The sequence below is a fragment of the Erinaceus europaeus genome, chromosome 1 (genome assembly GCF_950295315.1).
Source record: "Erinaceus europaeus chromosome 1, mEriEur2.1, whole genome shotgun sequence".
NCBI lineage: Eukaryota > Metazoa > Chordata > Mammalia > Eulipotyphla > Erinaceidae > Erinaceus > Erinaceus europaeus.
In genome coordinates, this window is record NC_080162.1 from 107,232,424 (window position 1) to 107,375,660 (window position 143,237).

Consider the following 143,237-nt stretch of genomic DNA (forward strand, 5'->3'; position numbering starts at 1 on the left):
GTTGCTTCACAGGCGGTGAAGCAGATCTGCAGGTGTCTGTCTTTCTCTCCTCCTCTCTGTCTTCCCCTCCTCTCTCCATTTCTCTCTGTCCTATCCAACAACGACGACATCAACTACAACAACAATAAAAAAACAACAAGGGCAACAAAAGGGAAGATAAATAAATAAAAATTACCAAAAAAATTTTTTTTAATTATCTTTATTTGCTTATTGGATGTAGAAATGGCCACAAATTGAGAGGGAAGAGGGAGACAGAGAGGGAAGTAGGGAAGGAGACAGACACCTGCAGCCCTGCTCCACCACTTGTGAAGCTTTCCCTCTGCAGGTGGGGACCAGGGGTTTGAACCCGGGTCCTTGTACATTGTAACATGCACTCAACCAGGTGCGCCACTACCTGGTCCCCTTGTATGGTCAGGGGAGGCTACTCAGTGGTAATATTGTCTATGCATAAGGCCTTGGCTTCATTCACTGACACCACACACACAAATATCTCTCTGTCTCTGTGTGTGTGTGTGTGTGTGTGTGTGAGAGAGAGAGAGAGAAGTAGTAATAGCAGCAACAGCAGCCTGGTTCTCATTGCACTGTGGTTTCTCTCTGCCTCTCTTTCTCAAATTCACTTTCTGAAAGCCTTGAGTGGTAAAACTCCAGAGATGACCAAAAGAAAGAAGAGACAGAAAGGAAGAAAGAAAACAATGAGGAACAATACATAAAATCAGGGAGCCTGATGGAGGCACAGCCATTGGGTAGAACACACACACATTACCATGTGCAAGACCCCGGTTCAAGCAATGAAGCAGTGTTGCAGCTGTCCCTCTTTCTCTCCCCCGCTTCAATTTCTGTCTCTATCAGTAAGAAAGAGTGAAAGAAAGAAGGAAAGATCAAATTAAAAAGATACCATAAGGTAGGGGGATAGCATAATCATTATGCAAAAAGGCTGTCATGTCTAAGGCTCTAAAATCCCAGGTTCAATCCTCTATAGCACCATAAACCAGAGTTGAGCACTGCTTTGGTCGCTATCTGTATCTCTGTACTTCTCCCTTATTAAAATAAAAAGTAGGGAGTCGAGCGTAGCATAGCAGGTTAAACGCACGTGGTGCAAAGTGCAAGGACAGGTGTAAGGATCCTGGTTTGAGCCCCTGGCTCCCCAACTGCAGGGGAGTCACTTCACAGGTGGTGAAGCAGGTCTGCAGGTGTCTATCTTTCTCTCCCCCTCTGTCTTCCCTTCCTCTCTCCATTTCTCTCTGTCCTATCCAACAATGACATCAACAACAATAATAATAACTACAACAGCAAAACAACAAGGACAACAAAAGGAAATAAATAAATAAATAAATAAACTTTAAAAAATAAAATAAATAAAAGTAGGGGGGGTCAAGTAGTAGTGCAGTGGGTTAAGTGCATATGGTACGAAGCGCAAGGACCGGTGCAAGGATCCCGGTTCAAGCCCCTGGTTTTCCATCTGCAGGTGGGTCACTTCATAAGTGTTGAAGCAGGTCTGCAGGTATCTTTCTTTTCTCCTGTCTTCCCCTCCTCTCTCCATTTCTCTCTGTCCTATCCAACAACAATGACGGCAGTGACAACAACAATAATAATGATAAACAACAAGGGCAACAAAAAGGAAAAAAACGGCCTCTAGGAGCAATGGATTCGTAGTGTAGGCACCGAGCCTCAGAGATAACCCTGGAGGCAAAATAAATAAAATAAAAAATATACCAAACCACCAGTTTCCTGCATAACTTCCCATGTTATGAAGACCTGCAGGCAAGACAGACATCTTATCTAGTGAGCTATCTTTCTGAACTGGGAAGAACATTTTAGCACTTGAGCGTTTAGTGTTTGCTGTCTGCTTCCCATACACTTTAATTATCAGGGCAAGCTCTAGTCTTGTGCCCATCTGGCAGATGAGGTAACTGAGGTTAAGGTCTGGGTCCCAAACCACACAGCTAGCAATGAAGGGCTGCCTGTGGCCCTCATGCTCTGACCTGGCTGCTGCTGGGAAACAAAGCTCTGGGTAGGTTCCATTCCTTCTTTCAGTTACAGAAAGAAAAGCGGGAAGAAGCATTGCACAGGAGAGTGTATCCCTTCACCTGCACCAGTGTGCATGATGCTCAAATAAGAGCACTTCCAAGTGGCAAGCTCTCTGGGCTTCCATCTTGAAGTGAGGCTGGAACACTCGATCACTGGAACACTAGATCAGCCTCGTGGGAGGCTGAGCTCTCCTGGGGCTGACATTCAGTAACTACTGAGCATTGGTGGAAGAGGGGGGAGCTAATTGAGTGAGTTAGTAATTTGGTTGCCAGGGTAACTCTTTCCTGATTGGAAGGAAGGGATCACAGGGTTGGACACAGACTTTGCTCCATTGGAAAGTATATCTGATCTTCACTTCATGTTTCTGTTTCTGATCTAGAAAAGGAAAAGGGGGGGGGGGGTAAAAATTGAAACCAAATATTATAGCATTTAAACTTAATTTAGAAGGGAGCCCTGGGGTGGCAGGCTCAAGTTCTCTGGGAAATGGCAATCTTTTTTTTTCTTTCCAAAAATCTGTTATTTGCCCATTTCTGTTTTATTTTGCAATTTTTTTCCCATTAAATTTTTATAGCTTTGAGGGGCCTGATGGTGGTGCACCTGGTTAAGCACACAGTACAGTGCATAAGGACCCAGGTTCAAGCCCCTGGTCCCCACCTGCAAGGGGAAAACTTCACAAGTGCTGAAGCAGGGCTACAGGTGTCTCTCTGTATCTCTCCATCTCTATCTCCCCTTCCCCTCAATTTCTCTCTGTCTCTTTCCAATAGTAAATAAATAAATAAATAAAATAAAAATTTTATAGCTTTGATCTTTTATATCACCCAGGCCATTTTCTGTGGGCAGCTGTTTGCATAGGATAGTGAACATTGGATAAGGCAATGGTCACAGCATATCTGCATCTCCCTTGCTCAGCCTAGGGACCAGGGACCTTCTAGGTTCTAGCAGCTGGCTGGGTTGGGCTGCTACCACATGGAGCAGCTGCAGGGGTGTTGTCCACATTGCAGTATATTCATGCATCAAATGGTGCTGGGGAGGGTATTCAGCCATGCATGGCAGTTATCAGTCTATACAAAATAAGGCTAAGCAGGGAACCCACAGACTTGATTCTTTTTAAAATTTTTTTGTATTATATTTATTTATTGGATAGAGACAGTTAGAAATTGAGAGGGAAAGAGAAGAGAGGGAGAGACAGTGAGACACCTGCAGCCCTGCTTCCCACTCACAAAGCTTTCCCATAGTATATGGGGACTGGGGGCTCGACCCTGTGTCCTTGTGCACTGTACCATTGTGTGCTCAGCAGACCTGGATTCTAGGTTCTGTTGGGCCTTTGTAAATGACTTTGGTAGAGGGTTGGTTAAAAAAGCTCACTCAAGGGAGTTGGGCTGTAGTGAGCGCAGCGGGTTAAGCTCAGGTGGCGCAAAGCACAAGGACCGGCGTAAGGATCCCGGTTTGAGCCCCCGGCTCCCCACCTACAGGGCAGTAGCTTCACAGGTGGTGAAGCAGGTCTGCAGGTGTCTATGTTTCTCTCCCCCTCTCTGTCTTCCCCTCCTCTCTCCATTTCTCTCTGTCCTATCCAACAGTGACAACAATGATAACTACAACAATAAAACAAGGGCAACAAAAGGGAATAAATATTTTTTAAAAATTTAAAAAAAAACTCAGGGGGGCCAGGTGGTAGCGCAGTGGGTTACTGGCCCATGGCACGAAGCGCAAGGACCCCGGTAAGGATCCGGGTTTGAGCCCCTGGCTCCCCACCGCAGGGAAGTTGCTTCACAGGTAGTGAAGCAGGTCTGCAAATGTCTATCCTTCTCTCCCCCTGTCTTCCTTTCCTCTATCAATTTCTCTCTATCCTATCCAACAACGATGACATCAATAACAATAACTACAACAATAAAAAAACAACAAAGGCAACAAAAGGGAATATTAAAAAAAAAAAAAGCCCACCTCAGATAATGCGCTACTTTGCCATTGAACCTGACCCCACTACATTGAAGAAAGCTTCAGTACTGTGTTCTCTTTCATTTTTTCTTTTTTTAATGTCTTATTTAGTTATTAGACAGAGACAGAAATAAGTAGGGGAGTGGGGAGATAAAGAGACCTGCAGCACTGCTTCACCATTACACAGCTTCTCCCCTGCAGGTAGGGACCAGGGGCTTGAACCCAGGTCCTTGAGCATTGTAACCACCATAAGCCAGAGCTGAGCAGTACTCTGGTACAAAAAAATAAAATAAAATAAGAGGGTGGGGGTAAATAGCATAATGGTTATGCAAAGAGATTCTCATGCTTGAGGCTCCAAAGTCCCAGGTACAATAACCCGCACCACCATAAGCCAGAGCTGAGCAGTGCTTTGGTTAAAATAATAAGAATAAAAATAAAGTAAGATAATCTACTTTACTTTCAGTCTGGGAGGTGGTGCAATGAATAAATGGTTTAACTCTTAAAGCATGTAGGCCAGAGTTGGATCCCCAGCATTGCATGTGTCAGAGTGATGCTCAGGTTTTTTCTCTTGAAGAATGCTCTATTTATTATTCGTTTATACTAGAGTATTGCTCCACTGTTTTATGGTGGTGTGGAGGATTAAACCTGGAACTTTGGAGCCTCAGGCATGACAGTCTCTTTGCATGAGTATTATGCTGTCTCCTGGCCTGCAGAAGTCTTAAAAAAATAAAAAAAGTAAATGACTTTGGTAGATCATTCTGCCCTCTCACCTTCCTGGACTATTGTCCCACCTATAGAATAGTCAAATAACTATAAAAATAGTAATTATGAGGGACTGGAATAGTAGGTCACCTACTATCCAATGCAAGGACACGGGTTCAAGTCCCCAATCCCCACCTGCAGTGGGAAAGCTTTGCAAGCAGTGAAGCAGTGCTACAGGTGCTTCCCTCTCCAATTCTGGTGGTCTTTATTTAATAAATATAACTTAAAAAATAATGTATAGGGGGCAGGGGAAATAGCATAATGGTTATGCAAACAGACTCTCATTCCTGAAGCTCCAAAAGTCCCAGGTTCAATCCCCTGCACCACCATAAGCCAGAGCTGAGCAGTGCTCTGGTGTCTCTCTCTCAAAAATCAATAATATTAAAAAATAATTTATGGAAATTGACTTATTAAAAAGTTTTTAGACAAATTATCTTGCAAGATTAAAAAAAAAAAGAGAAATGGGGTGGGTGGTGCATCATGGATAGCACTGAGGAATTTCCTGGATAGTAAAACAGTGCTGTGGCCTCTCTCCTTTCTGTTCCTAATAATAAATTGCATCACAGAGGCTACTCAGTGCATACATAAGGTCTTAGGTTCATTTCTGAGCACTACATTAGAAAAAAAGAAAGAAGCCAGTATGATCAGTATGACTGGTACAGTGGCACTGAGTCATAGTAATTTGAGCCCTGGATTGTACATAATCATGTGACTTGCAAGAAATCCCATTATAGGCAGTCTGGGCTACTCCAGCACCAGAGCAAGTCAGTTCCTGGTCACTTTCCCCTGGGGCACTGCTGGAGGCTGACCAGCCCAGCCCAGCCCAGCCCAGCCCAGCCCAGCCCAGTAATGTGCCAGAGACTTCATAATCGTGCATTCTTCAATGGACAGTGTTGAGCCAAGTCCCTCACAAACCTTTATGGGCAGGTTGTGGGAAAATGGCTGGCTGGATGTATTTTGGAGCTGCTTCTCAGGGACCACTTGGCTTCTGTGTGTGTGTTTGAGATAATTTGGTGTGGGGGTGGGGTGGGGGGGGTGGACACACTGAAACAAAAGGCACTGAGTCAAAAAGAGGTAGTAAATTGTCACTGTGAATCATCCAGCACCCAATCCAGAAGTACTTCTGGAATCATGTCAAACACTCTTGTGCTGAGAAGCTGGGGATCACCTAAATATTTAGGGGCCATCTAGGAAGGGCAGGGTAGGGGTTAGTGTCCATTCATCAGGGCCCTGCTCCTCATCTGGTAAAACAGATGAGCAAACTGCTGCCTTCAGAGGCTGAATAACTTGTCCAAGGATCCCATTTAGTAAGTGACTTGAACCATATACACCCTGTTACTCACCCTGGCTTTTTCCTTTAGGGAACAGACTGAAGTAACTCAGACCTAGAGTGATATGACATCATGGAGTGGCTGATACATCCGTACTTAGGAAGCAAAATAGCTGAGGTGCCAAGGGCAAAGGGGGGAAGTCTAATATATTCCCAGCCAACTTTCTCACCCCAGGCCTGCTTCCTGGGCAGCCCCAAGGAAGGAGGTCCCCCAGATCTTAAAAGTCATCTTATGGAATAAATTCCTGTAATGACCACAGTAAAGAAAAAAAAAAGTGAATAAATTCCAACCTGCGACTGATCTTACTTCCTTTGTTAATACATTCACAGGCAGCTTCATAAAACACGTCCATCACTGGTGGATAATCCAAAAGGTTCTAAGGTTTGGGTGAATGGGATTGGTCCCAAACCTGACCTCACCTTTTAATTTCATGCCAGCACCAATACACACCCAGGTGAGCAGACCCTGTCTAACTAGTGTGCCGCTCAGACACAAAGGCGCTCTAATTACCATCTGCAAGCCAGGCTGACAAGGATTTCAAGTGTTTTCATGTTTATGGAGATTAGAGAAATGTGTTCTGTGCATCGTTCCTGATGGCAGGGATAAAAATAAAAAAAAACGGGAGCTGGGCAATAACGCAGCAGTTAAGCACACAGACCAACATAAGGATCCTTTTTTGAGCCCCCGGCTCCCTACCTGCAGGGGAGTCGCTTCACAAGCGGTGAAGCAGGTCTGCAGGTGTCTGTCTTTCTCTCCCCCTGTCTTCCCCTCCTCTCTCCATTTCTCTCTGTTCTTTCCAATAATGACGACGACATCAATAACAACAATAACTACAACAATAAAAACAATGGGCAACAAAAGGGAATATTTAAAAAAAATAAAAAACCAAACCCCAAAACATTTATTGGAAACAGACATTTCAGTTAAGTTAAAATCCTATAATCAGGACAGCCACGATTCCAGACACTCCGCTGCGAAGTAGAGATATGTCAACAGCCACATCTGGATGATGAACAAGCCATTGAATCTTAGAAAACCGAAAAAAACCAAGACAGCTTGGGGCCCTCAAGCGTGGGTGAACTGTACGTTACAAGCGCTTCACAGTGGCAAAGCCTGCAGCTTCTCAGTTTGGAGATGCACGTTTCCTACTCAGTTTCCTTTCCTTCCTTTCCCTTCCTCTTACAAAGGCGAGCGGGAACAGATGGGGGAGGGGCAGAGGGAGAAAATCAACTTGGTCTATCCAGGGAATTGCAGCTGTTATTGCAAATGGTCCCGAGAGCCCATTATAAGCTACTGTGCGTGGCTGCGAGTCCCTGGAGTGCTTGTCACGTGATGCTCTCCCAGCTGGGGGGCGGGGGCTGGCGCACCAGCGCCAACCAGCTCCAGGAGGACCCGCAGGGCTGAAGAGTGGCGGGGGAGTGGTTGGTAGAGGAGGGACCCATGAGAGACAGACAGGCTGCCCTCGGGAAGTATCCTCATGCAGCAAGTCCCAGGCTCCCCACACCCTGCAGGACTGTGGTGTTTGCTGTCCTCAGAAGACTCCAGCAGGGCGGAGGGTAGGTAGCATAATGGTTATACAAACTGACTAACAGACTCTCATGCCTGAGACTCCAACGTCTCAGGTTCAATCTCCCGCACCACCACAAGCCAGAACTTAACAGTGTTATGGTAAAAAAAAAAAAAAGACTCCAGCATTTACGGAAACCCGCACTCTCCTTCAGCAGTGGCAGAATCCTGTTACTCCTTTTGCCCTGCCTGAGCTTCATGAGCACCCAGGAAACAGTGACCTTGAAACCGAGGAGGGGAGGTCCCGCTACGGAGACACACTTTAGAGAGAAAACACAGGGCCCCCGCCTCCCATCGCCATCGCGACCACAGGGCCCTTCTCCACTCACCGCTAAAAAAAAAAATAAAAATAAAAAAAATACCGCAGCCAGTTGCAAGCGGCAGCCGAGATTACACCTGTTCAACTCCCTCACAAAGTTCCTCCATGGCGCACGTGCTGTTACACCAGGGACCAACACCCCCAAAAGACACAAGATTTTTCTTAAAGGATCGTAAAATTTCAAATCTGGTAGTTTGCAGTGTTCGCAAACAGGGGATCTACTTATGTCGTCCCGCTTCCCGCCTCCCCAATGGATCAGGATCCAGCCCTGACAAGGGCCAGCGCGGAGCAGCGGTTCTCCTCGTCCTGGGGGTAAGGGCGGGCCGGGGGCGCTGGGCTAGGCCACATGGTCGCCGGGAGGCTGCGCGCCGAGTTGGCCTCCTGTAGGGCTGCGTCCTCAGACTTTGGGCGCCGTTGACCTCAGTTCCTCGCGGAAACCACCGGCGACCTGCGGGTCCTCGTCCTCACTAGCTTCTGCTTTCAGCTCCCCAAAGCCAAGCCCACTAGTCTGAGCGGGCTTGCAGCCCTCACACGCTCTCCCCGCGTGTTAGCTGCGGGGACCCAGAACGCCGTCGCCAGTTCAGAGCTGCACTCTTCTGGCGGGCGCGCCGGGGTGGCTGCGGGGCGAGGGGGGCTCCTGCAGCGCACGCTGGGGGAGCTTTGCCTGTAACCGCAGCCGTCGCGAATGGAGCCTCCGCACGGCCTCCTTGATGAGGTTCCCCGAGAGCACGAGCTGCTGCAGGAGCCGGTGCGGGTCATCTTCGGCTGTACGCGCTTCAGACTGGGGCCCGCGTCGCGGGTGGAGGCGGCGGGAGGCCGCGGCGCCCCGCAGCCATCCTCGTCTGCACGGCCCAGACAGCGGCTGAGGGGCGCCCCGCTTGTCGGCTCCCGAAGGTCGCTCCAAGCCTGCCTGCAGGGGCGAGGCAGGCAGCGCGCTGGGGCCCGCGGCGAGCTCGGCCACAAAGTAGGGCGCAGCCCGGTCCCGCACGCGGCCGCGGTCCCCGAGGGTGCAGCGAAGGGCCCCGGGGGGAGCCGGGCACCCCCCCTCGGCCGGCGCGGGCGGCAGGAGCAGCGGCAGCGCGGGAGGCCCGGCCTTGGCCGCCGCCGGGGGCTGCAGGGGAGGCCCCGGGGGCGCGCGGGGGGAGGCCGGGCTGTCCTGCGCCGCGTCCAGCTGCAGCGTCTCGCCGATCTGGGCCACCAGCCGGTCCACCTCGCCCGAGCCGCCCAGCGTCACCGACTGCTGCAGCAGGAGGAAGCTGTCGTCGTCGTCGTCCTCCTCCTCCCCCTCCGCTTCCTCGCCGGCTTCCTCTTCCTCCTCCCTCCGGCACGGCATGGCCCCCCGCCCGGGCTCCCGGGGCTGTGCGGGCGTCGCTGGCGGCTGGGCTGGGGCGTGCGGGGCTCGGTGGGCCGGGGCGGGCGCGGAAGGCGAAGCCCGCCTGGCACTAGCGCCGCGCGCCTGCAGCCGCGGGAGCCGGAATGCTGCCGGCTCAGGTTGATTTGTAAACAATGGGTGACGTCGCCGCTGGGCCCTACCACCGCGCCCGGACGGGGGTGTACTGTGCAATCGGAGGTGCTGGGTGTCTGTGTGGTCGAGGTTTGGCTGAAACCTTGCAAACTCTGAGCTCTTCAGCATGTGTTGCTGTGTTTGAGGGGGCTGAAAGGGGAGCTGCCCAGAGGCCTCTCTGCCGGGTGCGGTGGGCTCTTCCAAGAGGCCGCACCCGAGAGGACTCTTGGTTTCTTCCACACACAGGCACCGACACTCACACCCTCACACCCACGCACCGCTCTGTTCCTGGCTAGTCAACCCGGCTGATTTTAGCGTTTGAGCTTTTGAGGTTCAGGTTTCCAGGCGTTTGGGAAATGAAGATGGAGAGGAAGAGTCAGGCTGAAGGAGTCTTTCTAAGAATGAGGGGAAGCAGGCTGATTGGGAGGAAAAGGAAAAAAGGAATCTATGATGCCGTGGAGGTAGCGAAGTCGCAAATAGCAATGGAACAGATGATTTTGTTTATTCCTTTGTATTTGTCTTCTCCAGGACTTCACTGTCCCGGGTTGACTTTTTTTTTTTTTAATATAATTTATTGCTGGATGGAGACAGGGAGAAATCGAGAGGGGGGGAGATAGTGAGGGAAAGAGATAGAAATAGCCCTGCTACACCACTTACGAAGCTTTCCCCCTGCAGGTGGGGACCGGCGGCTTGAACCTGGGTCCTTTCACACTATTAATATATGTGCTTAACTAGGTGCTCCATCGCCTGTCTCCCCATCCTCCGGATTGACTTTTTCCAGACACAGACAGAGAGAAAGAACTAGAGGAAGAAAACAGACACACACACACACACACACACACACACACACACACACACACACACACACCTACCTTCTAGATTACATCATTGTGTCGTTTAAAAATACTTTTTCCTGGGTGCGGGGCAGTAGTGCAGCTGGTTAAGCTCACGTGGTGTCAAAGCACAAGGACCAGCATAAGGACCTGGCTCCCCACCTATAGGCAGGTCACTTCACAAATGGGGAAGTAGTTCTGCAGGTGTCTATCTTTCTCTCTCCCTGTCTTCCCCTCCTCTCTCAATTTCTCTCTGTCCTATTCAGCAACAATGGCAGCAATAACAATAATAGACAACAAGGGCAACAAAAGGGAAAAATAGGCTCTGGGAGCAGTGGTTTCCTAGTGCTGGCACCAAGCCCAAGCAATAACCCTGGAGGCAAAAACAAGTTCCTGCTAGAGAAATTATTTCAGCTGGTAGAGTGTAGTACTTACATTCCCGAAAAATCCTAGTTTGTTTTGTTTGTTTGTTTGTTTACATTTTAACTAGAGACAGAGAAATTGAGAGGTAAGGGGGAAATAGGGAGAAACCTGCATCAATGTTTCATCAGTTGTGAAGCCTCCTCTCTGCAGGTTCTTGAACCCAGGCCTTGGGCAATATAACATGTGTACTAACCAGGTGTGCCATCACCTAGAGCCACAAAGTTCAGAGTGGTGCTCTGGCTCCCCCCTACCCCATGTGTAATCCTACCTCATATGAAATAAAATAAATCTTAAAAAAAACTGTTCTTTTGAGAGTATTGTCAACACAACCACTTATTAGCTAGAATATTCTGAACCTGAATGTAACTTTTTTTTTTAAATTTAAGAAAGGAGACATTGACAAAACCGTAGGATAGGAGGGGTACAACTCCACACCCGATTCCCACCGCCCGATCTCCGTATCCCATCCCCTCCCCTGATAGCTGAGAGCTTTCCCATTCTCTATCCCTCCAGGATTATGGACCCAGGGTCGTTGTGGGTTGCAGAAGGTGGAAGGTCTAGCTTCTGTAATTGCTTCCCCGCTGAAATGGGCGTTGACTGGTCGATCCATACTCCCAGTCTGCTTCTCTCTTTCCCTAGTAGGGTGGGTCTCTGGAGAAGCGGAGCTCCAGGACACTTTGGTGGGTACATTGGTGGGGTCTTCAGTCCAGGGAAGCCAGGTTGGCATTATGCTGGCATCTGGAACCTGGTGGCTGAAAAGAGTTAACATACAAAACCAAACAAATTGTTGAACAATTATGGACCTAAAGGCTGGAATAGTGCAGATGAAGTGTTGGGGGGTACTCACTGCAGACTACTGTGTACTTTTGCTTTCAGGCATATATTTTGCCCTAGTTTATGGATACGTGTGGACATATGCTCTGTCTCCTAGAACTTGGTCTATATCTAGGTTTTGGGACTTTGTTAGGAAGTGAACCACCTGGAATGGAATTAGAGAATACTATGAAAGGAAAGGTCTCAACTGAGTAATGAATGAAGCTGAAGGGTTGTCATTCCACACCTGAAGTCTCTGGACACAGTCTGAGGTGAAGCATGTTGAGGTGGCACTCGTTGTGTTGATTAGGTTGCGAATGTAAGATTTTAAGATGAAAATAATTGGCAGTGCAGCCTGGGAGGTGGTGTAGTGTCTAAAGCGCTGCACCATGAGGTTTGGAGCTTGAGTGATCTTGAGCCCTGTTTTAAAAATATTTTTTATATTTATTTATTTTCCCTTTTGTTGCCCTTGTTTTTTATTGTTGTTGTAGTTATTGATGTTGTCCTTGTTAGATAGGACAGAGAGAAATGGAGAGAGGAGGGGAAGACAGAGATGGGGAGAGGAAGATAAACACCTGTAGACCTGCTTGACAGCCTGTGAAGGACTCCCCTGTAGGTGGGAAGCCAGGGGCTCGAACCAGGATCCTTATGCAGGTCCTTGAGCTTCATGCCACGTGTGCTACTACCCAACTCCCTTGAGCCCTCTTTTTTTTTTTTTTTTTTTTTTTTACCAGAGTGATGCTCTAGTCCTTCCTCCCTTTCTTCCTTCCTTCCCCTCTAGGGTTATTACTGGGGCTGGGTGCTAGCACTACAAATCCACTGCTTCTGGTGGCTGCTTCATTTTTATTGGATAGGACAGAGAGAATTTAAGAGAGGAGGGGAGATAGAGAGGGTGAGAGGAAACATCTGCAGACCTGCTTCACTGCTTCTGAGGTGATCCCTTGCAAGTGGGGAGCTGGGGGCTCGAACCGAGATCTGAGTGTGGGTCTTTGAGCTTCATACTATGTGAGCTTAACCCCATGTGCCACTGCCTGGCCCTGTTATTTCTTTCTCATATTAGTAAGTAAATCTTTTTAAAAAGAACTGTAAAACATTGATCCCCTACTAAAGAAAAAAATGTTAAAAAAACAAAGTAAAAAAGAAAAGCAATAGATGTTTATGTTTTTATTTTGGGGGCTCTAAAGTTATAAGCTTCTTAAACTGTTGTGGGCATTTACATTATACCAATACTTTGTGGAGAAAAGTCTTTCTTTCTTTCTTCTTCTTCTTCTTCTTTTTTTTTTTTTTTTTTACAAAACTAACCATACACCTACTCTATTAATCCTAGGTATTTACATATATATATATATATATATATATATGGAATAAAAATATAGGTCACATTGAGATCTGTAGGCTGGTGTCCAATAGTGTTGTTTAGAAAAGTCATAAACTAGAAACTGGAGTATTTATTAAGTGATGAGATTGTAAACATCTTCAGAAAGTGATGACGAATATTATTCAGCTGCAAGAAAAAAGTGAAATATTGCTACACAAAACATAGCTGCATCTCTAAAACTGCTAAGTGAAAGAATCCAGTGCATGACATGATTCTGTTGATCTGAAGTTCTGTAATAGGTAAAATTAATTTATGGTTCGGGAAAAAAAACAGAAGTCTGATAGCCTTTGAAGAGGGTGGGGTGAAGGAAGGAAGTGACTCAGGAGAGTCCTGAAGGAACTTGAGGGGGTGTTGGTAATGTTCTGTATCTTGATATCTTGATTTGGGTTTGACAGATGCATGCATGCATTAAAACTCACTTAATAGTACCTTAGAACTCTGTGTGTGTGTGTGTGTGTGTGTGTGTGTGTGTGTGTGTGTGTGTGTGTGCTAGTGTGTGCGCATGTGCGCATGTAGAGTAGGTGGGGGGTGGTACATCTGTTTAAGTGCACAAGGACCCAGGTTCAAGCTCCTGGTCCACCTGTATGGGGGAATCTTCACAAGGAGTAAAAAAGTGTTGCAGGTGTCTCTCCCTCTCTATTTCCCCCTTCTCTATCAATTTCTCTGTCTCCAAAATAAAAATCTTAAAAAGAACTCATTATGAGGACTGAGAGATGCTTCGTCTGGTAGAGCACAGTTTGCCAAGTGTGAGGATCAAGGTTAGAACTCCTGGCACCCCTAGGGCACCATGAAAAGGGGAAGCTTCATGAGTGGTGAAGCAATTCTGTGGTATTACTTTTTTTTTTTAAAAGAATTTATTTTTTTTTATTTATTCATGAGAAAGATAGGCAGAGAGAAAGACCCAGACACCACTCTGGCACATGTGCTGCCAGGGATTGAACTCAGAACCTCATGGTTGAGAATCTAGTGCTTTATCCACTGCGCCACCTCCCGGACCACTGGTATTTATTTTATTTATTTATTTATTTTTGCCTCCAGAGTTATTGCTGAGGCTCAGTGCCTGCACCATGAATTTACTGCTCCTGGAAACAATTTTCCCCCTTTTGCCTTGTTGACAGAGAGGGGGAGATAAAGACAGACACCTGCAAACCTGCTTCACCGCCTGTGAAGCGACTCCTCTGCTTCACAGAGGTGGGGAGCTGGAGGCTCGAACTGGGACCCTTAGAACGGTTCTTGAGCTTTGCGCCACGTGTGCTTAACCCCCTGCACTACCACCCAACCCCCGGTATTTCTTTTTTTAACTTTTTTTTTTGAGAGAGAGACGCAGAGAGAGAGAGAGAGAGAGAGAGAGATAGAAAAAGCACTGCTCAGCTCTGCCTTATGGTGGTGTAGGAGATTGAACCTGGGATTTTGGTGCCTCCACTGTGGTATCTCTCCTTCCCTGTCTTTCTTACTTTCTCTAGTGTCCCTTTCTGCCTTTCACACTATGTGTGAGGAAAAAAAAAAAAGGCATGTGGTCTGGGAGGTGGCACAGTGGATAAAGCAACCAGGAGGTCCCAAATTCAATCCCTGGCAGCACATATACCAGACTGGTGTCTGGTTCTTTCTCTCTCTCCTATCTTTCTCATGAATAAATAAATAAATTATTTTTTAAAAAAGTCCACTAGGTGCAGTGGTGTCTGCAGGTGTGAAGCCCTGGTGTTAACATGACAACAACAACAACAAGTCCCACTGTATATGAATTCAACAGGCAAAACAAAACAAAATTTTAATTTCAGTTTGTAATCTATCCTCAAGTGCATACAAGTGTGAGATGAATTGATATATGGTTGAAGGATGATTATAGGGTCTGGGCGGTAATGCATCACTGTGTGTTTGAGCATACACATTACCATGTACAACGACCTGGGGTCAAGGCCCTGGTCCCCCTCTGCAGGTGAGGGGGAAGCTTCATGGTAGGTGAAGCCGGGCTACAGGTGTCTCTCTCTTCTTTTTTTTTTTAAGTTTTTTTTAAATTTTTAATTATTTATTTATTTATTCCCTTTTGTTGCCCTTGTTGTTTTATTGTTGTAGTTATTATTGATGTCGTTGTTGTTGGATAGGACAGAGAGAAATGGAGAGAGGAGGGGAAGACAGAGAGGGGGAGAGAAAGACAGACACCTACAGACCTGCTTCACTGCCTGTGAAGGGACCTGCCTGCAGGTGGGGAGCCGGGGGCTCGAACCGGGATCCTAACGCCAGTCCTTGAGCTTAGCGCCACCTGCGCTTAGCCCGCTGCGCTACAGCCCGACTCCCTCTCTCTTCTTATCTCCCCCTCTCAGTTTCTCCCTAGCTTATCTAATAAAAGAAAGAGAGAAAGGATGGTTTTGATAAGGCATGAGTTGGAAAATATGGATGTATCTTTATGACCCAGTAATTGCACTCCTAGGTATATACCTGAGAGAATTGAGTATACTTGCTCACAGAATATGATCCTATTTATAGGAAATACTCAGAATAGGCAAACCTTTAGAGATGTAAAATAGATTAGTGGCTGATAAGGAATGGGAGGAGAGAAGAATTAGGACTAACTGCTAATAAGTAAGGGGTGATGAAAATGTTCTGAAATTAGACAGTAGTGATGTTTGCACAACACAGTGAATATGTTAAAACCCACTGAAGTGTATACTTTCAAAATGTGAAATGGGGCTGGGAGGGGGTGTCTCACCTGGTAGAGCACGCACATTATTATGTGCAAGGACATGGGTTCAAGCCCCCATTTCCACCTCCAAGGGGGGGGAAGCTTCACAAGCAGTGGAACTGTGCTACAGGTGTGCCTCTTGCTCTCTTCCTCTCCCTTCCACCCTACCTTTCTCTCTCTATTCCTATCTGAATTAGAAAAGAAAAAAGAAAGAGAAAGGGAAAATGGCTAACCAGGAGCAATGGAATCGTTGAACAAATACTGAGCTATTGAGCCCCAATACTAACCTAGGTGGCCAAAAAAATAATAATTGTAGGGAGTCAGGTGGTAGCGCAGCCGGTTAAGCACAGGTGGCACAAAGCGCAAGGACCGGTGTAAGGATCCTGGTTTGAGCCCCTGGCTTCCCACTTGCAGGGGAGTCGCTTTACAGGTGGTGAAGCATGTCTGCAGGTGTCTGTCTTTTTCTCCCCCTCTGTCTTCCTCCCCTCTCTCCATTTCTCTCTGTCCTAACCAACACAACAATGACAACAACAACAACAATAATAACTACAACAATAAAACAACAAGGGCAACAAAAGGGAATAAATAAATATTAAAAAATTAAATAATTGTAGAATCTAGATATTGGGTAATAGAGTATTCACTGTCAGATTTCTTCAAGTATTTATTTGTTTGTTATTGGATAGAGACAGAAATTGAGAGAGGAGGGGGAGATAGAGAAGGAAAGAGACAGATACCTGCAGCCAAACCACTCATGAAGTGGAGGCTTGAACCTGAGTCCTTGCACATTATAATGTGTGCACTTAGCCAAATATGGTGCAGCCTGGCCCCTTCAATTTTCTTGCCTAAAGAATTTTAGGGTGGTGTAGATAGCATAATGGTTATGCAAAGAGACTCTCATGCCTGAGGCTCCAAGTTCAGCTGAACAGTGTTCTAGTAAAAAAAGAAAAAAGAGAGAGAGAGAGAGAGAGAGAATTTTAGAGGGGGCCGGATGGTGGTGCAACCTGGTTAAGTGCCCAAGGACCTGTGCAAGGATTCAGGTTCCAGCCCCCCAGTTCCTCACCTGCAGAAGGGATGCTTCACAAGCAGTAAAACAGGTCTACAGGTGTTTGTCTTTCTCTTTTCCTCTCTATCTCCCCCTCCTTTTTCAGTTTCTCTTTGTCCTAGCCATTAAATGGGGGTTGTGGGGGGAGGACACCACAACCAGCAGTAGATTTAGTGCCGGCACTGAAGCCCAGTGATAACCCTGGAGGCAAAAAAAAAAAAAAATTAGAGCTGGGGAGTTAGCATAATGGTTCTGCAGAAGGCTTTCATGCCTGAGGTCCCAAGGTCCCATGTTCAGTCTCCAGCATCACCAGAAGTGTTGTTAAAATTTGGACGGCTCCTGCCGGGCTGGCTAGCTTCACGGCGGGTAACAGAGATGCGGAGACAACAGCTGGGCAGGGAAGCTGTATTTCTTTATTTAGGAACAACGATTCACAAACTAAGACAAACTAATCACCAAACAGAACTCTGCTGTCTCTTTGCGGCGGCGCAAGCACTCTTTCCTTTTCTGTAACTCGGGAACTCTCCAACTCTGGAACTCTGGAACTCTCATACTGGGGAACCCTCTGAAACTCTTCCACTGTGGAACTCTCTCTTACTCTGTAACTCTGAAACTCTCGAACTCAGGAACTCAGGAACCCTCCAACTCTGGCACTCTCGAACTCAGGAACCCTCTCTCAGGGTTCCTTGGGGCGGGGCCAAGCGGGCCCAAGAAATTAACTGGACTGATCCAATTCTCTTGGCGGGGGAGGGCTAGAACAAACCAATGTAAAGCATAGGACAATTCCCCCTTTTCTTTTTAACTAAATGACTATAGTATCAAGGGTGTGGGGTGAACAGAAACATATATAACAAAAACCAGCATGTTGCCAAGGGAAGGCCTGAGGGGGCCATATCTGAAAAAAAATTTTTTTGCCTCTGGGGGGCTACTTGCCTCGACGGGCAATTGCATGGGGGCGGGGAACGGCCTAGAGTCCCACAGGCAGCTGGCTGCAACTTACTTACTATGAAACAAAACTTGTTATTAGCATATCTACTGCATGATCCAACGTTTCTAATAGAGAAGGAATTTGAGACTTTTACATATCAACAACGTCTTTTAACCTTTTGTTACACCCATTCAAGATGGAGACACACCCTAGGTGTGGGCCGGAGAGGAAACCTCAGGCATGAGAATAATTAGCATAGCCATTGTGCGATCTACCATTTCTAATAGAGAAGGTAGTGGAGAGTTTTACATATCAACAAGTCTATTTAACCTTTTGTTTAGCCTAACTTAGTTAAAATATATTGATTGTTAACTAATTTTTACCTCAGACTTTAAATGTAAGTTAATTTTATCTTTATAAGAATTACGTTGAAAACCTTTTTCATTTAACTTTGACTAGTAAGAACTTAGCCTTAAAGCTACTGTTTACCAAACTTTAAACATACACATAAACATGGTCATTAATACACAAGGAGAGAAACCTTTGTTACGAAGACATGTCATTTTAAACACGAATTTAAATCTGTACTGTCTTAGTTGTTGGGGGAGGTTCACCATCCGGAGGTGGCTTCCCGTGCAGCTCCACTTCTAGGAATTGCAGGTTGCGATCTCTGCACAAATCTCTGCGTACTCCAGCTTGTCTGCCTTCAGACCGGACCGGCGGCTGGAGATCTCATGTGCCCAGTTTCGGCAGGGAGCCCAGGGGTCCGGGAGGCCCGGGATGGTTCCAGAATTTATAGAAAGAGGGCAGGCAGGCCATCTTTGTAGAAGGCGTGGGCCTAGGTGCCCAGGGGTGGCGGCCATGATAGGCCGCGGCCCTGCCCCATGGCCCTGCCATGTCTGCTGCCCTGCTTGCAGTGGCCGAGCAGCGTGGAGGGATCACACGTCCAGTGCCCTGCGCCACGCGGTGGAGAGCCGGCTCCTGTGGGCTGGCCTCGGGCTCTTGCGTGTTGGCCTCGGGCTCCAGGGGCTCTTGTGTGCTGGCGTTGGCCTCCTGCGGGCTGCGGGGCTGCGGGGCTGCGGGCGCGGTGCGCGGGGTTGTCTGGGCGCAGCCGGCTGGCTGGCTGTTTAACCAGGTGGAAACAGCAGCTCCGCACCTTGCCTCCCGCTCGCTGGCTCTTCCCGCTGGCTGTTTTGAGTTCGCCCGAGCGAGTGGAAATCACAGAGTGGTCCAGAGATAAATGTTCCAGAAACAGCAAAACAGTCTCGTGAAGAAAGAGCAGAGGCCTTTGGAGATCTCTTCACAAGCAGAAGAGAAGGCCATCATGCATAGGTAGCCAAATTGTCTTTACTTCTCTGAGAGATGCTCAGGTCAGCCCCACGTTGGGCGCCATTTGTTGTTAAAATTCGGACGGCTCCTGCCGGGCTGGCTAGCTTAACAGCGGGTAACAGAGACGCGGAGACAACGGCTGGGCAGGGAAGCTGTATTTCTTTATTCAGGAACAACGATTCACAAACTAAGACAAACTAATCACCAAACAGAACTCTGCTGTCTCTTTGCGGCGGCGCAAGCACTCTTTCCTTTTCTGTAACTCGGGAACTCTCCAACTCTGGAACTCTGGAACTCTGGAACTCTCGTACTGGGGAACCCTCTGAAACTCTTCCACTGTGGAACTCTCTCTTACTCTGTAACTCTGAAACTCTCGAACTCAGGAACTCAGGAACCCTCCAACTCTGGCACTCTCGAACTCAGGAACCCTCTCTCAGGGTTCCTTGGGGCGGGGCCAAGCGGGCCCAAGAAATTAACTGGACTGATCCAATTCTCTTGATGGGGGAGGGCTAGAACAAACCAATGTAAAGCATACGACACAGAAGCCAGAGCTGAGCTGCTCTGGTGCATGCTTGCCTCCTTTCTCTCTCTCTCTCTCTGTCTCTCAAGTAAATAACATAAAGAAAAGGGTGGGAATCGGGCGGTAGTGCAGTAGGTTACGCACAGGTAGCACACTGCGCAAGGAAGGCGTAAGGATCCTGGTTTGAGTCTTCTGCAGGGGAGCTGATTCACAAGCGGTGAAGCAGGTCTACAGGTGTCTATCTTTCTCTCCCCTTCTCTGTTTTCCCTCCTCTCTCCATTTCTCTCTGTCCTATCCAACAACAATGACATCAATAACAACAATAATAACACAACAGTAAAACAACAAGGGCAACAAAAGGGAATAAATAAATATTTTTTTAAAAGGGTGCTGGGGGGTGGATAGTGATGTACCCTGTTGAGCATACATGTTAACATGCACAAGGACCTGGTTTCAAGCTCCTGGTCCCCACTTGCAGGAGGGAAGTTTCATGAACAGTGAAGCAGTGCAGCAGGTGTCTTTCTTCCTCTCTGCCTATTTCCCCTTCCCTTCTCTCTCTCTCCCTCTCTCTCTCTCTCTTTTTACCAGAGCACTGTTTAGCTCTGGATTATGGTGGTGAGGGGGATTGAACCTGGGACTTTGCAGCCTCAGGCATGAGAGTCTGCTTGCACAACCATTATGCTATCTACCCCCCACCCTCCCCTTCCCTTCTCATTTTCTTTCTGTCCTATCACATAAAAGTAAATAAATATATAAAAATTTTAGAATAAAATGTTAGGGAAAAAAATGGGGCCCAGGAGGTTTCACAGTGGATAAAGTGTTGGACTCTTAATTATGGGGTCCCAAATTCAATCTTCAGCATCCCATATGCCAGATTGATGATGCTCTGATTATTCTCTCTCCAACCCTATCAACAAATAGATAAATCTTAAAAGGTAAAATGTTATCAGCCTGGGAAGTGGTGCAGTGGATAAAATGTTGGACCTCAAAGTATGAGGTCCCACGTTCTATCCCTGGCATTGCATGTGCTAGTGATGCTCTTTCTTTTTCTCCTTTTTGTCCTGTTAATACATAAATACATCTTTTTTTAAAAATAAAATATTAGGGAAACAACATAGAAAAGGGGCAATTCATTTGTGACCTGTTAGAGCTGTCAGGTAGGTGTGGGGAGCTGCAGAGGTGGGTGGGACTGAATACTGGGGAGGCAGAAGCAGGGCAGGATGTGGACAGCATGCTGACAAGTTGTCCATTGCACCACAAGAGAGCCTGTGCACATCTGCACTCTGGTGTTGGGAGGGTGTAGACAGTTTCCTGAGGGCCAGCATGAGGCTTGACACTGCTTTAGAGAGCAGTAGCAGTGCTGAGGGTCGGGCTCCAGGAGCAGCCAGGCAAACACAGGTGAATCCTTCTCTTCTTAAGTCCCTTCCCAGCTTCCCAACTTCCTGCTTTAGAGGCTCTACAGACAGACTATGACCCACATAGTCAACGACTGCCACCTCTCCAGATTCAAAGGAGGTTTCGAAACTTTACATCAGGCTCAACCTGACGCTGTTGACTGGCTGCGGAGGAAGGGCAAACGCTAGAAGAAGAGGCTCTGGGGCTTGGTGGTTAGGGAGAAGGGGCTCATACCCAGAGAACTGGAGAGATTAGGGGATTCACACTGAGATGCAAAAAGGTGCTAATGAGATGTTAAACATCTCTGTGTAAAGTAGCAGCTGAGGAAACTGGAGACTCTGGAGGAGGAAGTTGAAAATGTCTCGGAGCTGTTGATAGGCCGGTTAAACTGGGTGCTAGGAACTGATTGGGCCCAGATAACTGGGTAATTTGGATAGGCAGAGGCACAAAGCAGAATGCTTTGTCATCAGAATAGTGGAAGGGGGGGGGGGTTGGCTGGCAGTTGGCTCACCCAGTACAGGTTGTCCTACTCAAGGACCCAGTTTTCTAGACCCAGGCCACTATAGAGGAGCACCTGCTGGGGAGAAGCTTTTCTTTTATTTTTTTTTTTATGGTTTATTTATTTATTTTCCCCTTTGTTGCCCTTGTTTATTTTATTGTTGTTGTAGTTATTATTGTTGTTGTTGTTGATGTCGTCATTGTTAGATAGGACAGAGAGAAATGTAGAGAGGAGGGGAAGACAGCGAGGGGCAGAGGAAGACACCTGCAGACGTGCTTCACTGCCTGTGAAGCGACCGCCCTGCATGTGGGGAGCCGGGGGATCCAACTGGGATCCTTATGTGGGTCCTTGCTCTTCGAGCCACCTGCGTTTAACTGACTGCGCTACCCCCCTCCCCCTCCCCCGGGCAGGAGCTTTTCAAGCAGTGGAGTGCCTTTGTCTCTTTTTCTTTTTTTTTCTTTTTTTTTTTAAATATTTATTTTATTTATTTATTCCCTTTTGTTGCCATTGTTGTTTTATTATTGTAGTTATTATTGTTGTTGCCGTTGTTGGATAGGACAGAGAGAAATGGAGAGAGGAGGGGAAGACAGAGATGAGGAGAGAAAGACAGACACCTGCAGACCTGCTTCACCGCCTGTGAAGCGATTCCCCTGCAGGTGGGGAGCTGGGGTTCGAACCGGGATCCTTATGCTGGTCCTTGTGCTTTGCGCCACCTGCGCTTAACCCGCTGCGCTACAGCCCGACTCCCCTGTCTCTTTTTCTGTCTCTCTCCTTCCCTTTATCTCTCACTCACCCCTCAGCCCTGTTAAAGGAAAGAAAGCTGAACTGGGAGTGGTAGAGTCGTGCAGGCACCAAGCTCTAGTGATAACTTTGTTGGGAAAAAAAGCAAAGTAGAAAAGACCCACAGTTGTGGAGGAGCATCAGGGAGGTAGCTCCAGGAGTGAGAACATGAGTGGGGTACTGCATCGAATAGTATCCCTCCACAGACCAAGTGAAAGTGATGGTGCCCTCAGCAGAGCACATATTACCATGTGAAGGGACCCAGGTTCAAGCCCTTGAGTGAGAGCAGAGAGAGCTTTGTGTATGATGGAAAGAAATAGTCTCTCTCTCTCTCTCTTTAAATAATTTTTTAGTTTATTAAGTACTGGATAGAGACAGAAATTGAGAATGGAGGAGGAGATAGGGAGAGAGATAATCTGCAGCCCTGCTTCACCACTTGTGAAGCTTTCTCCCTGCAGGTGGGGACCAGAGGCTTGAACCTGGATCCTCGCACCCTGTTATATGTGCACTTAACCAGATGCACCACCACCTGGCCCCCTCTCCTTCTTTCTCTCTATCTCTCTCCTCCCACCCACTCCCCTCTAATTCTCTGTCTCTATCACAGAAATGGAAACAAACAAACAAAAATCCCACTGAGAGCTGTGGAGTTGTGCAGGTGTCAAGCCCCAGCAATAACCCTGGTGGCAAAACAAACAATAAGAGAAAACAAAAGTGGTCCGGGAGGTGGCACAGTAGATAAAGCATCGGACTCTCAAGCGGTCTTGAGTTCAATCCCCGGCAGCACATGTACCAGAGTGATGTCTGGTTCTTTCTCTCTCTCCTCCTCCTATCTTTCGCATTAATAAATAAACAAAATCTTAAAAAAGAAAAGAAAAAGAAAACAAAATTCCTTCTCCTCCATGTTCTTGTCTAGCAGAAAGATCTCACTTGGGAACAGGATCTTTGCAGATGTTGTCAAATTACGATAAGGTGAAATGGATTAGTGTGGATCCTAAAGTAGTGAGTGATATCTGTATAAGAAAGAGAGAGCCAGACACAGAGACACACAGGGAGGAGGCCATTGTGAGTGGATTCAAAGATTGGAGTGATGAAGCCACAGACCATCTCCAGAAGCTAGGAGAGAATGACCAAGAAGGAACCAGCCTTGCTAGCTAGCACATGGCTATCAGACTTCTAGCCTCCAAAACTCTAAAAGAATAAATTGTGGTTGTTCTAAAGCACCAAGTTCACGGTAATTTCGTCTTCATTTTTTCTTTTCTTTTTTTAAATATATTTATTTATTTATTGGATAGAGACAGCCAAAAATCGAGGGGGAAGGAGAAGATAGAGAGGGAGAGAAACAGAAAGACACCTGCAGCCCTGCTTCACCACTCGCAAATCTTTCCCCTCCAGGTGGGGACTGGGGGCTCAAACCCAGGTCTTTGTGCACTGTAACATGTGCGCTTAACCAGGAGAGCCACCATCTGACCCCCTTCTTTTTTTCTCTCTCTCTTTCTTCCTTTCTTTCTTTCTTCCTTTCTTTCTTTAGTTTGTTTAACCAGATCAGTCTTCAGCTTTGGTTTATGGTGGTGCAAGGGACTGAACCTGGGACTTAAGAGTCTCAGGCATGAGGGTCTCTTTGCATAACCATTATGCTATCTACCTTTGCCCAGATGTGGTGTTTCTATAAGGTGTTTCTTTCTTTTTAAATTTTTTATATTTATTTATTTATTCCCTTTTGTTGCCCTTGTTGTTTTATTGTTTTTGTAGATGATGTAGTTGTTGTTGGATAGGGCAGAGAGATATCATCTAAGTTCATTTCCCACGTCTACGCTCGACCGGACCTGCCAATATACGCGGATATCTTCGCCCACCCTGTCCAACGCTTGACGTCTCGTCACCCAATCTGGTCCCCTACGCCTACACTGAACTTCTCTGTTCCAGTCTCTTGGAAACAGAGTTGGCAGTCAGCTGAGGTAAAGAACAAACACCTCATCACAGACCCCTGTAAGCGTCAACCCGGCTTTGACCTAGCACGTTATGATTGGGCCCTCCTCAATCGCTATCGAACAGGCCATGGCCGGTGTGCCGCTATGTTCCATCGCTGGGGAGCCAGAGACGACCCGAACTGCCCCTGTGGCTCCAGATAGACTATGACCCACATAGTCAACGACTGCCACCTCTCCAGATTCAAAGGAGGTCTCGAAACTTTACATCAGGCTCAACCTGACGCTGTTGACTGGCTACGGAAGAAGGGCAAACGCTAGAAGAAGAAGAAGGGCAGAGAGAAATGGAGAGAGCAGGGGAAGACAGAGAGGGGGAGAGAAAGACAGACACCTGCAGACCTGCTTCACCTCCTGTGAAGCGACTCCCCTATAGGTGGGGGGCTGGGGGCTCGAACCGGGATCCTTACATCTGTACCTGCACTTTGCGCCACGTGCGCTTAACCCACTGTGCTACCACCCGGCTCCTCGTAAGGTGTTTCTATAAGGCATAAATAACCTCATTGTTTCACTTATTACTACTTCTTTGATCTATTTGATTCCTTTCTTCCTTCAACAAGAGCTGGATCAGCCAAAATATCATTCACCCTTAACTCATAGAATCTCTAGGCCAATGGGAGAAGGCAACACTGATCAGATAACCACATAAACAAATCTAGATGTGTGGCAGATGAAGAAAACGGTAATCTGATACCCAGTGATTGCATCCCCTGGAGGTGTTCAGCTTTCCTAATCCAAATGACTGTGTGAAATTACTTTAACTGGGTGACAAGCCTCTTATTTCACAATTAGAAGTGGTTCTGTAAACTCACATGCTCCAGCGGCCAGGGAGGTGGTTCTCGGCAGGCAGAGTGCATATTTTGCATGACTGAGGCCTAGTTCCATCCCAGCACAGTGCATGACTAAGCAAGGTTCAGGTCGTCTCACTCATAACAGATAAATACTTTTTTTTTTTTAGAGGGGATCTCATTTTCTTTCTTTCTTTCTTTTTATTAATTCTTTTTTTAAAGAAAATATTTATTCCCTTTTGTTGCCCTTGTTTTATTGTTGTAGTTTTTATTGCTGTTGTTATTGATGTTGTCGTTGTGTTGGATAGGACAGAGAGAAATGGAGAGAGGAGGGGAAGACAGAGAGGGGGAGAGAAAGACACCTGCAGACCTGCTTCACCGCCTGTGAAGTGACTCCTCTGCAGATGGGTTGCCGGGGCTTGAACTGGGATCCTTACACTGGTCATTGCACTTGGCGCCACCTGTGCTTAATCCACTGCGCTACCACCAGACTCCAGAGAGGATCTCACTTTCCAGAAGAGGTGCCCTTGTATTCAATCCCTGTTGAAATATAAATAAATAAATAAATAAATAAATAAATAAATAAATAAATAAGACAATTTCCTCTCCCTCCTTCTCCCTTTGCCTCCAGGGTTATCACTGGAGCTTGATGCCTGCACTATGAATCCACTGCTCCTGGTGGCTATTTTTTCAATTTTATTGGCTAAGGACAGAGAGAAATGGAGAGGGGAGGTGAGATAAAGAGGTAGAGAGAAAGATAGACACCTATAGACCAGTTTTACCGCTTGTGGTGGGTAGGGAGGCCTGAACCCAGGTCCTGAATCCACGGAGTGCGCCATATGTCTCCGTCTATTTGCCCCCTTTCTCTCAATTTCTCTCTGCCCTGGAGTCAAATGAAAGGAAGGAAGGACCCACCTGCATAGGGAAAGCTTTGTGAGTGGTGAAACAGTGCTGCAGGTGTCTCTGTCTCCCTCTTTCTCTATCTCCCCCTTCCCTCTCAATTTCTGGATGTGTCTATCCAATAAATAAGTAGATAATTTTAAAAAATAAAAAAAGGGGGGGGAGTCGGGCAGTAGCACAGCGGGTTAAGTGCACGTGGCGCAAAGTGCAAGGACCAGAATAAGGATCCTGGCTTAAGCTCCCAGCTCCCCACTTGCAGGGGAGTCGCTTCACAGGTGGTGAAGCAGGTCTGCAGGTGTCTGTCTTTCTCTCCCCTTCTCTGTCTTCCCCTCCTCTCTCCATTTTTCTCTGTCCTACCCAACAACGACATCAATAACAACAATAATAACTACAACAATAAAACAACAAGGACAACAAAAGGGCATATATATATATATATATATATATATATATATATATATATAGGAAGGAGGGAAGGACGTAGGTGGCTCCTATGAATGGGGCTGAAGGACAATTTCCTTTCCTTTCTGACTTTGGGGGGGGATATCCTAAACTGAATCTGAAGCTGACTCTGGCAAAGACAGAGGTAGAGGGAAGTTTGGGGCTTTCCTGCCTTTCAGTTTACTTCCTTGATAGCTACAGAAGCTTCGTGTGCAAAAATTCCCTCCATAGTGAGCATTTTTTTTTTTTTTTTACTACCAATGAGCAGCTCAGGTTTATGGTGGTGCAGGGGATTGAACCTGGGACTTTGAATCCTAAGGCATAAGAGTTTCTTTGCACAACCGTTATGCTATCTTCCCCACCCAGTGAGCAGTTTCTATGAAAACAGGTTATAGTGAGAGAGAGAGAGAGAGAGAGAGAGAAAGAGACAGAAAAAGACCCATTCAAAGTTGAGCTCATATGACTTTGGAGATAATATCCTTCAGAGTGCTTGGAATGTACCAGCCCCTTCCTGAGGGCCAGGGAGTTTGTGATTAGAAGGCAAGATTTCCGGGGGCCAGGAAGCAGCACACTAGGTAGTGTGCTAGGTTAAGTACATATAGTATGAAGTGCAAGGACCTGCTTAAGGATCCAGGTTCAAGCCTCTGGCTCCCTACCTGCAAGGTGGTCACTTTGCAAGTGGTGAAGCAGGCCTGCAGGTGTCTATTCCCCACCCCCCGTCTTCCTCTCCCCTCTCAATTTCTCTTTGTCCTATCCAACAACAACAAAATGGAAGAGATGACTGCACAGGCACTGAGCCCCACTGATAACCCTGGAGGCAAAAAAAAAAAAAAAAAAGGCAAAATTTCAAGTCAAAAAAGTTTGGTCTGTTTATAGCATCCTTTCATGCTGTAATACTCCACATCTCCTCAGTCCTCTCTCAGATCCTTCCCCCATGCCAGGCCCAGCTAGTTGGGGGTAGCTTCCAGCATTCAGAGAGTTTGGTGCTTGTCTCATTTGTGGCACAGACAGTATGGCTGCCTTGTTGGCTATGGTGTGAGCTTTCTAAGGATAGGAATCATGTCTCAGTTAACTCTATAGTTGGAGCTCAGTAATCAGTCCCAATCTCAAGTGTTCACCTTTCTCTCTTAACTTCATATATATGCCAGGCAGTTCTTCTGTCTGTCCTGGTGGGACAGGCACCAGTCTCAGTTTCATATATATATATATATTTTTTTTTTTTTTCAAATAGCTCACATATTTATTATTACTGAGTCAGGTAACAGGAAGAGATACAAGGCCAAGCGGGGTCCTAATCAAGTGTGTAAGACAACAGTGCTTCGCTCAAAATACTAGCAGTCTATCCCAGCATAAACACGTGTGCATCTTAGAGGAATCCTTATAGATCCAGCTTTGTTCTTCTCCAGTGTCTCCTCTTGGAGTTGGACCTGATCTTATTACCAGTTTTCATTCGAATCCACTGAGGAATATGACGGTTCTGCTTTTGTTTCTTAGCCAGGAAGCACTTGATTCTGAAAGTCTTGTGGGAAGACATGGCGAGGACAAGTCCGTCCGCCACCATGATGGCGGAGAAAAGGAGAGAAATCGGTTTCGTATATTAAGTATTATGGATTTTAGCTGCACTAAGTCACTTCCTCTCCTCTCCTGTCCTCTCCTCTCCTCTCCTCTCCTCTTCTATTTACTTATTTATTTATTTATTTATTTACCAGAGCGCTGTTCAACGCTGGTTTATGGCAGTGTGGGGGCTTGAACCTGGGACATGGAGCCTCAGGCATGAAAGTCTCTGCATAACCATTATGCTATCCACCCTCTGCCCTTCATTTCATTTTTATTTATTAATGAGAGAGGAGAAGAGTGAGAATCAGTGTCACTCTGGCATATGCAATGCCGGTGATTGAACTCAAAATCTCATGCTTGAAAGACCTATACTTTATCTGCTGTGCCACCCCACCCCACCCCAACCTTCCCCTTTACTGAACTCCCTCTTTCTCTCCCATCTCTGACCCCAACAGCCAATCCTGAGAGTTTTACACAGTTGAGCTACACTAAAAAGTTTTTGTTTTGTTTTTCACCTTGAGGATTATTGCTGGGGTTTGGGCTACACTACAGATCCACTGCTGGCAGATATTTTTTCCATTTTATTGAATAGGACAGAGAGGAATTGTTGGGGGCAGGGCTGGGTGGTGGTGCACCTGGTTGAGCACACATGTTACAATGTGCAAGGACCTGGGCTCAAGCCCCCAGTTCCTCACCTGTAGGGAGGATGCTTCACAAGTGGCAAAGCAGGTATGCATGTATCTTTCTCTCTCCCTCTGTATCTCCCACTTTTAGTCCCCCCCATCCTTTTTAAATTTTCCCCCCATCCTTTTAAAATTATCTTTATTTATTTGATAGAGACAGCCAAAGATCTAGAGGGGAGATAGAGAGGGAGAGAGAAAGATACCTGCAGACCTGCTTTGCCACTTGTGAAGCATCCTCCCTGTAGGTGAGGTACTGGGGGCTTGAGCCCAGGTCCTGAGCAGGTCCTTGCTTGAGCTTTGTACTGGGTGTGCCACTGCCTGGCCCCTGAAAGTTATCTTTTTTTTTTTTTCCTCCCACCCATGGAATAATATAGAAGTGAACCTTTGTGTCAGAGGAGACTACAGAGTTAACATTTAACCAGTGCAGAATAAACTGAAGCCTAAGGTGTAGAAAAGTGGAAATATGCGGGGTAGTGGTGCACAAGGTCCAGGGTTCAAACCCCTGCTCCCCATATGTAGAGGGAAAGCTTCACTAGTGGTGAAGCAGGTCAGCAGGTGTCTCTTTGTCTCTTCCCCCCTCTCTATCTTGCCTCCTCTAAATTTCTTTGTCTCTATTCAATAACAAAAATATGTAAAAATTTTTTAAAAAAGGAAACAGGAATTGTGCATTTGTCCTTCTTTCTCCACCATACTCCTTCACCCTCTCAAGTTTCGGGGATAATTCTCCAAGGGGAAGCGGGGCAGCTGTGGTAGAAGGCACTCTCACCCGGGGAAGAATGCTGCAGGCATGTAAAGAAGGCCCCACTGATCAGATAGTCTCACCTGTGACTGCTTCTCCAGGGACTGATGTAAAGACCAAGGACAGATGGGGAGTCAGTGTGAAGGAGGGTGGGAGGGTGGGGTGGTGTGTGTATGTGTGGGGGATGGTGCTGAGGGTTAAGTGGCATTGAATGGTGCGACCTTGGCTGGGTTCTTGGCATCCTAGCCACTTTTCTGTGACCTTTTGTTCAATCAGTCTGTTAAACACAAGATCACTTTCTGAATTTCCCTGAATTCCTGTGGTACAGCCATGCTTATCACTGGGCTGACAATCAGTATCTAGAAGGAAGAAGTATGACAACTGGGGAGGCCTGACACACCTGCAGAAATGGAGTGTGCCCACTTAGCAACTGGGGATACTTTTGCAGCACTCAGCAATGATTACTTGCTTTTAATCAGAAGTCACAGCATTAACAGTTGTTTTTCTCTGAGAAGACATACTTCCCTCTCCTAACTAACTGATTAAACTGTAACTAAAAATGCAATTTCTGGCTCTTATCACACAAGAACGGAGGTAGAAGTGTTATCTGAGGGGGGCCGGGCAGTAGTGTACCAGGTTAAGTGCACACAGTACGGGTTCAAGCCCCTGGCTCCCTACCTGCACAGGGTAGGGGGCGAGTGGTCGCTTGGCAAGTTGTGAAGTAGGTCTGCAGGTGTCTATCTTTCTCTCCCTCTCTCTAGCTTCCTCTCCTCTCTCAATTTCTCTCTCTCCTATATAACAGCAACAGCAGCAAAACAACAAAGCAAAAAAAGTTATGCATGTACAGACTATTGTATTTACTGTTGAATGTAAAACATTAATTCCCCAATAAAGAAATAAATTATTTAAAAAAAAAAGCAAAAAAAGGTGGCCTTCAGGAGCAGTGGATTTGTGGTGTCCCAAGGATAACCCTGGAGGCAAAAAAAAAAAAGTGTTTTCTGAGAAAGAAGTTTTAGCATTCCTAATATTCTTCACAGCACCTTCGAAGTTGATCCAGTCTTACTATGTGCCCAACAGTGTGCTGGTAAGTATTAAATAGTTCTGCACAGATGATCTCATTTGATCTTCAAATATCCCCCTTTGATTATTATTATTATGCTCTATGTACATGGGAGGAACAATAGAGATAATGGCCTCGGAAAAAAACTCAGCAGAGAAAAACAATACAGAAAAAATGTCCTCTAAGTAAAAACAAATTAACGCTTTAAGATGGCCTCATATGTGGTGGGGATAGATAGCATAATGGTTATGCAAAGAGACTCTCATGCCTGAGGCTGCAAAGTCCCAGGTTCAATCTCTGCACCATTATAAGCCAGAGCTGAGCACTGCTCTGGTGTTTCTCTCCGTGTCTTTCTCTTTGTCTGCATCTCTCTCTAAAAAAAAAGTTCTAATATCTGTTGCTTCAGTTGATCTCTCCCAGAAACCTGACAGGCAGAAAGGGAAAGCATAGTTACAGTTATTTATACTAAGGATTAAAGCTTACTCAGGAACAAAGTTACTACAGTTTTTGGGTTCATGATTCACACCAGAGAGGTAAACTCTCTGAATTCTCTGGGAGGCCAGAAAGGAGCAGGTGGAATGAAGCTACCCCATGTGACTGAAAAAAAAAATACTATAAATTACATTTAGTAGCAAGTACATCTTAGTTCCCACTCTAAATAAAGGTTTTTTTTTTTTTCCTTCAGGATTACTGCTGGGGCTTGTGCCTGCACTATGAGTCACTGTTCCTGGAGGCTATTTTTTTCCTTTTGTTGCCCTTCTTGTTTATTGTTGTTGTTATTGCTGTCATTATTGTTGGATAGGACAGAGAGAAATGGAGAGAGGAGAAGACAGAGAGGGAGAAAGATAGACACCTGCAGACCTGCTTCACTACCTGTGAAGCAACCCTACTGCAGGTGGGGAGCCAGTGGTTCGAACTGGGGTCCTCCTGCTGGTCCTTGTGCTTCGTGCCATGTGAGCTTATCCCCATGTGCTACCGCTCAGCCCCAATAAAGGCTTTTTGTTATCTCCCCAGTCCCCAGATTCACGCTATACAAATGAGCTATTTTGCTGGTCCAAGCCTTACATTTTAGAAAGTGACTTTAAAAAAATAATAATTAGTTTATTTATTTATTCTCTTTTGTTGCCCTTGCTGTTTTATTGTTGTAGTTATTATTGTTGCTGTTATTGATGTCGTTGTTGGATAGGACAGAGAGAAATGGAGAGAGGAGGGGAAGACAGAGGATGAAAGAAAGATAAGACACCTGCAGACCTGCTTCACCGCCTATGAAGCAACTCCTCTGTATGTAGGGAGCAGGGGCTCGAACCGGGATCCTTACTCCGGTTCTTGCGCTTTGCGCCAAGTGTGCTTAACCTGCTGCGCTACCACCTGCCGGAGAGTGACTCTTTTTTTTTAAAAGAAATTAGTTGCCTTTTTTTTTTTTTTAAGGTGGACTGCTTTTTTTCTTTCTTTTTTAAAGATTTTATTTATTTATGAGAAAAATAGGAGAGAGAAAGAACCAGACAACACTCTGGCACATGTATGCCAGGGATCAAACTCGGAACCTCATGCTTGAGAGCCTAAAGCTTTACCACCGCGCCACCTCCCAGACCACTGAGAGTGACTCTTAAAGTCACTGTCAAATCCAACAGTTCCATAAGCCTGAAATTTATACCCAACAAATTTCAGACGTGTAGTATAGTTGGTGGATGCCCAAAGGGTAACCAAATGAGAAACTACAACTCCCGGAAGGCCTCGAGGCCATTTCTCCTGACCCCTTTCAGTTCCGCTTGGACTGGGGCGATCAATGACGGTTATCCATTTGAATACACCAATCGTATCTTGAACCTGTTTGGGGGCGTGGTAGGGTGCTGAAATCACCCAATCGTTTGAAAGAGGAGATATTGTGGCCAATCATAATGCGTGGAGGCGGGGACTGAGGGGGCGGTGAAAGAAGTTTGTTGATTAAGATGGCGACTGAGGAGCAGAATGAAGGGGAGGTGCCAGCCGGCGAATCCGGTCGGAGGTGAGCAGAGTTCTTGGTTCAGCTGCCAAGGAGACGAGGCCGTGGGCTGGTCGCACTGACGCCTTTCCTTTGGGTCATGGTGACCCAGCAGGGCCGGGCTGTATGACTTCTCACGGCATTTCGTCCATCGTGCCTGCGGGGGTTGAGACCCAGCCGCTGTGCCATTGGCCGACAGTCCGTGTTGGCAGCTCTGTCTGTCTTTGCGCCGCTGAGATGCGTCTCGTTGATGGGCAGATTCAAGCCCAGGGCTGTGAAGTGAATTTCCAAACGTCCCACAGCTCTGGGAGAGAACACTTGTCATTCTCTTTCCACTGCTCCGAGGAGGTCTATGCTTTGCCGTCAGGTCAGAGCAAGAATTTCTGTGCCAGAAATGGGTTTGCGTGCTTGCACCGACTCAAGTATTTGAGTTAAGAACCCGGCACGAGGCTTACCTACCGTCTTAGCAGATTGTGATGTGTACCGTGTCGTATAGGAGATTTCAAGTGTTTTTCTTGTTTAACTGAAACTTTATGCTTTTTTTTTTAAAATTTCTTTATTGAGGAGTTAATGTTTTACATAACTTTATGCTTGTTAATTGGTCAACTGTCCATTCCTTCTCCTCCAGCATCTGACAACCACTGTTGCACTCTTTTTCACTTTTTTTTTTTTTTGCTTCCAGAGTTAGCACTGGGGCTCGGTGCCTGCATTATAAATCCCCTGCTCCTGGAGGCTATTTTTCCCCCCTTTTGTTGCTCTTGTTGTTTTATCATTGTTGTTATTGATGTCGTTGTTGTGATAGGACAGAGAGAAATGGAGAGAGGGGAAGGCAGAGAGGGGGAGAGAAAGATAAGACACCTGCAGACCTGTTTCACCGCCTGTGAAGCGACTCCCCTGCAGGTGGGGAGCCGGGGGTTCGAACCGGGATCCTTACGCCGGTCCTTGTGCTTTGCGCCACATGCGCTTAACCCGCTGCGCTATCGCCCAGCCCTGTCTTTTGAAAATATTTATCTGATTTATTTATATTTATTTATTTATTGGATATAGATAGCAATCGAGAGGGAATAGAACGAGAGAGAGAGGGAATAGAGGGAAAGGGAGAGAGCGGCAGCACTGCTTCATTTTTCCCCTGCAGTTGGGAAGTGGGGGCTTGGCTTTAACCCAGGTCCTTGTGCACTGTAATATGCGCACTTAACCAGGTGTGCCGCCCCCCGCCCCCCACTATTGCACTCTACGAATTTAACTAATTTAATACTATTTTAGCTATGTAAGTGGTATCTTTTTAAAGACTACTATTGTTATGATTCTTATTTTACCAGAGTGTTGCTCAGTTAGGGGACTGAACTTGAGAGACTTCAGAGCCTCAGGCATGAAAATCTTTTGTAAACTACAGTTCAAAGATTTCCTGCTGGGGGCTTCACAACTCTGGAATATTTTTTTTTCCAGGTAGGAAGAGAGACCACAGACAATACTGGGATCTTCCTCCAATGTGGTGGGTGGGTAAGGAAATTTTGGCACACTATCTAGGTGAGCCATTTTCCCCTCAAGAATGTTTGATTGATTTAGAGAGACCAGAGCACTGATCCTTCATATACGGTGCTAGATACATTAATGCAGGGCCTCCTGCACTGAAGATAGGTTCTTACTGCTGAGCCCCCTCCCTGGCTATTATTTGTCACTCTGTAACTTGCATTTTTTATTTAGCAGGGTGTCCTTAATTTCAACCATCTTGTGTCAGAATTTTACGCATATACCCCATTTTGTTTATATATTCATTTTTTTTTTTTTTTTTCCTAACAGAGCACTACTCAGCTTTGGTTTATGGTGGTGCAGGGGATTGAACCTGGGACTTTGGAGACCCAGGCATGAGAGTTTCTATGCATAACCATTATGCTATGTATCCCTGCCCTTTTATATATTTATTGGCAAATCTGTTTCCACAACTTGGCTATTGTTAATTGTGCATCAGAAAACTTGGGGGTGCTAACATCTCTTAGGGAGTCTAATTTCAGTACTTGTGCTTAAATACCCAGAAGTGGGATTGCTGAGTCATGTGATAGTTCTATTTTTAGGTTTTTGAGGATCCTGAATGTGATTTGCCATAACAGCTGCACCATTTTCCACTTCTACTAACAGTGTACAATGCTCCCAGTTTCTTTTATTTCTTTTCTTTTATTTTCTTTTCAATTATTTATTTATTTATTAATGAGAAAGATGGGGAGGGGGGAGAGAGAGAGAAAGAACCAGACATCACTCTGGCACATGTGCTGTCAGGGATTGAACTCAGGACCTCATGCTTGAGGACTTAGCCACTGTGCCACCTCCTGGACCACCTCCCAGTTTCTTTACACCCTCATTTACACTTAAAAATAATAGCCATTCTGACTGGTGTGAGGTGATATGCCATTCTGAGCCAGGGAATAGAGCAAGGACGCTCCACTCTTGCTATCTCTCTCTCTTTTTTTAAGCCAGAGCACTGCTCAGCTTTGGTTTATAGTAGTGTGGGGGATTGAACCTGGGACTTTGGAGCTCCAGGCATGAGAGTCTCTTTGCATAAACATTATGCTATCTACCCCTTCCCCTCTTGTTACATCTATTCAGTGCAGTTCTGGAAGTCCTTCAGATTATGAGACTGACGTGCTGCCTACTGCACTAAGAGGGCCACTGGAAGTCCTAATCAAAGAACAAAAGGCATATAATTTGAGGAAGAAGTAAAATTGTCCTTGTTTGCATTCAGCATGATATTATGTATAGGAAACTAAAGGCTTGGGGCTGGGTGGTGGTACAGCCGGTTGAGAGCACACACATTTCAATGCACAAGGACCCAGGTTCGAGCCACCTGCAGGGGGAAAGCTTTTCAAGTACTGAAGCAGTGCTGTAAGTCTCTCTCTGTCTTTCTTCCTCTCTATCAACCCCCTTCCCTCTCAGTTTCTGACTTGCCTCTAGCCAGTAAATAAATAAATAAACAACAGAAAAAAAAACACAACTAAAGGCTTTATTAAAAGAACAACTATTGGAATAAGTACTTTAGTAAAGTTACAGGGTACACCATCAACATATAAAAGTCAGTTGTTTCTATATACTGCAATGAACTATCTGAAAAGGAAATAAGGGAACAAATCCCTTATTTGTTAAAATTTTATTCTTGTTTTTCCTCCTTTATTGGGGGATTAATGTTTTACAGTTGACAGTAAATACAATAGTTTGTACAAGCATAACATTTCTCAGTTTTCCACATAATAATACAACCTCCACTAGGTCCTCTGTCCATGACCTATACTCTCCCCCTGCACCCACCCAGAGCCTTTTCCTTTGGTGCAATACACCAACTCTAGTCCAGGTTCTGCTTGGTGAAAATTTTATTGTATTATATTATATTTTATATTATATTTACTATATTATCTATTTTTACTAGACACTTTATTTACTTATTCCCTTTTGTTGCCTTTGTTGTTTATTATTGTTGTAGCTATTATTGTTGTTGTTATTGATGTCATCATTGTTAGATAGGACAGAGAGAAATGGAGATAGGAGGGGAAGATAGAAAGGGGAGAGAAAGATAGACACCTGCAGACCTGCTTCACTGCTTGTGAGTGACCCCCTGCAGGTGGGGGAGCCAAGGGCTTGAACCTGGATCGTACTTAACGCTGGTCCTTGGTGTTTTGTGCTACCTGTGCTTAACCTGCTGCGCTACCGCCCGACTCCCCCAAATCTTATTTTTTAAAACTTATTTATTTATTTATTTTTGCATAGAGAAACTGAGGAAAGGGAATAGGAGAGACAAACATTTGCAGCACTCCCTTATGCATGATAATGTGTGTGCTCATTTGAGTCCCAAAACTCCAGTAAAGGAACACTACTGCCTGGTCCCCATACTCCAGTTTTTTTTTAAATTTATTTTTATTTTAGTGGCCGGGCAGTGGTGCACTGGGTTAAGCACACATAGTAAGAAGCATAATGTCTCTCTCAGGAATCCCGGTTTGAGCCCCTGGCTCCCCACCTGCAGGGGAGTTTGCTTCATAAGTGGTGAAGCAGGTCTACAGGTATCTCATCTCTCTATCTCTCTCCCTCGATATCTCACTCTCCCCTCCTGATTTCTCTGTCCTGTCTAACAACAGCAATAACAACAACAACAACAAAATGGAGAAAAAAGTGACCATCAGGAGCAGTGGATTCGTGGTGTAGGCATCGAGCCCCAGCAATAACCCTGGAGGCAAAAAATAATAATAATTTTATATATTTATTTTGGATAGAGACAGCAAGAAATTGAGAGGGAAGGAGGAGATAGAGTGGGAAAGAGAGAGAGAGAGAGAGAGTTGCAGACCTGCTTCACTGTCATGTACATGAGACTATACCAGGTATGCATGTAAGGGTGCTAGCACATCTTATCCTTGGGAGAAGTACATTACAATTGGTTAAATTATTGCTTGTTTGATTCTCTCTCTTTTTATCAGCACTCTCTAAAGATATCCTCTGGTTACCTTGCGTGAACCCTCTTAATTGCAATTTTATTAAAGACTAGGTTATTTCTAGAAATGCCAGAACCTATCTATTTTGTCTTAATCAATTGCTAGCTTAACCTGATTTATCAGCTGGGATTAACGTAGAACAGAACAGCAACTATACAGTAATTTGAACAACAACAACAACAAAATATTTTATAAAGACAGATAAGGAAGCTAGCTTATCAGGTAGGGTGATTGGATACTCACTGCCCAGACTCTCCAGAGCCACATTGCAGTGGTGTGTCTCCTTCTCCCTCTCTGTCTCTTTCTGTCTCTATCTCTCCTTCTCGCTCTTAAATTTTTTTAAAAATTTATTTTAATGCGACAGATACAGAAAAACTGAGATACAGAAAGGATGACCAGAGCACTGCTTAGCTCTGGCATATGGTGGTACTGGGCATTGAACCTGGGACCTCAGAGCCTCAGGCATGAAAGTCTCTGTCTATTTGAATGAAAGAGTCAACTCTGGGAACAGTGAAATTGTACATGCATTAGATCCTAACTATAAAATAAATACCCCCCCAAAAGAAAACAAACAAAAAACAACCCACAAAAGCCAAAGCGAAACAAAATCCTTGGAAAATATTTAATGTAACTTATTGGATTGGGGAGATAACATAATGGAAATGCAAAAAGACTTTTATGACTCCAAGGTCACAGATTTGATCACAGCAGCACCTTAAGTCCAGAACTGAGCAATGTGCTATTCCTATGTGTTAACAGCTGTACTGTAAAACATTAATAAAAATAAAATGAATTAAAAAAAATTAACTATTGCAGCTAGAGAGGTGGCTTAGCAGCACTGTGTGTGGCTCTTAAATTTAATTCTTGGCACCTCATATACCATAGTAACAATCTGGTCTCTATTATACAAATAAGTAAGCAAATCTTTTATTTATTTTTTATTGTTGTTGTTACTGATGTCATCATTGTTGGATAGGACAGAGAGAAATGGAGAGAGGAGGGGAAGACAGAGGGGGAGAGAAAGATAGACACCTGCAGACCTGCTTCACCACCTGTGAAGTGACCCTCCTGCTGGTGGGGAACAGGGGGCTCTAACCGGGATCCTTAACATGGGTCCTTGCCCTTCGTGCCATGTACACTTAACCCACTGTGCTACTGCCCGACCCCCAGTAAGCAAATCTTTTTATTAATATTTTATTTATTTATTTTGGATAGAGAGAGAGAAATTGAGGGGAAAGAGGGAGATAGAGATGGAGAGAGAGGCACTTGCAGCACTGTTTCACTGCTCAGGAAGCTTCTTCCCTGCAGGTGGGAATCAGGGGCTTGAACCCAGGTCCTTGCACACTGTAATGTGGGCATTCAAATGGGTGTGCCATGCCCACCCGTCTAAATAAAAAAAAACCCTTAAAATCTTAAAATGAGGGAGTTGGGCGGTAGCGCAGCGGGTTAAGCCACGCTAAGCACAAGGACCCGCATAAGGATCCTGGTTTAAGCCCTGGCTCCCCACCTGCAGGGGTGTCGCTTCACAAGCGGTGAAACAGGTCTGCAGGTGTCTATCTTTCTCTCCTCCTCTCTGTCTTCCCCTCCTCTCTCCATTTCTCTCTGTCCTATCCAACAACAATGACAACAATAATAAGTACAACAATAAAACAACAAGGGCAACAAAAGGGAATAAATAAATAAAAATAAATATAAAAAAATATTTTAAAAAAATCTTAAAATGAGTTACTGGTGACCTAGTGGCAGCTCAGTGGCTAGAGTACTGACCTCACAATTAATGAGGTCCTAAGTTCAGTCTCTGGCATCACATGTGCTAGTGTGATGCTCTGCTTCTCTCTCTCCTCTCTCATGTTAATAAACAAATATTTTTAAAAAATGAGTCATTAACTATAGCAGAATTAGACTAACAAAGATTGGATAATAGAAATTAAAAAAAATGTAAAGAGAATGGAACTGGAGGTGATTATGCTTAGTGAAAAAGAGATGAAAGACAACTACTGGATGGTTTCATATATGGAATCTAGAGAAGTGATACAAGTGACAAATGAACTTGCCAAAAAAAGAAAGAGAAATAGAAAGAAAGAAAGACGGAAGCAAACAAACCGTTTCTAAGACTGTGAGAAAACTGCAATGGTTATCTTTGAGAGGTGGGAGAGCGAGGATGCAGAACTCTGGTGGTGTGTGTGGTGGAACTATACACTGTAATATTAACATTTAAATATTAATCATTAATACAAATAGGGGGAAAAAGAAGTAAAGAGAGGGGCTGGGTGCTAGTGCAGCGGGATAAGTGCACATTGCACGAAGCTCAAGAACTGGTTTAAGGATCCCGGTTTCAGTCCTGGGCTCCCCACCTGCAGGGGGTCGCTTCACAAGTGGTAAAGCAGGTGAAAAAAAAAAGAAAAAGAAAAAGAAAAAGTAAAGAGAGGGCTTAGGCGGTGGCACACCTGGTTGAACACACTTGTTACTATGTACAAGTTCCCAGGTTCAAGACTCTGGTCCCCAACTTCAGGGAGAAAGCTTCATGGGCGATGAAGAAATGCTACAGGTGTCTCTCTTTTCACTCTCCCTATTTCCTCCTTCCCTCTCATTTGTTTCTGTCTCTGTCTAATAAACAAAAAATGTCTATTTTTTTAACATTTAAAAAATATTTTATAAAAAGGAAACACAAAAACCATAGGATAAGAGGGGTACAACTCCACACAATTCCCACCACCAGAACTCCTTATCCCATCCCCTCTCTTGATAGCTTTCCTATTCTTTATCCCTCTGGGAGTATGGACCCAGGGATATTATGGGGTGCAGAAGGTGGAAGGTCTGGCTTCTGTAATTGCTTTCCTGCCGAACATGGGCAGTGACAGGTTAAATCATACTCCCAGCCTGTCTTTCTCTTTCTCTAGTGAGGTGGGGCTCTCGGGAAGCTCCAGGACAGATTGCTGGGGTAGTCTGCCCAGGGAAGTCCAGTTAGCATCATTATTCGGGTGAGACCTTTCTTTTCGTAGGATTTTCTAGTTCCATTTCGGGTGGTCCACTTTCTAACAAAGTCCCAAAACCTAGATATAGACCAGGTCCCATGACAAAATATATTTAAAAAAAAAATTTATTATTTATTAATGAGAAAGAGAAGAGGAGAGAGAAAGAACCAGATATCACTCTGGTACATGTGCTGTCAGGGAGTGAATTGAGGACCTCAGGCTTGAAAGTGCAAAGCTTTATCCACTGCGCCACCTCCCAGATCACATAAATAAAATTTGTAAAGAAAATAAGAGCTCTGTGGTCCGGGAGGTGGCTCAGTGGCTAGGGAGCTGGACTCTCAAGCATAAGGTCCTGAGTTCAATCCTCGGCAGCACATGTACTAGAGTGATGTCTGGCTCTTTCTCTCTCTCCTCCAATCTTTCTCATTAATAAAATAAATAAAATCTTTAAAAAATATATATATAATAAATAAAAATAAAAAAGAAAAAATAAAACAATAAATTCGCTTTAAATCTTTTTAAAAAAATATTTATTTTATTTATTCCCTTTTGTTGCCTTTGTTGTTTTATTGTTGTAGTTATTATTGTTGTTGTCGTCGTTGTTGGATAGGACAGAGAGAAACGGAGAGAGGAGGGGAAGACAGAGAGGGGGAGAGAAAGACAGACACCTGCAGACCTGCTTCACCGCCTGTGAAGCGACTCCTCCCTGCTGCAGGTGGGGAGCCGGGGTTCGAACTGGGATCCTTCTGCCGGTCCTTGTGCTTTGCGCCACCTGCGCTTAACCCGCTGCGCTACAGTCCGACTCCCCTCGCTTTAAATCTTTTAAAATCTTTGAAAAAAAAAAAGAAACTAAGAGCTCTAAAGAATATGTAAATAGAGGAGTCAGGCGGTAGCGCATCGGTAGCGCAGCGGGTTAAGCGCAGGTGGTGCAAAATGCAAGAACCGGCATAAGGATCCGGGTTCGAGTCCCCGGCTCCCCACCTGCAGGGGAGTCGCTTCATAAGCTGTGAAGCAGGTTTTCAGGTGTCTGTCTTTCTCTCTCCCTCTGTCTTCCCTTCCTCTCTCCATTTCTCTCTGTCCTATCAAATATATATATATATATGTAGATGCCAGAAACAGTTGAACCAAGAATAATGAAAAAAAGATCACCACTTGTACAATATTCATATGTATATCAGATCAAGTTGTACACTTTCAATATCTTACATTTTATTTGTCAGTTAAATTTCAATAAAGGTGAAAAAAAAATCTCTACGCCCTAAGACTGAGATATAATAATATGCAAGAGAGAGGTCCTCATGGGTGGAGATTAAGATCTTATTGGAGCAGATGTCCTCGTGACTTACCGGATGGGAGGCGAGTGGCTGCGGTTTGCAGGCGCAGGTGACTGTGTATCCTGCGAGTCTGTCAGTGCCTGGTACTGGAGATGCTCACTAGTGAGTGCTGCAGCACCCCGCCCAGACACCCAGATGCCTGCTCTGGGGAAAAAGACTTTCCTCCCGCAGCATCTCTCTACTGCCCTTTATTATTTATTTTTTAAAAATTAAATTATTAATTTTTCCCCTCCAAGCTGGGACTTGGTGCCTGCACTATGAATCCACTGCTCCTGGAGGCTATTTTTCCCTATTTTTTTGTTGCCCTTGTTATTATCATTGTTATTGTTATAGCTGTTGCCAGATAGGACAGAGAGAAATCGAGAGAATAGGGGAAGACAGAGGAGGGGAGAGACAGAGAGACACCTGCAGACCTGCTTCACCGCTTCCCTGCAGGTGGGGAGCCAGGGTCTGGAACCGGGATACTTAGGCTGTCCTTTTGTGCCGTGTGCACTTAAACCGCTGTGCTATCACCCAGCCCCCAAATTATTGTTTTTTATTGGAGGGATTAATGGCTTACAGTAGACATAATTGTTGGTACATGTATAAAATTTTTCTCAGTTTTCTGCAAAACACTTTCACCCCCAGCCTAGGTCCTCCTCCACTATCGGTCGCCAGGACCTGAAAGCTCCTCCCCTACCCAGAGTCCTTTACTTTGGTGCAGTTTACCATTAATCAAGATGGACATAGTGCCAGCTAGCGGGAAGAAGAAATGTGTTTAAGAGCCCTGGTGGGATGGGGATTAGATAGCACAATGGTTATGCGGAAAGACTCTCATATGCCTGAGGCTTCAAAGTCCCAGGCTCACCCCCCACCCCAAAACACCCCAATACACATTGGTGGTGTTGTCTCCCCAAGGAAGTCTGGTCGGCATCATGGTAGCATCTGGAACCTGGTGGCTGAAAAGAGAGTTAACATATAAAGCCAAACAAATTGTTGACTAATCATGAACCTAAAGGCTGGAATAGTGCAGATTTGCCTCCAGGGTTATTGCTGGGGCTCCATGCCTACACCACGAATCCACTGCTCCTGGAGTACATTCCCCTCCCCCCCCTTTGCCCTTGTTTTATAGCTGTTGTGGCTGGTTATTATTATTGTTGTTATTGTTGTTGGATAGGACAGAGAGAAATCGAGAGAGGAGGAGAAGATAGAAGAGAGAAAGATAGACACTTGCAGACTTGCTTTACTGCTTGTGAAGAGACCCCCTGAAAGTAAGGAGCCCAGGGCTTGAACCGGGATCCTTACGCCGGTCCTTGTGCTGTACTTAACCCACTACGCTACCCTCAAATACATCTTAAAAAAAAAAAAAAAATTTCGTAGTCCGGGAGGTGGTGCAGTGATAAAGCATTGGACTCTCAAGCATGAGGTCCTTAGTTCAGTCCCCAGCAGCACATGTACCAGATGTCTGGTTTTTTTTCTCTCTTTTCCTTTCTTATTATTAAATGAAATATTAAAAAAAATACTAAATATGCACAGGTGGCGCAAAGCGCAAGGACCGGCATAAGGATCCCGGTTCGAGCCCCCAGCTCCCCACCTGCAGGGGAGTCGCTTCACAAATGGTGAAGCAGGTCTGCAGGTGTCTGTCTTTCTCTCCTCCTCTCTGTCTTCCCCTCCCCTCTCCATTTCTCTCTGTCCTATCCAACAACGACGACAACAATAGTAACTACAACAATAAAACAACAATGGTAACAAAAGGGAATAAAAATAAATAAATAAAATAAATAAAATCTCCAGCTGAAGTTTTGCAGAGTAGGCAGTGATGAGTGAAGAAAGGCAGTGAAAGCTGTAACTCGGGAGTCCGGCGATAGTGCAGCGGGTGAAGCGCATAAGGATCTTGGTTCAAGCCCTACCTGCAGGGGAGTCCGGTGAAGCAGGTCTGTAGGTGTCTATCTTTCTCTCCCCCTCCTCTCTCCATTTCTCTCTGTCCTATCCAACAGCAGTGACATCAACAATAATAACTACAAGAACAATAAAACAAGGGCAACAAAAGGGAAAAATAATAATAATAAAGAAAGTTGTAACCCACTGGCACAGTAGAAGAATCTTCTCACCAAATTCTAGTTCTCCCTTTTGTAGCATCTTTTCTTTTCTTTTTTCTTTTTTTAAAGATTTTATTTATTTATTCATGAAGATAGAAGGAGAGAGAGAGAAAGAACCAGGCATCACTTTGGTACATGTGCGGCCGGGTATTGAACCCAGGACCTCATGCTTGAGAATCCAACACTTCATCCACTGCGCCACCACCCGGACCACTTGTAGCACCTTTTCTTTAATTCCTTTTTTTAAAAAAAATTAGTTAAAATTATTTATTATTTATTATTTGTTTATGAGAGAGTACTACTGTGGCACGTGTAGTACTTGAGATTGCAGGAGCTCAAGAGGACAGTGCTTTAGCCACAGCACCACTCCCCAGGTGGCTCTGCAGCACTTCTGGAGTCTGTTCTCTAGAGGAGAAAGAAGTGGTGTGTGGGAGGGGACCAGTGGTTAGATCTCGAAGATACACTTACTTATAAGCATGTATAGTGCACGCGATTGGAATCTACCTGCATTCCAAATGGAATGAGTTTCCTGAAACAAACAACAATCTGAGCTATTGTTTTAAACTGAGTAACTATTATTTATCTATATTTTATTTATTTACCAGAGCACTGCTCAGCTCTAGTTTATGGTTCTTCTTCTAGCGTTTGCCCTTCTTCCGTAGCCAGTCAACAGCGTCAGGTTGAGCCTGATGTAAAGTTTCTAGACCTCCTTCGAATCTGGAGAGATTCAAAGTTTATGGTGATGATTCATAGTTTATGGTGATGCAGGGGATTGAACCTGGGACTTTGAAGCCTCAGGCACAAGTGTCTCTTTGCATAACCATTATGCTATCTACCCCTGCCCTATATCTTATTTTTTTATGTATGCAGATACTTAAAGCATATAGTATTATCTTACTGACCTTTTCAGTTTTCAATTTGCAAAGATTCTAGAGAGGGGAGTCGGGTAGTAACGGGTTAAGCACAGGTAGAGCGAAGCGCAAGGATTAGCAAAACAGAAGGACCCGTAAGGATCTGGGTTTGAGCCCCGGGCTCCCTACCTTCACAGCTGGTGAAGCAGGTCTGCAGGTATCTATCTTTCTCTCCCCCTCTCTGTCTTCCCCATCTCTCTCCATTTCTCTCTGTCCTAAAAAAAAAAAAAAATCGCAGCGTATGTTGTTTTTTTAAAAAATATTTATTTATTTATTCCCTTTTGTTGTCCTTGTTTTTATTGTTGTAGTTATTATTGATGTTGTCGTTGTTAGATAGGACAGACAGAGAGAAATGGAGAGAGGAGGGGAAGATAGAGAGGGGGAGAGAAAGACAGACACCTGCAGACCTGCTTCACCGCCTGTGAAGTGACTCCCCTGCAGGTGGGGAGCTGGGGCTCCAAACGGGATCTTTATGCCGGTCCTTGCACTTGTGCCAAGTGTGCTTAACCTGCTGAGCTACCGCCCGACTCCTTGTATGTTGCTTATTAATACTCTTCCCTCTATTAAATCAGTATGTGTCTATGGTCAAGGCACTTTCACGATGATTTCTCTCTCTCTCTCTCTCTCTCTCTCTAAATATGAGGCTATTGTATATGAAGTCTTAGAAACTGATGTTTATAATGATATTAAAATATACATGCTTGTGTGTAAATTTTAAGCATTACTGCACTTCTTCTGACATTTTTTTGCCTTTTCCTCGGACTGGTTATACATTATTTGAACAAGGGTAGTTTTTAGTTATAATTACTAGTTAAAGTAATAGCTCCTTATCAGTAAGGGGGTGTTAGGTTTAATAGTAGCCTCAGTTATTTGGCATAGCATGCCATCATTAAGTGCGGAGGTTTTATTTATTTATTTACTTATTTATTTATTTAAGTTTTGCAGAGTTGGGGATTTGGGCATGAGTGATTTCACTGCTCCTAGGCTGACTCTTTCATTCGGATAGACAGAGGGAGAAGGAGATGGAGAAGGAGACACCACAGTCTTGGAGCTTCCCCAGGTGCCAGCACTCTCATGTGGCTTTGCGATTAGAACCTGGGCATTGTGATTAGCAAGGTGTGGACCGCAGCCTGGAACCCTCTTAGTCCCTGGAAGTTTAATATTCTTTTAGAAGAGCCTTTCAATAATCTGGAGCTATGAAAATAGGTGAAATAAGTTGAACTGAAAACTTAATGGGAGAGCATGACTAGTACATTTCTCTGAACAGTGGTTCACATTTGTCAGGGTGGAGGGCGGGGTGGAGAAAAACCAGGGTGGGGAGGTAGCATAACGGTCATACATGAAGACTTTCATGCCCAGGGTATCAAAGGTCCCAGGTTCAATCCCCCACACTACCATAAGCCAGAACTGAGCAATACTTTGGTAAGCAAACAACAATAATCAGTACTGACGGGTGAAAAACTAAGCAGCACTGAGAAAATGGTATGGAAAGGAGGAGGATATGAGATAAGACAAAAGTCGAGAAAAGGGTGAAAAGAAGTTACCAGCTACAGCCACAGGGCCAGGCTTTGGAGGCAGTGGTGACAAGAAGCCAAGCAAGATGTGGCTTTGGAGAAAGGCACTGGTGAGCCATTCTACCCAATACCACCTCTGCCCGATGGTGGTAAGTATAGGGGAAGGAGAACATAGATTCATGACAGGGCTGAGAAATTTTACATTTTTTATCCCTTAGGATTCTTTCAGCTATATTGACAGAAATTTTCACTTGCATTTTTTTGAGCAAAAGGAGACATTGATTTATTCAAGAAACTGGAGTCCTGGGGATAAATTAAGTATGACTTTAATTATGTTTAAATTGTCAACTCACTAAGCATCTGTCATCTATCTATCTATCTATCTATTATTATTGTTATTATTATTAGTTAATTTAAAAAAATTTTATTTATCGGATAGAGACAGGCAGAAATCAAAAGGGAAGGGGGTGATAGAGAGGGAGAGAGACAGAGACATCTGCAGCCCTGCGTCACCGCTTGCAAACCTTTCCCCCAGCAGGTGGGGACTGGGGCCTTGAACCTGGGTTCTTTCGAATTGTAACTTGTGCGCTCAACCAGGTGCACCACAACCCAGCCCCTTATTATTATTTTTTAAATTTTTATTTATAAAATGGAAATATTGACAAGACCATAGGATAAGAAGGGCACAACTCCACACAGTTCCTACCACCAGAACTCCACATCCAATGCCCTCCCTTGATAGCTTTCCCATTCTTTATCCCTCTGGGAGTATGGACCCATGGTCATTATGGGGTCAGAAGGTGGAAGGTCTGGCTTCTGTAATTGCTTCCCTCCTGAACATAGGCATTGACAGGTCGATTCATACTCCCAGCCTGCCTCTCTCTTTCACTAGGGTGGGGCAGAGCTCTGGGGAAGCAGGGCTCCAGGACACATTGGTGGGTTCATCTGCCCAGGGAAGTCAGGTTGGCATCATGGTATCATTTGGAACCTGGTGGCTGAAAAAGAGTTAAGATATAAAGCAGAACAAATTGTTGACTAATCATGAACCTAAAGGCTGGAATAGTGCAGATGAAGACTTGGGGTCTTTGTTTTGGAAAAAACTAGTAGGTCAATTTTAGGTATATTCCAAGGGGCCCATGACCTTCCTATTTTTTTTAAATATTTTATTTTATTTATTAATTCCCTTTTGTTGCTCTTGTTGTTTTATTGTTGTAGTTATTCTTGTTGTTGTCGTCGTTGGATAGGACAGAGAGAAATGGAGAGAGGAGGGGAAGACAGAGAGGAGGAGAGAAAGATAGACACCTGCAGACCTGCTTCACCGCCTGTGAAGCAACTCCCCTGCAGGTGGGGAGCCGGGGTTTGAACCGGGATCCTTATGCCTGCCGGTCCTTGTGCTTTGCGCCACCTGCGCTTAACCTGCTGCGCTACAGCCCAACTCCCGACCTTCCTAGTTTTTACTTGCACCTGACATCTAATATGCAGGTGACCTAAGTTATTGTCTGGGAAGATGGTATCATAGTTGGAAAAAGGACCAGAAAACTGGATCAGGGAAGCAGCTTCCAAATATGGGGAAATGATTTAAATGTTGTTAACTGTAATCCCCATCGATCTGATCTGGGGCCCATAGTCAGCACAGGAGCCTGTGTAACCTCTGCCTCCCTGTAGGTCTGAGCTCACATTCTGTGGTCACGACTACGAACATTCCAGGCTGTGCCAGTTTCAGGACCCATCATCCTCGGGTGATAGGCAGAGTATGCTATCCAATCTCCCTTCTGAGAATGGAACACTCCCCACCCTAGTTGATCCACATCGAGGGCAAGGTCTTATAGGGGCCCACAGAGGGGTCCATTATGTTGTTCCTGATAGAGATGACCAGTGACAGCGGACCTGCGCCTTTGCCAGGTTCCAGCCCCCAGCTCCCACCTGCACGGTGTTGCTTTATAAGCAGTTAAGCAGGTCTGCAGGTGTCTTTCTCTCCCCTTCTATGTCTCTCCCTCCTCTCCATTTCTCTCTGTCCTATTCAACAACAACATCATGAACAACAACAATAAAAACTACAATGAAACAACAAGGGCAACAAAAGGGAATAAAAATAAAAATAAATATCAGACATAAAGAGATAAGATAAAGCAGTCCTCCTACAGCCAAGTTGGGAGTTTTTGTTGTTGTTGATAGGACACAAAGATATTGAGAGAGGAGGAGGTAGTATAGAGATGATGAAAGACACCTGCAGACCTGTGGAGAGCCAGGGGCTGGAATCAGGATCCTTAGGCCGGTCCTTGTGCTTTGTGCCACGTGTGCTTAATCCGCTGCACTACCACCCGACTCCCTACTTTTATTTATTTTTTTGCCTCCAAGGTTATTGCTGGGGCTCGGTGCCTGCACTCGGAATCCACTGCTCTTGGAGGCCATTCCCCCCTCTCCCCTTTGTTGCCCTTGTTGTTTATCATTGTTGTTATTGTTATTGTTGTTGTTGGATAGGACAGAGAGAAATGGAGAGAAGAGGGGAAGACAGAGAAGAGGAGAGAAAGATAGACACCTGCAGACCTGCTTCACTACTTGTGAAGCGACCTCCCTGCAGGTGGGGAGCTGGGGTCTCAAACGGGAGACCCTTAGGCTGGTCCTTGCGCTTCGTGCTATGTGCACTTAACCGGTTTCGGTACCGCCCAGCCCCCTCTGATTTTTATTATTTTAAACTTAGTTTATTATTTATTTATTTTAAAATAATTTCCACTTTTTTATTTTTATTTTTTTTATTATTTTTTTTCCACTTTCCTTTTTTACTTTATATATATTTTCCTGTACCCCATAAAGAATTTTGGTCTATACTCCGAGAGGGGGAGGAATGTTAGGGGAAGATGACCAGAGGGCTCTGAATTCCCAATTCCATCAGGGCCCAGAGAAGAAGAGGAAAAAAGGAAAGGAATTTGGAAGTAATATTAGGTGTAGGTGTGACTTAGGAGGGAAGGGAAGGCAGGACTGTAGAAAAATCGGCAAATATATAAATATAGATAGTGATAGAAATGATAGTCAACCCATATCAGTGACTTTGATAGAACTAATCCAGTTTCTAATGGAGGGAATGGGGGCACAGAACTCTGGTGGTGGGAACAGTATGGAATTATACCACTGCTATCTCATGATTTTTAAATCAATATTAAATCACTATTAATTTTTTTCTTTTAGAAACTTTATTTTTTCCCCTTTTGTTGCTCTTGTTTATCATCGTCATTGTTATTGTTGCTGTTATTGCTGTCCTTGTTGTTAGATAGGACAGAGAGAAATGGGGAGAGGAGGGGAAGACAGGAGGAGAGAAAGATAGACACCTGCAGACCTGCTTCACTGCCTGTGAAACAAACCCCCTGCAGATAGTGAGCTGGGAGCTCGAATTGGGATCGTTATGCGGTCCTTGAGCTTCGTGCCATGTGAGCTTAATCCGCTATGCCACCGCCCGGCTCCCAATATATATATATTTTTTTACCAGAGCACTGATCAGCTCTGGTTTACGGTGGTTCAGGGGACTGAACCTGGGACTTTGAATCCTCAGTCATGACAGTCTCTTTGCATAATGGTTGTGCAAAATGTTTTCATGCCTGAAGCTCCAAAGTCCCAGGTTCAATTCCCGCACCACCATAAGGTAGAGCTGAGTAGTGCTCTGGTAAAAAAGAAAAAAAAAAGAGAGAGAGAGAGAGAGATACAGAGAGAAAAACCAGAACACTGCTCAGCTCTGGCTCATGGTGATGATTAGGACTGAACCTGGAACCTTGGGATCTCAGACATGAAAACATTTTTAAAAAATATTTATTTATGGGAGTCGGGCGGTGGCGCAGCGGATTAAGCGCAGGTAGCACAAAGTGCAGGAACCAGCGTAAGGATCCCGGTTGGAGCCCCCTGCTCCCCACCTGCAGGGCAGTCGCTTCACAGGCGGTGAAGCAGGTCTGCGGGTGTCTATCTTTCTCTCCCCCTCTCTGTCTTCCCCTCCTCTCTCCATTTCTCTCTGTCCTGTCCAACAATGACAACAATAATAACTACAACAATAAAACAACAAGGGCAACAAAAGGGAATAAGTAAATAAATAAACAAATCTTAAAAAAATTATTCCCTTTTGTTGCCCTTGCTTTATTGTTGTAGTTATTATTGTTGATATTGATGTCAATGTTGTTGGATAGGACAGAAAGAAATGGAGAGAGAAGACAGAGGGGGGGAGAGAAAGATAGACACCTGCAGACCTGCTTCACCGCCTGTGAAGGGACTCCCCTGCAGGTGGGGAGCCAGGGGCTTGAACCAGGATCCTTATGCTGGTCCTTGCTCTTTGCGCCGCGTGCGCTTAACCTGCTGCACTATCGCCCAACACCCAGCATGAAAACATTTTGCATAACCATTATGTTAACGTCTCATCCCAGGTTTTATTTATTTTTATTTTTTTAGAGAGGCAGAGGGAGAGAAAGAAACCACAGCATTGATGATTCCTTCATTGTGGTGGGAACCAAACATGAATCTGAGCTGTGCATAAGGCAAAGCACACTACCTAAGTGGGTGATTTTGCTCACCCTATGTCCGATTTTCCTTTTTAATTTTATTTGAATTATTTAAATATATTTTTAAAATATTTAATTTATTTATTTCTTTTTGTTGCCCTTGTTTTATTGTTGTAGTTATTGATGTTGTCGTTGTTGGGTAGGACAGAGGGGGGAGAGAAAGACATCCACAGAACTGTTTAACCGCTGTGAAACGACTCACCCTGCAGGTGAGCTGAGGGCTCGAACAGGGATCCTTCCTCCGGTCCTTGGGCTTTGCGCCACGTGCGCTTAACCAGCTGCGTTACCGCCCAACTCCCTTGAAATTTTTTTTAAATGTTTTTTTTTTAATTTATTGTTGGATAGAGATAGAGAGAAATTGAGAGGGGGAGTGAAGGGAAGATTAGGAGAGAGACAGAGAGATACCTGTAATCCTGCTTTACCACTCGTGAGGCTTGGGGACCAGGGGCTTGAACATACTTGAACAAGTTCAATTCCTGGCAGCACATGTGCCAGAATGATGTCTGGTTCTTTCTCTCTCCTTCTATTTGTCTAATTAATAAATGAATATAATCTTTAAAAATAAAGAGAGAGAGAGATAGAGAAGCATCTGTATTCAAGTCACCAGTTTCCACCTGTAGGGGGAAAGCTTCAAGAGCAGTGAAGTAATACTGCAAGTATCTCTCTTTCTAAAAAAAAATAAAAAGGGTTTGAGCGGCCAGGTAGTGGTGCATCTGGTTGAGTGCACACATTCCCATGCACAAGGACCATGGTTCAAATCCCTCACTTCCGTCTGCGTCTGCGGGGGAGGATGATTCTCAAGTGGTGAAGCAGGGCTGCAGGTGTCTCTCTCCCTCTCTATTTCCCCTTCCCCTCAATTTCTCTCTGTCCTGTCAAAAAATATTTTAAACATTATCTAAAAAATAAATGAAATACTTTAAAAATGGCTTGAAAAAGTTGATATGTAGAAAAAGGGGAGAATAGTAGTCCCACGTTTAATACTTTATTACTATCTTACCAGCTCTCCAATAACGTAACATTTAAATATAAAGCCATGTTTCAGAGCCCTTGAAGGTTGAAACAGCAGTGAGAGGGCAGACTTTTCTCATGGCAGTCTGTCAGGTTTAGACAGCTTTAAATATAGCTCCTATTTTGATAGATGGTGCCAAGGTTGTGGTTCTTGAAGAACAAATTAAGTTAAGCAATTCACAAGGGAGGAAACATTTAGTTCTGTGGGTATGCAGTTTTGGTAGCAGTCAGCCAAAAGATACATCTACAGGATACAGGTTTTCCCCCAACTGCCTTGAATTCCTTAAAATTTGCAGACTCATGGTTTCAAAATGCCTCAAAAGCACTTGCATTTCATTTTTCTATAATTGATTTTTCAGCTGTGGATTCTGTTTCCAGTTCTCTCACTAGGCTATCACCTTACATATAGTGTTCCATCTTGTGGTAAAAGCAGTAACTGCAGACTATAAGTTGAGAGTGAAAAGTACCCTTTTTAGAAAGACTTGCTTTTATAGCTCACCCCTCCCTCTCCCATTAAAAAAATATACCCATTCTGTCTGGTATGATTTAGTATATATATATATATATATATATATATATATATTCCCTTTTGTTGCCCTTGGTATGATTTAGTGTGTATATATATATATATTCCCTTTTGTTGCCCTTGTTTATTTTATTGTTGTTGTAGTTATTATTGTTGTTGTTATTGATGTCGTTGTTGTTGGATAGGACAGAGAAATGGAGAGAAGAGGGGAAGACAGAGGGGGAGAGAAAGACACCTGCTTCACTGCTTGTGAAGCGACTCCCATGCAGGTGGGGAGCTGGGGGCTCCAACCGGGATCCTTAAACTGATCCTTGTGCTCGTTGCCACTTGCACTTAACCCGCTGTGCTACCGCTCGACTCTCAAGTGTTTACTTTTTTATAAATTTTAGGTATACTAATATTGTGACACTAATCCTTTTACATGTATGACACATTTTCCCCAGCTTCTTTTTTTTTTTTTTTTTTAAAGCTTAAAGTTTATTTACTATGAATGGGTAATATGTTCACATGTATAAAACAATCAAGAGGGAGTCGGGCTGTAGCGCAGCGGGTTAAGCGCAGGTGGCGCAAAGCACAAGGACCGGCACAAGGACCGGCATAAGGATCCCGGTTCGAACCCCGGCTCCCCACCTGCAGGGGAGTCGCTTCACAGGCGGTGAAGCAGGTCTGCAGGTGTCTATCTTTCTCTTCCCCTCTCTGTCTTCCCCTCCTCTCTCCGTTTCTCTCTGTCCTATCCAACAACGACGACAACAACAATAATAACTACAACAATAAAACAACAAGGGCAACAAAAGGGAATAAATAAATAAAATATTTTTAAAAAATAATCAAGAATATACAAAAGAGCACACATTGAAAAGTTTCTCTCCCACTCCTGGTCTTTGATCCAGCTTCTTTCTCCAGAGGCATTGGGAATTCATTACATGTTTCTTTCTTTTTTAAATTATTTATTTATTCATTCATTCATTCATTCATTCATTCATGAGAGAGATAGGAGGAGAGAAGAACCAGACATTACTCTGGTACAGATGCTGCCGGGGACCAAACTCAGGACCTCATGGTTGAGAATCCAGTGCTTTATCCATTACTCTACCTCCCGGACCACAGCACATGTTTCTTTTTTTTTTTTTTTTTTTTTTAAAAAAAAAAACATTATATTAAGACTTTATTTTATTTTATTAATTTATTATTAGATAGAGACAGAGAGAAATTGAGAAGGGAGGGGGAAACAGAGAAGAGAGACAGAGAGACACCTGCAGTCCTGCTTCACCACTTGTGAAGCTTTCCCCCTGCAGGTGGGGACAATGGATTTGAACCTGGGTCCTTGCACCTTGAATGCTGCAGTGTGTGCTCCACCACCTGCCTCCAATTCATTACATTTTTTTTTTGTTTGTTTGTAATGCTATTTTTTTTTCTGAAAATTTATTTTTTTTCTTTGTTTTGTTTTGCTTTTTTACTTCCAGGGTTATCGCTGGGGCTCAGTGCCTGCACTATGAATCCATTTATCCTGGCGACCATTTTTTGTTGTTGTTGTTGTTGTTGCTGCTGTTGTTGTTGTTGGATAGGACAATGAGAAACTTAGAGAGGGGGAAAGACAGAGAGGGCAAGAGGAAAAGACCTGCAGACCTGCTTCTCCACTTGTGAAGCGATTCCCCTGCTGGTGGGTACCTTTTTTTTTTTTTTTCCTCCAGAGTTATCGCTGGGACTTGGTGCCAGCACAACAGAATCCATTGCTCCTGGAGGCCATTTTTTTTCCTTTTGTTGCTCTTGTTTATCACTGTTGTTGTTATTATTATTATTATTGTTGGATAGGACAGAGAGAAATGGAGAGAGGAGGGGAAGACAGAGAGGGGGAGAGAAAGACACCTGCAGACCTGCTTCACCGCTTGTGAAGCGACTCCCCTTTAAAGTGGGGAGCCGGGGCTCGAACCGGGATGCTTACGCTGGTCCTTGCACTTCACGCCACTTGTACTTAACCTGCTGCAGTTACCACCCGACTCCCTGGTACCACTTTTTAAGTCTTGTTTAAAAACGCCATCCCTCTGGAGCTGGGCGATAGTGCAGTGGGTTAAGCGAACATGGCACATGGCGCATAGCCCAAGGGCCCGTGTAAGTATCCTAGTTTGAGCCCCCAGCTCCCCACCTGCGGGGGTGGGGGGGTGGGGGGTCACTTTGCTAGGGGTGAAGCAGGTCTGCAGGTGTCTTTCTCCCCTCCTCTCTCGATTTCTCTTTGTCCTATCCAACAACAACTATTACAACAATAACAACTACAACAAGGGCAACGAAATGAGAAAAATGGGCTCTAGGATCAGTGAACTCACAGTGCAGGCACCGAGCCCTAGCGATAGCCCTGGAGGCAAAAAAATAAGAAAGAAAAAAAAGCCTTTCCTCTTGATCATCAATTTCTTCTTTTCTATTGTTCCCTAGAATTTGGTTTTTCATATTTAGATCTCTGTTTTGTTTGGACTTTTATTTTGTGTGTGTGATGTGAAGTAGGGATCATTTGTCCTCCCATTTTATAACACAGCTTGTCCTACTTCTCCATTATGGGACTGTGGTGTTGTATACAACTTGTAGTGGTGTTGGAGGAGACTGGTGACCTTCATCCAGTAGTTAACTGGTCCAGTTTTTTTTTTTTTTTTTCCTGCATTGTTCCTTCTTGCAGATGACTGTGTGGAGTTGTATTAAGTACTGCTTTTCAAGTCCCATAATGTGCTCTTGTTCGCTAACATGCCTGGAATTTGTGTAGGCTGAGATGGTGCAGGGGAGGGAGGGTTTCTTTGTAACAGCAGTCAAGAAGAAAGCTTTCTTCCTGTCTCTTCAATTCACGATTCACCAATGCCTCATCAGAAGCTTTCAGCACTTATGTAAGAAATTTATTTTTTCTTGAATTTGAACAGACTTAAGAGTTTATTTTCATATATGATACTGTCAAGTGGGATGTTGCTTTTGCTTAAATGTAGTACTTTTTTTCTTTAGTCCTAGACATTTCTTAAAGTTTTCTTTCAGTCATGTTCTTTGGTATTTTCAGCTTTGTATTGTGATGCTGTGTTTTCTGTGGAGTAACTTAAAAAACATATCCCACTGTGTCTGCCTTTTCCATTTCTCATCCTCCCTTTTCCTTTTTTTAATCAAAATTTTTTTTTAATTAAAAATTTAGTAGATACAGAAATTGAGAAAGAAGGGGAAGGTTGAAAGGGGTAGAGACAGACACAACAGTGCAACAGTGCTTCACCACTTGTGAAGCCTTCCCTCTGCAGGTGGGGCCTGAGGGCTTGAACCCTGGTCCTGGTACATGACAATGTGTACATATAACTGGGTACACCACCACCTGCCCCCTTTAATCCTACTTCATTTAAAAATATTTTTTAAATAATTTTTAATATTTATTTTCCCTTTTGTTGCCCTTGTTTAACATTGTTGTGGTTATTGATGTCCTTGTAGTTGGATAGGACAGAAAGAAATGGAGAGAGGAGGGGAAGACAGAGGGGGAGAGAAAGATAGACACCTGCAGACCTGCTTCACCGCCTATGAAGCGACTCCCCTGCAGGTGGGGAGCTGGGGGCTCGAAGGATCCTTACACTGGTCCTTGCGCTTTGTGCCACGTTTGCTTAACCCATAAAAATATTAACTTAACACATAATATGACTTAACACATAAAAATATTTGTATGTGGTCTGGGAGGTGGCTTAGTGGATAAGGCACTGTACTCTCAAGCATGAGGTCCTGAGTTTAATTCCCGGCAGCATGGGTACCAGAGTAATGTCTGGTTCTTTCTTTCTCTTCTCCTCTTTCTCATGAATAAATAAATTAAAAAATATTTTAATTTACTTATTATTGGATAGAGACAGATAAATTGAGTGGAGGGGAGTGAGGGAGGGAAAGAGAGACTCCTTGCAGCCCTGCTTCACCACTTGTGAAGCTTTTTCCCTACAGATAGATGCTGTGGTCTTGAACCTTGGTCTTGGTGCATGACAATAGGTGCTTGTAACTGGGTGCTGCACCACCATCCCCCCCTTTTTTTTTAACCTTCAGGGTGATTGCTGGGGCTCTGTGCCAGCACTACTAATCCACTGTTCCTGGTGGCCATTTTTCATTTTATTGGATAGGACAGAGAGATATTGAGAGGGAAGGGGAAGATAGAGAGGGAGAGAGACAGAGACACCTGCAGATCTGCCTCACTGCTTGTGAAACATGCCCCTCACCCTGGAGGTGGGGAGCAGGGGACTCAGGATCCTTGCCTGGGACCTTGTGCTTCCTACTATGTGCGCTTAACCTGGTGCACCAGTGCCTGACTGCCCATCCCCCAATACAGTTCTTATATATAACGTTTAAAGTAAAAAAGGAATTTGGTAGTTAGACAGTGAGAAACAAAGAATATTTAGGAAAAATATTTCTGAGAGTCAAAGGAACTTTGCCAGGAGCTCAAGTAAGGTAGGACTGAAAAAACCAACTAATATTAGGGACCAACAGAGCATCACTGCCTACTTTTATTTCGTGATTGAAGAGTCAATTAAAAGCAACATTGAGACTTTCCCCAAAAGGAGTCAGGTGTGCTTATTTGAGGGCATGTGCTACCATGAGCAAAGACTCGGGTTCAAGCCTCTAGTCCCCATCTGTGGTGGATGTGGTGGTGGGGAACTTCTTAAGTGTTGAAACAGTGCTGTAGGTGTCTCTCTTTCTCTCTCCCTCTCTCCTTTCCATCTCAGTTTCTCTACCCACTGAATGAATAAATAAAAAATATTTAAAAAGGATTTTCCCAAGAGTTCTGCAGACAACATGATTAAGTAAAGGTTGGACTTAGATGATGGGCCAGAGGCATTGGGAATTAAAGGATTTAAAAATAAAGGCTGTTTCAGGATCTAGGCAACGCCGAATTAATATTTATTTTATCTTCCTGTAAGTGCTTTCCATTCTAGTAAAGGCTTTTTGATTATAAGGGTCAGAATCTAAGGGCTTAGTTAAAGGGGGCTTAGTATAAAGAAATACCTGTCTGTATATGAAGCTAGGAGTCAAAGAACTCTCTGGGGAGAGTAAATGCCTATTACACTATTTTTAGTCTTAGCTATTATGTGGTCTCATGCTTGCTCTCACATGACTTTTGTGGTATTTGAGATAGGTCCAAATATGGCACTGTTGATTGTTGCATGGGAAATACTGTACAATTCTGGCCACATTCCCAAGAAGTCCCTCATTTAATGATTATTCATTGCTGCGTCAGGGCAAACAGCTACAGGTTTGATGCCCTATAAGTATTTAACTTTAAGTAATTCCGTGTGTGGTTGTTTTTAAATGGAAACCTGTTCTATATGACTGCTGATTCTAATAGACTTGGGACACTATTAAACTATCTTTCTATGGAATATGCCTGAAATTAAGAGGCAAATTCACATCTTATCAGAGTGATTATTTATGGCCACCAGAGTTATTGCTGGGATTTTGGATTTTGTGTCCACATAGCTCTAGTGACTTTTTTTTTAATTTTAATTTTATTAAAAAAAATTTTTTTTATGGAGGGTGAGTGACAGATAAAGAGTCAGAAATAAAGAAAGACATCTGTAGCACTGCTCTACTGCTCATGAAGCTTCCCCCCCCTGCAGGTGGGGGCCGGGAGCTTGAACTCAGGTCTTCACATATGGTAATGTGTGTTGTGCTAGGTGAGCTACCATTCGGCCCCTGGACTGTTCTTTTTTTTTTTTTCCAACCCCATTAAACTAAACTCTTTCATTAAACTAAACTATGTATGTGTCTTTGTGGTTATAGCCTTGAAAAGAGGAAAATTTGCCTCCTCTCTATAGTCCACAGATTGAAGATTAATTTTTTCTTCTTCATCTACAGTTCATGGTGGTGCTGGGGCTTGGGGCCTCTGGTGCCTCAGGTATGAAAGACCTTTTGTATAACTATCGTGCTATTTCCCCAGCCTAAGATCAAGTTTTTATTATTTTATTTTTTATTATTCCCTTCCTCTTTTTAAGGATCTGATTTTAATTTTTAAAAATATTTTATATTTTTATATTTCAGAATTACATATCGACAGGGGTTTGAAGCCACACCATTCCCACCACCAGAGTTCTGAATCTTCACTCTCCCCACTGTAATCCACCACAGTTCCCCTAAAGTTGTAGACATAGGCTAACCATCTTCTCTACAACTATCTGTCCACATTTATACATAGTTGCCCCTTCATTTCCTGATTCAATCCTATCTTCCTCTCTAAGCCACTCAGGACAACATAACTATCTCCATATGTTCCTCTCCTTTTCCTTCTCTCCATCTGGGTGCTGATGGAGCTGGAGTGCAGAGTCCTCTTATCTTCATCCTATCACTTTTCCCCCACTGGGGGTATGAATCCTATCACTTTTCCCCCACTGGGGGTTTGGGGAGCAGAAGGAGGAGTTCTGGCTTCTGTAGCAGCTTCTCCGCTAAGCATGGGCGTTGACAGGTCGATTAAGGATCAGGTTTTTTAAAAGTTTATTATGTAGATGAATCCACAGAACGAGTAAATAATTGTGTGGTTGAGAGGACCTGAGAAACACATGGAAAAACGATCTCCTCCCAAAGGCTTTTCTGTTTTATATTTTCCAGTGATGCCATCTGCAATTTTGTTATCTGCAATGACTCTTCCCTTCGAGGTCAGCCCATTATTTTCAATCCTGACTTTTTTGTGGAGAAACTCCGACATGAGAAGCCCGAGGTGTTCACTGAGCTGGTGGTCAGCAATATCACAAGACTCATCGACTTACCTGGAACTGAGCTCGCCCAGCTGATGGGTGAAGTGGACCTCAAGTTGCCTGGTGGGGCTGGCCCAGCATCGGGGTTCTTCCGGTCTTTGATGTCTCTCAAGCGCAAAGGTAGGAGATGCTTCTGTGGAAGGCAGACAAGTTTCACATTTGCATGTTCCCTGGAGTTGCCGTTACTGGGAAGCATTTTTTGTCGTTCTCACATATAGTGAAGTCTTAAATAATAGTAGTAAAAATTATAAGACCAATCTATATAAAGAAATAACTAAACAAAAGCAACATATATATTTAAGTAGTTATCAGGGCACCTTAATTTTCATGCTGTATTAATAATGTACTAAAATGATAGTTACTTATTATTTTTCATTATTTTTTGGGGGGTAGATGACTGGATTGTTAGTTATTTGTCTTTTTGTATTTGTTTTTTTATATTTATTTATTTATTTACTTTTACCTTTATTGAGGGATTAATGTTTTACATTTGACAGTAAATACAATAGTTTGTATATGCATAACATTTCTCAGTTTTCCATATAACAATACAACCCCCACGAGGTTCTCTGCCGTCCTGTTCCAAAACCTAAACTCTCCTCCTAACTCACTCTAGTCTTTTACTTTAGTGCAATACACCAACTCCAGTCCAGGTTCTGCTTAATGTTTTTTCTTCTGATCTTGTTTTTCAACTTCGGCCTGAGAGTGAGATCATCCCATATGCATCCTTCTGTTTCTGACTTATTTCACTCAACATGATTTCTTCAAGCTCCATTCCGATGGGCTGAAAACCGTGAAATCACTATTTTTAATGGCTGAATAGTATTCCATTGTGTATATTTTTCATTATTTTAATATTTTTAAATATTTTATTTATTTATTAATGAGAAACAAAGGAGGAGAGAGAAAGGGTCAGACGTCACTCTGGTATATGTGCTGCTGGGGATTGAACTTAGGACCTTGTGCTTGAGAGTCTGATGCTTTATCCACTGTGCCACCTCCCGGACCACTAATTTAATTTTTTTTTAAAATAATTTATTGGGCAGGGGTAGATAGCATAATGTTTATGCAAACAAACTGTCATGCCTGAGGCTTTGAAGGCCCAGGTTCAATTCCCTGCACCACCATAAACCAGAGTTGGTCAGTGCTGTGGTAAACATTAAAAAAAAAAATTATTTATTTATTCATGAGGAGAGAAAGAACCAGACATCACTCTGGTACATGTGCTGCCAGGGATCGAACTCAGGACCTCATGGTTGAGAATCCAGTACTTTATCCACTGTGCCACCTCCCAGACCACAATTTATTTATTTATTTATTTTTAACCAGAGCACTGCTTAGCTCTGGAGTATGGAGGCACAGGGGATTGAACCTGGAACTTTGGGATCTCAGGCATGAGAGTCTCTTGGCATACCCATTATGCTATCTACCCCCACCCTTATTAGTATTATTTTTTAAAAGAGATACTTGCAGCAATGCCCTACCACACTTCTCAGAAAATACATTGTAGCACTTATTTTGATAATCGATTTAAGAGATAGATACCACATTATTACTATTGTTTATTATTTTTAACCTGTAACTATTTTGTTTTTATTAAATGTAAGAAAATCACTAAGGTAGAAAGTAAGCTTAAACATTACAACAGATGAGACCCTGTGCCAAGCCCTGTGGCTATCTGTTGTGCTTTGACAGTTGAAGCTCTAAGGCTTTGTTCTACCACACCAGCTATTTCCTGACCCCACACAATCATTACTTTAAATCCTGTCATTGTTGTTTTAAATTCAATACCATCATTCCTGGGTCTTTACCTTCATGGAGCCTGTGATTTATTATTAAACATGTAGAGAATTGTTCTAACTGCATTTCTTTTTTTCCTTTCCTTTTTATTTATGTTTTAAAATTATTATATTAATATATAATAATTTCAATAATACTAAAATATAATTATTTGACTTTTAAAAAAACATTTATTTATTTTCTCTTTTGTTGCCCCTGTTGTTTTAGTTATTATTGTTGTTGATGTCGTCGTTGTTGGATAGGACAGAGAGAAATAGAGAGAGGAGAGGAAGACAGAGAGGGGCAGAAAAAGATAGACACCTGCAGACCTGCCTTACCGCCTGTGAAGCGACTCCCCTGCAGGTGGGGAGCCGGGGGCTCCAACCGGGATCCTTACAGCGGCCCTTGCGCTTTGCACTGTGTGTGCTTAACCCGCTGCGCTACCGCCGACTAACAAAAATATTATTTTAAAAAAATTTTTTATAATTTTAACCAGAGCACTCTCAACGCTGGGACCTTTGGTGCCCCAGGCATGAAAGTCTATTTGTACAACTATTATGCTATCTCTCCAGCCTTGACTGTATTCCCTAATACACTACCAGCTCTAAGTCTCCCCCACTCCCCTTCTTCCTTACTGATCATAATATAGGGTGCTAGGGGCCAGGTGGTGGTGCACCTGGTTAAGTACACACATTACTGTGCGCAAGGACCTGGGTTCAAGCCCCTGGTCCCCACCTTCAGGGGGAAAGCTTAATGAGTGATGACGCAGGGCTGCAGGTGTCTATCTCTTTCCCTCACTTTCTCCCCAACTCCTCTCAATTTCTCTGTCTCTATCCAACAATAATATGGTACTGGAAGTAGCACAGTGGGTTAAGCACACACGGCGCAAAGCACAAGGACTGGTGTAAGGATCTGGGTTCAAGCCCCCAGCTCTCCACCTGCAGGGGAGTCACTTCACAAGTGGTCTGCTGGTGTCTATCTTTCTCTCCCCCTCTCTGTCTTCCCCTCCTCTCTCGTTTCTCTCCATCCTATCCAACAACAACGGCATCAATAATAACTACAACAATAAAACAGCAAAGGCAACAAAAGGGAATAAATAAATAAATATTTTTTTAAAATAGGGTACTTAGGTAGGTTGAAGTTTACTGATTTTGCACTCTTTGTAGTAAATATCTTTGTATTGTCTCTCTTTTAGAAAAAGGTGTAATATTTGGATCCCCATTGACAGAGGAAGGCATTGCTCAGATATATCAGCTGATTGAATATCTACACAAAAGTAAGACTACTGGAAATTTTGTTGTTTTATGTTTGTTTACTTGTTATTTTTAAAATTTATTTATTCATTTATTGGGTAGAAACAGAAAAACTGAGATGGAAGGGAGGGAGAGACACCAGCAGCTACCAAAGTGAAGGAGGGTTTGGTGCTGTGGTCTCTTTTCACTCTCTCTCTGCCTTTCTTTAAAAAAGCAAGCAATGGGGGTTGGGCGGTAGCGCAAGGACCAGCGTAAGGATCCCGGTTAGAGCTCCCGGCTCCCCACTTGCAGGGGAGTCACTTCACAGGCAGTGAAGCAGGTCTGCAGGTGTCTTTCTCTCTCCCTCTCTGCCTTCCCCTTCTCTCTCCATTTCTATCTGTCCTATCCAACAACGAAGACATCATCATCAACAACAATAATAACCACAACAAGGCTACACCAAGGACAACAAAGGGGGGGGAAATGGCCTCCAGGAGCAGTGGGTTCATGGTGCAGGCACTGAGCCCGAGCAATAACCCTGGAGGTAAAAAAGAAAAAAAAAAAAAAGAAAAGCAAGCAAACAATCAAGGAAACAAACAAAGCAGTTGTAACATTGATGTAGGGGAGCATGATTTATCACAAAGAATATCATTTCTTCTCTGGAATTCTATGATTACGGACTGGGATAGCTCAGCAACAGAATACAGGACTTGTATGCATGAGAGCCCAAATTTGACCCTGCATATGCCAGAATTGTGTGGTACTCTGGTCTCTATCACTCACAAAAGTAAAAATAGATTTATTTTGACTGAAATGCAGTCTCAATTCCTGTATGTAAGGTTATGTAGCTATAGTGGTTATTCACTATACACTAAGTGTTTAGGACATTATGTGAATTTATATGATGCCTGGTTAGTTCAACACAGTTATTTATGACTTATTCTATGTGGAAATTAGAGCAGAGGCTTCAGATTGACAGCCCAAGGACTTATGCCATTATATTCATGTCTTACTTGGTTGTCAAAAGATTAGATTAAAAATAAAATAGTAGGGCCTGGGTGGTGGCTCACCTGCTAAAGTGTACGTACCCATTATCATGCACAAAGACTCCAGTTCAAGTCTCTGGTCCCTACCTGCAGGGGGAAATCTTCATGAGTGTTGGAACAGTGCTGCAGGTGTATTTTTTCTCTCTCTCTCTCTTTCCTCTTTCACTGATTCTGTTTCCTTGTATCAAAAAATAGAAAAAAAAGAAAATGGCCACCAGGAATGGTGAAATCGTACAGACACCTAACCCCAGCAATAACCCTGGTGGCAATAAATAAATAAATAACATTAGTTACCAGTGTTTAAAAATTATAAAGTTCAACTTAAAAAAATTTTTTTATTGTCTTTATTTATTGGTTGGAGAGAGACAGTCAGGAATCGAGAGGGAAGGGAGGGGTAGAGAGGGTGAGAGACAGAGAGACACCTGCAGCACTGCTTCACCACTTGTGAAGCTTTCCCCCTGCAGGTGGAGACTGGTGGCTCGAACCCAGGTCCTTGCACATTGTAACTTGTGCTCAACCAGGTGCACCACCACCCAGCTCCAAAGTTCAACTTTTCAACCTCTTGGATCATAGAAAGCAACCTTGGGCTTTGTTTCTTTTTGGACACAACCAGCTAGAACATGGGATTTTGCTCTCTAGTTTACTCTAGTTCCTGTTCACTTATCTGCTTGGATCTGTAGGTATTCAAATTTATGTATTTATTGATTTATTCCCTTTTGTTGCCCTTGTTGTTTATTGTTGTAGTTATTATTGTTGTTATTGATGTTGTTGTTGGATAGGATAGAGAGAAATGGAGCAAAGAGGGGAAGAGAGGGGAAGAGAAAGATAGACACCTACAGACCTGCTTCACTGCTTGTGAAGCGACGACCCTGCAAGTGGGGAACCAGGGCCTCCAACTGGGATGCCTATGCTGGTCCTTGCGCTTTGCGCCACCTGTGCTTAACCCGCTGCGCTACCGCCCGACTCCCAGGTATTTGAATTTATACCCCTGACTTAAAGCAGATGCATGAAGTTAAGTATGTAGTTGAGTTTGAAACAGAAGCTCTTATTCTTTTTCCAGTTCAAATTAAGACTCTGTGTCCCTTTAAATTTTTTTTTTTTTATCTCCTTAGATTGTTTTAGAATTTATCTGGGAGGGAAAAATAATTTAGTTGGGATGGTCCTAAGCTTCTGGGAATCTCTTAGACTGAAAGGTGATCCTGGGAGGGGGAGACTGCATAAAGGTTACATAAGAGACTTTCATTCCTGAAGCTCTGAGGTCCTTGACTCAGTCCCCCCCACCACTATACACCAGAGGTGAGCAGTGCTCTGGTAAAAAGAAAAAAAAAATCCTATAAGTAAGAGTTTATATGTATTTCTTTAAAATATTTATTAATTTATTTTATTAGGGACAGGCAGAGAGAGTGATAGAGGGAGAGGGAGAGAGAGACTGTATTTCTGAAGCTTCCTTCAATGTTGTGCGCTCCAGTAGGTTAACAACCCCCCCTCCAAACACACACACACACACACACACACACACACACACACACACACACATACATACACACACAGACTCTTGGCTAATTTTGTTCTGGGAAACTATTTACAGAAGCAAGAGACCTCTATAGATTAAGTCTGGAGTAATTAAGGGAAGAAGGGAGCTTTAAGGAACTCTTCCCACTTATTTGTCAAGTTAATCTGGCATTTTTTAAAGTTAAACTCAGCCCCTAGAAGTGCCAGAAGTATATTAGGAGGTTGAATAAATTGGATGAAGATCTCTCAGATGTTCTATTGACTTCTCAGGTGTCAGTAATTTCTCAGCTACTCTGGGGAAAGAAAGACAAAAACCTCCAAGTTCTGTGTGTAAAGGGTTTATTTATTAGCAAAAGAGAAACAGAGCTTCACTCTGGCATATCAGTGTCGAAGATAGAACCATGACCTCATGCTTCTATTTCCAGCCACTGTGCCACCTCCTGGGCTGCTGTCTTTTGAGTCTTATTTTTTTAAGTTTATTATTATTTTATTTATTGGGTAGAGATAGAGAGAAATTGAGAGGGAAGGGGGAGATAGAGAAGAAGAGAGACAGAGAGATAGCTGCAGCCCTGCTTCACCACTCATGAAGCTTTTCTTCTGGGGAGGCTTGAACCTGGGTCATTGCACATTGTAACATGTGCGCTCAACTAGGTGTGCCATCACCTTGCCCCGTTTTTCAAGTCTTTTAGATAACTTATTTCAACCATAAATTCTCTTCTTTACTCTTTCCCACATGTCCTCTTCTTTCATGCTGAACAGATCTGCGAGTTGAAGGCTTGTTTAGAGTACCAGGGAATAGTGTCCGACAGCAGATCTTAAGGGATGCTCTTAATAGTGGAACGGACATTGACTTGGAATCAGGGGAATTTCACTCAAATGATGTTGCCACCTTGCTGAAGATGTTTCTTGGAGAGTTACCTGAACCTCTGCTGACACATAAACATTTTCATGCACACCTCAAAATTGCTGGTGAGTATTGGAGATGAGAAGATATAAATGGATTTATTTCAATTAATTAAAAGTAAAGTCCCCTGGAATTTTCTGTTGGTTGTATTCCACAGAAATATTTATGCTAATTTTGATTGAAACTTCATATTTCTTGGTGCTGATAAGTAATGACTAAGTTTAAGCAGATCTTTTTCTTGGTAAAAAGCTCCTTGAGGGCAGGGGAGACAACATAATGGTTATGCAAACAGACTCTCATGCCTGAGGCTTCTAAATCCCAGGTTCAGTCCCCTGCACCACCATAAGCCCGAGCTGAACAGTGCTCTGGTGTTTCTCTCTCTGTGTGTGTGTCTCTGTATCTCTCTCAAAAATAAAATTAAAAAAAAAAAAAGCTCCTTGGAAGGTTTTTTTTTTTTTTAATTTTTATATGCTTTATTTGCTTAATAAATAATACTTTTCATTGGGTTGATTCATATACCTGAACTGGTTACAGGTTTAGCATTTTATTTATTTATTTATTACCAGAGCACTGACCAGCTCTGGTTTATGGTGTTGTTAGGGATTGAATCTGAGACTCTGGAGCCTCAGGGATGAGAGTCTCTTTGCATAACTATTATGCTATGTACCTCTACTTAGTATATTTATTTTGGCTTGAGATCATGTCTATTCCTAAAAACAAATTTTTTTTAACTGTTTCCTAAATAGGCCCTATATTAATGTGGTTCAAAATTCAAGTTTTTAAAGAATAAACGGCGAAAAGCCCCTCTCCCATCCCTATTCTCTAGCACCTGGTTTTTCTTCCCAGAAGCAACTTGATTTCAAATGTGTCCTTCCAGAACTGTTTTACATACTTCCAAATGCACATCTTCATTTTCTCTCTTCTTAGGTAAGGTAGCATTTTATTTATTTATTATTTTTTTCAAAGTATTTTATTTATTTTATTTTTGAGAGAGATGCAGAGAGAAAGACACAGAAACACCAGAGCACTGTGCAGCTCTGGTTTATGGTGGTGCGGGGAATTGAATTGGGGACTCTGTAGTCCTCAGGCATGAGAGTCTCTGCATAACCGTTATGCTATCTACCCCCACCCAATGGTAGCATTTTAGCTGTTTACTTATTTATTTTTACCAGAGCACTGATCAGCTCTGGCTTATGGTGGTACAGGGGAATTTTTTTTTTATTTTTAAGATTTTATTTATTTATTAATGAGAAAGATAGGAGGAGAGAAAGAACCAGACACACTCTGGTACATGTGCTGCCGGGGATTGAACTCAGGACCTCATGCTTGAGAGTCCATTCCTTTATCCACTGCGCCATCTCCCGGACCAGGGTACAGGGGAATTGAATCTAGGACTTCAGAGCCTCAAGCATGGGATTTGTTTGCATAACCATTATGCTATCTCCCCTGCCCATAGCATTTTTTTTTTTTTGTAGCATTTTCTTTTTCTAATGTTAAGGAAAATAAATATAAGATCTTTTTGCCTAATTTTTGAATTTCTGAAATCTAATAAGATTAGACTAAAAGAAACTTTTTTTTAAAAAAAGATTTTATTTACTAATGAGGAAGATAGGAGGAGAGAGAAAGAACCAGACATCACTCTGGCACATGTGCTGCCAGGAATGGAACTCAGAACCTCATGCTTGAGAGTCCAAAGCTTTATCACTGCGCCACCTCCCGGACCACTAAAAGAAAACTTTTAAGGGGGGAGAGGGTAGATAGCATGATGGTTATGCAGACTCTCTCATGCCTGAGGCTCCTAAGTCCCAGGCTCAATCCCCTGCACCACTATAAGCCAGAGCTGAGCAGTGCTCTGGTTAAAAAAAAAAAAAGAAAAAAAAGGGAGTCAGGTGGTAGTGCAGTGGGTTAAGCGCAGGTGGCATAAGGATCATGGTTCCAGCCGCAGGCTCCCCACCTGCAGGGGAGTCGCTTCACAAGCGGTGAAGCAGGTCTGCAGGTGTCTTTCTCTCCCCCCTCTGTCTTCACTCCTCTCTCCATTTCTCTCTGTCCTATTAAACAACGACTACAACAATAAAACAACAAGAGCAACAAAAGGGAATAAATAAATATTGAAAAAAAAAACCTTTTAGGTAGAAATCCAAATGATACAGATGAATAAGTGCTTTTAGAATGTTATTTAACTTAACAGTTATACTGGAAAGTTGACAAAAATTCTAGACTTTAAAAAGTACAGAAAATATTGATAACTTTAATGATTAATTGATTGATTAAGGTGCCTCATTAGCGCAGTTGGTAGAGCGTCAGTGTCATAATTGACCGATTAATTTTTACCAGAACACTGCTCAGCTCTAATTTATGGTGGGTGGTGCACAGGATTGAATCTGGAACTTTGGAGCCTCAGGCATGAGAATCTGTTTGCCATAAACCCTTCCCTATTAATTTATTAACATATGAGAGGGAGCCAGAGATTCAGAGTATCACTCTTGTTAATACTGGGGATCCAACTTAGGACCTCACTTTCCTAGGTCCAATGCTGTAGCTACTGTGCCACCTCCTGAACCACAGACAAGTTTGTTTGTTTAAGAGAGAGAGAGAGAATCAGAGCATCACTCTGGTACATGCAATGCCAGGGATCAAACTTGGTACCTGGAAGTCACAAGCTTTATCCACTGTGCCTCCTCCTGGGCTGTAAGCTATTTTTGTAGAGATTATTATGTTAAATGTTTGTTCTGTTTGCTTTCCTTCTGAGATAATGTAGTGTATAACTACACTCCTTTCCTTCACCAACCTATGAGTCACTGATCTTTGTGATCACATTGGGGTGTGTGGCTCAGTATGTCATAGCATCTGATACAACTGCTGATAAAATGGTTGGCGCAAAACTCAAGGACCAGCAAAAATGGCAAGAATTTTTTTTTTCCCAATTCCATATTAACAAGGAACAGTTTCTACAAATTATTAGCTTCCTTTCCTAAATCTAGAATTAATAGTGAAGTCAAACAGTTTAACAACACACTGTAATAATTTTCAGGTTTTTTAAAAAAATATATTTTTTAAAGTATTTTATTTGTTTATATTTTTGGGAGAGATGCACAGAGAGAAAGACACAGAGAAACACCAGAGCACTGCTCAGCTCTGGCTTATGGTGCGGGGGATTGAACCTGGGATTTCAGAGCCGCAGGCATGGGAGTTTCTTTGCATAACCATTATGCTATCTGCCCCTACCCTCATTTTCAGGTTTGTATGAATTATATGCTGTGGTTATCTTTGTCCTTTGAAATATGATCATTCAGGGGATGGTCTTTGTTGATGACTTGTGTAGCATGTTACAGGAAGAACAATGGTTTTCATTTTATGGGGAGTACCTGGGTCATTTTTCTATCTCTTTATTTTATTATTATCATCATTTGTTTTCTAATTGATTAGGATTATCACTGGGTGGTGCTGACACTATAATAAATCCACTGCCTCTGCCAGCCGTTTTTCCTTTTTTTTTTTTTTCTAATTTTTATTGGCTAAGATACAAATTGAGAAGTGAGGAAGAGAGAGACACTTGCAGACCTACTTCACCACCTGTAAAGTGCTCCCCCTACAGGTGGGGAGCAGGGAATTGAACTCAGGTCCTTGAGCATGGTAATGGGTTGGCCCCTTTATTTCTTTTCATAATTATTGGGTGAGGAAAAGTGAAGGGTGTGACATTATTAAAGATATGTGTGGACATGTTTTCTTTTCAGTGTGAACAGTCTATATGATAATTCTGTGTCTAACTTTTTCTGGAACTACCAGACTATTTCCCAAAGTTGTTCTGTTTTGAAGCCCTGTGAATTCACTGCTCCTGGAGGCTATTTTTTCCCTTTTGTTGTCCTTGTTTATCATTGTTATTATTGTTGTAGTTACTATTATGTTATTGCTGTCATTGTTGTTGGATAGGACAGAGAGAAATAGAGAGGGGGGAGAGAAAGAGACACCTGCAGACCAGCTTCACCGCCTATGAAGCGACCCCCTGTAGATGGGGAACGGGGGCTTGAACTGGGATCCTTATGCTTATGCTTATGCTCGTCCTTGTGCTTCGCACCATGTACACTTAACCTGCTGTGCTACCGCCTGGCCCCCTGTTGTTATAGCTATTGTTGGATAGGACAGAGAGAAATTGAGACAGGAGGGGAAGACGGGGGAGAGAAAGATAGATACCTGCAGACCTGCTTCTGAAGCGATACCCCTCTGCAGGTGGGGAGCCAGGTGATCAAACCTGGATCCTTATGCTGGTCCTTGTGCTTTGTGCCGTGTGTGCTTAACCTGCTGTGCTACTGTCCAACAACCTCCCCCCCTTTTAAAAAAAAAACAAAAAACCAGAGTGCTGCTCAGCTCTGGATTATGGTAGTTCAGAGGATTGAACCTAGGAATTTGGAGCAGGCATGAGCGTCTCTTTGCATAACCATTATGCTATCCATCCCTGCCCAATACCTCATTTAAAAGAAAATTATTTGTGTATTATTTATTGGATAGAGACAGAGCGGGGGTATAGAGTGGGAAAGAGAGGGATTGAGTGGTGGTGCACCTGGTTGAACACACATTGTTATGCGCAGAGACCCAAGTTCAAACCCCAAGTCTCCACCCAGCTTCTCTTTCTGTTTTTCTACCTGTTGGCCAGGAGTAGTGAGGCCCCAGTGCTGACTAGAAAAACAAAAAACAAGTGCTTACTGCCTATTTCTCTGAAAGACTGTCTATTCAAATCTCCTGTTCATTCTTGATTGATTAAAAAAAAATATTTATTCCCTTTTGTTGCCCTTGTTTTATTGTTGTAGTTATTATTGTTGTTGATGATGATGTCATCATTGTTGGACAGGACAGAGAGAAATGGAGAGAGGAGGGGAAGACAGAGGGGGAGAGAAAGATAGACACCTGCAGACCTGTTTCACTGCCTGTGAAGCGACTCCCTTGCAGGTGGGGAGCCTGGGGCTCGAACAGGGATCCTTACGCCAGTCCTTGCGCTTTGCGCCACCTGTGCGTAACCCACTGTGCTACTGCCCGACTTCCTCTTGATTGATTTTTGTTTTTTAAAATTATTTATTTATTTTTAAAAAGATTTTATTTATTTATGAGAAAGATAAGGAGGAGAGAGAAAGAACCAGACATCACTCTGGCCACATATGCTGCCGGGGATGGAACTCAGGACCTCATGCTTGAGAGTCCAAAGCTTTACCACTGTGCCACCACCTGGACCACTGATTTTTGTTTTTTTATTACATTTTTATATTTTTTAAAAAATATATTTATTTTCCCTTTTGTTGCACTTGTTGTTTATTACATTTTTCTATGCCGTCTCCCCATTCCTGTAATCTCTTTTTTTAAAAAAAAATTTTTTAATTTGCCTCCAGGGTTATCTCTGGAGCACGATGCCTGCTCCTGGAAGCTATTTTCCCCCCTTCTGTTGCCCTTGTTTATTGTTGCTGTTATCATTATTGTTGTTAGTAGTATTGTTTTTGGATAGAACAGAGAGAAATGGAGAGAGGAGGGGAAGACAGAGAGAGGGAGAGAAGGATAGACACCTGCAGACCTGCTTCACCGTTTGTGAAGCGACTCCCCTGCAGGTGGGGAGCCGGGGACTCGAACTGGGATTCTTAGGCTGGTCCCTGCGCTTCATGCCATGTGTGCTTAACATGATAAGCCACCACCCGGTGCCCCTGTAATCTCTTTTTTATGTCAGGTTTTTTCAAAAAAATTAAAAATTATTTGATTAAAAAATAATAATAAAGGAGTGGAGTTGTAGTGACCCAGGAGGTGGCTCCATCACTGAAGTGCTGGACTCTGAAGCACAGGGTCCCGAGTTCTATCCCAGGTGCTATATGTGCCAGAGTGCTGTTCTGACTCTATCTCTATCATAAATAAATTCTAATTAAATACTAAAAAATAAATTAGGGGGCCAGGTGGTTCTCACCTAGTTAAGTGCACACATTACAGTGCGCAAGGACCTGGGTTCAAAACCCTGGTCCCCACCTGCAAGGGGAAAGCTTTATGGGTGGTGAAGCAGGTTTGCAGGTGTCTCTCTGTCTCTCTCTCTCTATCCCCTCCTCCCCTCTCAATTAAATAAATAAGTAATATTTAAAAATAAATAAATAAATAAATAAATTAGGGTTGCAAAATAGCTCACCTGCTGCCCGGTGCCACTCAAGCAGAGTGCTTACTTTACCATTACTAGGTTCTAGCCCCCAGCCACTACATGGTAACTTCATGAGTGGTTGATCAGTGCTATAGTGTCTCTTGCTGTCTCTCATTTTATTTAATTTAAATATTTTATTTAAGAGCTTCTTTTTTTCTCTGTTTTTTTCTTTATTTATTTCCTTTTGTTGCCCTTGTTGTCTTATTGTTGTAGTTATTATTGATGTTGTTGTTGTTGTTGGATTGTTGGATAGGACAGAGAGAAATGGAGAGAGGAAGGGAAGAGAAAGACAGACACCTGCAGACCTGCTTCACCACTTGTGAAGTGACTCTCCTGCAGGTGGGGAGCCGGGGGCTTGAACCGGGATCCTTATGCTGGTCCTTGCACTTAGCGCTTAACCTGCTGCGCTACCGCCTGACTCCCAATTTAAATATTTTATTTATTTATCAGTGAGAAGGATAGGAAGAGAGAGAGAAGAGAACCAGACATCACTCTGGTACATGTGCTGCCGGGGATCGAACTCCGGACCTTGTGCTTGAGAGTCCAATGCTTTATCCACTGTGCCACCTCCTGGACCACCTGTCTCTCTTTTTATAAAACATTTATTAAGAAAAGAGCAAGAGAGAAAAAAACAGATCATCACTCTGGCATATTTGATTCAGGGACTGATTTTACAACCTCATAGTTGCAAGTCCAGCACTTTATCCACTTTATCCACTTCCTATTTTATTCTCTCTCTCCCTTTCTGTTTCTTGCCTTCTATCTAAAAAGAAGGAGGAGGAGGAAAGAGTCCACTGGGATTGGTGGGATTGTATAGGCTCAAAGCTCCAATGAAACCCCCTCCTCAGTTTCCTAAACAAAAAACCAGAAACAAATAAAAACAATACAGAAAAGAAAGAAACAAAGACAAAGAGGAAGAAAGAAGAGGTGACTGTGATCATAGGAGCACTGATTTTCTTGCTTGTATTTTCTCCTTACCCTGCAATGATCTTTCTTGTCCTCAAGATTTGATGAAGTTTGATGATAAAGGGAACAAGACCAATGTCCCGGATAAGGAGCGGCAAATCGAGGCTCTTCAGTTGCTCTTCCTTATCCTCCCTCCACCCAACCGCAACCTGCTGAAGCTATTGCTTGACCTTCTGTATCAGACAGCGAAGAAACAAGACAAAAACAAGATGTCTGCCTATAACCTTGCCCTTATGTTTGCACCCCATGTCCTGTGGCCAAAAAATGTGAGTGTTGAAGGGTTAAGAACTGAGTTTGCTCTTTGGGCTAGACGTCATCCTGTGGGCTGGACCTTGGTGAGTTGTTAAGGGCCCAAGGCCTAGCTTCAGATTCTTGAGGGTAGGTTTTTAAAAAAAATTTAAAAAAAATTTATTTATTTTCCCTTTTTGTTGCCCTTGTTGTTTTTCATTGTTGTTGTAGTTGTTGTTGATGTCGTCTTTGCTAGATAGGACAGAGAGAAATGGAGAGAGGAGGGGAAGACAGAGAGGAGGAGAGAAAGATAGACACCTGCAGACCTGCTTCACTGCCTGTAAAGCGACTCCCCTGCAGGTGGAGAGCCGGGGCTCGAGCCGGGATCCTTACACAGGTCCTTGTGCTTTGTGCCACCTGCACTTAAATCGCTGTGCTACCGCCGGACTCCCTGAGGGTAGGTTTTATCAGCTCCTGTAAGAGTCATCAAACGTGAGGGGACTGATTTCTGTCAGTCTCACTTGCAAACAGTCTCTCATAAACCTAAGTGACCGGGCTGAGCGGTGACTTACCTGATTGAGCACACTTGTTATAGTGAGCAAGGACCCAAGTTCAAGCCTCCAGTCCCCATCTGCAGGGGCAAAGCTTTGTGAGTGGTGAAGCAGGCCTGTAAGTGTCTGCCTATCTATCTGTCATCTGTTACTCTCAATTTCTTGCTGATTCTATCCAATAAATAAACAAAGATAATTAAAAAAAACTAAGCAACAACTTCTTAGTGGAAAATTATAGCTACTAGATAAGTAAAATATTTATTTTGGGTATAAATGTAAATTCATTCTTTTTTTTTCTTCTTATTTTTCCTTTTGTTGCCCTTGTTGTTTATTGTCATTGTTGTTATTGTTGTTGTTATTGCACTAGTTGTTGTTGGATAGAACAGAGAGAAATTGAGAGAGAGGGAAAGACAGAGAAGGGGAGAGAAAAATAGACACCTGCAGACCTGGTTCACCCTCTGTGAAGCGAACCCCCTGCAAGTGGGGAGCCGGGGACTTGAACCAGGATCCTGATGCCGGTCCATGAGCTTTCTGCCATGTGTGCTTAACCCACTGTGCCACTACCCGGCTCCCGTAAATTCATTCTTAAAAAAAATCTTCTTGGGAAATCAATTTAAAGTCTGAAGATTGCTTGTTATATATTTAGAACAGACCTGTATGATCTTACAAGAAAGTATCACTGAGCTTTTAGATAAAAATGACCCAGAGCAATCCTGTCTAGCCCTCACTTTTCTATTTTCTGTACAAAAATTGTCCTTGGGTAAAGCTGAATGTGCTTCTAACGGCAGATACTGAGATTCATTGACTTAGGGAGATAGTGATGTAGAGGACTTTCATGCCTGAGGCTCCAAGGTTCCAGGTTCAGTCCCTGGCACCACTATTAGTCAGAACTGAGCAGTTCTCTGGTAAAAATAAAATAAAAAAATAAAGCTTTTGAATTAATTCTTTACACGATGGGACCTAGTTTTATAATCTGCCTGCTCATGGAACTGGATGGAATTGGAGCCAGGATATCTAGGTTGGCAGTTATAAGCCAGCTGTTCCCTGTATCATTTACCCTGTCCTGTGCTTATTTAAGCCCCCCATACCTTTTTCTGGCATGCTGAGCATAATAGTGCCTTTACCACTTGCCTTACAAAGATGTTGGTAAGAGAACAGAGAAGAATAAGATATGGTGGCTCTTATGAAATATTTCTTCTTTTATTAACATATTTTTCATTATTTATCTATCTTTTTAATCTTTATTTATTTATTGTATAGAGTCAGCCAGAAATGGAGAGAGTAAGAGGAGATAGGGAGAGAGAGAGAGAGAGACACCTGCAGTCCTACTTCACCACTTGTGAATTTTTCCCCCTACAGCTGGGGACCAGGGGCTTGAACCATGTGCGCCACCACCTAGCCCCTGAAATAATTTTTCTATTATAAGAAATGAGAAAAGGGAGATAAGAGAGAGGGTCAGGAAATTAAAAAAAATATATTTATTTATATATTTCCCCTTTTGTTGCCCTTGTTTTTTTATTGTTGTTGTAGTTATTGTTATTGTTATTATTATTGATGTCATTGTTAGGACAGAGAGAAATGGAGAGAGGAGGGGAAGACAGAGAGGGGGAGAGAAAGATAGACACCCTGTAGACCTGCTTCACTCGAACCGGGATCCTTACGCCAGTCTTGTGCTTTGCACCATGTGCGCTTAACCCACTGCGCTACTGCCTGACTCCAGGGTCATGAAATTTTTATTTAATAAGGAGGCAATGGTGGTGGGGTGGGGATATAGAAAGTCTATACCAGAAAGAACCTCTGCTTAGAGAAAGGTGAGGGTGGGATTATGAGAAAAAAAATGACACCAACATTTGTCCATGTTAAGGATATCAAGCCTCATCATCAAAAGAATTCTAGAGGCTTGGTGGTGGCACACCTGGTTGAGCGCACATGTTATAATGTGCAAGGACCTGGGTTCATGTCATAGTCCCCACCTGCAGAGGGAAAGCTTTGTGAGTGATGAAGCAGTGTTGCAGACCTCTCTCTATTTCCCTCTTTTTTTTTTTTTTTTTTTTTTTACCAGACAACTGCTCAGCTCTGGCTTATGGTGGTTCAGGGAATTGAACCTGGGACTTTGGCATGAGACTCAGGCATGAGAGTCTCTTTGCATAACCACCAGACTATCTACCCCCACCTTTTTCTTTCCCTTTCTATCACCCTTTCCCCCCTTGATTTCTGGCCATATCGATCCATTAAATAAAGTAACAAAGAAAATAAAAATGATTAAACAAAAGAGTCTCAGAAACAGCTGAGACTGAAACAGGAGTTAGTAATCTCTATTTTTATAAAGAAATATTTAAGAGGAGGCCGGGTGTTGGCGCACCTGGTTGAGTACACATGTTATAGTGCGCAAGGACCCAGGTTTGAGCCCCCCAGCCCCCACCTGCAGGGGGAAGGCTTCGCAAGTGGTGAAGCAGGGCTACAGGTGTCTCTCTGTCTCACTCCCTCTCTATGTTCCCCTTCCCTCTCAGTTTCTGGCTGTCTCTATCCAATAAATAAACATAATTAAAAAAGTAAAAAAAAAGAAATATTTAAGAGGTCTTGGCAAAAGTAGATGGATTAAGTAGCAGAGAACTGTTGCAGGTGATAGCTTTGGGACAGTAGAGATGCAAAAGTGCTTACAACAGAGGCAGGAGAAACAATAGTGGAGATTCAATGACCACCTGACTGTGTTTTCAAGAAACTGATGTCACCTCTGGTATTGATTAGTAGTGACAGTTCTCTTTTATCTCTGGAGAAATGCTTGTCTCTGTGAAGAGGCAATGTCCTTGACACTTTGAGACAGTTTCTGTTCTTTTACCCATTTAAAATCCCAGGTTAACTATTTCTTAACTTTGTTATTTAAAAAAAAAATCCTTTAAAAAAATTTTATTTATTTTCCCTTTTGTTGCCCTTGTTTTTTATTGTTGTTGTACTTGTTATTGTTGTTATTGATGTTGTCATTGTTAGGTAGGATATAGGACAGAGAGAAATGGAGAGAGGAGGGGAAAACAGAGAGGGGGAGAGAAAGATAGACACCTGCAGACCTGCTTCACTGCCTGTGAAGCGACTCCCCTGCAGGTGGGGAGCCGGGGACTTGAACCAGCATTCTTATGCCAGTTATTGCACTTCATGCCATGTGTGCTTAACCTGCAGAGCTACGGCCCAACTCCTTAAAAATATTTCTTTAAAAAATTGCCACAAGGGTTATCTCTGGGGCTTGGTGTCTGCATGATAAACCCACTGCTCCTGGTGATAATACTGCTAAGTAAATGGAATATCTATCGTCTGCATCTCAATTGTTAATCCTCTTTTTGGATTTTCTTTTTCTCTGAATAGGTAACTGCAAATGACCTTCAAGAGAACATCACAAAGTTAAACAATGGGATGGCTTTTATGATTAAACATTCCCAGAAACTTTTTAAGGTAGGTAAGGATTGGGAATTGGGTGGTAACAGGATAATGCGGATGGAGTCAGGTGTATAAAGCAGTGTATAGAGGAAGATCTTGAATGGGACTGAAAACCAGATTGGTAAAACCTGCAGGGAACAACCGAGCTGGTGAGGAGTAGAAAGGTACTTGGCTGACTGGGGAAGTAGCCTAGTGGCTAGTGCATATGCCTTGGGTTCATTTCCTGATACTGCTGAGTGGTACACTGGCCTCTTATTAAAAATAAATAAATGGGCTTTGGGCAGTGACACACCTGGTTAAGTGCCCATATTACCAAGTGCAAGGATTTGGATTCTGGCCCCTGCTTCCCACTGCAGGGGGGCTACATCATGAGCTGTGAAGCAAGTCTGCTTCTCCATCTCTATCTCTATTTCCCTCTCCTCTCTCAATTTCTCTCCATCCTATCTAATAAAAACTAGAAAGAAGAGGGGGAAAAACACACACACAGAAGAAATGGCCTCCAGAGGCAGCACTGAGCCCCAGTGATTACCCTGGTAGCAATGAAATAAATAAAATTAACTAACTCATTAATTAATTAATTGGTACTTGGTGTCTGGTTAGGATTCCACTCACCTGGGTAATTGACTCCACCCTTTGAATCCATTTTCTTTTCCTCCCTTCCTTCCTTCCTTCCTTCCTTCCTTCCTTCCTTCCTTCCTTCCTTCCCCGCCACTCTTTCTTTCATCCTTTCTTACCAGAGCACTGATCATCTCTGGCGTATAGTGTCTGGGGGACTGAATCTGGGGCGCAAAGCCTCAGGCATGAAAGTCTCTGCATAACCATTATGCTATCTCCCCCAGTCTCTCTCTCTCTCTCTTTTTTTAAAGATTATTTATTTATTAATGAGAAAGATAGGAGAGAGAGAAAGGACCAGACATCACTCTGGTACATGTGTTGCTGGGGATTGAACTCAGGACCTCATGCTTGAGAGTCTAGTGCCTTAACCACTGCGCCACCTCCCGGACCACTATCACCCCCACTCTGAATCCTTGTTTTTTGAAAGGCAGCATATGTAGTTGGCAGTTGAGTAGCTTTGTGTTCTGTCTGCTTCATACCAGTGGAATTTGGAAAGTCTGACAGCCTTCTTTCATTTTATGCTCCTTATGCCCTTCAGTCCAAGCTAGCAGTATTTCTGCCAACATAAGTTTTCCTCAGGAGCTTTGTGAATTCTTTGTGGATTACTGTGGAATTCACTGCAATTGACTAAAGCCATATATATAAACCTTTTGAAGATAACCCTTTCTGTATCTTGGTTTCCTGCTGAGAAGGCAGTGTGACACAGATGCAAGGATCTGTGAGGTGTTCTTTTACTCTAGAAAGGGCCCCTCAGTGTAACTAAATATTCTCAACTTTTGATATTTCTGTAGCCTTAGCAAAAAGATCCTGTAGTCACAGCTTTGATGTTCTTTAGAGTACTTTCCTGATGGTGAATCTCTTGATTTTAGCATCTCCTGATCTCCTGCCATCCTGAAAGGCTGGGCATTTTTAAAAAACATTCATTGACTGGGAGGAGGGGGGTTGGGAAGGAGAAGGAGAGAAAGGAAGTTGTAGTTGTAGTGGTCTGGGAGATGGTGCAGTGGATAAGGGATTGAACTCCTAAGCATGAGGTCACGAGTTCAATCCCTGGCATCACATGTCTGGTTCTTTCTCTCTCTCTCCTCCTAGCTTTCTCATAAATAAATAAATAAATAAAATTAAAAACAAAACAAAGAAAGGCAGTGTTGTCTTCTCACAGTTTTTCATCAGATTTGTTGAGATACCTTTTTGTGGAAGGTATGGGATAGGATATTTTGAAGATTTTTTGTTTGTTTGTTTTTCCCTAGTAATCTGCCAGCTGAGTCCTTTTGAGAACCACTGCATAATGTGAAAGGGTTTTAGATGTTACTAACCCTTTTGGTGTTGGTTTTCTTTCATGTTTTGGCCAGGCTCCTGCTTACATTCGGGAATGTGCCAGATTGCACTATTTGAGCTCCAGAACACAAGCATCAAAGGTAAGAATAGGAAGCTAATTTCATTGTAAATAAGGACAGGGACAATTAGGATTAGTGGAGTTCAAAGTTTTTTGTTTTAATATTTATTTTATTTATTTATTTATTCCCTTTTGTTGCCCTTGTTGTTTTATTGTTGTAGTTATTATTGATGTCGTTATTGTTGGATAGGACAGAGAGAAATGGAGAGAGAAGGGGAAGACAGAGTGGGGGAGAGAAAGATAGATACCTGCAGACCTGCTTCACCAACCTGTGAAGCGAATTCCCTGCAGGTGGGGAGCCGGGGGCTCGAACCAGCGTCCTTACGCTGGTCCTTGCTTTGTGCCACCTGCGCTTAACCTGCTGTACTACTGTTTGACTCCTGGATTAGTGGAGTTTTAAAACAAACACAAAAAATGTTTTTGGTAGTTTAATTTTAAAAAATTCTAGTTAATTTGATTTTTTTTTTTTTTTTTGACAGACAGAGGCAGGGATAGAGATAGAGACAGAGATAGACTATAACATCAAAGCTTCCTTAATGTAGGTGGTGGCCAGGCTTGAACTTGGGTCTCACACGTGGTAAAACAATACACTATCCAAGTGAGCTTTTTTGCTGGCCCTCTAGTTAATTTGAGATAAGGAGTCTGAAAGGAGAGTAATGTGTGGGAATAAAAATGACCCTACACATAATTTTTGCTGCTTTTGGAGGCGCTCTACTGTTGGATGGTATTTCTGCATGTGAGTGAGAGCATGGAGTGTATGTTTAGGGAGTCGGGCGGTAGTTTGGTCTATCCTGTAATTAGAAGCCTTGAGGCCACTTGATCTTAGAAAGCAAGTTTATGGAGGCTTATTATAAGACTCTGTATATTACAGACCATTCAACTTTAAAGATGAGATATTAAACAATTGTACTTCTAAGTCTCACCACCATGTCACTGGGGGAAGTTTAGGTGCTGTGGTATCTTCCCCTTTTTCTCTTTCTTTCTTTCTTTCTTTTTTTTTTTTTAATTTAATTTTATTTTTGAGAGAGATGCAGAGAGAGAGACACACACACATAAAGAAACACCAGAGCACTTCTCAGCTCTGGCTTATGGTGGTGCAGGGGATTGAACCTGGGATTTAGGAGCATCAGGCACGAGAGTCTGTTGGCATAACCACTATGCTGTCTCCTCCTTTCTATCTGAGAAAGGGGGCCACTGCTGAAAGTTGCCACTGCTGGGCAGTAGGTTAAGCGCACATGACACATGGTGCAAGGATTGCAGTAAGGATCCCGGTTCGAGCCTCCAGTTCCCCACCTACAGGGGGTTGCTTCACAATTGGTGAGGCAGTTCTGCAGGTGTCTATTTTTCTCGCTCCCTCTTTGTCTTCCCCTCCTCTCTCCATTTCTCTCTATCCTGTCCAACAAAAACAATGGCAACAATAACATTAATAATAGTAATAACAACAAGGGCAATAAAATGGGAAAAATGGCCTCCAGGAGCAGTGGATTCATAGTGCAGGCACTGAGCCCCAGTGATAACCTTGGAGGCAAAAAAAAAAAAAAAAAGACTGGGAGTCCAGGCAGTAGCGCAGTGGGTTAAGTGCATGTGGTGCAAAGCGCAAGGACCGGTTAGGATCCTGGTTCGAGCCCCTGCAGGGGAGTCCCTTCCTCACCTGCAGGGGAGTCCCTTCCCAGTCGGTGAAGCAGATCTGCAGGCGTCTCTCTGTCTCTCTTCCTATCTATTTGCCCTTTCTCTCTCAATTTCTCTCTGTCTCTATCCAGTAACAAAAAAAAAAAAAAAAAAAAAAAGACTTTCCCAGGCTGCTTTTGTGATGTCTGTTTAGTCTGTCTTCTCTGGAAACTTAAGCTATCATCAGAAGCTATTTTTCACTGCTCCGGTTTGTTCCAACCTCCTATTCAGCAAATATCTGATGTGACCAGGAGAGACAGTATTTGATTTTAACTAGTTTAATTGGAGCGCAGTTTTTCTTCGAGAACTGTTTTTGTTTCACTGTCATTGCCAAGTAACTTCCCTGCAGTGCCAACATGTGTGGGAAAGAGCACTGGGGCTCTGAGATGGTTTTCACTTTAGTAGTAATTTCAGTAACTACATTTACCTTCAATTTTGTTTTTCATCTTTCAGATGGGAACGATGATACTTCCCCTGTTTACTTTGTAATAGATGAGGTAGCCTTGAGGATTACATGAGATTAAAACACACTCTGAGAACTGAATTCATAAACATAACTTCTGGTGGCAATGTTTTCAATGAATTTAGGTTCTCTGGGCACGTCATGGGAATGAACTGTTAATATAGTTATAATGATAGGTTTTTCTTCATCTGATAATAGTGTTTAGATTTTCCTGTTCCTGGGTATAAAGTAAACTATGTGTTGTTCTCCCCCCCTCCCATTGTGAGAATCTGTAAACAAAGCTGGCAGGATGTATTAATTCACATTTCTTTAAATTTTCTTCTAGGATGATCTTGATCTGACTGCTTCATGCCAAACTAAGTCCTTTCAACTGGCAAAGTCTCAGAAATGGAACCGGGTAGATCCCTATTCCCATGAGGAAACCCAACAGCGTACAGAAGAGGCACTGAGAGAGCTGTTCCAACACGTCCATAATATGCCAGAGTCTGCAAAGAAGAAGCAACTGATTAGACAGGTGCCCCAAACACAAGGACATAGTGATGGGTCTCTAGGAATATGGTGGCTGTGGAATCACTCAGGGATATTGCTAAGAATCTCATTTAAGTTTTGGTGTTCCTTGGCCCAAGTTTTGGCTCAACCAGGAAAGCATGCTTGTCTCTGGGACCTCAGTAGCAATGTCTGCGTTATAGCCCAGCTGAGGAAGGAGTGGAGGCTTCTAGCGTTAAACAGGGCTCCCAGTGTAATTAGTTTTTCCAGCTTTGACCATGTACCAAGTGTGCTAAGAGAGAACCAATAGCTGTAGTCCAAAGTTTAAACCCTTCATATTTCTTGGCAAGTAACTTAATCTTTCTGAATCCCAATTTCCTGTTTGTGAAATGATAATTGTAATATCCATGTTTTGTGGTTGTAAAAATCAAAGAGAATCTATGTGAAGTGGTTGATACAGCAAAGCAAAAGTGGTAGCTCTTACTAACAGTTGTTTACTATTGGAAGACACTATAAATCAAGGATCTAGTCTGATACCAGAAATAGGAATTTTAGCTGCCAGGTTTATTTTGGAGGCATGGGCGCAAAATTAAGCCTCTGGTTTTGCCATTTTGAGTTGCTTCTGTAAACTCTAGCAACCTGGTTTCTTTCTTCCTTCCTTACTCCCTCCCTCCCTCCCTTCCTTTTAATGTCCCCTGACTTTTATTATTATTTTTTGTATTTGTAAAATTCAAATTAGTGATTTTTATACCTGATTAGTTCTTTTCAAGAAACTTATTTTGAATTTTAGCTTACCAGGTGAATTCTACCTTTCGACTTCAACTAGGACCTTCTTGATGGAAGAGTCTGTCTTTTCATTTATTTTTCTTATATTTCTTCTTCTTTTTTTTAAACCTGAGCACATTTCTCAGTTTCTTCTTTCTTTCTTTCTTTATTATTATTATTTTTATTTTTACCAGAGCACTGCTCAGCTCTGGCTTACGGTGGTGCAGGGGATTGAACTTGGGACTTGATGGATCTTCAGGCTTCAGAGTCTGTTTGTATAACCATTATGCTATCTACCCCCGCACTTTTATTTTATTTTTTAATGTTTTATTTATTTATAAATGAGAGGGATAGGAAGAGAGAGAGAAAGAACCAGACATTACTCTGGTACATGTGTTGCCGGGAACTGAACTCAGGACCTCATGTTTGAGAGTCCAGTTCTTTAGCCACTGCGCCACCTCCCAGATCACTTTTATTATTTTATTTTGGAAAAAGGAAATTATAGAGTAAGGTAAGAAAAATAAATTGGGGGTCAGGCGGTAGTGCAGCGGGTTAAGCACATGTGGCACAAAGCAAAGCGTAAGACTGGCTCCCGGCTCCCAGCTCCCCACCTGCAGGGGAGTCGCTTCACAGGTGGTGAAGCAGGTCTGCAGGCGTCTGTCTTTCTCTCCCGCTCTCTGTCTTCCCCGCCTCTCTCCATTTCTCTCTGTCCTATTCAACAACGATAACATCAATAACAACAACAATAACTACAACAATAAAAAGCGACTCCCCTGCAGGTGGGGAGCCTGGGGCTCGAACCGGGATCCATACGCAGGTCCTTGTGCTTTGCACCACGTGCACTTAACCCACTGCACTACCACCCGTCTTCCAACTTTGTTCATTTTAATACCTTTCCCTTCCTTTGTTTCCACTCTAAAAATTGCTATAGTTTATTTCTTCTATACTACTACTAATTATTATTATATAACATGAATATAATAATACTTATTTTAAAAAAATACTTTACTTACTAGTGAGAAAAATAGGAGAGAGGGAAAGAACCAGACATCACTCTGGTACATGTGTTGCCGGGGATTGAAGTCAGGACCTCATGCCTGAGAATCCAATGCTTTATCCACTGCGCCACCTCCTGGACCACAATAATACTTATTTTTACCAGAGCACCACTCAGCTCTAGCTATTGGCAGTGCCAGCGACCAAATCTGAAGACCTTTTGCATGCAAGATCTGTGAATCTGTGGATTCCCACTGTGCTAGCTTCTTGTCCTTACTGAAATATTTTCATGTGTTGCAAGGGAATGAACCCAGGCTTTTATCTTTTATGCATTTGTGATACTGTTGAGTAGTCTTTTGGCTCAGTTTCTCCTCCTCCGCCTCCTTCTTTCTCTCTCTCTCTTTTTTCTTTTGTAGTGTGAGGGTGAAGGAAGGACGAGGAGAAGCAGACACCAAAGCAATTCTGTCACCCTTTGAAATTCTGTCACCCTTTGAAGTTCCCTGCTGCCATGCCATTATTCGGTTGTCGGAAAAGTTATGACATATTTTTGCATAAAAAACCAGAAAAATGTCATGACTTTTATGACAAGCCATTATATATTCTTTTATTTTTATTTTTTTAGCCAATATATATTCTTCCATGTGGCTCTGGGGCTTAAACTAAGAAGCAAGATTGTGTTCTGCTTGCCTCATGCTTCCTTTCTTCCTTTTTCTTATTTATTTATTTATTTATTTATTTATTTATTTACAAGTTCATGTATTCCTCCCTCCCTCCCTCCCTCCCTCCCTCCCTCCTTCCTGCCTTCCTACCTTTCTTTTTTCTCCCAACACCCCCATCACCAAAGTTCTTCTTACATATTGCCAGGGACAGAACTCAGGGCTTCACTCATGTGCAGTACTGCTGATCTGCCTCCCTGGCTTACGTTTGCATTCTCTACATATACATATACAGATATGTATATAACGTTTTTAAAATATTTATTTATTTACTTTTGGATAGAGACAGAGAAACTGAGAAGGGAGTGGGGAGATAGATGGAGAGAGACAAAGACACCTACAGCCCTGCTCCACCACTCATGAAACTTTCCCCTGCAGGTAGAGACCAGGGGCTGCGTACTGTAACATGTAGGCGCTTAACCAAGTTAGCCACCACCTGGCCCCTTATTCTATTTTTTTAAAGGGGAAGGAGAGAAAATAAAGTACCACCCCACCATCCATGCAGTTTCTTTGACACTGTCCATGGTACCTGTGTAAAGCTGGGGATTGGATTTAGCACACATGACAAGGCATGTGCTTTATTACTTCCTGAGCCATTTCCCAGGCACCTATTTTGAACAAACTTAAAAATTTGAAATAACATTCAGAGAAAAAAAAATGCAAATACTGAGAAATTCATTTTGATTCCTTCACCTACTTCCTCCTAATGTTAATGCTGCTAAAACTAAGAAGTTAACTTTGGCTAGCCTGACTATAGTGATTTTACTCAGATTTTTGCCAGTTTTCCCATTAATATTCTTTTCCTGTGCAAGGATCCAAGCCAAGATAGCTACCACTTAATTTTATTTTTTTTTTATGGGTTGGTGGGTTGTGCACATGGCAAAGCAGTACACTATTCATTGGCTTAATAAAGACTTCTAAAGAATGAGAAATGAAGAAAATAAGTAGGATATATTACAAGCTCAAACAAACAAAAAGAGTTTATTTTCATATTCATGAAAAGAAATGAATACAGCAAGATGTTGTTAGTGACTATTACTGGGCAATTATAGGCGTTTTTATTTTCTTCATTTTTCTAGATGCTTGATCTGGTTCCATCTGTATGGATTAATTTATTTTGGTAAGAACGTGTGGCTGTTGGTGCTTTCTTGTAGGAAGTTTTCATTCTTGTAGGCAGGGTCATTTCTGCCTTTGTGGTTTGCTGGCTGGTGTCATCTGTATATGCGGTAACTCAATCCCAAACTTTGCTAGGTCATTACACTTAAACCGGTTGCTTGTCATACATATCACACTGTCTTTATGGGACAACATTGACAAAGTGTCCTGTGTTGTTGTTTTTCTTTAGTTTAATAAGCAGTCTGTGACACAGACACCAGGGAGAGAAGCTTCCACTCCCCGGAAGAGGGCCCGTTCACGTTCCTTCAGTGGCCTTATTAGGGTAGGTACTCTCTGCTTTTATTTGCTTTCAGTACTGTGAGAAAATCCAGAAGACTGACATTTCTTCTTTTTTTTTTTTTTTAATATTTATTTTTATTTTCCCTTTTATTGCCCTTCTTGTTTTATTGTTGTAGTTATTATTGTTGTTCTTGATGTCATCCTTGGATAGGACAGATAGAAACGGAGAGAGGAGGGGAAGGCAGAGAGGGGGAGAGAAACATAGACACCTGCAGATCTGCGACTCCCCTGCAGGTGGGGAGCCAGGGGTTGAACCCGGTGCCATACGCAGGTCCTTGCTTTGCGCCACATGCACTTAACCCGCTGTGCTACTGCGATTCCCAAGACTGACATTTCTTATGTAGAGACTTTTCCCCCCCTTATTATTTGAGATCTGGGCCAGTGAAATAGCTCACTTAGTGTGCTGCTCTGCATTGAAGGACGCTTCGGTGCTGTAGTTGGTCTCTGTCTCTCTACCTCTTTGTATCTGTAAAAAACAACAACTGTTCTTTGAGATATTATAAAGGGTTCATCTAGAGGGGCCGGTCGGTAGTGCAGCAGGTTAAGTGCACATGCGCAAAGCACAAGGACCCCGGAGTAAGGAACCAGGTTCAAACCCCCGCACCCCACCTGTGGGGGGGGGGTGTCTCTTCACAGGCAGTGAAGCAGGCTTGCAAGTGTCTGTCTTTCTCTCCCCTTCTCTATCTCCCCTCCTCTCTCCATTTCTCTCTGTCCTATCCAACAACAGCAGCAATGGAAACAATAACAACAACGAGGGCAACAAAGATGGGGAAATGGCCTCCAGGAGCAGTGGGTTCGTAGTGCAGACACCGAGCCCCAGCAGTAAGCCTGGAGGCAAAAAAAAAAAAAAGGTTCATTTTGAATTTAGAAATACTTGGGGGCTGGGTGGGTTAAGTGCACATGGTGTGAAGTGCGAGGACCAGTATAAGGATCCTGGTTTGAGCCCCTGGCTCCCCACCAGGAGGGATCTCTTCACAATGGTGAAGCAGGTTTTCAGGAGTCTTTCTCTGCCTTTTCTGTCTTCCCCTCCCCTCTTGATTTCTCTCTATTCAACAACAACTGCAGTAATAATAATACCATCCACAAGGACAACAAAAATGGGAAAAACAGCCTCTAGGATTAGTGAATTTGTAGTGTAGGCACCAAGCCCCAGCAGTAACCATGGAAGCAAAAAAAAAAAAAAAAAAGAATTTAGAAATATTTGTGGTCCAGGAGGTAGCACAGTGCATAAAGCATTGATCTCTCAAGCATGAGGTCTAGAGTTCAATTCCTGGCAGCACATGTACTAGAGTGATGTCTGGTTCTTTCTCTTTCATGGATAAATAAATAAAACATTTAAAAAAATTCAGGAATACTGTTATTTTCCAAAGCATTTTGCTATGTCTCCAGCAGAGAAGGGGTATTCTGAGTGGGAAAGTGAGGGTTAAAAACAGTCAAGGCCCTTTCTTTCCTGCTGGGCTGAGGACAAGGCCCCCTGTTTCTGAGTAGTCAAAATCTCACTTGCTTCATGGCCTTCTTTGTGCTGTACACGTCCTTGTGTAATTTGCTAAAGTTACAGAGATTTGAGAAGCCTGACAGCAGTGAGATGGCTACAAAACCAACTTTTTAAAAATATATATATATTTTATATTTATTTTCCCTTTTGTTGCCCTTGTTATTTTTTATTGTTATAAGTTATTATTGTTGTAGTTATTGATGTCGTTGTTGTTAGATAGGACAGAGAGAAATGAAGAGAGGAGGGGAAGACAGAGAGGGGGAGAGAAAGACACCTGAAGACCTGCTTCACCGCTTGTGAAGCGAAACCCCTGCAGGTGGGGAGCCAGGGACTCCAACCGGGATCCTTAGGCCGGTCCTTGCGCTTCATTTCACGTGCACTTAACCAGGTGCGCTACGCCTGACTCCCCCCCCAAACCAGCTTTTTAATAGGCTGAAATTGGGGCCCAGTGGTGGCACACCTGGTTAAGTGCACATGTTAACAAGGCACAAGGACCCAGGTTCGAGTCCGTAGTCCCCACCTGCAGGGGGAAAGCTTTGTGAGTGGTGGAGCAGGGCTGCAGTTGTCTCTTTACCTCCCTGCCTCTCTCTCACAACTTCCCTCTTAATGAAGATAAATCATAAAGAATATAATTTAAAAATGAATTAACAAAACACACATCTATATATACATAAAGACTGAAGGGGGGGATAGACACCTATAACCCTGCTTCCCCCTGTGGGTGGGGACTGGGGGCTTAAAGCCAGATCATTACCATAGATCATTCCTTGTGCATTTTTGTTTATTTGTTTGTTTGTTTTGACCAGAGCACTGCTCAGCTGTGGGATTTTGGAACCTTAGGCATGAGAGTCTCTGCATAACCATTATGCTGTCTACCCCCACAGATCATTCCTTTTGTTGTGATATTACTATCCAGTTGTTGTATCCTCTTCATTTTATCAAGTTTATTAAAATGTTGTTTTTAAAACAAATGCAGTATATTCCTATGTTGTTGCCATCACCACATCATTATTGATTCAGTTGACCACTTTTCATGGGCCGTCAGAACTTGCAGTTAAAGGATACAGCCAGCAGGTGGCGGTAGGTAACTTGATTACGAGGCTCACATTTCCAGGCAAGGCAGCACTATTCCGCATCAACTGTTTTCTCTTTCAGAGTTATTATTTTTTAAATATTTATTTATTTTTCATTTTTTGCTGCCCTTGTTTTTTTATTGTTGTAGTTATTATTGTTGTTGTTATTGATGTTGTTGTTGTTGGATAGGACAGAGAGAAATCGAGAGGAGGGGAAGACAGAGAGGGGGAGAGAAAGACACCTGCAGATCTGCTTCACCGCTTGTGAAGCGACTCCCATGCAGGTGGGGAGCCGGGGGCTTGAACCGGGACAAGGAGAAACAGACCCCAAAGCAGGTGTCTGTGCTTTGCCGGTTCTTGTGCTTTGCACCACCTGCACTTGATCCGCTGTGCTACCTCCCGACTCCCCAGAGTTATTTTATCTTTACTAAAATCTATTCAGCAACATGAAGGAGCTCTTGCATAAAATTTTAAAATTGTGCCCTGCAAACATCTTGTAATTTATATATTCTTTCCTTTATTTTTTTAAATTAATTTATTTTTTCCCTTTATTTGTCTTTATTTTGACTGAGAATCTGGACTCCACTCTCCTTGTGAGGAATAGGAGTGAATGAACCATATTCTTACCTCCAGCTGTTGGCAGTCAGATGTTTTCTATGCCTCAAGATGAAGGAAATAAGGAAGGTTCTGGGGGCTTTTAGGATGTGCAGGTGGGGCCAGTCAGGAGTGCGCCTGGTTAAGCGTACACTTTACTGTGCTCAAGGACCCAGGTTCAAGCCCCTGGTCCCCACCTGCAAGGGGAAAGCTTCACGAGTGGTGAAGTAAGGCTTGCAAGTGTCTTCTCCCCCTCCCTTCTCAATTTCTCTCTGTTTCTACCCAATAAATAATAAGTATAAGATATTTTAAAAGAAAGAAAAGAATGTGCAGGTAAACTCATCATGAAGAAGAGAAAGGCAGCAGCCTGGCTCAGAGCTTCTTGGATGATTTTCTTGGTTTAGGTCAAGTTCTGGTGCTTGCCCGCCCTCCAACAAACTGGCACTCTTGTGTTTCTTTCTATCCTTCCCAGTACTTTCCTTTCTTCTTAGAAAATTCAGTAGTCTTTCCATTTTCCTATACGTTCATATCTCCAAAGCTAAAAGAGAGCTTTTGAAGCTGCCTAAGTTTGATGGAAAGTGAAACCCTGTCATACCAGCTTCTGCATGAAAATAAGAAGCATTATTGTCACTTACAACAGTTGGAGGGTTAGGATAGTCTTACTCAGCTCAGCTTCTTCCTCTCTTAAGGGGAGAGCATTTTGTTTTTATTTATTTGAGAGAGAGAGAGAGAAAGAGAGGGGGTGGTCTGGGAGGTGGTGCAGTGGATAAAGCATCAGACACTCAAGCATGAGGTACTGAGTTCAGTCCCCAGCAGCACATGTACCAGAGTGATGTCTGGCTCTTTCTCTCTCTCCTATCTTTCTCATAAATAAGTAAATAAATGAAATCTTTAAAAAAAAAAAAAGAGGGGGAGAGAGAGAGAAAGAGAGAGACAGACACACAGAGAGGGAACCCTGATCAGTTCCCTCTCAGTTGTGACACATGGTGGTGTTGGATTGATCCTGGTCTTCAGGGGCTCTGGGCATGTAGGCCTGGTGCGCGGCTGCTGCACATCTCTCCCTATCTTGTTCAGCTGCAACTATAGCAACTTCCTGTAATCCTAATGTTGGTCCTTACTGTTCTCATTGTACATAAATCTAGGATTCACGTTCAGTTCTGCCCCTTTGGGCCCAGTAGCTTCTGAGACATTGGGGTTGCTTGGCACCAAAATTTTCCTTTGCTATGACAAAGTCAAAAAGCAACTCAAAGAAGGAGTGCAAATATCTGTAAAGCATATCTGATGAAGGTGTTCATATCCAGAATGTATAAAGAATTCTTACAGCATAGCCTCAAAAAACCACAAACTGTTTGAAAATGGGCAACGCAATTTAATAGATATTGTCGTTTTCTCATTTTAATTTTTTATTTTTATCTACTTATTATTGAGTAGAGATAGGGAAATTGAGAGGGGGTAGGGAGATAGAGACAGAGAGAGATACCTGCAGCCCTGCTTCACCACTTTGAAGCTCTCCCTTGCTGATGGGGGCCAAGGGCTTGAACCAAGGTCCTTGCACATGGTAGTATGTGCGTTTAACCAGGTGCACCACTGCCTAGCCCTTTCTCTCTCTCTCTCTCTCTCTCTCATCTTTTTCAAAGAGTTTTATTTATTTATTACTGAGAAAGGAGAGAGAAAAAGACGGACATCACTCTGATGCATGTGCTGCGAGGGATTGAACCAGCACCTTATGCTTGAGAGTCCATTGCTTTATCCATTGTTGCCACCTCCTAGACCACTAAATAGACATTTTTCTGAAGAACTTATACAAATGACTAATAAACATATGAAATGATTTATAAAGGTTGGAGTCATAGCATCGTGGTTATGCAGATGATTTCCAGCCTGAGGCTCCACAGTCCCAGGTTCAACCCCTGCACCACCATAAGTCAGTGCTCAGATTAAAGAAAAAAAGAGGGGAGTTGGGCGGTAGCGCAGCAGGTTAAGTGCATGTGCCACAAAGCGCAAGGACCTGCATAAGGATCCCGGTTTGAGCCCCCGGCTCCCCACCTGCAGGGGAAGCCGCTTCTTTCTCTCTGTCTTCCTCTCTTGGTTTCTCTTTGTCCTACCCAACAACGATGACATCAACAACAACAATAACTACAACAACAAAACAAGGGCAACAAAAGGGAAAATAAATAATAATAAAAAATTTTTTTAAAAAAAGGATCCTGGTTTGAGCCCCCAGCTCCCCACCTGCAGGAGAGTTGCTTCACAGGTGGTGAAGCAGGTCTGCAGGTGTCTATCTTTCTCTCCCCTTCTCTATCTTCTTCTCCTCTCTCCATTAAAAGAAATTATATATATATATATATATATATATATATATATATATATATATATATATATGAGGCGGGGGAGATGGCACAATGGTTATGCAAACAGACTCTCATGCATGAGTCTACAAAGTCCCAGGTTCAATCCCCCATACCACTACAAGCCAGAACTGAGTAGTGCTCTGGTCTCTTTTTCTCAGTATCTCTTTTATTAAAATAAAAATAAGCAAAAAATGTTTCTTAAAAAATGACATTCAAGGGAGCTGGCATGGTAGCACACCTGGTTGAGTGTATATGTCACAGTGTACAAGGACCCAGGTTCAAACCCCTGGTCCTCACTTGCAGGGGGAAAGTTTTGCAAGTGGTGAAGCAGTGTTGCAGGAGTCTCTCTGTCTCTCTCCCTCTCTATCTCCCCTACTTTCTCAGTTTCTGACTATCTCTATCCAACAAGTAAGTAAAGATAATAAAAAAAAGATTTTTTTTTTTAAATGATGTTCAAAACTTTTCCCCCAAATATGTATCGCTAAGGAAATGCTTGCATTGGTAGGTAGTTCAGTGGTAGAAGTCTCACCTGCCATTAGGGAAATGCTAATCAAAATCACAATAAAGGGCCCAAGAGATGCCTCATTCACCTTGCCATGTGTGCAGCCCAAAGTTTTAAGTCCTGCACCACATGTTAGTGCCACAATACTGGGGTGGGGGGGAAGGGACGCTCTGATGCTATGGTGTCTCTTTTCCTCTTTACCTTTTTGCGTGAAAAGTCAGTCTGGGAGCAGGGAGTGAAAGTATTCTGAAAAAAAAGGGAGGGGAGGCGCTGGTGAAATAACTTACTTGGATAGTGTGCTGCTTTGCCATGCGTGTAACCCAGGTTTGAACCAGGTCCCCACCATAGCTTCAGTGCTGTGGTCTCTCTCTTTTATCTATCTATCTGTCTGTCTGTCTGTCTGTCTGTCTGTCTGTCTACCTATCTATCTACCTACTATATATATATATATATATATATATATATATATATATATATATATATAGTAGGTATATAGATATATATATATATCTATGTGTATATATATATATATATACACACGCTTTTAATTTATTTTGTCTTACCCAGAACACTGCTCAACTTTGGCTTATGGTGGTGTGGGGGACTGAACCTGGGGCTTCAGAGCCTCAGGCATGAGACTCTTTTTTGCATAACCATTATGCTGTGTGCCCCCCACCCCTCTATCTAAAAAAAAAGAAAAGAGATGGGAGGAACCAAACAATCCACAATAAGATTCCAGTTCATTTACTAGGATGACTCTTTTTAAAAAAATTATTTATTTCCTTCTTTTTGCCCTTGTTTTTTTTTTTTTAATTGTTGTTGTAGCTATTGTTGTTGATGTCATCATTGTTGGATAGAACAGAGAGAAATGAAGAGAGGAGGGGAAGACAGAGGGGGGAGAGAAAGATAGACACCTGCAGACCTGCTTCACCGCCTGTGAAGCGACTCCCCTGCAGGTGGGGAGCTGGGGGCTTGAACCAGGATCCTCATGCTGGTCCTTGAGTTTGCGCCACGTGCACTTAACCCGCTGCGCTACCGCCCGACTCCCTAGGATGACTCTTATAAACAAAACAACCAGTGTGGAGATGTGAAGAAATTGGAAGCTTCATGCACTGTTGATGAAAAGGCAGTTTTTTGAACTAGACTTTCTTTTTTCCTCTAGAATTCCTCTCAAATAAATAATGAATTACACTAGGTGGTCCAGGAGGAGGCGCAGTGGATTAAACGTTGAGCTCTCAAGCATGAGGTCCTGCGTTCAATCCCCGGCAGCACATGTCTGGTTCTTTCTCTCTCTCCTCCTATCTTTATTCCTATTTATTCTCATGAATAAATAAATTCTGTAAAGAAAATAATATATTACACCAGAATATTCTGAATACCACTATAGTATTTTATTTACAATATTTACAGAATGTTACTACTAATATTTATATTGTAGTTTTTTATGTTCAAGTTCTGTTGTGTTCTTTTTTTGGGGATTCAGATTTATTCTCTAAGGAGAAAAAAACTAAGATTTCTACAGAGATGGTAGAATTGTCACTATCAGCTGTTACAATATGTTACATCAGCTTCTAAGCTGTTCAGAGATGAAAGGACTTTTAGTCTTGCTCTGAATGTAAGTGTAGTCATGTGACCCTCTTAACAAGGCCCACACTCTCTCTCATGGCTATGTTAGGAACTCATATAGAATCTCACCAAATATCCCACTGCTGTGTGAGGAAATGACAGGGACGTAGAGTCTTAGAGTGGTCCCAGTGGAAATATGTCTTAGGTGGGGAGGGACCAGAGGAACTCTTTTTTTTCTTTTTTAAAATATTTATCTATTTATTCCCTTTTGTTGCCCTTGTTGTTTTATTGTTCCTGTTTCACTGCTTGTGAAGCTACTCCCCTGCAGTGGGGTGCCAGGGGCTAGGGGCTCAAACCAGGATCTTTATGCCGGTCCTTACACTTTGCGCCATATGCGCTTAACCCACTGCGCTACCTTCCAACTCCCTCAGAGGAACTCTGAGCAGCTGCTAGGAAAGTACTTCTTTGGAGAAAAATTATATTAGTGTGTTTCTGTTATGGTCTCAAAAGAACGCTGTAATTGGCCTGTGTTAGCTCAAATAAAATATACATTGCTTCTGATATTTCAGCCCAGTAAAGTCACCTCTTAAAGAAAGTTAATGATTGGGGAGACGGGTGTTAGTGCAGCAGGTTTAGCACAGGTGACGCAAAGCGCAAGGACCGGTGTAAGGATCTGGGTTCAAGCCCCCAGACTCCCACCTGCAGGGGAGTCGCTTCACAAATGGTGAAGCAGGTCTGCAGGTGTCTCTTTTTCTTTCTCCCTCTCTGTCTTCCCCTCCTCTCTCCATTTCTCTCTGTCCTATCCAACAATGGTGACAATAGTAACTACAACAATAAACCAACAAGGGCAACAAAAGGGAATAAATAAATAAATAAATAAATATTTAAAAAAGAAAGTTAACGGTTGTATTTCTTTCTTTGTAATATGTATTAACTCTCTTGTATCAGGTAATATGATCGCTTAACTGGGTGAGCCACCACCCAGCCCTCATCTCTTGTATCAAGTAACCTGGGAGGGTTTGTATAGAATTTATCACAAGGTTGGGAGAAAAAAAAAAACAAAGTATTAGTGAGAGAGAGAGATCACATGAGAGAATGAACCAGATCTTTGCTCTAGCACATGCAATGCCAGGGACTGAACTCATGATCTCATGTGTGAAAATCTAATATCTTATCCACTATGCCACCCCGGGCCACGAGGCTGAGATTTTTCTAGCCTAAAATACAGTAGTTTTGAGGAGTCGGGGCGGTAGCCCAGCGGGTTAAGCGCACGTGGCACAAAGAGCAAGGAACTACGTAAGGATCCCGATTTGAGCCCCGCCACCCCACCTGCAGAGGAGTCACTTCACAAGCAGTGAAGCAGGTCTGCAGGTGTCTCTTTCTCCCTCTCTGTCTTCCCCTCTTCTCTCCATTTTTTTCTGTCCTATCTAACAACAACATCAATAACGACAACAATAACAACTACAACAACAATTAAAACACAAGGGCAACAAAAGGGAAAATAAAAAAATTTATTAAAAAAATACCGTAGTTTTGAAGGCTAGGACAGTAAGTAGTATTGCTATAATATAGATGTAGTAGATGTTTACAACTCATTTGTTTTTCTTTCCCTAAATCAGCGCAAGGTCCTGGGAAATCCGATGATGTCAGAAAAGAAAGACAAACACTCTACTCCGGAATTGACAGCCCTTGATGACTTGAAGAGAGCCAGCAAAGAAAATATGAGCTTAGTAAGATACTTTGAACTTTCTGTACGGGTTGCACATTTGTAGCACGGTAGAAAATTAATATACTGTCACTTCTGTGTTTCTCTGAACTATTCACCTATGCCTTTTCTCCATGAATTTTTTTCTTTCCTCCCTCCCTCTCCCCCTCCCTCACTTCTTCCCTTCCTTCCTTCCTTCCTTCCTTCCTTCCTTCCTTCCTTCCTTCCTTCCTTCTTCCTTTTTTCTCTCTCTCCCTTTCTCTCTCTCTCTCTCTCTCTCTCTCTCTTTCCTTCTCCTCAGTTCTGGTTTATGGTAGTGGTGGTGGTGGGTAGGGATTGAAGCCTCAGGCAGGAGGGTCTCTTTGCATAACCATTATGCTATCTCCCTGCCTTTAATGAATCTTTCCATTGTGCTGATTTTCTGGTTCCTTTAGCAAATACATTTTGAGTTGAAAAAGTAGCCAGTCCTAAGCAGAGATGATAGATACTGTGAAATAATCACAAAGTGCTGGAGGGAGCGGTTCTCACCTGGCGACTCCAAGCCATGTGAGCCAGACTTGTGCTCCCCTGTGAGCTCATCCTTGAGGCCTGTGAGGCAAGGCTGCTTCAGGAAGCCTGCAGTGACATCAGTTAAGATGAATGGTCTGGGAGGGGCCAGGCGGTAGTGAAGCGGATTAAGTGCATGTGGCACCAACCACAAGGACTGGGCGTAAGGATACCTGTTCCAGCCCTCGGTTCCTCACCTGCAGGGAGTTACTTCACAAGTGGTGAAGCAGGTCTGCAGGTGTCTATATTTCCGCCTCTTTGTCTTCCTTTCTTCTCTCAATTTCTCTCTGTCCTATCCAACAATGGCAGCAATAACAACAATAACAAGAACAACAACAACAACAATGATAAACAACAAGGGCAACTAAAGGGAAAAAATGGCCTCCAGGAGCAGTGGATTTTGTAGTACAGGCACCAAACCCCAGCAATAACCCTGGAGGCAAAAATAAATAAATAAATAAATAAATAAAATTGGGGAAAAAAAGATGAATGATTGAGTATATCTGTTTCGGTCAGAGAATTCTTCAGTTTGAAATTGAACAAGTAGATGATTCCTGTAGTGAAGTCTGCCTGTAGGAATGACATTAGGACATCGAAGCAACTGTAATACTTTTTTTTATTACAGCTACTCACTGATTCTCCGTCTGTTACAATGACACCAACAAGATTTAAATGGTCCGACGGGAAGAAAGAGGGGAAAAGAGGTATTGAATCCTATTTATTCTGTGTTCTTAATACATGTAGGATTTTTCTGCATCTAGTTATCCAGTAGCTTTTTTTTTTAAATTCTCAATACAGTATGGCTGTAGTTCGAAACGATGTGAAAATCACAAGGCTGGCTTCTTGCCCTTGAGTTCAAGTAGCAGATGGTTCTTGAGCATGTATTCAGCACTGTCCAGGTGCTGAGGAGAAGAGCTGTGAACAGGAACCCACAGAGTCACCACCTTCTTGGACAGACGGGACATGTAAAAAATGTCTTCCGGACGCTTGTTAAGCTAATTAAGAGCAAGTGTAAACTAATTTGTGAAGCTAAGTACAGGCGTGCTGAGAACATGCTCAGTAAATATAGGATCATTCTGCTCCTCTGCAGTGTAGACTACAGCCTTGTTATTTCGTGAAGCTTTTCAGATAAATGGTTTGTACTGGAGGACCCTAGGAATCAGACCATGCAGCATGTCTTTGAGGACACTTAGGATAAAAGGATGACTGCTGACTGAGACTGCTGGTTGGCCCAGGCTTTTTCTGGTCAAAAGCAGAGGAAGCTTTGTGGTCCCACAGAGAGCCTTTGGGGCTCCTCATCCTGATTAGGGTCTTTATTCTTCTGGCCTGTGAAAGCCACTCCTTCTCTGAGCACTATTATCTATGAGGATAATAGTTATCTCTGCCACTTCATTGAGGAAATGTTGACTTCTGTGGCTGTCACGACACCTCCCCTACATCTGACCATCCTCCTCTCCCACCATAAGGAACTGGACCTCTTAGCCCTTCACAGAAGTCTTATGAGACGCCATTGAAATGATTTAGAAGCACATCACACTTGTTAAAAGCCTTTACAAGTTGTAATACTTTTGATTAAAGAAAGCAAAATGAGAGTTTGGCCATACTTTATACGGCTGGTCTGGCAGATGAAGTGATTTACATACGGATTTTACCAGAGCCATAAGTATAATCACTATTTGAAACACCAGCAATGAAAAGAGAGAGAGAGAGGGAAAAAAAATCCCAATCTTTGTAGATAAATTTGTTATTCTTTTCTAGAAACTTAGATCTTGGTATAGCTTCCTTATTTAAATGAATGATCTGAACTCTTTCCTTTCCATCTTGATTCTGATTTCTAGGTTGGATTGTCTTGATTGAGGCAAGTGCAGTGTTTGAGTTGTGGGTGTTTAGATGTTTCTACCTGTGTACCCATGAGTCAGAACCATTTTTTTCCCCCAGATAGAAAGACAGAGAGACTAAAGAAGAGAAGGTACCACAGCACCCAAATTGCCTTGTGTAGTTGGGGATGGGCTGGAACCTGGGTGGTATGTATAACAAAGCAGAGACACTGTTCAGGTGAACTGCCTTCCTGACTTCAGAACCAACCTCAATTTTTTTTTAAATTATCTTTTAAAAAAATAATTAATTAATTAATTTAAAAAATGAGGCATTAACAAAACTGTAGGATAGGAGGGGTACAACTCCACACAATTCCCACCACCAGATCTCCATATCCCATCCCTTCCCCTGATAGCTTTCCCATTCTTTATCCCTCTGGGAGCATGGACCCAAGGTCATTGTGGGTTGCAGAAGGTGGAAGGTCTGGCTTCTGTAATTGCTTCCCTGCTGAACATGGGTGTTGACTGGTCGGTCCATAGTCCCAGTCTGCCTCTCTCTTTCCCTAGTAGGGGAAGCGGAGTTCCGGGACACATTGGTGGGGTTGTCTGTCCAAGGAAGTCTGGTTGACATCATGCTGGCATCTGAAACCTGGTGACTGAAAAGAGAGTTAACATACAAAGCCAAACAAATTGTTGAACAATTATGGACCTAAAGGCTGGAATAGTACAGATGAAGTGTTGAGGGGTACTCACTGCAGACTATTGTGTACTTTTGCTTTCAGGTATATATTTTGCCCTAGTTTATGGATACGTGTGAACATATGCTCTATCTCAGGGCACCTGGTCTATAGGTTTGGGGACTTTTTAGGAAGTGAACCACCTGGAATGGAATTAGAGAATACTATGAAAGGAAAGGTCTCACCCGAGTAATGAAGCTGAAGGGTTGTCATTCCATATCTGAAGTCTCTGGACACAGTCTGAAGTGAAGCATGCTGAGGTGGCACTCGTTGTGTTGATTAGGTTGTGATCGGTGGATGCAATATTATTTGATATGAATTGAGAGAAGCATGCAGGAAAGTGTGCCCCACCCTAAGGTTCCAGGACTGGGGAAAATATAGGTTCTATAGTGGAAATGTGAGGTTCCTGCTCTCTTAGGATTCAAGAAGACAATGGATAGTTATCATCATAGTTATAATGTGTTATCACATTATTTGGTAATTGGGTTAACTTTGAAAAGTCTCTTTGTTAGGATTTGCTGTATAATACCTGACATCTTGTATATAGCTGTGCCACAAAATTATCTTTATTTATTGGATAGAGACAGCCAGAAATCGAGAGGGTAGGATAGATAGAGAGAAAGAGAGACAACTGCAGCACTGCTTCACCACTTGAAAAAGTTCCCCCTGCAGGGTGGGGACCGGGGGTTTGAACCTGGGTCCTTGAGCACTGTAACATGGTGTGCCACCACCTGGCCCCTCAAATTTTTGTTATTATTATTATTTATCAGGTTTATCTTCTGTTGCTTTCATTTTTGAAAGCAAATCAAGAAATAACAACTCTTTCCATATTAAATTTTTTGTTTTTGAGAGAAAGAAAAATGTATTAAAAAAAATAAATAAGGAGCTGGGCGGTTAGCGCAGTGGGTTAAGTGCACGTGGCACAAAGCGCAAGGACCGGCATCAGGATCCCAGTTCGAACCCTTGGCTCCCCACCTGCAGGAGAGTCGCTTCATAAGCGGTGAAGCGGGTCTACAGGTGTCTATCTTTCTCTCTCCCTCTCTATCTTCCCCTCCTCTCGATCTCTCTCTGTTATCCAACAACAAAGACATCAATAATAATAACTACAACAATAAAACAACAAGGGCAACAAAGGGGAATAAATAAATAAATAAATAAATAAGCCAGCTAATAACACACCAGAACTTTTTTAGAGCAGGGATTCTGATCTGTGGTGTAACAGAACAGGTGGATAAAGTGGTATTTACTGTAGTAGAGAGCTGTACATTTCAAATTGAAAGCTTTAATTTTCAGTCTGTGGAACACATGAAGTATAGGGTCTCTAGATCTTTATGTGGAATGTTTGCAAAGAGAAGTATTTATCAGTGTACTTACTGTCCTTTTTCTCTCACAATTTAGGATTCCTCTGAGGATCCAGAATTCTCCAGTTGTCCACCCAGAATTTTCTCGTCCATGGCCTGTATGTGATTACTGGTCTCAGAGAAGCCTGGTCTGGTAGCTCGCTTGCTGCATTCTGAATTGTGAAAGTCAGCTAACCCTGTGACTTAACTGATACCTCTAACCCCACTCACTGGATGATGGCTATAGAATCTGCCTTCTGAACCTGTGAAGTCACTCTCTTCTGTCTTGTTTTTGATTTTTTTAGTCTCATGGGAGAAACCACTAACCAGTCAGGCAGCTTACACAGCACAGCAAATGGGCAGAACCAGGTGGACTCCAGTGCTCATTCAGTCTGTTCATTTAGGCAGCTTCTATCTTTTTAAAAACATATATGAAATTTGTACTCAATCACCAGTGACTTTTTCCCCTTAAGTCCTGCCAACCCTTGAGGATTAATGTTATTTTTGACCATTATTTTGGACTTTTGTCTAGTGTCAGGGCACCTTTTGGTTGTTGTTTCTTGTTTATTCATTGTTTATTTGTTGTTGTTCTAGCCATTTTGGGAGGGATAAATGGCTCTACTCTACACCATAAGCTTTGAGAAAACTTGTGAAGCTATATTATTCAATACCTTGTATCCAAAGAATGTGTAACTGTCCCAGACATCTTAAATTATTTCTTGGGTCTGAGATATTTCAGCAAATTTTAGGGATTAAACCTTGTCCTTTCCTCCCTCCTGCCTACCCCTTTTCTCAGTGATGCTACAAGTACTTGCATACTCACTAAGCTAATTACTTTCATTCAGTTTCCTCCTCTCACCATAGACATCTCCGGTGCTAGTGTAAGACTTCTGTGCCCAATCACCATGATTCAAGGACAGTCACTAACTGCTTCTAGTGGAGGCCTGCTGAATTATTAGTATGTAGCAGAAGCTCTGGAGTGTAACAAGAGGGGACCAGCTCCTTCCATTATCGGATCCTTGTGCATGCTTCTAAGGGATCAGATGTGTAAAACAGACCAGCTTATTGTCTGAGAGCAATTGGAGTCAGAGGCAAGAAGTGAGCATCAGCCTGCAGGACTGAGAGGGCTTAAAGGAGTGACAAGGAATGGCTTGTCAGTGCCAAGGGACCCATTGTTGCCTTGTCCCCTTTCCTGCCATAACAGGAATGGAGAGCAATTTGAGATTGGGGGCTGGTGCTTGGATGGAGTGGGGAATGTCCATATGTGTTTGAGGTGACCAGTGGCATGGCATGGCTTTGACACAGTGTAAATCCTCAGTGCCCAGAGGGCCGCTACGGGCGACAGGAACATCAGGCTGTGCCCACTGTTAAGCCACATGACCATTCTCAACCTGAGTGCTTGGAGCTAGGTCAGACCTCCATGGGGAAGCATTTGTCCCCACAAAGTATAATTTGCTGACCTCCTTCTAAATTATTGAAAGTACTGTGTTAGTGCTGGATGAAAAGTGACTCTGGGCTTGGTTTTGTGGGTGGGTCAGTCCTCTCTTGTGTGCTTTGTTTCTTCTGCTGCTATAGCAGGAGAGATGAAGAAAACAATCTAAAAGTCAGCCTTACAACCTAGTAGATTGTGAAGGATAGGTGGCTAGGAGTATAAACCTATTTAGGAGTACCTATTTCCAGAGCAGTTTATATCCTTCTTTAAAAATCTTTATTAGGAATTTTTTTTTAACCTTACTGAGAAAAGTAAAATTCCTTGCATCAATTATCAGTGAATTCAAACAGAAACCCTTTCTGGTACGAAGGAACTGAAATAGTGTTCTCCTTCTACTCTGTACTTGTGTGTCCCTTACTTGTTGAAGTATTTTGTCCCAGCACTGCGGCCTGTTAAACACAGCCTACCACCAGCCATAAGGTGTCCCTGTTATTAATTCATTTGGTGGCTCTGTTTGAGGAAGGGAGCTGAGACTGAGACTTGGATTGAACACAGTTGGTCACTCAGGGTAGTTCTGGGGATGGGGCAATGAGAGTGGTGTATGTTACATGCCCGTGCATTTAGAGAACTTGCTCTCTTGGGCAACTAACTTGTGTATCTGGGTATGTGTGTTTCATTTAAATTATTTATTCAATAAGCTTTCCCTTGCTTTCAGGGTTTGATAGGTCATTTTTCTTCCAGAAGCTGTGATCCAGTAGGCATTCAGACTTAAAGAATAAAGAGCATAAACAAGGGCAACAAAAGGGAACAACAACAGCAAAAAGAATAAAGAGCATAACCTTCTGCCTTATAATATGTAACGATTCTAATCCTGTGAAATATTGTGAGACTGTTTCCTTCTGATGGGTGGGTATTTTTTGAGCCAGTATTTAACAATTTTTTAAACCTATAATTCTTTTAAATCTGTTTTGTTATGTTTACTTTTCCTGGTAGAGCACATTCTTTGGAAGTGTGACTTCTTGTGGCTTAAAAGTTTCCTTTTCTTTCTTTCTTTTTCTTTCTTTTTTTTTTTCTTAAAGGTTTCATTTCTCTCTGAGGTCAGTTGTGCTAGGCTTTAATGTGGTGTCATGCCTAAAACACATGGAACATGCTTAAAAACACAGACAAGGTCCTCAACTCAGGCTGGCACGGCACGAGCTCTGCCAGCTGGATCAGCCAACACCACAGGCACTGGATTTTCTGCCCGTTTACCATGACGGTCTTTTGTACTGGGACCAATGACTCTGGTTTGAAAACCTCCACGGCAGTAGGAAAGAGGGTTAAGAGGTGGTGTCGAGAACCTGTTAAAGGAGCTGATGCTAAAACTATACCTGGTCCTCCTCACCCTGAACCCCTTCCTTCCAGAGTTAGTCAAGAGCCACATGAGAGCATGCTAGGGAGAAGTTGAGGTACAAGACTGTGACAGAGCTGGTCGTTGGGCGTTCTGGCGGTTGGCTGTTTCGCTGACTTGTTAGGAAGCCTGTTAATGCCAATGTCAGAGCAGAGCAATGTCTGTCTTTGGTGCAGCTTCCCTCACAGGAACTTATATTCAGATACGGTTTAAAATACTGCCTTCTAGAGAGTCTGTGGTGATCAGGACTGTGCCCCACAGTGGTGAGCCATGCTCTCAGGCACAACTGGGGGAGCCATATTTGGCAACAGACTTGTCTGGATTCTGTCTGCTTTCTTACTTCAAACCAGGGCCTTGTACAGACACTTGAAGTTGGCAGCTCTTAGCCTGAGGCCTTTTCTAAGTAGAACTCCTTTCTCCAGGAGAGAGCCTCATCCTTGCCGTTCTGCATGCGGAAGTCTTCGTGCTGATGAGAGGAACCAGGTTACCAGCACCTGCCAGCCCTAGCATTGGGGGAAGACTTGGGCTCCTAAGACACACAAGCCTTTTAAGCCAGTGGCAGTCAGCCCAGCCCCAAATTCACTCTGGAAACGCTAGCTTTCCTGATCAGGTTACCCTGAGATCTTTTTGCAGTTGGAGAGTTGGAGGGGCTAGTGAGGAAGTGGAATACATAATAGCGTGAGTGCTTGTGTTACCAAGGAGACCTGAGTGCAAGGCCACCTCAGGTGCTAAAGAGCCACTGAGCACCCCTCCCCCCATACATGTATATGAACTAGCAGAACCATTTGGGAGAATAACTCCCTCTTCATAGCAAGGGTTACCTCTGCACTATCCCTGTGCTTCTCAGCAAGAGAAACAAGGTCACTTTACTATTTCGCTATTTTTTTTCCATTCTTATTTGACTATTATATATATATGTAACTGTAAAGAAACAATAACTTGTATTGTTTTCCTTTTATATTCATGTTAGATTCTGAGATTAAATTCCTTTTGTTTCATATCCATAGACTTTGGTCTCTTAATTAATACTTTGTGTGGTGGGTTCTATTAAACAGAAGTTGGTTGCTTTTTGTTCAGAAGAATATAAATCTTCTGAGAAAAGTGTCTCTCAGGGCCAGGTGGTGGCACCCCCAGTTGAGTGCATGTGGTACAGTGCACAAGGACCTGGGTTCAAGCCCCAGATCCCTACTTGCACGGGGAGGGGGGGCTCCATGAGCAGTGAAGCAGGTCTGCAGGTGTCTGTCTGTCTCCCTCTGTCTCTCCCCTTTCCCTCTCAATTTCTCCCTTACCAAATGAAAGAAAGAAAAAAGGCTACCAGGAGCAGTGGATTTGTCATGCAGGCACCAAGCCCTAGCAACAATCCTGGTGGCAATATAAAGAAAGAAAGAAAGGAAGAAAGAAAGAGAAAAGAATAAAGGAAGAAAGAAAGGGGGTTGGGTAGATAGCATAATGGATATGCAAAGAGACTCTCATGCCTGAGGCTCCATAACTAAGCAGTGCTCTGGTAAAAAAAAATAGAAAGAGAGAGAAAGCCGCTTCTCAGGTTTGTTTTCAAGGCAGTGGGTAGGCTCATAGGTTTATGAGGCTCTTGTTAGGAAATGGGGTTGGAAGCATTGGCATTCTAATTCTTTTTCTTTTTTTTTTTTAATATTTATTTATTTATTCCCTTTTGTTGTCCTTGTTGTTTTATTGTTGTAGTTATTATTGATGTCGTTGTTGTTAGATAGGACAGAGAGAAATGGAGAGAGGAGGGGAAGACAGGGGGAGAGAAAGAGACACCTGCAGACCTGCTTCACCGCCTGTGAAGTGACTCCCCTGCAGGTGGGGAGCCAGGGCTTGAGCCAGGATCCTTACGCCGATCCTTGTGCTTTGCGCCACGTGTGCTTAACCCGCTGTGCTACCACCCGACTCCCGCAATTCTAATTCTAATTCCTGTGGTTGAGTGTCTAATGCTTACACAGATTTCAGCTGATCATCTAATCTTGATTTCCTTATGTAATCCTTTAAATATAAGCTGTTAGGCAGCTGGAAGTAACTGGTAGAGCACAAGACTTGCATGCCTGAGGCTTCTGGTGTAGAGTGGTGCTCTGGATTCTTCTCCCACTTTCTCATAGAAAACACTCATGTGATTAATTTTTTTTTCTTTTAAATAAGAAGTTGGGTTGGGGATGTAGCTGAGTAATAGAACACATGCTTTTCATGTATAAGACTCTGATTTTGGTTCCTACTACAATTACACAATACAGTTATAGTTTCAGTAACAGTGAAAATCAGGGGAGTTGGGTAGTAGTGCAGTGTGTTAAGCGCACGTGGTGCAAAGTGCAAGGACCACCAGTGTAAGGATCCCAGTTCGAGCCCCCGGCTCCCCACCTGCAGGGGAATTGCTTCACAAGTGGTGAAGCAGGTCTGCAGGTGTCTATCTTTCTCTCCCCCTCTCTGTCTGTCTTCCCCTCCTCTCTCCATTTTCTCTCTGTCCTATCCAACAATGATGACATCAATAACAAGGGAAACAAAAGGGAATAAATAAATAAATAAAAGGGAAAAAAAGATATTAACAGTGAAAACCAGATGTTGGGCTAGGAGATAGCTTATCCACTAAAGTACACACTACACCATGCATGAAAAGAAAAAAGAAAAGAAAAAAGAGGGAGTTGGACGGTAACACAGAGGGTTAAGCACATGTGGCAAAAAGCACAAGGACTGGAGTAGGGATCCCGGTTCGAGCCCCGGCTCCCCACCTGCAGGGGAGTCACTTCACAAGTGGTGAAGCAGGTCTGCAGGTGTCTGTCTTTCTCTCCCCCTCTGTCTTCCCCTCCTCTCTCCATTTCTCTCTGTCCTATCTAACAATGGCATAAACAACAACAATAATAACTATAACAACAATTAAAAAAAAGAAAAGGGTAGATAGCATAATGATTATGTAAAGAGACTCATGTCAAAAGCTCCAGAGACTCAGGTTCAATCCCCTATACCACCAGAAGCCAGAGCTGATCAGTGGTCTGGTAAAAAAAGAAAAAAGGATACTTGTTGCTATATGTTATGACTACTAAATACTGTTTGAGACCTTCTGCATCCCATAATGACCCTGGGTTCATACTCCCAGAGGGGTAAAGAATAGGAAAGCTATCAGGGGAGGAGATGGGATACGGAGTTCTGGTGGGGAATTGTGTGGAGTTGTACCCCTCTTATCCTATGGTTTTTGTCAGTGTTTGCTTTTTATAAATAAAAATAAAAAAAAAGAAAACTTAAGTCATTTTCCATTCCCCATTCTTGTTTCATTTTTCTTTATGTCAACATTTGCTTTAAAATAAACATTGCCTTATACAGTGTGTATAGGATATACTTACACAATGTGTATACACACACACACACACACACACACACACACACACATGCATATATATGACCTTGGGTTTGTCCTGTAACATGTAGAGTGGGAAAATGTCACCTTGTTTCAATAATCTCACACTCTCCAGTGTGTTTAGCACAAAAGGCTTTAACTTGGGGTCTGTGGTTGTGCCTCAGATTATCGTTGATTCCTGTGAGTCTGTGAAATTTATACACACATGAGTTTCTCCAAAGAGGTTTTACAGCTTCTGCCGGAATCCCAGGAGGGTCCTTGACCACTGAAATGCTGAGACCCAACAGTCCAGCCCAGTGCCTGGCAGATGGCAAGTATTCATTAGATGCTAATTTCCTCTCTCTGCCAAGGATACATTTTGTAATCTGCAGGTTATTAACGTTGACATAGTGGCTTTTTTTTTTTTTTTTAAATAAATGAGTTGCTTAATTCTGGAGTAGAATCAAAGTCTGCACTGTCCATTCCCCGCGGCATATGCGTGTACCCTTCTTTTGGCAGCGTGGCTCCCCAGGGGCTCCCCTGAGCTGTCTGGTCTTTTTTCATTCCCCAATGATGGATTTGTACCTTTTACTGTAAAGAAGAGAGGGCGGTGAGTGAGCTCACCTGGGAGGGTGCCTACTCTGCTATGCCCAGGTACCAGGTTCAAGTTTCCAGTATGCCACATGGTGGTACTGTGCCACCTGGGAAAGCTTTGGTGATGTGGTCTCTCCCTACACACCCCCCCCCCCCCCCCGCTTTCTACCTGAAAAAGGTGATGTGGAGCAGTGAAGCCCTGGTGATGATAATAAACAAAGTAAATACATAAATAAAAAAATATATAAGAAAAAAAAAAGAAACAGGGTCAAGTTTTTTTCCTTTAAAGTAGAGCAGAGATGGACTCTTAGATAGTTCATAGGGGGCCTGGGCAGTGGTGCACCTGGCTAAATGCACATAGTACTAAGGGCAAGGACCTGTGGAAGAATCTGCGTTTGAGCCCCCGTTCCCCATCTGTAGGTCCCAAGTGGTGAAGCAGGCCTGCAGGTCTGTCTCTCTCTCTCTATCTTCCTCTCTCTCTCTCTCCTCAGTTTCCCTCTGCCTTGTCCAATAAAATGGGAAAAAATGACTGCTAGAAGCAGTGAATTTGTAGTGCTGGCACAGAGCCCCAGCGATAACCTTAGAGGAGGAGGGAGAGGGGAGCAGGGAGGGAGGAGGAGGAGATAGTTCATAGGAAACTGAGGAGATAATGCAGAAGAAAAAAAAGGACAGTCTGGCAAGAATTGTTTGGAAGAGGTGGAAAAGGAGGAGGAGGGGAACTGAGCATGTCATTAATTGACTCATAGAAAAGAGTGGTGATGCAGACATGCATTAAACAGCAGCAAGGGAGGGTGGGAAAGAACTGGGAAGGGTTTGCTTTCCTCTCTTCCTGCCACTCCCATGACCTTTGTCCTGTGGTAGGCCATCTGCTCTTTACTTTCACCCCTGAGCCAGAGTTAGACACCTTGGGCTGAGAGTGGTGAAGAAGCCTGGACCCCGTCCAGAGGGGCATGGTGTGGAATACCATGGGTCTGTCTAGATGCTTCCTTTTAGATCACGTTGTCTTGACTTCTTTATAAAAAGCAAAATGGAACAAAAATGGGGAGCAAAAATGACCGATTTTTAAAATCATTTTATTGGGTGTTAATTGTTTACAGTACAGTTGTTGACACATGGATACAATTTTTCATCTCCCCGTGATACGTGTCTTCAAAACACTCACCTCCAACTTGGGTGTCTGTCCACCATCAAGCACTGGAATCCCAAAGCCCCTTTCTTACCAAGCCCCTCCTTGCCTGCCTTCCCCAGAGACCTTTACTTTGGTGCAATACACCAAACCCAGTCCAAGTTTCACTTTGTGTTTTCCCTTCCCTTTCTCCTCCTCCTCCTCCTCCCCCTCCTCCTCCTCCTCTGTTGTAGAGCCAGATGTTGTAGTGCGCGGGCCGCAGAGAAGAGAGAGAGAGGGTCCAGAGCGAAGAGGAAACACAAATCTTTATTTGCGCTGGCACCTCAGAGTTGGGTGCTAGAGAAGCAGGTTGGGCCACGTGGAGGTAGAGAAAATGGCCGCCTCACGCAGTAACCTTTCCTGAGTCTGAACAGCGGAGTGAAGCGCTGGCAAGAGAACGAGGTGCGGAAAACGAAGGGTTTTTATAGGAGTAGCTTTCGCGAGAATGGGAAGGGGGAGGAGTAACCATAGCACTCCAGGATAGGATGATAACTCTCGTGAGAATGGGAGGGGGGAGGAGTAACCAGAGCACTCCAGATATCGCGGGGAAATAGACAATGTCCTGAGGGCACAACATAGCTGAACAGGCACTCCCAGAATGTCCCAACTCTCCAGGGAACTAGCAGTAGCCTGAGGGGACAACATGGCAGATGTGACTGCATTGGCACAATTTCCCAGCATCTCCCCCTCCTCCTCCTCCCCTCCTCCCCCTCCCCTCCCCCTCCCCCTCCTCCTCCTCCTCTCCTCCCCCTCCCCTCCCCTCCCCTCTCCCCTCCCCCTCCTCCTCCTCCTCCTCCTTTTTTTCCCTAAGTTCTGCCTATGACTCACTTTTGGTTCAAGTTGACCATTAGTATCTTATCTTCTGTCATCAGCTCCTGAGTCTTTTACCTTGGATCCAGGATGAAGGTTTACAGGAAGTCAATGTTACCTCTCCTGTTTAGGTCCAAGAAACTGGTATTTAAAAAAGTTCAGTGTGGGGGTTGGGTGGTAGCACAGCAGGTTAAGCACAGTTTGAACCCACAGCTCACCACCTGCAGGGGACTCGCTTCACAGGCTGTGAAGCAGGTCTGTAGGTGTCTTCCCCTCCCTCCTCTCTCCATTTCTCTCTGTCCTATCCAACAACGACAACATAAGTAATAACAACAATAACTACAACAACAATAAAAACAAGGGCAACAAAAGGGAAAAACAAAGTTCAAGGCCATGAGGGAGTAGATAGCATAATGGAGTCTATGCAAACAGACTCATGCCTGAGGCACCAAGATCCCAAGTTCAACTCCTTGCATCACCATAAACCAGAGCTGAGCAGTGTTCTGGTAAAATAATAAGAATAATAAACAACTGAAAAAATTCCGTACTTTTGTATTGAGTGCTGCTTAGTTCAGTTAAGCCTTCATAGTGGGCAAAAGAGAAAGGAAAATGACTGTCTAAAAACTGAGTGTAGGGGGAGTCTGGCGATAGCACAGCAGGTTAAGTGCACGTGGCACAAAGCGAAAGGACCGGCATAAGGATCCTGGTTCGAGCCCCCGGCTCCCCACCTGCAGGGGAGTCGCTTCACAAGTGGGTGAAGCAGGTCTGTAGGTGTCTATCTTTCTCTCCCCCTTCTCTGTCTTCCCTTCCTCTCTCCATTTCTCTCTGTCGTATCCAACAACAACAACAACTACAACAGTAAAACAACAAGGGCAACAAAAGGAAATACATATTTAAAAAAAAAAAAAAACTGAGTGTAGAAGCCATGAAAGGGCTGCTGGTTTTAAGAATTCTTCCTGCCTGTAGCCTGGGTGGTGGTACAGTGGATAGAGCATTGGACTCTCAAACATGAGGTCCTCAGTTCAATCTTTAGCAATACATGTGCCAGAGTGATGCTCTGGTGTCCTCTCTCTCTCTCTCTCTCTGTCTCTGACAAATAAAGCATGCTGGAGGGCCTCTGAACAATTCAACTATCTTGTGAATTAAAAATGAATACTGCAATGTATTGTTCATCATACTCAGCCTTATGCTAGCCAATTCATTCCTGTCTTATTAAATCTATACATTTCTGCAAAGTACTATTATCCCCTCAGGTTTTATAATGAAGATACATATGTAGACTCCAATGTACCTGAACATTAGCAAAGAGGTTACAGATCCCAATGGCTCTCAAGGCTGACCAACTTTAAGAAGTGTGGTTTAGGGACTGGGTGGTGGCATACCTGGTTGATCACACATGTTACAGGTTCGAGCCCCTGGTCTCCACCTGCAAGGGGAAAGCTTTGAGAGTGGTGGAGCAGGGCTGCAGGTCTCTCTCTCTCTCTCTCTCTCTCTCTCTCTCTCTCACTCTCTCTCTCTCTCTCTCTCTCTCCCTATCACCCCCTTCTCTCTCAATTTCTGCCTGTCTCTATCCAATAAAAAAAAAAGTCTTAAAAAAAAACAACAACTGTGGTTTTACGAAAAGGCTAATATCTTTGGGATCCAAGCAGGAAAAACAATGAAATTGGGGCCAGGCAGTGGTGCACTTGGTTTAGCACACATAGTACAAAGCTCAAGGACCCCTGAAAGGATCCAGGTTCAAGTCCCCACTTCCCACCGGCAGAAGGGTGGCTTCACAAGCGGTGAATCAGGTTTGCAGGTGTCTATCTTTCTCTCCCCCTCTGTCTTCCCCTCCTCTCTCAATTTCTGTCTGTCCTATCTAACAACAATGGCAATGAAGAAAAGATGGCCACCAGGAGCAGTGGATTTGTAGTGTAGGCACCGAGTCCCAGCAATAACCCTGGAGGCAAAAGAAAAGAAATTAAATCAGTTACTGTGAGAGATTTAAAAATCATACCATGGAGCCAAATACAATTCCCCCGAGGCCTGGATTCAGCTGCAAGCTGCCCTTGGGGACCTCTGTATAACGTCTGTGTGATCCTGTGCTGCCTGGCCCCTGACTGCTCCTGCCTAGTCTGTTTAGCATGCAGATAGCAGCAGTGTGCCTCCCAGAAGGAAGTTCCCCTTCTGGCCCCTGCCAACTGCCAGAGGGAGTGTCTCTGGGCTTCTTTACTCCCTCTTATGCCTTGAGGTTTTTTTGTTTTGTTTTTCCCCTCCAGGGTTATCACTGGTGCTTTGTGCTGGCACTACGAAAGCACAGCTCCTGACAACTCTTTTTTTCCATTTTATTGGATAAGACAGAGAAAAATTGAGAGAGGAGGGTTCAAGTCCCCACTTGAAGATAGAGAGGGAGAGAGAAAGAGAGACACCTGTAGACCACTCGTGAAGCTGCCTCCCTGCAGGTGGGGAGTGGGGTATTGAACCCTGATCCTTGTGTGGGTCCTTGCGCTTTGTACTATGTGCGCTTAACTGGGTGTGCTACTGCCTGGCCCCTTTCTTGCTTTTTCTTTTTTTAAAAAAAATATTTTATTTATTTATTTATTCCCTTTTGTTGCCCTAATTATTTTATTGTTGTCATTGTGGTTGGATAGGACAGAGAGAAATGGAGAGAGGAGGGGCAGACAGAGAGGGGGAGAGAAAGATGGACACCTGTAGACCTGCTTCACCGCCTGTGAAGCGACTCCCCTGCAGGTGGGGAGCCGGGGGCTGGAGCCTGGATCCTTATGCTGGTCCTTGCGTTTTGCGCCACGTGTGCTTAACCCGCTGCGCTACCACCGGACTCCCTCTTGCTTTTTTCTTAACAGAGCATTGCTCAACTCTGGCTTATAGTGGTGCTGGGGATTGAAACTGGGACCTTTGATGCCTCAGGCATCTTCAGTGTCACATAACTATTATGCTGGCTCTGCAGCCCTTCTGCTGTCCGGCCAGTCACATGTGGCCAGTCTGATTTTCAGAGGCTGGGCCAGCTTATATGTCCACCAGGAATGTACAAGGGCTCCCTTTCCTCCACAACCACTTGGATGCTTACTGTTTATGGTCTTGGTGATCTAGGGCATTCTCATGAGTGTGAGATGGGTAAAGAAGATGGCTTTCTATTAGATTCTCAACCATGAGGTCCTGAGTTCAATCCCTGGTAGCATGTGTACCAGAGTGATGTCTGGTTCTTTCTCTCTCTCCATCTGTCTTCCTCATGAATAAATAAGTAAATAATTAAAATTAAAAAAAAATAAAATGGCTTTCAACCTGCCTTTCCTGGGCAGACGACCTCACCAATATGTTCTGGAACCCCACCTCCCCAGAGGTCTACCCCTCTAGGGAAAGACAGGAACAGGCTGGGGGGTATGGATCGACTTGTCAATGCCCATGTCCAATGGAGAAGCAATTATAGAATTCAGACCTCCCACCTTCTGTGCCCCATAGAGACCTTTGGTCCATACTCCCAGAGGGGTAAAGAATAGGGAAGCTTCCAGTGGAGGGGATAGAAATATGGCAATCTGGTAGTGGGAATTGTATGAATTGTACCCTTTTCATCCCACAATCTTGTTGTTCATTATTGAATCACTCATAAAAAAAGAAGTTGAAAAATAAGAAAACACAAAGCAGAACTTGTGCTGGATTTGGTGTATTTCACCAAAGTAAAAGACTCTGGGGTAGGGAGGAAGGTTCAGGTCCTGGAACATGAGGACCTAGAGGGGGTTGAATTGTTATGTGAAAAACAAAGAAATGTTACACATGTACAAACTACTGTATTTTACTGTTGACTGTAAACCATTAAATCTTCCCCCAATAAAAAAAGCTGTTTTTTTAATTATTTATTTTCCCTTTTGTTGCCCTTGTTGTTTTGTTGTTGTAGTTATTATTATTGTTGTTGATGTCGTTGTTGGATAGGACAGAGACAAATGGAGAGAGGAGGAAGACAGAGAGGGGGAGAGAAAGATAGACACCTTGCAGACCTGCTTCACCACCTGTGAAGCATCTCCCCTGCAGTTGGGGAGCCAGGGGCTCGAACCGGGATCCTTATGCCGGTCCCTGCACTTTGTGCCACGTGTGCTTAACCTGCTGCACTACTGCCCGACCCCCAGAAGAAGATGATTTTAACTTGGTCTCTGGTGACCCCTTAGGCATCTGTGAGGACAGGGAGAGTCTCCACAGGGCAGGAAGAACAGATTCTTGGCATAGGCCATGGTTTTGGAGTGACTTTGCATGTGATTGAAAATAAACTTTTATTTAAATAAGAAACCTGATAGACAGAAACGGAGATTCAGAAAGATGGTGACTTAGGCCTGAGTGGACACAGCCAGTGATAGTGGTATGGGGACTCCTTTTAAATCAGTGCTGGTGAGCATACAGTTTGATCTGTTTTGACAGACGTGTACATCCCTGCAACCACAGCCCCAATTAAGATGTACAATATTGCCATCACTCCAGAAAGTTCTCTGATACCACTTGACTGTCTGTCCCCAGGGCCTGCTGCAGGCTGCTGTCTCATTCCTGTCACTGCACAGCGTCTGCCATCAGGCCCGGCTCCTAATTTGCAGCTGGCATGTTGGCTCTGCCTCCTTTCACTCACTTCCCTGTTTAAAATATCTAGGGGTTGTAGCGCAGTGGGTTAAGCGCAGGTGGCGCAAAGCACAAGGACCGGCATAAGGATCCCGGTTCGAACCCCGGCTCCCCACCTGCAGGGGAGTCGCTTCACAGGAGGTGAAGCAGGTCTGCAGGTGTCTATCTTTCTCTCCTCCTCTCTGTCTTCCCCTCCCCTCTCCATTTCTCTCTGTCCTATCCAACAACGACAACAACAATAATAACTACAACAATAAAACAACAAGGGCAACAAAAGGGAATAAATAAATAAAATAAATATTTAAAAAAAAAATATCTAGGGGTTTCAGAAGAGGAGGAGGAGTTGGAGAAGGAGGTAGAGAAGGAAGAGGAGGAGGAAGTGGAGGAGGAAGTGGAGGAGGAAGTGGTGGAAGAGAAAGGAGGAGGAAAAGGAAGAAGAGGAAGAAGAGGAGGAGGAGGAAAGGGAGATAGAGGGAAAGAAGGAGGTGGAGGAGGGAGAGGAGGACAATGAGGAGGAAAACACAAAGGGAGAGGAGAAGAAGTAAGAGGGGTGGACCCAGGTCTTAGACTTCTTGGACCAATGACAGGAAGTAAGAAGAGTTATTCTGACTTACGGAAACCTGGGTGCTTGAGGGCAGGAGCTGGTGCTTATCCTGTAGTACTGAGCACAGTACCTGGCACTCAGGAGAGCTCAGTAATTGTGCTGATGTCCAGATCTGTCCAGTAATGGACACGTGTGAGAGAGGCTGTCTGGCTCTTTCTCTGAGAAAAGTGCACAGAGTGGAGTCACGTCATTATCACTAAGGACACAGGTGATTTCAAGCTCTCTGACCTTGAGAAACAGATGCAAGGGCAGGAGCCATGTCCAGGCACACAGCTCTGCCAGGGGGCCACAGTGTAGACACAGTGCAGGGGGAGAGGAGGTGGGGTGTAATATGTGTGGTAGGTGGTGAGAGAGAACTGAGCATTGTGGAGGCAGAGGGGCATGAGTCCAAGCAAATTAACTGGGGCAGACTTTCCTGAGGGCACATGCCATGAAAGACAGTTAGAAACAGCCCATGGAAGGCCAGGCAGTGGTGCACCCAGTAGAGCAGGCATGTAGCACGTGCAAGAGCTGGGTTCAAGCCCTGGTTCCCACCTGTAGGAAGGAAACTTCACAAGTGGTGAAGAAATGTTGCAGATATTTCTCTTTTCCTCTACTTCTTCCCTCTCAATTTCTGTCTCTATCCACTAAGAAAGAAAGAGAGAAAGAGAGAAAGAAAGAAAGAAAGAAAGAAAGAAAGAAAGAAAGAAAGAAAGAAAGAAAAGGAGATAGAGGGAGCCTATGGAGGGCCAGGGAGACAGCATAGTGGTTATGCATCGTGGGGGAAAGAGAAGAGACCAGGAACTCATGGCAGAGTGGGAACACAAATCTTTATTTATGCAGATGCTCCAGAATTGGGTGAGATCACAGCGGTTTAGGCCACGTGGAGCTAGCAAAACGGCAGCCTCCCACTATGACTACCAGCCCTTCTCCAGGTCGGGTCATGGAAGAGAAAAGAGAGAAAGAGCGAATGAAAGCAGAAACAGGAGAGGCTTTTATGGGAGAATTCCAGAAGTGGCAAGTCATGATGGGATTGGCTAGGAAAGGGGGTGGAGAGAGGCAAAAGGCATGTTGGGAAGGTGGAAGCATCCTTAGCAACTGTTGCAATGGTTTTAACTGAATTAGCAATACCCTGAGGGGATAACGTGGTGGAGATCTGTAAATAATACTTGCATAGAAATATAGTGGTTTGTGGGCCCTGCCAATGTTCGACCACATCTGCACAATTTCCCAACAGTTATGCAAAAAGACTTTTATGCCTGAGGCTGCAAAGTCCCAGGTTCACTGCCCCAGCACCACCATAAGCCATATTTCTGCAGTGCTCTGGTAAGAAACAATTAGTCATTTATGTAAAGAGGTATTGGTGAAGGAACGACAGCAGAACCCAGCAATACACATGGCAAAACAGGCACTCTACCCGTTGAGCTATCCCATCTGCCAAGTAGTGTTTATTTTAATGTGTAATTTGTATATTGAGTCTGAGTTTCTAGCTGCTTTAGGACCAGAATGAATCTTTGAATTAGTGTCAAGTTGGAAAAGAAAGAGAAATAAACAAACAAACAAACGAACACATAAATAAATGGTGGTTTGTGAGATGGCATAGTGGTAAATGCACCAGGTTTGGGGGGCTGGGTGGTGGCACACCCAGTCAAGCACACATAGTATGAAGTGCGAGGGCAAGCCTCTGTTCCTCACCTGCAGGGGGGATGCTTTACAAGCAGTAAAGCAGGCCTGCAGGTCTCTCTCTCTCTCTTTCTCTCTCTCTCCTCATTTCTCAATTTCTCTGTTATTTCAAATAAAATGGAAAAAAGAAGGCCACTGGGAGTAATGACTTTGTAGTGCCTGCAATGAGCCCCAGTGATAACCCTGGAGGCAAAATAACAAAACAAAACAAATAAACAAACAAACATCCCCCCCCCCCCCCGATTTGTAAGTGTGAGGTCCTGAGTTCACCCCCCTGGCACTGTACATGCCAGAATGATGCTCTGGCTCTCCCTCTATTGCTGGTAAATAAATTAATCAATAAGAATTGAATAAGAAGTAGAAAAGTGGATTGGGGGCGGAGGGTAGATAGCATAATGGTTATGCAAACAGACTCTTATGCCTGAGGCTCCAAAGTCCCAGGTTCAATCCCCTGCATCACTATAATCCAGAGCTGTACAGTGCTCTGGTTAAAAATAAAATAAAATAAAAAAAGAAAAGTGGATTGGGTATGTAGCTCAGGGCTAAAGTTTGTGCTTTGTATGTATGGGCCCCTGGGCTTGGGAAACAGTTCTGGGCACAGGGAGAGCTGTGGATGGAGGGGGGTCTCTGGATGGAATGACTGGGGAAGGAGATGGGGAATCTGATGACAGGAAGCTCAGAGGCCTGGCTGCTGAGAAGAGGCTCCAAGCTGTGATTCTTTTTATTAATGGCTGCAGGGTGTCACTGGTCCTGGCTGACTTCTTCAGAGAGAAAGAAAGAGATCACATCAGGGGGGTGTGAGGAAGACACCACAGCACTAAAATTTTCCTGAGGGCCCATTTGGTGGACTGGGGATTTGAACCTGAGTTGTGTGTATGGCAGAGCAGAGATACCCTTCCCAGTGAGCCTGGCATCATACTGGGGGTTGATTTATTTATTTATTGTTATTATAATATATTTTATTTTTAAAAATATTTATTTATTTATTTTCTTTTGTTGCCCTTGTTATTTTATTGTTGTTGTTATTCATGTCGTTGTTGTGTTGGATAGGACAGAAAGAAATGGAGAGAGGAGGGGAAGACAGAGAGGGGGATAGAAAGACAGACACCTGCAGACCTGCTTCACTGCCTGTGAAGCGACTCCCCTGTAGGTGGGGAGCCGGGGGCTTGAACTGGGATCCTTGAGCCGGTCCTTGCGCTTTGCGCCCTGTGCGCTTAACCTGCTGTGCTACCGCCCGACTCCCTTTAGTTTCTAATGTTTATTTATTTATTGGATAGAGACAGTCAGAAATTGAGAGGTGAGGGAGTACAGAGGAAGAAGGACAGAGACACCTGCAGCCCTGCTTCACCGCTTGCATAGCTTTCTCCCTGCAGGTGGGGACTGGAGGCTCAAACCCGGGTCCTTGCACATTGTAACATATGCACTCAGCCAGGTGCACTACCACCTAGTCCTTATTTATTATTTTTGAAAATTATCACCAGGGTTATCACTTGGGTTTGGTGCCTGCACTATAAATCCACTGTTCTTGGTGGCCATTTTTTCTTTTCTTTTCTTTTCTTTCTTTCTCTTTCTTTCTTTCTTTCTTTCTCTCTTCCTTCTTCTTTGTTTGAGAGAACAGAGATCATTTAAAAGGGAAGGGGGAGTTACAGAGCGATACTTGCTTCACCACTTGTGAAGTTTCCTCCCTGCATTTGGGGAGAGGAGGCTTGAACACATTACCATGCTCAAGGACCTGGGTTCAAGCCCCTACTAGCTCCCAGCTCCCATGATGTGACTCTTGAATGTTACCAAACTTCAGGATCACCTGGAGCACATGCTGCACCAGGGTTGGGTCTCCCTGCTGGTGTTTCTGACTCGGTTGGTCTGAGTCCCAGGAACTTTCATTCCTGGCCAGGCCCCAGGTGATGCTGACACATGGTCCTGAGTGCTGGATAGAGGCAGGTTGCTGAGGTGGGCGGGGCAGGAGCAGCTCTGCAGGAAGGGGGGAGCCATGTAGGGGAGCAAAAAGAGTGAGTCAGATGAGCCTGGCAGGGTGCCAGGGAGAGGGTGCCTGGTGTTGGGTGCACCGTTGGTGTGTGTCAGGCCCCCCAGCCCCTGAAGGTCGCAGCTGGAGCGGGCCCTCTGCAATTAGGGAGGCTGATTACCCAGGCCACAGCACCTGCAGCTCAGCAATAATGTAGCTCAGGAGAGGGAAGTAAATCAGGACTTTCTGAGGCAAACGCTAGAAGAAGAAGGACTTTCTGACAGTGTTGGGGAGGCCACCTGCTTGACTTTTCCTACCCTTTTGATTAGCTGGGAGAGAAAGGGGAGCAACTTCTGCTAAGTACCTGCCCAGCCTCTGAAGCTGTATATGCCTTACTTCACATTTAGCTGTGAATGATGTAAATATTACAAGTGCATCTTTATTTTATTTTATTTTTAAACCCACATATATAATTTATTTACTTATTATTGGATAGAGACAGAGAGAAATTGAGAGGAGAGATGGATAGAGAGGGAGAGAGACAGAGAGACACCTTCAGCCCTACTTCACTACTAGTGAAACTTTCCCCTTTCAGGTGGGGACAAGGGGCTCAGACCCAAGTCCTTACACACTATAATGTGTGCACTTAAACAGGTGCACCACCACCTGGCCCCACAAATGCATCTTTTTCTTAAAAAAAAAAAGATTTTATTTATTTATTAGAAAGATAGGAGGAAAGAGCCACACATCACTCTAGTACATGTACTACCAGGGATTGAACTCAGGACCTCATGCTTGAGAGTCCAATGCTTTATTCACTGCGCCATCTCCTGGATTACAGCACTTAAGATCGCTTAAATGTGGTGAGGCCGGGCTGTAGTCTGGGTGAGGCAGCACACTATCCAGGTGAGCTATTTGTCAGCCCTACTAATACTTCACAAGGACGAGGAAACTAAGTGAAGGAACTTGTTAATTGTTTAAACAAACCTGGTTTAAATCCATCCCTGCAGATATGTCTATTTAACCACTCATATTATCGTTTTTACATGTAATGAACATCAACCAATAAAGATTCACATCACTTTCTCCCGGTATTTGCATCTATAAATCACGATTTATGCCACTAGATGGCGCAGGTGACCTCCCCCCCAGTTAATACATCAAGATTGGGTACTGGGGATACCGCTTAAATTTTCATCTAATTTGGGTGTCCGGTGGTAGTGCACCGGATTAAGTGCACATAGTGCGAAGCACAAGGACCCGCACAAGGATCTGGGTTTGAACCCCCGGCTCCATCCCTCACCCTGTGCCCTGAAGCAGGTCAGCAGTTGTATACCATTCTCTCCTCTGCTTCTACCTTGTCTCCCTGTTTTCCCCTCCCCTCTCAATTTCCTCCTTTCTCTCCTTTTTTCGTTATTTTTTAAAGATTTATTTATTGGTGAGAAAGATAGGAGGAAGAAAAAGAACCAGACATCACTCTGGTACATGTGTTACCGGGGACTGAATTTAGTAACTCATGCGTGAGAGTTTAGTGCTTTATCCACTGCACCACCTCCCAGACCACCCCTCTCAATTTCTCTATGTCTTATGCAACAGCAACAACAACAATGGGAAAAAATGGTCTCCAGGAGCAATGGATTTGTAGTAGTGCAGGCATAGAGCCCTAATGATAACATTGGAGGCAAGATTTTTTTTTTTTTTTTTTTTTTTTTACCAGAGCACTGCTCAGCTCTGGCTTATGGCGGTGAGGGGATTGAACCTGGGACTTGAAAGCCTCAGGCATGAAAGTCTCTTTGCATAACTATTATGCTATAACCCCACCCCCCAAAATTTTTTGTTTAATTAATTTATTTTTTAATTATTATTTTAATTTTATTTATTCCCTTTCCTTGCCCTTGTTGTTTTATTGTTGTAGTTATTATTGTTGTTGTCATTGTTGGATAGGACAGAGAGAAATGGAGAGAGGGAGGGGAAGACAGAGAGGAGGAGAGAAAGACAGACACCTGCAGACCTGCTTCACCGCCTGTGAAGTGACTCCCCTGCAGGTGGGGAGCCGGGGCTCGAACTGGGATCCTTATGCCGGTCCTTGTGCTTTGCGCCACCTGCGCTTAACCCGCTGCGCTACAGCCCGACTCCCTTGTTTAATTTATTAAACAAATATTCTAATCCATTATAAAGTTACTCTAGAAATAAACACATGGTCCATGTGTCTGGGACCAGTAGGATAGTTTTGCAAGTTAACATCCGTGTAAAATACAATCTTTATTGAAAAAAAGAAGGGCAACAAAGATGTGATACTATTTATCTTAATTTTATTATTGTTTTAAATACTATTTTATTAGTTATTTAACAATGGTTTAAAAGATTTTTTAAAGTTTTTATTTATAAAATGAAAAATACTGACAAGACCATAGGATAGAAGGGGTACAATTCCACACAATTCCCACCACCAGAACTCCATATCTCATCCCTTCCCTGATAGCTTTCCCACTCTTTATCTCCCTGGGAGTATGGACCCAAGGTTATTATGGGGTGCAGAAGGTGGAAGGTCTGGCTCTGTAATTGCTTCCCCACTGAACATGGTGTTGGCAGGTCAACCCATACTCCCAGCCTGTTTCTCTCTTCCCCTAGTAGGGCAGGGACCTGGGGCTCCAGGACACATTGGTTTGGTCATAAAAATATATATTTAAATATATTTTATTTATTTTCCCTTTTGTTGCCCTTGTTTTCCATTGTTGTTGTAGTTATTATTGTTGTTGTTACTGATGTTGTCGTTGTTGGATAGGACAGAGAGAAATGGAGAGAGGAGGGGAAGACAGAGAGGGGGAGAGAAAGACAGACACCTGCAGACCTGCTTCACCGCCTGTGAAGCGACTCCCCTGCAGGTGGGAAGCCGGGGGCTCAAACCAGGATCCTTGAGCTGGTCCTTGTGCTTCGTGCCACGTGTGCTTAACCTGCTGCACTACCGCCCAACTCACAGTAATTTTTTTTTAAGGTTTATTTATCTACTTATGAGAGAGAGGAGGAGTAGGAGAGAGAGAACCAGAGTATTACTCTGGCACATGTGATGGTGGAAATTGAACTCAGAACCTCATGCTGGAGCGTCCAAAGCTTAATCTTCACTGTGCCTCCTCCTGCAATGTTGTACTAATTTAAAAAATAATTTATTGGCCAGAGACAGAGATAAGCCATCAGTCAAGAGGGAGAGAGGAAGAGAGACACCTGTAGCCTACTTCCCTGCTTGTAAAGCTTACCCCCTGCAGGTGGGGGCTGGGGGCTTGAACCAGGGTCCTTGCACATTGTAACATATACATTTGCATTACTGCCCATACTCTGATGTACTAGTTTTAAGAAAAAGATTTGTTTATTAACAGGGGAGTGAAGGAGAGAGAGAGAGAGAGAGAGAGAGAGAGAGAGAGGAAACCAGAGTATTAGAACGTGCTAATTTAAAGCTTAAGACAGACAGTACTCCTAAAATGTAATGGTGATGATAGCAGTTGTTTGGAACTTTGGCAAATAAAGGACTTTGCTTAGTGAGGAATATTTTCTCACTGACATGCTTTAGAATGATTAGTATGTGGTGGTGATAAAAAAGCCGGTCAACAGTTCTGGGAGGCATGGTCATGGAGTGAGGGTGGATAGTCTGGACTCTCCCCCAAACCAACAAATATCTGTAACTATCAATCTTAACAAACCTCATCAACTACAGCTGAGACATCCAGAGAAGCACTGGGGCCTCAGCCACCGAGTTACAGATGCTACTATGATTCCATCCTGACTTCCCTGGGGCAAGTGACCTCCCCAATGTGTCCTGAAACACCACCTCTCCACAGCCTTACCCCATTAGGGCAAGACAGAAACAGGTTGGGGTTATGGATCCACCTGCAATGCTCATGTCCAGTAGAGAAGCAAGTATAGAAGCCAGAACCCCCACCTTCTGCACTCCACAATGAAATTTGGTCCATACTCCCAAAGAGGTAGAGAATAGGGAAGTTTCCAATAGAGGGGATGGGACACAGAACTCTGGTGGTGGGAACTGTACGGAATCACACCCCTTTTACAGTTATACCTCTTACAATCTTGTAAATCACTATTAAATCACTAATAAAATTAAGACATACAAAAGCAGATTAACTGTTAGTTGATTATTAAAAAAAAAAAAAACTCCCGTAGACAAAGCGAGTTTGTGGGGACTAGCTCAGCTGGCAGAGCTCAGGATTTGCATGCCTGAGGTTCCTGGTTTGAGGCCTGTGCTTTATGTACTGAAGTGATGCCCTGAAATAGTTTCTCTCTCTCTTTCTCCTCCCTTTCCTCTCTGATATGAACCTCCCTCTCACATGAAATCAATAAAATAAAGCTTTGAAAGTCTTCTGTATAGGCAGGGCCCAGGAGATGGCTATCTAGTAAAGTGAGTGTTATCAGCATATGTGTTGCCCCAGGTTTGAGGGACTGTGTTGATCTTGCTAGTTTGTTTACCTGAATTGGGGCAGATGTGGGGGAAGCTGAGCTACCTGTCTCTTTGGCTCCTGGTGTGAGCTTCCTGTTCATTTTCTCTTGGAGAACTGCCTTAATAGTTCTTCCCATCTCTGCCTTGGTGTGTGTGTGTGTGTGTGTGTGTGTGTGTGTGTGTGTGTGTGTGTGTGTGATAGGAGTAGGTGCTCAGCCCAAGTCTAAGTAACTAAACTCCTTCTTCCTTGGGAGCTGGGGCTTGGAATAGAGAGTGTTCACCTCGTAGTGGCTCTAACAAGAAGACTGTTTTCTGCTCACCTCAGCACTGCTTGGTCCCCTTGTACTCTCTTTTGAATCTACTCCTTTCCTCACTGAAGACTTTAAAATTATTTTTCTTACTATTTTGTGTGTGTGGAGCTGGGGCTTCCCACATGCTGGATTTCACCACTCTGGGCCTCATTCATTCATTCATTCATTCATTCATTCATTCACTCATTCATTCATTCATTCAGAGAGACTGAAATAGAGACAGAGACCATAGCACCAGAGCTGTCTTCCATTGCCATAATACTTCCCATGTGGTGTTAGAGGTTGAACCTGGACCTTGTGCATGGCATTGCAGGTGCTCTACCCAGTGAGCTATTTCTCTGTCCCCAAAACTTAAAAAAATACTTTACTTTTTTATGAGAAGTGAAAGAGAGAGAGAGAGAGAGAGACTGACTGACCAACCAGAGCTCAGCTCTGTTCTGGCTTATGGTGGTACTGGGGATTGAACCAGAGATCTCAGAGCCTCAGGCATGGAATCTTTAGCCATCATATTTATAATTTAACTTGCATTGTGTCTCTAGCCCTGTTCCCATACTACCTCCTGCATCTTGAACCCCAGATTGCAAACCCCAGATTGATACCCTCAGTGGATATCAGATGTGTGTGTGTGTGTGTGTGTGTGTGTGTGTATGTGAATGAGCCTTTTGCAGGACTTGTTGGTATGTCTGTATCTTGTCATAAACTGAGCCTGGAATCTGAGGTTCAGTTTTTGAGTATTAGGGTGAGCCACTGCAGAATCCACTTCTCCTGGTACCCATTGCTGGTAGGGGTGCAGGGAGATGGGCACTTGGAGTGGGAATGTGTGCCAGGAGGGCACATGTTCAGAAAGTCTTGGATAAGATTGATCTGTGTTCTGGGCAAACCCTGCACGACGTAGGCTCTTTGCTGGGAGCATATAGTAAGAACCATGGATGTGCTGCCCCTGGGGTCCTAGTTAGCATCACAGGGGCTTATGGTGAATTCAGGCAGGTGGCACCAAGGACAAAGAAACACAGCCAGCATTTGTGACAATTCACCCAGCTCAGCAGCTCTTGGGCTCCTTCCATGGAGAGAGTTCACATGCACAAGAGATGGGCAGGGTGTCCCAGGTGGGGACAGCATGTTACGCAGACATGCCCATTGATCACGGGATTTTGTAAGTGGTCCCTCCGGAGGCGGTCACCAGGAAATGACGACAGGGCTGTTGTCCCTGAAGCCAGGAGCTGGGATGATGGTGGAGCCTGGCAGCAGTGAGCGGAAAGTTGCCTTGTTCCGCCAGCGTGGCTCTCTCCAGCGTACCTTCATTTAGGGCTTGACTCGGAGCCAGAAGCAGGAGCCAGGGGAGCTGGGGGTGGGGGGACTCTAGGCTTCCTGGAAGGGGGCCACAGCTGGAGCCAGGATCAGCTACCCTCTGGACAGCAGAGCTGGCGTGAGCTGGGCCTGTGCAGCCCACTAGGAGCAGGCCGCCCCGGGACCTGACTGTCCCCACTCTGCGTCACACTTTCTTTCCATCCCCCCTAGGAGGCTTGTAATTGGCCACTGAGATGGTAAGCAGGGCAGCCAGCTCCCAGCTCTTCTCCTTATGGGGAGTGGCTGTGGGGATGTGGGTGGCTGGAAGGCGATGAGTGGGGCCTGAGTAGCAGTTGTTCTGGCTCAGGCTCTGTCCACGTCACTCATCTGATCATCGGGAGGCTGCTTTTTTTTGCTGCTCATGCCACACTTCTTAAATATTAAAAAAAATTAAATTAAATTAACTGATTTTGATAGGACAGAAATTGAAAGGGGAGGGGAAGGTAGAGAGAGAAAGAAAGACAGAGAGAGACAGAGAGACACCTGTAACCCTGCTTCACCACTCGTGAAGCTCCCCCCCCTGCAGGTGGGGGCTGGGGATGTGAACTCGGGTCTTTGCGCATGGCGATGAGTGTTGGTATGCTTCTAGTTCTGCTTCTGGGATCCCTTCTGTTACATTGCTTAACGCTGTGGTCTATTTACATGGTCATTCTGTTACATTGGTTTGGTCTCGCTCCCCCTGCCTCTGGGAGATATTGGTTTAGTCCTCGCTGGTTCGTGCTTCTTCCTTCTCCCCACCCCCTATCATATATATTTCCTTGGTTCCTGACTCTTCGCTAGAGGAGAGATGCAGGAGAGAATTGTGTTGTGATTAGGTTGTTGGACTGCATCCCTGCTTGTGAATAAAGATTGAACTGCGTTCTCAGCTCAGCCATGAGTCTCTGGCCGTCTCTGTCTCCCGCCTGGGAAGCCAGCCCGGCAAAAACAACAGATGAGTGTGCTCTGCTGGCCATCACCATACCCCTCACACTTGTCTTCTAGCACACAGAACTAGAAACCTTCATCTGTATGTTGATTTGTTTAACAACTCTCTCTTTTTGAATTTAAATTATCAACTGTATAAAGACAGATAAATTCAAGAGGGAAGGTGGAGATAGGGAGGGAGAGTCAAAGAGACATCTGCAGCACTGTTTCACCCCTCATGAAGATTCCCCCTAAGTAGGTGAGGACTGGGGGCTAGAACCCAGGTCCTTGTGCTTTGTAACATGTGCACCATTAAGTCCCTACGGTCTGTCTTTCTTATGGGACTGTATACTTTTGAAGTCTCTGCTGCTGTCCAGCTCCTGTCAGATGGCCAGAGGGCCTGGAACATGGCTGGCACACACTAAAGCATTAAGAACTGTTGGGTGGATGAGTGGCCCTCCCCGAAGCCCAGTGAAAAAAAAGTACTGTAACAATTCTGTGTCAGGATGGGTAAGGTGAAGCACAGAGAGCTTAGATGGCCCAAGCCCGAGTCAGCAGGAAGCACCCGGGACTCAGACTTGCAGAGAGTAGCTTGAGGAAGCAGGCTGGCGGACTAAGCTTGGAGAGCAAGCTTGGTGCTGAGACCCTTGGCCAATGAGCTAAGTGGGCAGAGCTGCTGGCAGTCGTGTCTTTCCCCTAGATGGTGTTAGAGAGAAGCCAAGCCAGGAGAGAGAACAGTTTTGAGTTGCTGGGCAAGCCATTCTCTTGTCCCATCTGCAGCTGGATTGAGAACCAAGGATGTTCTCAGGCTGGCCAGGGTCATGGAGAACTGTGACGAACAAAGTGACCAGCTCCCCCACTGCTGGTGACTTGGGAAGTGAGCCCCAGACCTGGCTGAGGGCCGCTCCACCTGCGTTCAGTGGGAGGCAGCACCTTCCTCTCAATTCCCAGGTCCCTACTTCCTCTGCTAGCAAGTGGGTACAGCTGTTTACAGTGCAGGGGTTGAGTGGGGAGTCCTGAGAGTAATGAGGCTTGCAGCTTGGGTGCCCAGCAATTAATCAGAAGCATTAGGGTGGCTTTTGGCTGCAAGGTATAGCAAACTCACACAGGCTGGGCATAAGCAACCAGGGCTTAGTTACTGCAGGGCAAAGATGAGAGCATTTGGACAGCTTTTTTTGGGCTGGGGGGCTGGCTTTAGAAACTCAAGAGAGTCAGCAAGAATCAGGGTTCCTTCTATCTTTCAGACCTGCCTTTTTCAAAGCAGACAGTGTCTGCCTCAGGCAGCACGCACAGGCTGGGGAGGAGGTGTTCCTTTGTTAAGTCCCGTCACAAGAACAAAACTTCCTAGTAGATGTTCCCTTGAGTTCCACTGGGTGGAGCTGCCATATGCCTGCCGTTCAGGAACACTGACAAGAGGAATAAATGCTCTGGTATCAGCACTGGCAGAATGGAGAAGAAATACCCCCAGGGGAGCTGAGCAGGATTGGTTTTGTTAGCAAGGAGGAGGGAGAGCAGAGGGTGGTGGACAGTGCCTTCCATGCTTATTCACTGGGACCCAGCCATTTGGCTGGGTGTCTCACCCATGGCTGTTGCTGAGTCTTCCTCACTGCACTCACTGTCAAAGTTCTGTGTCCCCACTCCCCATAGCCCCCATTGTTCTTATGAAGTCATAGACACAGTCTGGTTACTCTTTCCTCCCCCTTTAAGTCCACGTGTTTCAATCCTCTATATTTCACGAGTAATCGAAACTATCTAATAGTTGCCCTTCTCTTTCTTCCTTACTTCACTGAACAGTCACCCCCAGTTTCATCCATTTTGCCCTAAAGGACACAATATCATCTTTTTTATTTTTTAATTTCAGAGTAGTATTCCATTGAGTACATATCTCATAACTTCTTTGTTCACCATTGGCTGATCCTCTTGTTTTACTTTAAAAAAATATTTATATTTATGAGAGAGAGAGAAGAAAGAGAGAAAGCGAGAGGGAGAGAGAGAGAGAATGGATGAGGGACAGACATGCCACTTTCCAGACACCAAGTTACAGATGCTACCATGACTCCATCCCGACTTCTCTAGGCAGATGACCTCACCAATGTGTATGCGACCCTCACATTCCCAGAGTTCTGATCCATTAGGGAAAGATAGAAACAGGCTGGGGGTATGGATCAACCTGCTAATGCACATGTTCAGTGGAGAAGCAATTACAGAAGCCAGAACTCCTTCTGTAATTGCAAAAACCTTCTGCAACCCCAAAACAACCTTGATCCATACTCCCAGCGGGGGAGCAGTGATAGGATGAAGATAAGAGGGCTCTGAACTCCAGCTCCATCAGCATCCAGAGAGAGAAGGAGAAGGAGAGGGACATATGGAGGTAGTTATGTTGTCATGAGTGGCTTGGAGGGGAAGAGAAGATTGAATCAGAAGAAAGGGGGCAACTATGTATAAATGTGGACAGACAGTTGTAGAGATGATGGTTGATCCATGTCTGCAACCTTAGGGGAACTGTGGTGTATTGCAGTGGGGAGACTGAAGATTTAGAGCTCTGGTGGTAGGAATGGTGTGGATTCAAACCCCTGTTGACATGTAATTTTGTAAAATAAAATAAATAAATAAAAGAGAATGAGGGATAGAGAAAAGATGAGAGAAAGAGACCTGAGTACTACTTACTTCTGGCATGTGGTGGTGCTGGGGCTTGAACCTTGGGCCCCTGAAATCTCAGACATCTCTCTCTCTCTCTTTGGCCATCAGGGTTATCATTGGGGCTTGGAGTCTATACAACTCCATCATTCCTGATGGACATTTCCCCAATTTTTCTTTCTGTTGTAATATAGTGTGATGGATACAGAGAGAGAAAGAGAGAAGAAGAGACACCTGCAGAACTGCCTCCACTGCTCATGAAGCTTCCCCTCTGCATGTGGGGGCTGGGGGGTTGAACCTAGACCCCCCCATGCTAAACTGTGAGCTCTACTGAGTGAGCCAGCAGCTGGCCCATAAGGCTGTTTTTCTGGCATTTATGTGGTGCTGGGGATCTAACCCAGTACCTGGTGCATAGCTTGCATCTCCTCCACAGTCACTTCCCAGGCCCTGGAGCCTGCACTGAAGCCAGGCAGTCTGACCTGAAGCAATGTATTCTTAACCCCTGCTTCACAACAACCTGCTGTGCACACTGGGGGGGGGGTCAGGTTCACGTAAGCACCAGGGAACCCCATGTGGGGACACTCATCACCAAAGACTGACAGAAAGCTGCTGTAACCCTGACCCTGTGACAGCACAGTATGGCGGCACAGGACATTAACAGCACTTAGATGAGAGAATTTGGGAACCAGAAAATGAAATTTGACAGCTGACAACAAAGGCTTCTGAGTCTTATTTTCTGCTCTGGTGGGGGGTGAGACCCTGGGTTGTCATGCTGCTGAGTCCCATGTCCCTTGGTGACCCCAGGCAGAGCTCAGCTGTTTAAGTGTAGTGAGAATACCGTGTGTGTGTGTGTGTGTGTGTGTGTGTGTGTGTGTGGTGATGATGGTGATGCGGGGGCTGGCTATGCACAGGAGTAGGGGTTCAGATGCAGGGAGAAGACATGACCCAGGACAGGGCTTGCAGGGGTATTCAGCTAGGTATAGGAGAAATTGACCCAACCTCAGGGTACCCAAAACTCTCCTCTATTAATTGAGATGTAATGGGTATGTTAGCAGGAAATGCTAGTGACTTTTAAAATTTTATTTATTTATTTATTTTTCTATTATCTTTATTTATTGGATGGAAACAGCCAGAAAATGAGAGTGAAGGGGAAGATGGAGAGACACCTGCAGCCCTGTTTCACCACTTGTGAAGCTTTCCTTCTGTAGGTGGGGACTGGGGGCTTGAACCCAGGTTCTTGTGTAGTATAAAATGTGCGCTCAACCAGGTATGCCATCACCTAGCCCTCTGCAATAACTTTCTTTCAGTTTGTTTATCTTTCCCCCCCCTAATACAGCACTTCACAGCTCTGGCTTATGGAACCTATGACCTTGAAGCCTCAGGCATAATCATTTCATTGTCTTTTTGCATAAACACTGTGCTGTCTCCCTCACTCTCTCTCTCTATATATATTTTCCCCCCTTCTTACTATTTTTCTTTCCCTGCAGCACTGAGGAATGAATCCAGGATCTGATACATGTGCGATCTCTCCACTGAGCAGCCTCTCCAGGCAGATTTATTATTGATTTTAAAAAGAGGGAGAGGAAGAGAGGAGAGAGGGAGGAAGAACCCTAACACTTCTCCATCATCCATGGCTCTGTCCCTGGGTCTGTCCATGGTGCTCCCATATGGTACCCTGGTGACAGTCCGGGGCCTTGAGCTTGGTATAGTCCTCACATTACTGGGTGAGCTATCTCCTGGCTTTTTTCTTATGCTTTAATTGTATTTGAAATAGAACTGCAAGATACACAGCAAATGATCCTAAGGTGGGAAATCTGCATCTAAATCCTGGGAAATCTGCATCTAAATCTGGAAATGGAATCCAGAAACTGCTATGGCCTCATCACTGTGCAACTCTTCCCTTGCCCTCCAAGAGTTGCTCCATCCTGACATGTGTGGTAGGTAACATGTGCTCATGTCTTCATGTTGTTTTAACACTCAGGAACATTTTTTAAAAAAATATTTATTGGGAGTCGGGCTGTAGCGCAGTGGGCTAAGTGCAGGTGGCGCAAAGCACAAGGACCGGCATAAGGATCCCGGTTCCAACCCCGGCTCCCCACCTGCAGGGGAGTCGCTTCACAGGCGGTGAAGCAGGTCTGCAGGTGTCTTTCTCTCCCCCTCTCTCTCTGTCTTCCCCTCCTCTCTCCATTTCTCTCTGTCCTATCCAACAACAAAGCAACGTCAACAATGGCAATAATAACCGCAATGAGGCTGCAACAACTAGGGCAACAAAAAGGGGGAAAAATGGCCTCCAGGAGTGGTGGATTCATGGTGCAGGCACCGAGCCCAGCAATAACCCTGGAGGAAAAAAAAAATTATTTCCTTTTTGTTCCCCTTGTTTTTTTTTGTAGCTACTGTTGTTGATGTTGTCATTGTTGGATAGGACAGAGAGAAATGGAGAGAGGAGGGGAAGACAGAGAGGAGGAGAGAAAGATAGACAACTGTAGACCTGCTTCACCGACTGTGAAGCAAACCCCCTACAGGTGGGGAGCCAGGACTCAAACCAGGATCCTTACGCTGGTCCTTGCACTTTGCTTAACCCACTGCAATACTGCTTGATTCCCCCTTTTTTAAAAAACTAGACAGTGATCACCTCTGGCTTATGGTGGTGCTGGGGATTGAATTTGGGACCTTTGGTGCCTCAGGCATAAAAAGCTTTTTGCATAACCATTATGCTACCTCCCTAGCCCCAGGAACCAAACTCTTACCCACTTGAAAAAGATTTATTCTGAGAGAGGAGGGAAAGAGAGAAAGAGCACAGACCACTGCTAAGTTCTGGCAAAAGGTGGTGCTGGGCATTGAACCTGGGTCTATGGGGTCCCAGGCATGCTGTGGACTGAGATGTCTACCAGTCCCCTGGGTAGACAAGATACCCCCTTCTGAGATACCCCTTTTAAAATTAAAAAATTAAATTACGATGAAAACATAAACTCACCACATTAATGTGTATAGCTCAGTTGCCTGATGTATGTTCACACTGCTGTGAAAAGGGTCTTTAGAATTTTTTCATTTTGCCAAAATAACTTTGTAGCCATTAAACAACAGCCCTCCACAGCCCCCTTCCACCTTCCGCCTGGTAGACTTCATTCTGACTTCTGTCTTTATGAATTTGACTACTCTGGGTACCTAGTATAAGAGAATTCACACAGTAGTTGTTTTTTGGTGACTGGTTTCTGGTTTATTTCAGCAGTGTCATATCTTCAAGATTCACCTCTGCTGTAGTTTGTGTCAGAATGTCTTTATCTCTTTTGTGGTGGCTATTGTCACTTGTACCTAACTGCTCTGGGATGATATTTTTCAAGAGAGAAAAGGTGAGAAAGAGAGAGAGCTGAAACATTTGCTTCAGTATTACTGTTGAGAAGACATCAAAAAAGTTCTTAGTTCTCTGTAAAAAAAAAAAAAAAAGCATAGTTTTTACTCTTTTGGAAGTTTGTAGGATTTTTGAACTTTTTGAAAAATTTATTTTTAAAAATAAAAATATCAAAAAGACCATAGGATAAGAGGGGTACAATTGCACACATTTCCCACCACCAGAGTTCTATATTCCATTGCCCTTCATTCCTGTTCTTTTTTTTTTAAATTTATTTCTTTATTGGGGAATTAATGTTTTACATTCAACAGTAAATACAATAGTTTGTACATGCATAACATTCCCCAGTTTCCCATTTAACAATACAACCCCCACTAGGTCATTTATCATCCTTCCTGGACCTGTATTCTCCAATTCCCTTTCAGGTTCTACTTGTGTTTTCTTTTCTGATCTTGTTTTTCAACTTCTACCTGAGAGTGAGATCATCCCATATTCATCCTTCTGTTTCTGACTTATTTCACTCAATATGATTTTTTCAAGGACCATCCAAGATCGGCTGAAAACGGTGAAGTCACCATTTTTTACAGCTGAGTAGTATTCCATTGTGTATATATACCACAGCTTGCTCAGCCACTTATCTGTTGTTGGACACCTGGGTTGCTTCCAGGTTTTGGCTATTACAAATTGTGCTGCCAAGAACATATGTGTACACAGATCTTTTTGGATGGATGTGTTGAGTTCCTTAGGATATATCCCCAGGAGAGGGATTGCAGGGTCATAGGGTAGGTCCATTTCTAGCCTTCTGAGAGTTCTCCAGACTGTTCTCCACAGAGGTTGGACCAATTTCCTGTTCTTTATCCCGTTGGGAGCATGGACCCAGGATCATTATGGGATGCAGAAGGTGGGAGGTCTGGCTTCTGCTTTGAACTTTTAATATTCTAAAATGTCATATTGACTAAAGCTGGTATAGATATGTTTTCATGCATTGTGGAGCTAAATTCTGAAATAATCAGAGTTGAAGGTTGTTGGCTCCAGGGAAGGAAAATGTGTGTGTATGTACTGCCATCTCCACAGTGTATCTTATAGAATGATCTGACAATTTTCATGCACATAGAACTTTGATGCCGAAAAGAAAACTAAAGGAAAAGTTATGAAGAAACACAGATGTAGGAGTAGGCAGATCTGGTTTTAAAAAAATATTTATTTACTTTGTGATGAGAGAGAGAGAGAGAACCAGAGCACTATGGAACCTAGCATCTCATGCTCCTAAGTCCCATGCTAGAACCATTATACCATTTCCTGGGTCATCAGATGTGGGTTTGAAACCTCAAATTCTTAAGTTGGTTAGTTTGTGAGTTACACATCTCTGAGTCTCAGTTTTCTTCTTTAATATTGTTGGGAATGGTAAGGGGAGGGATGGTATTCCTACTCTGCTCAGATTACATGGCTGAATGGTAAAAGATATCAAATGTATTTAACACCAGGGATCAAATCCAGGGCTTCTTATATGAGAGGCCTAAATTGGGGGCTAGGAGTCACCATGGTCTGAGTCTGATCATCTAGAAATGGTTTTGTAAGCAACTGAAGGTTGCTAGAAACTGCTAAGTGAGGTAATAATTAATAATTAATCCAGAGTGCTCTTTCTTCCAGGAATGGATCCTGAATTTCAACTGAGAAGCAGGGATGGAAAGTTAGAGGGCTTGAAATGCCTGGGTAGCTGATTTAAAGCATAGAGTCTGGGGCTGGTATGGTGGCACACCTGGTTGAGGGCACGTGTTACAGTGCACAAGGACCCAGGTTTGAGGCCCCAGTCCTCATCTGCAGGGGGAAAGCTTTGAGAGTGGTGAAGCAGTGTTGCAGGTGTTTCTCTGTCTCTCTCCCTCTTTATCTTCCCTACCTTCCCAATTTGTGACTGTTTCTATCCAATAAATAAAGATAATAATAAAAAACTTTAAAAAATTTTAAAAAAGTATAGTGTCTCTGTGGCTCTTTCAGTCTCTGTGTTCACTTATCTTAAGTACACTTCCTGTAGGCTTATTCTTCACAGCTTACAAAATCTTTTTCCTCCAGGAGGCTTTTTAAAATTGTAATATTTTATTAAACATTATTTACTTAATTTGCTAGGACAGAGAGAAATTAAGAGGGAAGAGGGATAGAGAGGGACAGAGAGACGCCTGCAGCCCTCTTCACCACTTGTGAATTTCCCCCCCTGGGGCTTGAACCTGGGTCCTTGCTCATGGTAATGTGTGCGCTCAACCAGGTGCACCACCACCTGGCCACCAGCTTACAAAATCTTCTACACCACCTAGAGGCATAGCTTAGAATGAAGAACTGGCATATGTGACACTTTGGCTCTGCACACACAGAAAAAGTGGCAGAGAGAGGGAGGGAAGGGAGGGGAGGGGAGATGAAAGGAAAGGAGAGGAGAAGAGAGAGAGGAGAGGAGAAGAGAGGAGAAAAGACATGGGTTCCAGAAAAACTCTAGTCAACACTGGGTGCTACAGCTAACTATGGTGCTGAATTAAACCTTCAGTCCTCTGTTAAAGTTGGGTGGCTTCCTCCCAGAGTACCTCTCATAAACTTAATATTTTTATTATTTTTTAAATAAAAATTTTTGATATTTATTTTTCCCTTTTGTTGCCCTTGTTGTTTTTTATTGTTGTTGATGTCGTCGTTGTTAGGACAGAGAGAAATGGAGAGAGGAGGAGAAGACAGAGGGGGAGAGAAAGACACTTGCAGACCTGCTTCATTGCCTGTGAAGCGACTCCCCTGCATGTGGGGAGCTGGGGGCTCGAACCAGGATCCTTACGCTGGTCTTTGAGCTTCGCATCGTGTGCGCTTAACCAGCTGCGCTACAGCCCGACTTCCAATATTTTTATTTGTATAGAGACAGAGGCAGCAGGAGAGTAAAAGAGACCACAATACTGAAGCTTCCTTTAATGCGGTAGGGGGCCGGACTTGAACCTGTGTCATGCATATGGAAAAACAGCACACCATTCAAGTGGGCTGTTTCACCAGCCCTCCTGTCCCCATTTTCCAACTCCCAAGCTTGCTCTTCTGAAGCTGTCACCTCCTGGGAACTGGAGCTGGGACTGAAGGAGGCTATCATCAGTGAGCTAATGGAAGCCAGGTTTTCTCTAAGTCTGGCTAAACCAACTCAAAAGAATAACATATCTTCTCTCTCAAGCAAAACACTTGTGTACCCTTGAGGGAATGCTAATAGTTTTTGTATCAGAGCAAACTGTCTGGAGCACTGGGCTGAATCTGGTTCTGAAATTGAGCTCATTGGAAGGCAGTTCGGTGGTTGATTACCAATGTCTGCCATGGGCAAGGGAGTGGGGAGTGGCTATGTGCCCACCATGAAATTGCCACCAGTGATAGAAATGGTGTTTCTGGGAGCCACACAGTAGAACACGCATGTCACAGTGTGCAAGGACCCAGTATTGAGCCCCTGGCCCCCAATTGCAGGAGGTTGCTTCATAAGCAGTGAAGCAGTGCTGCAAGTGTCTCTTTACCTCTCCCTTCCATCTCAATTTTTGTCTGTGTCCAAAATAAATAAATATTTATTTTCTTTCTTTCTTTCTTTTTTCTTCCAGGGTTACTTCTGGGGCTTGGTGCCTGCACTACAAATCCACTGCTCCTGGAGGTTATTTTCCCCTTTTGTTGCCCTTGTTGTTTCTCATTGTTGTTGTCATTATTATTGTGGTTATTGCTGTCATTGTTGCTGGATAGGACAGGGAGAAATGGAGAGAGTAGGGGAAGACAGAGTGGGGGAAAGAAACATAGACATCTATGCTTCAATGCTTATGAAGCGACCCCTTACAGGTGAGGAACCTGGGGCTCAAACTGGGATCCTTACGCCAGCCCTTGCACCTCTTGCCATGTGTGCTTAACCCACTGTGCTACTGCCCGGCCCCCAAAATACTTTAAAAGAGAAATGTTTTTTCCTTTTCCTTTTGTTTTTGATTGGGCTATGTAACCTTCATAAAGTACACTAGTTTCAAGTGAATGACCTGGTGTAATTTTACACACACACACACACACACACACACACACACACACACACACGCTCATATGCCCCCATTGCCTAGTTTAAGATACAGAACATGCCCCGAAGCCTGGGGTCCCTTTACGCGCTCTTCTAGTCATGACTCTCTCTTTTATTATTTTTTTTAACCAGACCACTGCTCAGCTCTGGCTTATGGTGGTGTTGGTGGTGGGTAGGTGGCGGGGAATTGAACCTCAGGCATGAGAGTCTCTTTGTATAACCATTACACTGTTTATAGTCCCCCCCCCCCCCCCCCCGCACCCAGGACTCTCTCAAAGCAACCATTATTTTGGCTCCTCTCTTCCTCCCTCAACTAGTTTTGTTGATATTTCACTCCATGGAAATTGAATTAAATGCTATGTACTCTGCGTTTAGATTCTTTCACTCAGCACAATGCCTGTGTGATTCATTCATGTAACTTGGGTGATTTGTTCTTGCTCATTATTCCATTGTATGGACACACTATCATTTATTTCTCTGGTCTTTCATTGATGAACACTTGAGTCATTTCTGAGTTCTGGCTATTATGAATGTGGTTGCTATAAATATTGTCATAGCAGTCTTGTGGTCGCCTTAACAACTTATAGCTGTAGGTGTTGTAATGGGTGGAATGTCTGTGTTCCTGTCCCTTGCCCATGCCCCACCCCAAGTTCATGTGCTGAAGCCCTAACCCCAAGGAGGGTAGTATTGGGAGAGGAGGGGTCTGTGGAAAGTGACAGGCTTAGAGGAGACCCTGAGCCCCAGGAAGGGATGAGTGTTCTTATTGAAAAGGAGGTGATAAAATTGCTGACTCTCTTTGCCATGTGAGGTTACAGCAAGAAGGCAGCCTCCAAGAGGGACCCCACTAAGAACCTGACCATGCTGACCTTGAACTTTCCAGCTTCCAGAATAATGAGAAATAAATGCTGCTCAAGCCACTCAGTCTGTGCAGTGTATGGTATATTGTCAAGGCAGCTTGAGTTAAGATGAATGAGCAGGGGACTCTGGGGAAGGGGAGTTGAGGGGGTTGGAGGTGGGACTTGGGGGTCCTGGTGCAGGATGGTGTAAAGGGACTTAAGTTGGGGGTAAAGAGTGTTATGAGGGGGTAGAGAGCATAGTGTTTATGTAAAGAGATCATCATGCCTGAGGCAGTCGACTTTGAGATATCTCATCCTAGGAGCAAGGCTGCAAAGAAAAGCAAGCACATATACAACAGGCTGCTTCACTCTAAGCTGTCACTATATACTTTAAAAATATTTATTTATTCCATTTTGTTGCCCTTGTTGTTTTTTTTGTTGTAGTTATTATTGTTGTTATTGATATCATTGTTGTTGGATAGGACAGAGAGAAATGGAGAGAGGAGGGGAAGATAGAGAGGGGGAGAGAAAGATAGACACCTGCAGACCTGCTTCACCGCCTGTGACTCCCCTGCAGGTGGGGAGCTGGGAGCTTGAACCGGGATCCTTACTCCGGTCTTTGCGCTTTGTGCCATGTGTGCTTAACCCACTGCACTACCTACCGCCCAGCCCCCCCCTGAATTTTTTTTTAAATAAGCCTGCTGTTCAGCTTGCACTGATTGCCTATGTTTGCTCACTAAATTTTAGCTCTAAAAGACTCCCAACTTAATTATTGCACCGAAGTAAGACTCTGGTGGGGGGGAGGGTTCAGGTCCTGGAACGTGATGGCACAGGAGGACCCAGTGGGGGTTGAGTTGTTATGTGGAAAACTGGGAAATGTTATGCATGTACAAACCTGTATTTTACCATCAACTGTAAACCATTAATCCCCCAGTAAAGAAGTTAAAAAAAAAAACTCCCAACTTAAAAAAAAAACCTATTTTTTAAAGGGGATAGGCAGTGGCACACCTTGTTGAGTGCACACGTTACTATGCTCAAGAACCTGGGTTTAAGCCCCCAGCCTCCACCTGCAGAGTGGAAGCTTCATGAATGTCAAAGAACTTCTGCAGGTGTTTCTCTTTCTCTCTCCTTTATTTCCCTTTCTCAATTTCTCTCTATCCAAACATCTAATAAATGAATAAATGAATAAAACTTGGTTCTAATTTTAACAAGGATCACACTTCTTCTTTCAGCAAGAAACAAGCCTTGTACATTGTGGGTGCAAAAGAAATATTTATTAAGACATTTTCAATGAAACGAATCCAATTACAAAGAAGACTAAGGCAAGTATAAACCTATGGGACTACATCAAATTAAAAAGCTTCTTCACAGCAAAAGAAACCACTACCCAAACCAAGAAACCCCTCACAGAATGGGAGAAGATCTTTACATGCCATACATCAGACAAGAGTTTAATAACCAACATATATAAAGGGCTTGCCAGACTCAACAACAAGAGAACAAATAACCCCATCCAAAAATTGGGGGAGGACTTGGATAGAATATTCACCACAGAAGAGATCCAAAAGGCTGAGAAACACATGAAAAAATGTTCCAAGTCTCTGATTGTCAGAGAAATGCAAATAAAGACAATAATGAGATAGCACTTCACTCCTGTGAGAATGTCATACATCAGAAAAGGTAACAGCAGCAAATGCTGGAGAGGGTGTGGGGTCAAAGGAACCCTCCTGCACTGCTGGTGGGAATGTCAATTGGTCCAACCTCTGTGGAGAACAGTCTGGAGAACTCTCAGAAGGCTAGAAATGGACCTACCCTATGATCCTGCAATTCCTCTCCTGGGGATATATCCTAAGGAACCCAGCACATCCTTCCAAAAAGATCTGTGTACACATATGTTCTTGGCAGCACAATTTGTAATAGCCAAAACCTGGAAGCAACCCAGGTGTCCAACAACGGATGAGTGGCTGAGCAAGTTGTGGTCTATCTGGGTCCATGCTCCCAGAGGGATAGAGAATGGGAAAGCTACTGGGGAGGGGGTGGGATATGGAGATTGGGCAGTGGGAATTGTGTGGAGTTGTACCCCTCCTACCCTATGGTTTTGTTAATTAATCCTTTCTTAAATAAAAAAAAATTAAAAAAAAAGTTGTGGTCTATATACACAATGGAATACTACTCAGCTGTAAAAAATGGTGACTTCACCGTTTTCAGCCGATCTTGGATGGACCTTGAAAAAATCATGTTGAATGAAATAAGTGAGAAACTGAAGGATGAATATGGGATGATCTCACTCTGAGGCAGAAGTTGAAAAACAAGATCAAAAAAGAAAACACAAGTGGAACCTGAAATGGAATTGGCGTATTGCACCAAAGTAAAAGACTCTGGGGTGGGTGGGTGGGGAGAATACAGGTCCATGAAGGATAATAAATATAACATAAACATAGTGGGGGTTGTATTGTTAAATGGGAAACTGGGGAATGCTATGCATGTACAAACTATTGTATTTACTGTTGAATGTAAAACATTAATTCCCCAATAAAGAAAGAAATTTTAAAAAAAGAAATATTTATTAAATGAACATAGTGAAAAGCATGTAAGAAAATATTGTCTAGATGAACTAGACACTGGAAAAGGTTCCTACCAGCTGTAAAGTTTGCAGGTAAAGCCCTTAGGTGATTTCCTTACTCTCCGTTCTGCAGGTGGAACATTGGAGGAGGAGGTGAGCAACTTTTATTTCCAGCTCCTCATTTCTGCCGAAAGGAGTCAGTAGGGCTGCAGTGGATAGTTGTCAGGGGCCCTTGGGTGGGCAGGCTGGGGAAGAGTTCATCTCAGCAGGAAAATCAAGACAATGAGTCAGGCAGGCAGGGAGACAGGGAGGCAGAGGGTTCTGTTCCGTCCCAATCAACTCTGATCCTGGGTTCTTTACTTATTTGTAAAATGAGATTGGGGTGGGGCACACCTAGTACTTACCTTTGGGGAAGAATCATTCAGCTGTGCTCTGCTGGGGCTGCTGTGCTTGTGTCCGTCCCTACGTGGGAGAAACTGAGACCAGGGTGCCTGGACGACTGCACTGGTCACAGAGCTGCTCCAAACCCGCCCTTCTCGGGGTGCAAGTCAGCCCACAGTCTTCACAGACGGTTCCTGAGCCCGCAGGGCCTGGGGACAAGTTGATCCACCCACCAGCGGCGGGTCCAGATTGTTCCACCCCGCCCCTGGCATGCCCGCTGCCCCTGTCCCGAAACGCGGCAGCGCCCCCTACAGGGAGGCCTTGCCAGTGCAGTGCGCCCGCTCAGGGCGAGGTGCTGGCTCAGGGCAGGAGCTGCTATTCCGCTCAGGGCTTTTGAAGCCCCAGTGAAGTCCTGGTGACAAAATAAATAAATAAATAAATAAATAAATAAATAAATAAAATTAATACTTAACTTTATGAGAGAGAGGCAGAGACAGAGCTACAGAGAGATACACACACACACACACACACACACACACACACACACACACACAGAACAAATGACCAGAACATCGTCTGGTGCTGCTGGGAGTTGAACTAGGAGTTCAAACGACCTGTTCTCCAATGCTAAGTGATAACCAGGCCCTATTTTAGTAATTTTTAAGTGTGAGGATTCAATGGTGGTAGTTACATCACTGTATGGTAGAACAATCACTCTTGTTCCCAAAACTGTCACCACTTCAAACTGACATACTGTACTCATTACTGATAAATTCCCATTTCCCACCCCCTTTAGTCCCTGGTCACCTTTTATCACCTTTCTGTGAATTTCTTTCTTTCTTTCTTTTTATTTTTAACTTTATTTATTAATGAGAAAGACAGGAGGAGAGAGAGAGAAAGAGCCGGACATCACTCAGGTACATGTGCTGCCAGGGATTAAATTCAGGACCTCATGCTTGAGAGTACAATGCTTTATCCACTGTGCCACCTCCTGGACCACCTTTCTGTGAATTTTTGTGCCTGCTCTAGATCTTTCATACAAGTCATCATTTATTTTCTGAGTTTACATTTGCAGTTCCAGGCAGGTCTGTCAGTGCAGGGATGTACACAGTGCTACTTAGCATTCAGGTAGCTCATAAAGTCATTATACTTGGCATATTAAATATAATGGTAACTTTCATCCAGGCAATAGTCACAGATTTAGTTCTAAAACAATGTTTTGCTTGCTATCACCTTCTTCTAGTTTAAAATATGACCAACAGGGCCAGGAAGTGGCACACCAGGCTGAGTGTACATGTTACAATGCTCATGGACCCTGGTTCAAGCCCCTGAACCCCATCTGCAGATGGAAAGCTTTGCGAGTGATGAAGTGTCATGGATCTCTCTCTTTCCTTCTATGCCCCCCTCAATTTCTTTGTCTCTATTCAATAAATAAATAACTAAAACATTTAAAAAGAAAGAATGTATGACAAATAGAGAATGTAAAAGAAGAGGCTAAAAATTGCCTATAGTTCAGTACAATCCCATATTGGTGTGCTTTAAAAAAAAATTTATCCCTGGGGAGTCGGGCTGTAGCGCAGCGGGTTAAGCGCAGGTGGCGCAAAGCACAAGGACCGGCATAAGGATCCCGGTTCGAACCCCGGCTCCCCACCTGCAGGGGAGTCGCTTCACAGGCGGTGAAGCAGGTCTGCAGGTGTCTATCTTTCTCTCCCCCTCTCTCTCTGTCTTCCCCTCCTCTCTCCATTTCTCTCTGTCCTATCCAACAACAATAATAACTACAACAATAAAAAACAACAAGGGCAACAAAAGGGAATAAATAAATAAATAAAATAAATATTAAAAAATATTTATCCCTTTTTGTTGCCCTTGTTGTTTTATTGTTGTAGTTATTATCGTTGTTATTGACGTCATTGTAATTGGATAGGACAGAGAGAAATGGAGCAAGGAGGGGAAGAGAGAGAGGGGAGAGAAAGATAGATACCCTCAGATCTGCTTCACTGCCTGTGAAGAGACTCCCCTGCAGGTGGGAAGCGAGGGGCTTGAACTAGGATCCTTATGCTGGTCCTTGTGCTTTGTGCCATGTGCGCTTAACTTGCTGCGCTACTTCCCGCCTCTCTTTTATTTTTTTAAGGGAAATCTGATTTGAAATTAAATTGACTTAGGGCCTTTGGGCTAGGATTTGCTGAACTAGGAAGTTTGCAGGTTTGAGAAGGACGACTGCATTTGAGATCAGAATACCCCAGCCTTGAAGTCTGAAAGCAAGGAGAGGTCTATGAATTGATCAAGAGATACTACCACGAAGACCTGGGCACACTCACTTATAGAAGGAGCTCAGCTTCCATGTATCTTCTGTGTGTCTACAAAATGTATTGGTGGTGATGGGAGTTCAGTAACACTGCACAGACAAACAAATCCAAACACTAAGAGAAAAAAGTGTTCTGAAACTGTTCCCTGTTATCACTCAGACCCCTGCCTGGAAGAAATCACTGCCATTTTTTTGGGGGGGAGGTGGGTGTATAGTGCATTCCAGGAAAACATGCAGAAAGACAGACAGACTCTCTGAGCACAGAGAAGAGTCAGAAAATCTACCAGTCACAGGGAAGTGTCCCATGCCCTTTCTGATGTCTGCTATCAATGACACCTGTTCCCAGCACTGCACTCACTTTACTGAGCTCAGATGTGGGTACCACCTGCCCACCACATGTCATTTCTCCAGGCCTAGGAAGCCTTTCTACTCACTCAGCTGCCCAGCCAGGGCCTACTCAGCCTCCAAGGTTGCTCACAAGTCTCTTCCTGCTCTAACCTGAGGCCCGTGCTCTGGCTTCTCTGCAGTCCTATAGTCCCTGTCACCTGTCTACTTCTCTTTCTGCAGGACTTGGGCTCACTGAGGGCCAGGTGTGTGTCAGGACTCAGTATGTGGAATGCAGAAGCTCAGTGAATGGAGTTTCCCAAATGCAAACACCTCATGTAGGAGGTGGCCCTGGAGCACATGAGGTTGAGGGGACTCAGAGGAGGGTCTCTGTGGAGGGTAGCCCCCTCCCCAGGTTTCTCTCTGGGGGTTACCTTGCTATTGGCCTGTAAGTTTGTGGCCGGCTTGGAGCCTTCTGGCAGCAGCGATATGACAGGCCTGCCTCCTCCCCTCCTGTGTAGAGAGAGCAGGTGGCCTGGCTGTGGGGAGGAGGCTGGAGCCCTGACAGAGAGAGGGGCATGAGAGAGGAAACTGAATAATAATAATAAAAAAAAAAAAAGCTAAGAGAGGAGGGGTGCACGGCTGGCCTGGCGGCTGTTTAACGAGCAAATGTGCTGGGAACGCTAATGAGCTATGTTCATTCATGGCGAGCTGCCTCCTGAAGTGGGGAGCCAGCCAGGCTCTGGGGTGGAGGAACTGGGGATGGGAGCCAATTTGGGGAGCTGCCCGGCTGCTGGGGCAGAGCCTCCCATGACAGGCTGGTGGGGGCAATCTTTGTCCTGAGGCTGAAGGGCCTCTTCCTCTCTCTCTCTCTGCCTTCTCCCCTTATAGGAGAAGCCAGCCCTTACTAGGTGGTGATAACTTGACTCAAGGCCTGTTTGGGATTCACTGTCCGGAAGTCTAGAAACTTCTCGGACAATGACTAGTTCTCCGGAGACACAGGCAGAGCTGATCTTGCAGCCCCCAGCCTGCTTCCACTTCTCCTCCCACCCCTCCCCTGCCACCCTGCATCCCCCAGGGCATGCTGCCTGGTTAATCAACACCCTCCCTCTTCCCCACATGGGTCCCTGCTTCTAAGGAGCCCTCCAGGGTCATCGGTCAGGGAGGCAGCACTGCTGGAGCAGAAGGCTGGAGCAAAGGCGTCTTGGGCAGTGACAGCCCTACTAAGTGCCAGGCGCTGGTGTGTGTGCCAAAGCAAATCAGCCAGGAAGCCATGACTCTGCCCCAGGCGGGATGTCAGGGAAGGAGCCACATGTGTAAACGGAGCCCCAGCTAAGAGGAGTAAACAAAGCAGCAGGCTTAGAGGAATGAGGATTTAACTCTGCCCAAGGCAGCTGGAGAGGGCTGGGCAGGGAGGAGGGTGCAGTGCCCTGTGGAGAAAGGTTAGGAAGAGTCTTGGGAGGGAAAGGGGGCCCTCGCAGAAGGCAGAACTCTGGTTGGATTTGTGGAAAAGGTCTCCCACACAGGGACCCCCTGAGGAAGCCCCTTCCCCCTGTGCTGTGATGGAAACATGCTCACAGATCTGGGACCCTGCCTGGAGGCCACGTGTATGAGTGTGCATGTAGACTTTCCAAAGAACCATCAAAAGTTCATAAATAACATCAGTCTCATGACTGATTTTCTGGTCCCAGCCCTAGATATGGCCTCAATCTTTTCAGTTTTCATCAAGATGGAAGAGAAAAACAAAGGAAAACCGTGGCATGTTTTGTTCCATGGCCAGTGACAGATAAGGCTTTCATCTCATCAAAACCTCTGTCACCCCTTCCTCTTCCGAAAAAACCCAGCTGTGCCCACCCACTCTGTCATTTCTTGATGAGCTTTTTTCCTGCTTTCTCCAAGGGTAAGACCAGGTAGTCAGTTCCTGTCAGGGACTGCTCCCTGCTTGCTTTTGCCAGGTTTCAGGAGTTGGGGTGTCGGGATTCCCTAGAGCACCCACAGGCCCTAGCTCCTTTGATTTTGGGAAGTGTTCTTGATATCTTTCCTTGGGCTGAGGGTAATTTTCTCTGTCCACACGGGCCTCAAGAAGCACAGTCCTTACCCACAGGCTAGGTCAGCCATCTCCCACCTCGCAGGTTTTTTACCACAGGACTGAGCCTTCCTTTCCGAATGTCAGAAATGGAGGGGGCGGGGCATTGGTGTGAATGCAGGAAGATGTCTGGGGGTGGTCCTCCAGCAATGACTCCCTCTCCCACCACTTGGGACACAGATGCGGCCAAAGAGGCATGGAGCATGGCAAACACCTTCCATTTGGGCAAGAGTCCAAACCCGGGCTACTCTCATTCTGGGTGCCTTGGGGGACGGGCGTAAAGGGGGAGGGGGCGGCAGATGTGCTGCCATCGTGGCCAGAAGCTTGTGTCCTAGGAGGCAAGAGTGTGGCCTGGTCCCTAAAGACTGTTGTTAACCCCTACCCCCACCCAGCCTCCAGGGCTCCTCAGTCAAGGCCCCTGGCTAAGTCAGGTAGGTGGCTTGGAGATGCCACCTGGGGCGCACGGGGGTGGTGGTGGGGGTCCTTCCACTGAGAAGCAACAAAGCAAGTCGAGGGGAGTCCAGGAGCCATATTGGGGGGCAGCAGAGTCTCTGCGCCCCTTCTCCCCTCTGTGGCTCAGCAGCATGACCCTAGGTGAGGTGTGTGCATCTCTGTGTGTGCGTGTGCTAGTCCGCCGGCTGAGCAGAGCTGCGGCCCCACCGCCGCCCCCGCAGGCAGCGCGCGCTCAGAGGGAGGCGGGGAGGGAGCTTCCACCTTGGGAGCTGGAGGCGGCCCCGCGGGGCGGTGGGAGTAGTGGTCGGGGCGGGGCGGGGCGGGGCGGAGTCTGGCCCCGGCTATGCGCTCGGGGATTGAGTGCTGGGCGCCGGGTGGGAGCGGGCGAGTGTGCGCCCGTGTGTGTGTGTGTGTGCGCGCGGGGAGCGTGCGCGCGCGGGGCCTGCCCATTCTCCTCCGGCCGCGGCCGCGCCGCCAGCAGCTGGAGCCTCCGCCGGGGCGAGCGGGAGACGCACCCTGCGAGGAAGCTGCACCGTACCGCGCCGCGCCGCGCCGCGCCGCGCGGGGCCGGGCACTCCCCCCCCCCCTACACACTCGGGAGGGCCAGGCGCCTCTTCGCTCGCTTCCTCACGGCTGCGGGGCGCAGCGCTCGAGCACGCGCTGCCCCGGGACTGCACCTGGAGGCGCCGGGCTGGCATGGTCGGCGGCTGCTGCCGTCTGGGAAGCGAGCGGGACGCGGCGAGGGCAGCATGGCGCTGACTGCCCACGGGGCTCGGTCGGCGGGGCGGCTCGGGCCCGCGCTCTGGCTGCTGTTCTGCACCGCCGCGTGGCGCCCGGGGGCTTGGGCGTGCCCCGCCCTCTGCACCTGCAGCGGCACCACGGTGGACTGCCACGCCGCCGGGCTGCAGGCCGTGCCCAGGAACATCCCGCGGGGCACTGAGCGCCTGTAAGTACGGCCCGGGCTGTCCCGGGGATGCGACGGGACCGCGGGGTCCCCGGGGCTCCACAGCCCGTGGACGGGCCAGCGTCCGCCGCAAGAGCCTGAAACCGAGTTCTGCCTTCCCCGGGGCACAAAGGCCCTCGGCGGGGCTGTCAGCGTCGGGCCGCACACCTGCACCCTACGCTGCCCTTGACTCCTTCAGGGCGCCTGCCGGTGGGAGCCACGCAACTGCCTGGCACCCCGGAGGAAGCCCCTGCGCTCACCGGGCACAGTGCCTCCTCCTGGGCGCTCGGGGCTTGGGCTGTGCCTCAGCTCGGCGGGGAGCGGGGTGGGTGCAAGGTGGGATGGGGCTGAAGTTGCTTGCCCCGCTTCCTC

General features: G+C 44.3%; 4 protein-coding genes across 12 annotated transcripts in view; 2 read left to right on the top strand and 2 right to left on the bottom strand.

The window, feature by feature from the left end:
- Positions 1 to 6,934: 6,934 nt before the first annotated feature.
- On the bottom strand, positions 6,935 to 9,364 carry FRAT1 (FRAT regulator of WNT signaling pathway 1). Its single transcript, XM_060192730.1, has one exon. The coding sequence runs from the start codon at positions 9,272 to 9,274 to the stop codon at positions 8,522 to 8,524; it is 753 nt and encodes a 250-aa protein (XP_060048713.1). The 5' UTR covers positions 9,275 to 9,364; the 3' UTR covers positions 6,935 to 8,521.
- Positions 9,365 to 26,252: 16,888 nt separating this feature from the next.
- On the bottom strand, positions 26,253 to 27,742 carry LOC132541967 (large ribosomal subunit protein eL39-like). The gene has a single exon (XM_060203752.1). The coding sequence runs from the start codon at positions 27,738 to 27,740 to the stop codon at positions 27,558 to 27,560; it is 183 nt and encodes a 60-aa protein (XP_060059735.1). The 5' UTR covers positions 27,741 to 27,742; the 3' UTR covers positions 26,253 to 27,557.
- Positions 27,743 to 32,160: 4,418 nt separating this feature from the next.
- ARHGAP19 (Rho GTPase activating protein 19) lies at positions 32,161 to 104,093 on the top strand. Of its 5 annotated transcripts, none has more exons than XM_016192360.2 (12): positions 32,161 to 32,223; positions 58,138 to 58,403; positions 61,258 to 61,338; positions 64,612 to 64,821; positions 71,922 to 72,148; positions 76,019 to 76,105; positions 78,055 to 78,120; positions 80,555 to 80,743; positions 84,538 to 84,630; positions 93,848 to 93,958; positions 95,105 to 95,183; positions 98,432 to 104,093. In XM_016192360.2, the coding sequence occupies exons 1-12, from the start codon at positions 32,168 to 32,170 to the stop codon at positions 98,440 to 98,442; spliced, it is 1,476 nt and encodes a 491-aa protein (XP_016047846.2). In that variant the 5' UTR covers positions 32,161 to 32,167; the 3' UTR covers positions 98,443 to 104,093. The 5 variants fall into 5 exon arrangements, with proteins under 5 accessions (XP_016047846.2, XP_060048783.1, XP_060048795.1 ...); XM_060192806.1 differs by lacking the exon at positions 32,161 to 32,223 and adding an exon at positions 54,313 to 54,419; XM_060192800.1 differs by lacking the exon at positions 95,105 to 95,183.
- Positions 104,094 to 142,291: 38,198 nt separating this feature from the next.
- SLIT1 (slit guidance ligand 1) overlaps positions 142,292 to 143,237 on the top strand; it is a 227,781-nt gene continuing 226,835 nt past the window's right edge. For 4 of the 5 annotated variants that reach the window (XM_060192763.1, XM_060192742.1, XM_060192752.1 and 1 more), the window contains exon 1: positions 142,530 to 142,868. In XM_060192763.1, the coding sequence (XP_060048746.1) occupies positions 142,672 to 142,868 (197 nt within the window). In that variant the 5' untranslated portion in view covers positions 142,530 to 142,671. Of the gene's footprint in view, positions 142,869 to 143,237 lie in introns of all 5 variants that reach the window. The other variant, XM_007532657.3, reaches the window with a different exon arrangement.

Bases quoted from the DNA above. Each gene is read 5' to 3' on its own strand.
- FRAT1 (XM_060192730.1), bottom strand. From the start codon at position 9,274: ATGCCGTGCCGGAGGGAGGAGGAAGAGGAAGCCGGCGAGGAAGCGGAG.
- LOC132541967 (XM_060203752.1), bottom strand. From the start codon at position 27,740: ATGGTGGCGGACGGACTTGTCCTCGCCATGTCTTCCCACAAGACTTTC.
- ARHGAP19 (XM_016192360.2), top strand. From the start codon at position 32,168: ATGGCGACTGAGGAGCAGAATGAAGGGGAGGTGCCAGCCGGCGAATCC. The intron at 32,224-58,137 runs GTGAGCAGAGTT...TATATTTTCCAG, and splicing joins GCCGGCGAATCCGGTCGGAG to TGATGCCATCTGCAATTTTG. The intron at 84,631-93,847 runs GTAGGTACTCTC...TCCCTAAATCAG, and splicing joins CCTTCAGTGGCCTTATTAGG to CGCAAGGTCCTGGGAAATCC.